Raw genomic sequence first — 144,179 nt, 5'->3', positions numbered from 1 at the left:
GAAACGAGGCTAACTTTTTTTTTCAAAATTTCAAAAAACATGGGCTATAACCTTTCGTTTTTGTCATTTCGTCATTTTTTTCAAATCTTCAAAAATGATGAAAAACGGCGCGCTATAGTATGCCGTACGATATGGGCTATAGCCCATGGTCCAAAATGATGAGAAACGAGGCTAACTTTTTTTTTCAAAATTTCAAAAAACATGGGCTATAACCTTTCGTTTTTGTCATTTCGTCATTTTTTTCAAATCTTCAAAAATGATGAAAAACGGCGCGCTATAGTATGCCGTACGATATGGGCTATAGCCCATGGTCCAAAATGATGAGAAACGAGGCTAACTCTTTTTTTCAAAATTTCAAAAAACATGGGCTATAACCTTTCGTTTTTGTCATTTCGTCATTTTTTTAAAATCTTCAAAAATGATGAAAAACGGCGCGCTATAGTATGCCGTACGATATGGGCTATAGCCCATGGTCCAAAATGATGAGAAACGAGGCTAACTTTTTTTTTCAAAATTTCAAAAAACATGGGCTATAACCTTTCGTTTTTGTCATTTCGTCATTTTTTTCAAATCTTCAAAAATGATGAAAAACGGCGCGCTATAGTATGCCGTACGATATGGGCTAGAGCCCATGGTCCAAAATGATGAGAAACGAGGCTAACTTTTTTTTTCAAAATTTCAAAAAACATGGGCTATAACCTTTCGTTTTTGTCATTTCGTCATTTTTTTTCAAATCTTCAAAAATGATGAAAAACGGCGCGCTATAGTATGCCGTACGATATGGGCTATAGCCCATGGTCCAAAATGATGAGAAACGAGGCTAACTTTTTTTTTCAAAATTTCAAAAAACATGGGCTATAACCTTTCGTTTTTGTCATTTCGTCATTTTTTTCAAATCTTCAAAAATGATGAAAAACGGCGCGCTATAGTATGCCGTACGATATGGGCTATAGCCCATGGTCCAAAATGATGAGAAACGAGGCTAACTTTTTTTTTCAAAATTTCAAAAAACATGGGCTATAACCTTTCGTTTTTGTCATTTCGTAATTTTTTTCAAATCTTTAAAAATGATGAAAAACGGCGCGCTATAGAATGCCGTACGATATGGGCTATAGCCCATGGTCCAAAATGATGAGAAACGAGGCTAACTTTTTTTTTCAAAATTTCAAAAAACATGGGCTATAACCTTTCGTTTTTGTCATTTTGTCATTTTTTTCAAATCTTCAAAAATGATGAAAAACGGCGCGCTATAGTATGCCGTACGATATGGGCTATAGCCCATGGTCCAAAATGATGAGAAACGAGGCTAACTTTTTTTTTCAAAATTTCAAAAAACATGGGCTATAACCTTTCGTTTTTGTCATTTCGTCATTTTTTTCAAATCTTCAAAAATGACGAAAAACGGCGCGCTATAGTATGCCGTACAATATGGGCTATAGCCCATGGTCCAAAATGATGAGAAACGACGCTAACTTCTTTTTTCAAAATTTCAAAAAACATGGGCTATAACCTTTCGTTTTTGTCATTTCGTCATTTTTTTCAAATCTTCAAAAATGATGAAAAACGGCGCGCTATAGTATGCCGTACGATATGGGCTATAGCCCATGGTCCAAAATGATGAGAAACGAGGCTAACTTTTTTTTTCTAAATTTCAAAAAACATGGGCTATAACCTTTCGTTTTTGTCATTTCGTCATTTTTTTCAAATCTTCAAAAATGATGAAAAACGGCGCGCTATAGTATGCCGTACGATATGGGCTATAGCCCATGGTCCAAAATGATGAGAAACGAGGCTAACTTTTTTTTTCAAAATTTCAAAAAACATGGGCTATAACCTTTCGTTTTTGTCATTTCGTAATTTTTTCAAATCTTTAAAAATGACGAAAAACGGCGCGCTATAGAATGCCGTACGATATGGGCTATAGCCCATGGTCCAAAATGATGAGAAACGAGGCTAACTTTTTTTTTCAAAATTTCAAAAAACATGGGCTATAACCTTTCGTTTTTGTCATTTCGTCATTTTTTTCAAATCTTCAAAAATGATGAAAAACGGCGCGCTATAGTATGCCGTACGATATGGGCTATAGCCCATGGTCCAAAATGATGAGAAACGAGGCTAACTTTTTTTTTCAAAATTTCAAAAAACATGGGCTATAACCTTTCGTTTTTGTCATTTCGTCATTTTTTTCAAATCTTCAAAAATGATGAAAAACGGCGCGCTATAGTATGCCGTACGATATGGGCTATAGCCCATGGTCCAAAATGATGAGAAACGAGGCTAACTCTTTTTTTCAAAATTTCAAAAAACATGGGCTATAACCTTTCGTTTTTGTCATTTCGTCATTTTTTTCAAATCTTCAAAAATGATGAAAAACGGCGCGCTATAGTATGCCGTACGATATGGGCTATAGCCCATGGTCCAAAATGATGAGAAACGAGGCTAACTTTTTTTTTCAAAATTTCAAAAAACATGGGCTATAACCTTTCGTTTTTGTCATTTCGTCATTTTTTTCAAATCTTCAAAAATGATGAAAAACGGCGCGCTATAGTATGCCGTACGATATGGGCTAGAGCCCATGGTCCAAAATGATGAGAAACGAGGCTAACTTTTTTTTTCAAAATTTCAAAAAACATGGGCTATAACCTTTCGTTTTTGTCATTTCGTCATTTTTTTCAAATCTTCAAAAATGATGAAAAACGGCGCGCTATAGTATGCCGTACGATATGGGCTATAGCCCATGGTCCAAAATGATGAGAAACGAGGCTAACTTTTTTTTTCAAAATTTCAAAAAACATGGGCTATAACCTTTCGTTTTTGTCATTTCGTCATTTTTTTCAAATCTTCAAAAATGATGAAAAACGGCGCGCTATAGTATGCCGTACGATATGGGCTATAGCCCATGGTCCAAAATGATGAGAAACGAGGCTAACTCTTTTTTTCAAAATTTCAAAAAACATGGGCTATAACCTTTCGTTTTTGTCATTTCGTCATTTTTTTAAAATCTTCAAAAATGATGAAAAACGGCGCGCTATAGTATGCCGTACGATATGGGCTATAGCCCATGGTCCAAAATGATGAGAAACGAGGCTAACTTTTTTTTTCAAAATTTCAAAAAACATGGGCTATAACCTTTCGTTTTTGTCATTTCGTCATTTTTTTCAAATCTTCAAAAATGATGAAAAACGGCGCGCTATAGTATGCCGTACGATATGGGCTAGAGCCCATGGTCCAAAATGATGAGAAACGAGGCTAACTTTTTTTTTCAAAATTTCAAAAAACATGGGCTATAACCTTTCGTTTTTGTCATTTCGTCATTTTTTTTCAAATCTTCAAAAATGATGAAAAACGGCGCGCTATAGTATGCCGTACGATATGGGCTATAGCCCATGGTCCAAAATGATGAGAAACGAGGCTAACTTTTTTTTTCAAAATTTCAAAAAACATGGGCTATAACCTTTCGTTTTTGTCATTTCGTCATTTTTTTCAAATCTTCAAAAATGATGAAAAACGGCGCGCTATAGTATGCCGTACGATATGGGCTATAGCCCATGGTCCAAAATGATGAGAAACGAGGCTAACTTTTTTTTTCAAAATTTCAAAAAACATGGGCTATAACCTTTCGTTTTTGTCATTTCGTAATTTTTTTCAAATCTTTAAAAATGATGAAAAACGGCGCGCTATAGAATGCCGTACGATATGGGCTATAGCCCATGGTCCAAAATGATGAGAAACGAGGCTAACTTTTTTTTTCAAAATTTCAAAAAACATGGGCTATAACCTTTCGTTTTTGTCATTTTGTCATTTTTTTCAAATCTTCAAAAATGATGAAAAACGGCGCGCTATAGTATGCCGTACGATATGGGCTATAGCCCATGGTCCAAAATGATGAGAAACGAGGCTAACTTTTTTTTTCAAAATTTCAAAAAACATGGGCTATAACCTTTCGTTTTTGTCATTTCGTCATTTTTTTCAAATCTTCAAAAATGACGAAAAACGGCGCGCTATAGTATGCCGTACAATATGGGCTATAGCCCATGGTCCAAAATGATGAGAAACGACGCTAACTTCTTTTTTCAAAATTTCAAAAAACATGGGCTATAACCTTTCGTTTTTGTCATTTCGTCATTTTTTTCAAATCTTCAAAAATGATGAAAAACGGCGCGCTATAGTATGCCGTACGATATGGGCTATAGCCCATGGTCCAAAATGATGAGAAACGAGGCTAACTTTTTTTTTCTAAATTTCAAAAAACATGGGCTATAACCTTTCGTTTTTGTCATTTCGTCATTTTTTTCAAATCTTCAAAAATGATGAAAAACGGCGCGCTATAGTATGCCGTACGATATGGGCTATAGCCCATGGTCCAAAATGATGAGAAACGAGGCTAACTTTTTTTTTCAAAATTTCAAAAAACATGGGCTATAACCTTTCGTTTTTGTCATTTCGTAATTTTTTCAAATCTTTAAAAATGACGAAAAACGGCGCGCTATAGAATGCCGTACGATATGGGCTATAGCCCATGGTCCAAAATGATGAGAAACGAGGCTAACTTTTTTTTTCAAAATTTCAAAAAACATGGGCTATAACCTTTCGTTTTTGTCATTTCGTCATTTTTTTCAAATCTTCAAAAATGATGAAAAACGGCGCGCTATAGTATGCCGTACGATATGGGCTAGAGCCCATGGTCCAAAATGATGAGAAACGAGGCTAACTTTTTTTTTCAAAATTTCAAAAAACATGGGCTATAACCTTTCGTTTTTGTCATTTCGTCATTTTTTTCAAATCTTCAAAAATGATGAAAAACGGCGCGCTATAGTATGCCGTACGATATGGGCTATAGCCCATGGTCCAAAATGATGAGAAACGAGGCTAACTTTTTTTTTCAAAATTTCAAAAAACATGGGCTATAACCTTTCGTTTTTGTCATTTCGTCATTTTTTTCAAATCTTCAAAAATGATGAAAAACGGCGCGCTATAGTATGCCGTACGATATGGGCTATAGCCCATGGTCCAAAATGATGAGAAACGAGGCTAACTCTTTTTTTCAAAATTTCAAAAAACATGGGCTATAACCTTTCGTTTTTGTCATTTCGTCATTTTTTTCAAATCTTCAAAAATGATGAAAAACGGCGCGCTATAGTATGCCGTACGATATGGGCTATAGCCCATGGTCCAAAATGATGAGAAACGAGGCTAACTTTTTTTTTCAAAATTTCAAAAAACATGGGCTATAACCTTTCGTTTTTGTCATTTCGTCATTTTTTTCAAATCTTCAAAAATGATGAAAAACGGCGCGCTATAGTATGCCGTACGATATGGGCTAGAGCCCATGGTCCAAAATGATGAGAAACGAGGCTAACTTTTTTTTTCAAAATTTCAAAAAACATGGGCTATAACCTTTCGTTTTTGTCATTTCGTCATTTTTTTCAAATCTTCAAAAATGATGAAAAACGGCGCGCTATAGTATGCCGTACGATATGGGCTATAGCCCATGGTCCAAAATGATGAGAAACGAGGCTAACTTTTTTTTTCAAAATTTCAAAAAACATGGGCTATAACCTTTCGTTTTTGTCATTTCGTCATTTTTTTCAAATCTTCAAAAATGATGAAAAACGGCGCGCTATAGTATGCCGTACGATATGGGCTATAGCCCATGGTCCAAAATGATGAGAAACGAGGCTAACTCTTTTTTTCAAAATTTCAAAAAACATGGGCTATAACCTTTCGTTTTTGTCATTTCGTAATTTTTTTCAAATCTTTAAAAATGATGAAAAACGGCGCGCTATAGAATGCCGTACGATATGGGCTATAGCCCATGGTCCAAAATGATGAGAAACGAGGCTAACTTTTTTTTTCAAAATTTCAAAAAACATGGGCTATAACCTTTCGTTTTTGTCATTTTGTCATTTTTTTCAAATCTTCAAAAATGATGAAAAACGGCGCGCTATAGTATGCCGTACGATATGGGCTATAGCCCATGGTCCAAAATGATGAGAAACGAGGCTAACTTTTTTTTTCAAAATTTCAAAAAACATGGGCTATAACCTTTCGTTTTTGTCATTTCGTCATTTTTTTCAAATCTTCAAAAATGACGAAAAACGGCGCGCTATAGTATGCCGTACAATATGGGCTATAGCCCATGGTCCAAAATGATGAGAAACGACGCTAACTTCTTTTTTCAAAATTTCAAAAAACATGGGCTATAACCTTTCGTTTTTGTCATTTCGTCATTTTTTTCAAATCTTCAAAAATGATGAAAAACGGCGCGCTATAGTATGCCGTACGATATGGGCTATAGCCCATGGTCCAAAATGATGAGAAACGAGGCTAACTTTTTTTTTCTAAATTTCAAAAAACATGGGCTATAACCTTTCGTTTTTGTCATTTCGTCATTTTTTTCAAATCTTCAAAAATGATGAAAAACGGCGCGCTATAGTATGCCGTACGATATGGGCTATAGCCCATGGTCCAAAATGATGAGAAACGAGGCTAACTTTTTTTTTCAAAATTTCAAAAAACATGGGCTATAACCTTTCGTTTTTGTCATTTCGTAATTTTTTTCAAATCTTCAAAAATGATGAAAAACGGCGCGCTATAGTATGCCGTACGATATGGGCTATAGCCCATGGTCCAAAATGATGAGAAACGAGGCTAACTTTTTTTTTCAAAATTTCAAAAAACATGGGCTATAACCTTTCGTTTTTGTCATTTTGTCATTTTTTTCAAATCTTCAAAAATGATGAAAAACGGCGCGCTATAGTATGCCGTACGATATGGGCTATAGCCCATGGTCCAAAATGATGAGAAACGAGGCTAACTTTTTTTTTCAAAATTTCAAAAAACATGGGCTATAACCTTTCGTTTTTGTCATTTCGTCATTTTTTTCAAATCTTAGAAAATTATGAAAAACGGCGCGCTATAGTATGCCGTACGATATGGGCTATAGCCCATGGTCCAAAATGATGAGAAACGAGGCTAACTCTTTTTTTCAAAATTTTAAAAAACATGGGCTATAACCTTTCGTTTTTGTCATTTCGTCATTTTTTTCAAATCTTCAAAAATGATGAAAAACGGCGCGCTATAGTATGCCGTACGATATGGGCTATAGCCCATGGTCCAAAATGATGAGAAACGAGGCTAACTTTTTTTTTCAAAATTTCAAAAAACATGGGCTATAACCTTTCGTTTTTGTCATTTCGTATTTTTTTCAAATCTTTAAAAATGATGAAAAACGGCGCGCTATAGAATGCCGTACGATATGGGCTATAGCCCATGGTCCAAAATGATGAGAAACGAGGCTAACTTTTTTTTTCAAAATTTCAAAAAACATGGGCTATAACCTTTCGTTTTGTCATTTTGTCATTTTTTTCAAATCTTCAAAAATGATGAAAAACGGCGCGCTATAGTATGCCGTACGATATGGGCTATAGCCCATGGTCCAAAATGATGAGAAACGAGGCTAACTTTTTTTTTCAAAATTTAAAAAAACATGGGCTATAACCTTTCGTTTTTGTCATTTCGTCATTTTTTTCAAATCTTCAAAAATGATGAAAAACGGCGCGCTATAGTATGCCGTACGATATGGGCTATAGCCCATGGTCCAAAATGATGAGAAACGAGGCTAACTTTTTTTTTCAAAATTTCAAAAAACATGGGCTATAACCTTTCGTTTTTGTCATTTCGTATTTTTTTCAAATCTTTAAAAATGATGAAAAACGGCGCGCTATAGAATGCCGTACGATATGGGCTATAGCCCATGGTCCAAAATGATGAGAAACGAGGCTAACTTTTTTTTCAAAATTTCAAAAAACATGGGCTATAACCTTTCGTTTTTGTCATTTCGTAATTTTTTTCAAATCTTTAAAAATGACGAAAAACGGCGCGCTATAGAATGCCGTACGATATGGGCTATAGCCCATGGTCCAAAATGATGAGAAACGAGGCTAACTTTTTTTTTCAAAATTTAAAAAAACATGGGCTATAACCTTTCGTTTTTGTCCTTTTGTCATTTTTTTCAAATCTTCAAAAATGATGAATAACGGCGCGCTATAGTATGCCGTACGATATGGGCTATAGCCCATGGCCCAAAATGATGAGAAACGAGGCTAACTTTTTTTTTCAAAATTTCAAAAAACATGGCCATAACCTTTCGTTTTTGTCATTTCGTCATTTTTTTCAAATCTTCAAAAATGATGAAAAACGGCGCGCTATAGTATGCCGTACGATATGGGCTATAGCCCATGGTCCAAAATGATGAGAAACGAGGCTAACTTTTTTTTTCAAAATTTCAAAAAACATGGGCTATAACCTTTCGTTTTTGTCATTTCGTCATTTTTTTCAAATCTTCAAAAATGATGAAAAACGGCGCGCTATAGTATGCCGTACGATATGGGCTATAGCCCATGGTCCAAAATGATGAGAAACGAGGCTAACTTTTTTTTTCAAAATTTCAAAAAACATGGGCTATAACCTTTCGTTTTTGTCATTTCGTAATTTTTTTCAAATCTTCAAAAATGATGAAAAACGGCGCGCTATAGTATGCCGTACGATATGGGCTATAGCCCATGGTCCAAAATGATGAGAAACGAGGCTAACTTTTTTTTTCAAAATTTCAAAAAACATGGGCTATAACCTTTCGTTTTTGTCATTTCGTCATTTTTTTCAAATCTTCAAAAATGATGAAAAACGGCGCGCTATAGTATGCCGTACGATATGGGCTATAGCCCATGGTCCAAAATGATGAGAAACGAGGCTAACTTTTTTTTTCAAAATTTCAAAAAACATGGCCATAACCTTTCGTTTTTGTCATTTCGTCATTTTTTTCAAATCTTCAAAAATGATGAAAAACGGCGCGCTATAGTATGCCGTACGATATGGGCTATAGCCCATGGTCCAAAATGATGAGAAACGAGGCTAACTTTTTTTTTCAAAATTTCAAAAAACATGGGCTATAACCTTTCGTTTTTGTCATTTCGTCATTTTTTTCAAATCTTCAAAAATGATGAAAAACGGCGCGCTATAGTATGCCGTACGATATGGGCTATAGCCCATGGTCCAAAATGATGAGAAACGAGGCTAACTTTTTTTTTCAAAATTTCAAAAAACATGGGCTATAACCTTTCGTTTTTGTCATTTCGTAATTTTTTTCAAATCTTCAAAAATGATGAAAAACGGCGCGCTATAGTATGCCGTACGATATGGGCTATAGCCCATGGTCCAAAATGATGAGAAACGAGGCTAACTTTTTTTTTCAAAATTTCAAAAAACATGGGCTATAACCTTTCGTTTTTGTCATTTCGTCATTTTTTTCAAATCTTCAAAAATGATGAAAAACGGCGCGCTATAGTATGCCGTACGATATGGGCTATAGCCCATGGTCCAAAATGATGAGAAACGAGGCTAACTTTTTTTTTCAAAATTTCAAAAAACATGGGATATAACCTTTCGTTTTTGTCATTTCGTAATTTTTTTCAAATCTTTAAAAATGACGAAAAACGGCGCGCTATAGAATGCCGTACGATATGGGCTATAGCCCATGGTCCAAAATGATGAGAAACGAGGCTAACTTTTTTTTTCAAAATTTCAAAAAACATGGGCTATAACCTTTCGTTTTTGTCATTTTGTCATTTTTTTCAAATCTTCAAAAATGATGAAAAACGGCGCGCTATAGTATGCCGTACGATATGGGCTATAGCCCATGGTCCAAAATGATGAGAAACGAGGCTAACTTTTTTTTTCAAAATTTCAAAAAACATGGGCTATAACCTTTCGTTTTTGTCATTTCGTCATTTTTTTCAAATCTTCAAAAATGATGAAAAACGGCGCGCTATAGTATGCCGTACGATATGGGCTATAGCCCATGGTCCAAAATGATGAGAAACGAGGCTAACTTTTTTTTTCAAAATTTCAAAAAACATGGGCTATAACCTTTCGTTTTTGTCATTTCGTCATTTTTTTCAAATCTTCAAAAATGATGAAAAACGGCGCGCTATAGTATGCCGTACGATATGGGCTATAGCCCATGGTCCAAAATGATGAGAAACGAGGCTAACTCTTTTTTTCAAAATTTTAAAAAACATGGGCTATAACCTTTCGTTTTTGTCATTTCGTAATTTTTTTCAAATCTTTAAAAATGATGAAAAACGGCGCGCTATAGAATGCCGTACGATATGGGCTATAGCCCATGGTCCAAAATGATGAGAAACGAGGCTAACTTTTTTTTTCAAAATTTCTAAAAACATGGGCTATAACCTTTCGTTTTGTCATTTTGTCATTTTTTTCAAATCTTCAAAAATGATGAAAAACGGCGCGCTATAGTATGCCGTACGATATGGGCTATAGCCCATGGTCCAAAATGATGAGAAACGAGGCTAACTTTTTTTTTCAAAATTAAAAAAAACATGGGCTATAACCTTTCGTTTTTGTCATTTCGTCATTTTTTTCAAATCTTCAAAAATGATGAAAAACGGCGCGCTATAGTATGCCGTACGATATGGGCTATAGCCCATGGTCCAAAATGATGAGAAACGAGGCTAACTTTTTTTTTCAAAATTTCAAAAAACATGGGCTATAACCTTTCGTTTTTGTCATTTCGTATTTTTTTTCAAATCTTAAAAAATGTTGAAAAACGGCGCGCTATAGAATGCCGTACGATATGGGCTATAGCCCATGGTCCAAAATGATGAGAAACGAGGCTAACTTTTTTTTCAAAATTTCAAAAAACATGGGCTATAACCTTTCGTTTTTGTCATTTCGTAATTTTTTTCAAATCTTTAAAAATGACGAAAAACGGCGCGCTATAGAATGCCGTACGATATGGGCTATAGCCCATGGTCCAAAATGATGAGAAACGAGGCTAACTTTTTTTTTCAAAATTTCAAAAAACATGGGCTATAACCTTTCGTTTTTGTCATTTTGTCATTTTTTTCAAATCTTCAAAAATGATGAAAAACGGCGCGCTATAGTATGCCGTACGATATGGGCTATAGCCTATGGTCCAAAATGATGAGAAACGAGGCTAACTTTTTTTTTCAAAATTTCAAAAAACATGGGCTATAACCTTTCGTTTTTGTCATTTCGTCATTTTTTTCAAATCTTCAAAAATGATGAAAAACGGCGCGCTATAGTATGCCGTACGATATGGGCTATAGCCCATGGTCCAAAATGATGAGAAACGAGGCTAACTTTTTTTTTCAAAATTTCAAAAAACATGGGCTATAACCTTTCGTTTTTGTCATTTCGTCATTTTTTTCAAATCTTCAAAAATGATGAAAAACGGCGCGCTATAGTATGCCGTACGATATGGGCTATAGCCCATGGTCCAAAATGATGAGAAACGAGGCTAACTTTTTTTTTCAAAATTTCAAAAAACATGGGCTATAACCTTTCGTTTTTGTCATTTCGTCATTTTTTTCAAATCTTCAAAAATGATGAAAAACGGCGCGCTATAGTATGCCGTACGATATGGGCTATAGCCCATGGTCCAAAATGATGAGAAACGAGGCTAACTTTTTTTTTCAAAATTTCAAAAAACATGGGCTATAACCTTTCGTTTTTGTCATTTCGTCATTTTTTTCAAATCTTCAAAAATGATGAAAAACGGCGCGCTATAGTATGCCGTACGATATGGGGTAGAGCCCATGGTCCAAAATGATGAGAAACGAGGCTAACTTTTTTTTTCAAAATTTCAAAAAACATGGGCTATAACCTTTCGTTTTTGTCATTTCGTCATTTTTTTCAAATCTTCAAAAATGATGAAAAACGGCGCGCTATAGTATGCCGTACGATATGGGCTATAGCCCATGGTCCAAAATGATGAGAAACGAGGCTAACTTTCTTTTTCAAAATTTCAAAAAACATGGGCTATAACCTTTCGTTTTTGTCATTTTGTCATTTTTTTCAAATCTTCAAAAATGATGAAAAACGGCGCGCTATAGTATGCCGTACGATATGGGCTATAGCCCATGGTCCAAAATGATGAGAAACGAGGCTAACTTTTTTTTTCAAAATTTCAAAAAACATGGGCTATAACCTTTCGTTTTTGTCATTTCGTAATTTTTTTCAAATCTTAAAAAATGACGAAAAACGGCGCGCTATAGAATGCCGTACGATATGGGCTATAGCCCATGGTCCAAAATGATGAGAAACGAGGCTAACTTTTTTTTTCAAAATTTCAAAAAACATGGGCTATAACCTTTCGTTTTTGTCATTTCGTCATTTTTTTCAAATCTTCAAAAATGATGAAAAACGGCGCGCTATAGTATGCTGTACGATATGGGCTATAGCCCATGGTCCAAAATGATGAGAAACGAGGCTAACTTTTTTTTTCAAAATTTCAAAAAACATGGGCTATAACCTTTCGTTTTTGTCATTTCGTCATTTTTTTCAAATCTTCAAAAATGATGAAAAACGGCGCGCTATAGTATGCCGTACGATATGGGCTATAGCCCATGGTCCAAAATGATGAGAAACGAGGCTAACTTTTTTTTTCAAAATTTCAAAAAACATGGGCTATAACCTTTCGTTTTTGTCATTTCGTAATTTTTTTCAAATCTTTAAAAATGACGAAAAACGGCGCGCTATAGAATGCCGTACGATATGGGCTATAGCCCATGGTCCAAAATGATGAGAAACGAGGCTAACTTTTTTTTTCAAAATTTCAAAAAACATGGGCTATAACCTTTCGTTTTTGTCATTTTGTCATTTTTTTCAAATCTTCAAAAATGATGAAAAACGGCGCGCTATAGTATGCCGTACGATATGGGCTATAGCCCATGGTCCAAAATGATGAGAAACGAGGCTAACTTTTTTTTTCAAATTTTTCAAAAAACATGGGCTATAACCTTTCGTTTTTGTCATTTCGTCATTTTTTTCAAATCTTCAAAAATGATGAAAAACGGCGCGCTATAGTATGCCGTACGATATGGGCTATAGCCCATGGTCCAAAATGATGAGAAACGAGGCTAACTTTTTTTTTCAAAATTTCAAAAAACATGGGCTATAACCTTTCGTTTTTGTCATTTCGTAATTTTTTCAAATCTTTAAAAATGATGAAAAACGGCGCGCTATAGAATGCCGTACGATATGGGCTATAGCCCATGGTCCAAAATGATGAGAAACGAGGCTAACTTTTTTTTTCAAAATTTCAAAAAACATGGGCTATAACCTTTCGTTTTTGTCATTTTGTCATTTTTTTCAAATCTTCAAAAATGATGAAAAACGGCGCGTTATAGTATGCCGTACGATATGGGCTATAGCCCATGGTCCAAAATGATGAGAAACGAGGCTAACTTTTTTTTTCAAAATTTCAAAAAACATGGGCTATAACCTTTCGTTTTTGTCATTTCGTCATTTTTTTCAAATCTTCAAAAATGATGAAAAACGGCGCGCTATAGTATGCCGTACGATATGGGCTATAGCCCATGGTCCAAAATGATGAGAAACGAGGCTAACTTTTTTTTTCAAAATTTCAAAAAACATGGGCTATAACCTTTCGTTTTTGTCATTTCGAAAAAAAATTCAAATCTTTAAAAATGACGAAAAACGCGCGCTATAGAATGCCGTACGATATGGGCTATAGCCCATGGTCCAAAATGATGAGAAACGAGGCTAACTTTTTTTTTCAAAATTTCAAAAAACATGGGCTATAACCTTTCGTTTTTGTCATTTTGTCATTTTTTTCAAATCTTCAAAAATGATGAAAAACGGCGCGCTATAGTATGCCGTACGATATGGGCTATAGCCCATGGTCCAAAATGATGAGAAACGAGGCTAACTTTTTTTTTCAAAATTTCAAAAAACATGGGCTATAACCTTTCGTTTTTGTCATTTTGTCATTTTTTTCAAATCTTCAAAAATGATGAAAAACGGCGCGCTATAGTATGCCGTACGATATGGGCTATAGCCCATGGTCCAAAATGATGAGAAACGAGGCTAACTTTTTTTTTCAAAATTTCAAAAAACATGGGCTATAACCTTTCGTTTTTGTCATTTCGTCATTTTTTTCAAATCTTCAAAAATGATGAAAAACGGCGCGCTATAGTATGCCGTACGATATGGGCTATAGCCCATGGTCCAAAATGATGAAAAACGAGGCTAACTTTTTTTTTCAAAATTTCAAAAAACATGGGCTATAACCTTTCGTTTTTGTCATTTTGTCATTTTTTTCAAATCTTCAAAAATGATGAAAAACGGCGCGCTATAGTATGCCGTACGATATGGGCTATAGCCCATGGTCCAAAATGATGAGAAACGAGGCTAACTTTTTTTTTCAAAATTTCAAAAAACATGGGCTATAACCTTTCGTTTTTGTCATTTCGTCATTTTTTTCAAATCTTCAAAAATGATGAAAAACGGCGCGCTATAGTATGCCGTACGATATGGGCTATAGCCCATAGTCCAAAATGATGAGAAACGAGGCTAACTCTTTTTTTCAAAATTTCAAAAAACATGGGCTATAACCTTTCGTTTTTGTCATTTCGTCATTTTTTTCAAATCTTCAAAAATGATGAAAAACGGCGCGCTATAGTATGCCGTACGATATGGGCTATAGCCCATGGTCCAAAATGATGAGAAACGAGGCTAACTTTTTTTTTCAAAATTTCAAAAAACATGGGCTATAACCTTTCGTTTTTGTCATTTCGTCATTTTTTTCAAATCTTCAAAAATGATGAAAAACGGCGCGCTATAGTATGCCGTACGATATGGGCTAGAGCCCATGGTCCAAAATGATGAGAAACGAGGCTAACTTTTTTTTTCAAAATTTCAAAAAACATGGGCTATAACCTTTCGTTTTTGTCATTTCGTCATTTTTTTCAAATCTTCAAAAATGATGAAAAACGGCGCGCTATAGTATGCCGTACGATATGGGCTATAGCCCATGGTCCAAAATGATGAGAAACGAGGCTAACTTTTTTTTTCAAAATTTCAAAAAACATGGGCTATAACCTTTCGTTTTTGTCATTTCGTCATTTTTTTCAAATCTTCAAAAATGATGAAAAACGGCGCGCTATAGTATGCCGTACGATATGGGCTATAGCCCATGGTCCAAAATGATGAGAAACGAGGCTAACTTTTTTTTTCAAAATTTCAAAAAACATGGGCTATAACCTTTCGTTTTTGTCATTTCGTAATTTTTTTCAAATCTTTAAAAATGATGAAAAACGGCGCGCTATAGAATGCCGTACGATATGGGCTATAGCCCATGGTCCAAAATGATGAGAAACGAGGCTAACTTTTTTTTTCAAAATTTCAAAAAACATGGGCTATAACCTTTCGTTTTTGTCATTTTGTCATTTTTTTCAAATCTTCAAAAATGATGAAAAACGGCGCGCTATAGTATGCCGTACGATATGGGCTATAGCCCATGGTCCAAAATGATGAGAAACGAGGCTAACTTTTTTTTTCAAAATTTCAAAAAACATGGGCTATAACCTTTCGTTTTTGTCATTTCGTCATTTTTTTCAAATCTTCAAAAATGACGAAAAACGGCGCGCTATAGTATGCCGTACAATATGGGCTATAGCCCATGGTCCAAAATGATGAGAAACGACGCTAACTTCTTTTTTCAAAATTTCAAAAAACATGGGCTATAACCTTTCGTTTTTGTCATTTCGTCATTTTTTTCAAATCTTCAAAAATGATGAAAAACGGCGCGCTATAGTATGCCGTACGATATGGGCTATAGCCCATGGTCCAAAATGATGAGAAACGAGGCTAACTTTTTTTTTCTAAATTTCAAAAAACATGGGCTATAACCTTTCGTTTTTGTCATTTCGTCATTTTTTTCAAATCTTCAAAAATGATGAAAAACGGCGCGCTATAGTATGCCGTACGATATGGGCTATAGCCCATGGTCCAAAATGATGAGAAACGAGGCTAACTTTTTTTTTCAAAATTTCAAAAAACATGGGCTATAACCTTTCGTTTTTGTCATTTCGTAATTTTTTTCAAATCTTTAAAAATGACGAAAAACGGCGCGCTATAGAATGCCGTACGATATGGGCTATAGCCCATGGTCCAAAATGATGAGAAACGAGGCTAACTTTTTTTTTCAAAATTTCAAAAAACATGGGCTATAACCTTTCGTTTTTGTCATTTTGTCATTTTTTTCAAATCTTCAAAAATGATGAAAAACGGCGCGCTATAGTATGCCGTACGATATGGGCTATAGCCCATGGTCCAAAATGATGAGAAACGAGGCTAACTTTTTTTTTCAAAATTTCAAAAAACATGGGCTATAACCTTTCGTTTTTGTCATTTCGTCATTTTTTTCAAATCTTCAAAAATGATGAAAAACGGCGCGCTATAGTATGCCGTACGATATGGGCTATAGCCCATGGTCCAAAATGATGAGAAACGAGGCTAACTTTTTTTTTCAAAATTTCAAAAAACATGGGCTATAACCTTTCGTTTTTGTCATTTCGTCATTTTTTTCAAATCTTCAAAAATGATGAAAAACGGCGCGCTATAGTATGCCGTACGATATGGGCTATAGCCCATGGTCCAAAATGATGAGAAACGAGGCTAACTTTTTTTTTCAAAATTTCAAAAAACATGGGCTATAACCTTTCGTTTTTGTCATTTCGTCATTTTTTTCAAATCTTCAAAAATGACGAAAAACGGCGCGCTATAGTATGCCGTACAATATGGGCTATAGCCCATGGTCCAAAATGATGAGAAACGACGCTAACTTCTTTTTTCAAAATTTCAAAAAACATGGGCTATAACCTTTCGTTTTTGTCATTTCGTCATTTTTTTCAAATCTTCAAAAATGATGAAAAACGGCGCGCTATAGTATGCCGTACGATATGGGCTATAGCCCATGGTCCAAAATGATGAGAAACGAGGCTAACTTTTTTTTTCTAAATTTCAAAAAACATGGGCTATAACCTTTCGTTTTTGTCATTTCGTCATTTTTTTCAAATCTTCAAAAATGATGAAAAACGGCGCGCTATAGTATGCCGTACGATATGGGCTATAGCCCATGGTCCAAAATGATGAGAAACGAGGCTAACTTTTTTTTTCAAAATTTCAAAAAACATGGGCTATAACCTTTCGTTTTTGTCATTTCGTAATTTTTTTCAAATCTTTAAAAATGACGAAAAACGGCGCGCTATAGAATGCCGTACGATATGGGCTATAGCCCATGGTCCAAAATGATGAGAAACGAGGCTAACTTTTTTTTTCAAAATTTCAAAAAACATGGGCTATAACCTTTCGTTTTTGTCATTTTGTCATTTTTTTCAAATCTTCAAAAATGATGAAAAACGGCGCGCTATAGTATGCCGTACGATATGGGCTATAGCCCATGGTCCAAAATGATGAGAAACGAGGCTAACTTTTTTTTTCAAAATTTCAAAAAACATGGGCTATAACCTTTCGTTTTTGTCATTTCGTCATTTTTTTCAAATCTTCAAAAATGATGAAAAACGGCGCGCTATAGTATGCCGTACGATATGGGCTATAGCCCATGGTCCAAAATGATGAGAAACGAGGCTAACTTTTTTTTTCAAAATTTCAAAAAACATGGGCTATAACCTTTCGTTTTTGTCATTTCGTCATTTTTTTCAAATCTTCAAAAATGATGAAAAACGGCGCGCTATAGTATGCCGTACGATATGGGCTATAGCCCATGGTCCAAAATGATGAGAAACGAGGCTAACTTTTTTTTTCAAAATTTCAAAAAACATGGGCTATAACCTTTCGTTTTTGTCATTTCGTCATTTTTTTCAAATCTTCAAAAATGATGAAAAACGGCGCGCTATAGTATGCCGTACGATATGGGCTATAGCCCATGGTCCAAAATGATGAGAAACGAGGCTAACTTTTTTTTTCAAAATTTCAAAAAACATGGGCTATAACCTTTCGTTTTTGTCATTTCGTCATTTTTTTCAAATCTTCAAAAATGATGAAAAACGGCGCGCTATAGTATGCCGTACGATATGGGCTATAGCCCATGGTCCAAAATGATGAGAAACGAGGCTAACTTTTTTTTTCAAAATTTCAAAAAACATGGGCTATAACCTTTCGTTTTTGTCATTTCGTCATTTTTTTCAAATCTTCAAAAATGATGAAAAACGGCGCGCTATAGTATGCCGTACGATATGGGCTATAGCCCATGGTCCAAAATGATGAGAAACGAGGCTAACTTTTTTTTTCAAAATTTCAAAAAACATGGGCTATAACCTTTCGTTTTTGTCATTTCGTCATTTTTTTCAAATCTTCAAAAATGATGAAAAACGGCGCGCTATAGTATGCCGTACGATATGGGCTATAGCCCATGGTCCAAAATGATGAGAAACGAGGCTAACTTTTTTTTTCAAAATTTCAAAAAACATGGGCTATAACCTTTCGTTTTTGTCATTTCGTCATTTTTTTCAAATCTTAGAAAATTATGAAAAACGGCGCGCTATAGTATGCCGTACGATATGGGCTATAGCCCATGGTCCAAAATGATGAGAAACGAGGCTAACTTTTTTTTTCAAAATTTCAAAAAACATGGGCTATAACCTTTCGTTTTTGTCATTTTGTCATTTTTTTCAAATCTTCAAAAATGATGAAAAACGGCGCGCTATAGTATGCCGTACGATATGGGCTATAGCCCATGGTCCAAAATGATGAGAAACGAGGCTAACTCTTTTTTTCAAAATTTTAAAAAACATGGGCTATAACCTTTCGTTTTTGTCATTTCGTCATTTTTTTCAAATCTTCAAAAATGATGAAAAACGGCGCGCTATAGTATGCCGTACGATATGGGCTATAGCCCATGGTCCAAAATGATGAGAAACGAGGCTAACTTTTTTTTTCAAAATTTCAAAAAACATGGGCTATAACCTTTCGTTTTTGTCATTTCGTATTTTTTTCAAATCTTTAAAAATGATGAAAAACGGCGCGCTATAGAATGCCGTACGATATGGGCTATAGCCCATGGTCCAAAATGATGAGAAACGAGGCTAACTTTTTTTTTCAAAATTTAAAAAAACATGGGCTATAACCTTTCGTTTTGTCATTTTGTCATTTTTTTCAAATCTTCAAAAATGATGAAAAACGGCGCGCTATAGTATGCCGTACGATATGGGCTATAGCCCATGGTCCAAAATGATGAGAAACGAGGCTAACTTTTTTTTTCAAAATTAAAAAAAACATGGGCTATAACCTTTCGTTTTTGTCATTTCGTATTTTTTTTCAAATCTTTAAAAATGATGAAAAACGGCGCGCTATAGAATGCCGTACGATATGGGCTATAGCCCATGGTCCAAAATGATGAGAAACGAGGCTAACTTTTTTTTTCAAAATTTCAAAAAACATGGGCTATAACCTTTCGTTTTTGTCATTTCGTAATTTTTTTCAAATCTTTAAAAATGACGAAAAACGGCGCGCTATAGAATGCCGTACGATATGGGCTATAGCCCATGGTCCAAAATGATGAGAAACGAGGCTAACTTTTTTTTTCAAAATTTAAAAAAACATGGGCTATAACCTTTCGTTTTTGTCCTTTTGTCATTTTTTTCAAATCTTCAAAAATGATGAATAACGGCGCGCTATAGTATGCCGTACGATATGGGCTATAGCCCATGGCCCAAAATGATGAGAAACGAGGCTAACTTTTTTTTTCAAAATTTCAAAAAACATGGCCATAACCTTTCGTTTTTGTCATTTCGTCATTTTTTTCAAATCTTCAAAAATGATGAAAAACGGCGCGCTATAGTATGCCGTACGATATGGGCTATAGCCCATGGTCCAAAATGATGAGAAACGAGGCTAACTTTTTTTTTCAAAATTTCAAAAAACATGGGCTATAACCTTTCGTTTTTGTCATTTCGTCATTTTTTTTAAATCTTCAAAAATGATGAAAAACGGCGCGCTATAGTATGCCGTACGATATGGGCTATAGCCCATGGTCCAAAATGATGAGAAACGAGGCTAACTTTTTTTTTCAAAATTTCAAAAAACATGGGCTATAACCTTTCGTTTTTGTCATTTCGTCATTTTTTTCAAATCTTCAAAAATGATGAAAAACGGCGCGCTATAGTATGCCGTACGATATGGGCTATAGCCCATGGTCCAAAATGATGAGAAACGAGGCTAACTTTTTTTTTCAAAATTTCAAAAAACATGGGCTATAACCTTTCGTTTTTGTCATTTCGTCATTTTTTTCAAATCTTCAAAAATGATGAAAAACGGCGCGCTATAGTATGCCGTACGATATGGGCTATAGCCCATGGTCCAAAATGATGAGAAACGAGGCTAACTTTTTTTTTCAAAATTTCAAAAAACATGGGCTATAACCTTTCGTTTTTGTCATTTCGTCATTTTTTTCAAATCTTAGAAAATTATGAAAAACGGCGCGCTATAGTATGCCGTACGATATGGGCTATAGCCCATGGTCCAAAATGATGAGAAACGAGGCTAACTTTCTTTTTCAAAATTTCAAAAAACATGGGCTATAACCTTTCGTTTTTGTCATTTTGTCATTTTTTTCAAATCTTCAAAAATGATGAAAAACGGCGCGCTATAGTATGCCGTACGATATGGGCTATAGCCCATGGTCCAAAATGATGAGAAACGAGGCTAACTCTTTTTTTTCAAAATTTTAAAAAACATGGGCTATAACCTTTCGTTTTTGTCATTTCGTCATTTTTTTCAAATCTTCAAAAATGATGAAAAACGGCGCGCTATAGTATGCCGTACGATATGGGCTATAGCCCATGGTCCAAAATGATGAGAAACGAGGCTAACTTTTTTTTTCAAAATTTCAAAAAACATGGGCTATAACCTTTCGTTTTTGTCATTTCGTATTTTTTTCAAATCTTTAAAAATGATGAAAAACGGCGCGCTATAGAATGCCGTACGATATGGGCTATAGCCCATGGTCCAAAATGATGAGAAACGAGGCTAACTTTTTTTTTCAAAATTTCAAAAAACATGGGCTATAACCTTTCGTTTTGTCATTTTGTCATTTTTTTCAAATCTTCAAAAATGATGAAAAACGGCGCGCTATAGTATGCCGTACGATATGGGCTATAGCCCATGGTCCAAAATGATGAGAAACGAGGCTAACTTTTTTTTTCAAAATTAAAAAAAACATGGGCTATAACCTTTCGTTTTTGTCATTTCGTATTTTTTTTCAAATCTTTAAAAATGATGAAAAACGGCGCGCTATAGAATGCCGTACGATATGGGCTATAGCCCATGGTCCAAAATGATGAGAAACGAGGCTAACTTTTTTTTTCAAAATTTCAAAAAACATGGGCTATAACCTTTCGTTTTTGTCATTTCGTAATTTTTTTCAAATCTTTAAAAATGACGAAAAACGGCGCGCTATAGAATGCCGTACGATATGGGCTATAGCCCATGGTCCAAAATGATGAGAAACGAGGCTAACTTTTTTTTTCAAAATTTAAAAAAACATGGGCTATAACCTTTCGTTTTTGTCCTTTTGTCATTTTTTTCAAATCTTCAAAAATGATGAATAACGGCGCGCTATAGTATGCCGTACGATATGGGCTATAGCCCATGGCCCAAAATGATGAGAAACGAGGCTAACTTTTTTTTTCAAAATTTCAAAAAACATGGCCATAACCTTTCGTTTTTGTCATTTCGTCATTTTTTTCAAATCTTCAAAAATGATGAAAAACGGCGCGCTATAGTATGCCGTACGATATGGGCTATAGCCCATGGTCCAAAATGATGAGAAACGAGGCTAACTTTTTTTTTCAAAATTTCAAAAAACATGGGCTATAACCTTTCGTTTTTGTCATTTCGTCATTTTTTTCAAATCTTCAAAAATGATGAAAAACGGCGCGCTATAGTATGCCGTACGATATGGGCTATAGCCCATGGTCCAAAATGATGAGAAACGAGGCTAACTTTTTTTTTCAAAATTTCAAAAAACATGGGCTATAACCTTTCGTTTTTGTCATTTCGTAATTTTTTTCAAATCTTCAAAAATGATGAAAAACGGCGCGCTATAGTATGCCGTACGATATGGGCTATAGCCCATGGTCCAAAATGATGAGAAACGAGGCTAACTTTTTTTTTCAAAATTTCAAAAAACATGGGCTATAACCTTTCGTTTTTGTCATTTCGTCATTTTTTTCAAATCTTCAAAAATGATGAAAAACGGCGCGCTATAGTATGCCGTACGATAATATGGGCTATAGCCCATGGTCCAAAATGATGAGAAACGAGGCTAACTTTTTTTTTCAAAATTTCAAAAAACATGGGATATAACCTTTCGTTTTTGTCATTTCGTAATTTTTTTCAAATCTTTAAAAATGACGAAAAACGGCGCGCTATAGAATGCCGTACGATATGGGCTATAGCCCATGGTCCAAAATGATGAGAAACGAGGCTAACTTTTTTTTTCAAAATTTCAAAAAACATGGGCTATAACCTTTCGTTTTTGTCATTTTGTCATTTTTTTCAAATCTTCAAAAATGATGAAAAACGGCGCGCTATAGTATGCCGTACGATATGGGCTATAGCCCATGGTCCAAAATGATGAGAAACGAGGCTAACTTTTTTTTTCAAAATTTCAAAAAACATGGGCTATAACCTTTCGTTTTTGTCATTTCGTCATTTTTTTCAAATCTTCAAAAATGATGAAAAACGGCGCGCTATAGTATGCCGTACGATATGGGCTATAGCCCATGGTCCAAAATGATGAGAAACGAGGCTAACTTTTTTTTTCAAAATTTCAAAAAACATGGGCTATAACCTTTCGTTTTTGTCATTTCGTAATTTTTTCAAATCTTTAAAAATGATGAAAAACGGCGCGCTATAGAATGCCGTACGATATGGGCTATAGCCCATGGTCCAAAATGATGAGAAACGAGGCTAACTTTTTTTTTCAAAATTTCAAAAAACATGGGCTATAACCTTTCGTTTTTGTCATTTTGTCATTTTTTTCAAATCTTCAAAAATGATGAAAAACGGCGCGCTATAGTATGCCGTACGATATGGGCTATAGCCCATGGTCCAAAATGATGAGAAACGAGGCTAACTTTTTTTTTCAAAATTTCAAAAAACATGGGCTATAACCTTTCGTTTTTGTCATTTCGTCATTTTTTTCAAATCTTCAAAAATGATGAAAAACGGCGCGCTATAGTATGCCGTACGATATGGGCTATAGCCCATGGTCCAAAATGATGAGAAACGAGGCTAACTTTTTTTTTCAAAATTTCAAAAAACATGGGCTATAACCTTTCGTTTTTGTCATTTCGTAATTTTTTTCAAATCTTAAAAATGACGAAAAACGGCGCGCTATAGAATGCCGTACGATATGGGCTATAGCCCATGGTCCAAAATGATGAGAAACGAGGCTAACTTTTTTTTTCAAAATTTCAAAAAACATGGGCTATAACCTTTCGTTTTTGTCATTTTGTCATTTTTTTCAAATCTTCAAAAATGATGAAAAACGGCGCGCTATAGTATGCCGTACGATATGGGCTATAGCCCATGGTCCAAAATGATGAGAAACGAGGCTAACTTTTTTTTTCAAAATTTCAAAAAACATGGGCTATAACCTTTCGTTTTTGTCATTTCGTCATTTTTTTCAAATCTTCAAAAATGATGAAAAACGGCGCGCTATAGTATGCCGTACGATATGGGCTATAGCCCATGGTCCAAAATGATGAGAAACGAGGCTAACTTTTTTTTTCAAAATTTCAAAAAACATGGGCTATAACCTTTCGTTTTTGTCATTTCGTCATTTTTTTCAAATCTTCAAAAATGATGAAAAACGGCGCGCTATAGTATGCCGTACGATATGGGCTATAGCCCATGGTCCAAAATGATGAGAAACGAGGCTAACTTTTTTTTTCAAAATTTCAAAAAACATGGGCTATAACCTTTCGTTTTTGTCATTTCGTCATTTTTTTCAAATCTTCAAAAATGACGAAAAACGGCGCGCTATAGTATGCCGTACAATATGGGCTATAGCCCATGGTCCAAAATGATGAGAAACGACGCTAACTTCTTTTTTCAAAATTTCAAAAAACATGGGCTATAACCTTTCGTTTTTGTCATTTCGTCATTTTTTTCAAATCTTCAAAAATGATGAAAAACGGCGCGCTATAGTATGCCGTACGATATGGGCTATAGCCCATGGTCCAAAATGATGAGAAACGAGGCTAACTTTTTTTTTCTAAATTTCAAAAAACATGGGCTATAACCTTTCGTTTTTGTCATTTCGTCATTTTTTTCAAATCTTCAAAAATGATGAAAAACGGCGCGCTATAGTATGCCGTACGATATGGGCTATAGCCCATGGTCCAAAATGATGAGAAACGAGGCTAACTTTTTTTTTCAAAATTTCAAAAAACATGGGCTATAACCTTTCGTTTTTGTCATTTCGTAATTTTTTTCAAATCTTTAAAAATGACGAAAAACGGCGCGCTATAGAATGCCGTACGATATGGGCTATAGCCCATGGTCCAAAATGATGAGAAACGAGGCTAACTTTTTTTTTCAAAATTTCAAAAAACATGGGCTATAACCTTTCGTTTTTGTCATTTTGTCATTTTTTTCAAATCTTCAAAAATGATGAAAAACGGCGCGCTATAGTATGCCGTACGATATGGGCTATAGCCCATGGTCCAAAATGATGAGAAACGAGGCTAACTTTTTTTTTCAAAATTTCAAAAAACATGGGCTATAACCTTTCGTTTTTGTCATTTCGTCATTTTTTTCAAATCTTCAAAAATGATGAAAAACGGCGCGCTATAGTATGCCGTACGATATGGGCTATAGCCCATGGTCCAAAATGATGAGAAACGAGGCTAACTTTTTTTTTCAAAATTTCAAAAAACATGGGCTATAACCTTTCGTTTTTGTCATTTCGTCATTTTTTTCAAATCTTCAAAAATGATGAAAAACGGCGCGCTATAGTATGCCGTACGATATGGGCTATAGCCCATGGTCCAAAATGATGAGAAACGAGGCTAACTTTTTTTTTCAAAATTTCAAAAAACATGGGCTATAACCTTTCGTTTTTGTCATTTCGTCATTTTTTTCAAATCTTCAAAAATGATGAAAAACGGCGCGCTATAGTATGCCGTACGATATGGGCTATAGCCCATGGTCCAAAATGATGAGAAACGAGGCTAACTTTTTTTTTCAAAATTTCAAAAAACATGGGCTATAACCTTTCGTTTTTGTCATTTCGTCATTTTTTTCAAATCTTCAAAAATGATGAAAAACGGCGCGCTATAGTATGCCGTACGATATGGGCTATAGCCCATGGTCCAAAATGATGAGAAACGAGGCTAACTTTTTTTTTCAAAATTTCAAAAAACATGGGCTATAACCTTTCGTTTTTGTCATTTCGTCATTTTTTTCAAATCTTCAAAAATGATGAAAAACGGCGCGCTATAGTATGCCGTACGATATGGGCTATAGCCCATGGTCCAAAATGATGAGAAACGAGGCTAACTTTTTTTTTCAAAATTTCAAAAAACATGGGCTATAACCTTTCGTTTTTGTCATTTCGTCATTTTTTTCAAATCTTCAAAAATGATGAAAAACGGCGCGCTATAGTATGCCGTACGATATGGGCTATAGCCCATGGTCCAAAATGATGAGAAACGAGGCTAACTTTTTTTTTCAAAATTTCAAAAAACATGGGCTATAACCTTTCGTTTTTGTCATTTCGTCATTTTTTTCAAATCTTAGAAAATTATGAAAAACGGCGCGCTATAGTATGCCGTACGATATGGGCTATAGCCCATGGTCCAAAATGATGAGAAACGAGGCTAACTTTTTTTTTCAAAATTTCAAAAAACATGGGCTATAACCTTTCGTTTTTGTCATTTTGTCATTTTTTTCAAATCTTCAAAAATGATGAAAAACGGCGCGCTATAGTATGCCGTACGATATGGGCTATAGCCCATGGTCCAAAATGATGAGAAACGAGGCTAACTCTTTTTTTCAAAATTTTAAAAAACATGGGCTATAACCTTTCGTTTTTGTCATTTCGTCATTTTTTTCAAATCTTCAAAAATGATGAAAAACGGCGCGCTATAGTATGCCGTACGATATGGGCTATAGCCCATGGTCCAAAATGATGAGAAACGAGGCTAACTTTTTTTTTCAAAATTTCAAAAAACATGGGCTATAACCTTTCGTTTTTGTCATTTCGTATTTTTTTCAAATCTTTAAAAATGATGAAAAACGGCGCGCTATAGAATGCCGTACGATATGGGCTATAGCCCATGGTCCAAAATGATGAGAAACGAGGCTAACTTTTTTTTTCAAAATTTCAAAAAACATGGGCTATAACCTTTCGTTTTGTCATTTTGTCATTTTTTTCAAATCTTCAAAAATGATGAAAAACGGCGCGCTATAGTATGCCGTACGATATGGGCTATAGCCCATGGTCCAAAATGATGAGAAACGAGGCTAACTTTTTTTTTCAAAATTAAAAAAAACATGGGCTATAACCTTTCGTTTTTGTCATTTCGTATTTTTTTTCAAATCTTTAAAAATGATGAAAAACGGCGCGCTATAGAATGCCGTACGATATGGGCTATAGCCCATGGTCCAAAATGATGAGAAACGAGGCTAACTTTTTTTTTCAAAATTTCAAAAAACATGGGCTATAACCTTTCGTTTTTGTCATTTCGTAATTTTTTTCAAATCTTTAAAAATGACGAAAAACGGCGCGCTATAGAATGCCGTACGATATGGGCTATAGCCCATGGTCCAAAATGATGAGAAACGAGGCTAACTTTTTTTTTCAAAATTTAAAAAAACATGGGCTATAACCTTTCGTTTTTGTCCTTTTGTCATTTTTTTCAAATCTTCAAAAATGATGAATAACGGCGCGCTATAGTATGCCGTACGATATGGGCTATAGCCCATGGCCCAAAATGATGAGAAACGAGGCTAACTTTTTTTTTCAAAATTTCAAAAAACATGGCCATAACCTTTCGTTTTTGTCATTTCGTCATTTTTTTCAAATCTTCAAAAATGATGAAAAACGGCGCGCTATAGTATGCCGTACGATATGGGCTATAGCCCATGGTCCAAAATGATGAGAAACGAGGCTAACTTTTTTTTTCAAAATTTCAAAAAACATGGGCTATAACCTTTCGTTTTTGTCATTTCGTCATTTTTTTTAAATCTTCAAAAATGATGAAAAACGGCGCGCTATAGTATGCCGTACGATATGGGCTATAGCCCATGGTCCAAAATGATGAGAAACGAGGCTAACTTTTTTTTTCAAAATTTCAAAAAACATGGGCTATAACCTTTCGTTTTTGTCATTTCGTCATTTTTTTCAAATCTTCAAAAATGATGAAAAACGGCGCGCTATAGTATGCCGTACGATATGGGCTATAGCCCATGGTCCAAAATGATGAGAAACGAGGCTAACTTTTTTTTTCAAAATTTCAAAAAACATGGGCTATAACCTTTCGTTTTTGTCATTTCGTCATTTTTTTCAAATCTTCAAAAATGATGAAAAACGGCGCGCTATAGTATGCCGTACGATATGGGCTATAGCCCATGGTCCAAAATGATGAGAAACGAGGCTAACTTTTTTTTTCAAAATTTCAAAAAACATGGGCTATAACCTTTCGTTTTTGTCATTTCGTCATTTTTTTCAAATCTTAGAAAATTATGAAAAACGGCGCGCTATAGTATGCCGTACGATATGGGCTATAGCCCATGGTCCAAAATGATGAGAAACGAGGCTAACTTTCTTTTTCAAAATTTCAAAAAACATGGGCTATAACCTTTCGTTTTTGTCATTTTGTCATTTTTTTCAAATCTTCAAAAATGATGAAAAACGGCGCGCTATAGTATGCCGTACGATATGGGCTATAGCCCATGGTCCAAAATGATGAGAAACGAGGCTAACTCTTTTTTTTCAAAATTTTAAAAAACATGGGCTATAACCTTTCGTTTTTGTCATTTCGTCATTTTTTTCAAATCTTCAAAAATGATGAAAAACGGCGCGCTATAGTATGCCGTACGATATGGGCTATAGCCCATGGTCCAAAATGATGAGAAACGAGGCTAACTTTTTTTTTCAAAATTTCAAAAAACATGGGCTATAACCTTTCGTTTTTGTCATTTCGTATTTTTTTCAAATCTTTAAAAATGATGAAAAACGGCGCGCTATAGAATGCCGTACGATATGGGCTATAGCCCATGGTCCAAAATGATGAGAAACGAGGCTAACTTTTTTTTTCAAAATTTCAAAAAACATGGGCTATAACCTTTCGTTTTGTCATTTTGTCATTTTTTTCAAATCTTCAAAAATGATGAAAAACGGCGCGCTATAGTATGCCGTACGATATGGGCTATAGCCCATGGTCCAAAATGATGAGAAACGAGGCTAACTTTTTTTTTCAAAATTAAAAAAAACATGGGCTATAACCTTTCGTTTTTGTCATTTCGTATTTTTTTTCAAATCTTTAAAAATGATGAAAAACGGCGCGCTATAGAATGCCGTACGATATGGGCTATAGCCCATGGTCCAAAATGATGAGAAACGAGGCTAACTTTTTTTTTCAAAATTTCAAAAAACATGGGCTATAACCTTTCGTTTTTGTCATTTCGTAATTTTTTTCAAATCTTTAAAAATGACGAAAAACGGCGCGCTATAGAATGCCGTACGATATGGGCTATAGCCCATGGTCCAAAATGATGAGAAACGAGGCTAACTTTTTTTTTCAAAATTTAAAAAAACATGGGCTATAACCTTTCGTTTTTGTCCTTTTGTCATTTTTTTCAAATCTTCAAAAATGATGAATAACGGCGCGCTATAGTATGCCGTACGATATGGGCTATAGCCCATGGCCCAAAATGATGAGAAACGAGGCTAACTTTTTTTTTCAAAATTTCAAAAAACATGGCCATAACCTTTCGTTTTTGTCATTTCGTCATTTTTTTCAAATCTTCAAAAATGATGAAAAACGGCGCGCTATAGTATGCCGTACGATATGGGCTATAGCCCATGGTCCAAAATGATGAGAAACGAGGCTAACTTTTTTTTTCAAAATTTCAAAAAACATGGGCTATAACCTTTCGTTTTTGTCATTTCGTCATTTTTTTCAAATCTTCAAAAATGATGAAAAACGGCGCGCTATAGTATGCCGTACGATATGGGCTATAGCCCATGGTCCAAAATGATGAGAAACGAGGCTAACTTTTTTTTTCAAAATTTCAAAAAACATGGGCTATAACCTTTCGTTTTTGTCATTTCGTAATTTTTTTCAAATCTTCAAAAATGATGAAAAACGGCGCGCTATAGTATGCCGTACGATATGGGCTATAGCCCATGGTCCAAAATGATGAGAAACGAGGCTAACTTTTTTTTTCAAAATTTCAAAAAACATGGGCTATAACCTTTCGTTTTTGTCATTTCGTCATTTTTTTCAAATCTTCAAAAATGATGAAAAACGGCGCGCTATAGTATGCCGTACGATAATATGGGCTATAGCCCATGGTCCAAAATGATGAGAAACGAGGCTAACTTTTTTTTTCAAAATTTCAAAAAACATGGGATATAACCTTTCGTTTTTGTCATTTCGTAATTTTTTTCAAATCTTTAAAAATGACGAAAAACGGCGCGCTATAGAATGCCGTACGATATGGGCTATAGCCCATGGTCCAAAATGATGAGAAACGAGGCTAACTTTTTTTTTCAAAATTTCAAAAAACATGGGCTATAACCTTTCGTTTTTGTCATTTTGTCATTTTTTTCAAATCTTCAAAAATGATGAAAAACGGCGCGCTATAGTATGCCGTACGATATGGGCTATAGCCCATGGTCCAAAATGATGAGAAACGAGGCTAACTTTTTTTTTCAAAATTTCAAAAAACATGGGCTATAACCTTTCGTTTTTGTCATTTCGTCATTTTTTTCAAATCTTCAAAAATGATGAAAAACGGCGCGCTATAGTATGCCGTACGATATGGGCTATAGCCCATGGTCCAAAATGATGAGAAACGAGGCTAACTTTTTTTTTCAAAATTTCAAAAAACATGGGCTATAACCTTTCGTTTTTGTCATTTCGTAATTTTTTCAAATCTTTAAAAATGATGAAAAACGGCGCGCTATAGAATGCCGTACGATATGGGCTATAGCCCATGGTCCAAAATGATGAGAAACGAGGCTAACTTTTTTTTTCAAAATTTCAAAAAACATGGGCTATAACCTTTCGTTTTTGTCATTTTGTCATTTTTTTCAAATCTTCAAAAATGATGAAAAACGGCGCGCTATAGTATGCCGTACGATATGGGCTATAGCCCATGGTCCAAAATGATGAGAAACGAGGCTAACTTTTTTTTTCAAAATTTCAAAAAACATGGGCTATAACCTTTCGTTTTTGTCATTTCGTCATTTTTTTCAAATCTTCAAAAATGATGAAAAACGGCGCGCTATAGTATGCCGTACGATATGGGCTATAGCCCATGGTCCAAAATGATGAGAAACGAGGCTAACTTTTTTTTTCAAAATTTCAAAAAACATGGGCTATAACCTTTCGTTTTTGTCATTTCGTAATTTTTTTCAAATCTTAAAAATGACGAAAAACGGCGCGCTATAGAATGCCGTACGATATGGGCTATAGCCCATGGTCCAAAATGATGAGAAACGAGGCTAACTTTTTTTTTCAAAATTTCAAAAAACATGGGCTATAACCTTTCGTTTTTGTCATTTTGTCATTTTTTTCAAATCTTCAAAAATGATGAAAAACGGCGCGCTATAGTATGCCGTACGATATGGGCTATAGCCCATGGTCCAAAATGATGAGAAACGAGGCTAACTTTTTTTTTCAAAATTTCAAAAAACATGGGCTATAACCTTTCGTTTTTGTCATTTCGTAATTTTTTCAAATCTTTAAAAATGATGAAAAACGGCGCGCTATAGAATGCCGTACGATATGGGCTATAGCCCATGGTCCAAAATGATGAGAAACGAGGCTAACTTTTTTTTTCAAAATTTCAAAAAACATGGGCTATAACCTTTCGTTTTTGTCATTTTGTCATTTTTTTCAAATCTTCAAAAATGATGAAAAACGGCGCGCTATAGTATGCCGTACGATATGGGCTATAGCCCATGGTCCAAAATGATGAGAAACGAGGCTAACTTTTTTTTTCAAAATTTCAAAAAACATGGGCTATAACCTTTCGTTTTTGTCATTTCGTCATTTTTTTCAAATCTTCAAAAATGATGAAAAACGGCGCGCTATAGTATGCCGTACGATATGGGCTATAGCCCATGGTCCAAAATGATGAGAAACGAGGCTAACTTTTTTTTTCAAAATTTCAAAAAACATGGGCTATAACCTTTCGTTTTTGTCATTTCGTAATTTTTTTCAAATCTTTAAAAATGACGAAAAACGGCGCGCTATAGAATGCCGTACGATATGGGCTATAGCCCATGGTCCAAAATGATGAGAAACGAGGCTAACTTTTTTTTTCAAAATTTCAAAAAACATGGGCTATAACCTTTCGTTTTTGTCATTTTGTCATTTTTTTCAAATCTTCAAAAATGATGAAAAACGGCGCGCTATAGTATGCCGTACGATATGGGCTATAGCCCATGGTCCAAAATGATGAGAAACGAGGCTAACTTTTTTTTTCAAAATTTCAAAAAACATGGGCTATAACCTTTCGTTTTTGTCATTTCGTCATTTTTTTCAAATCTTCAAAAATGATGAAAAACGGCGCGCTATAGTATGCCGTACGATATGGGCTATAGCCCATGGTCCAAAATGATGAGAAACGAGGCTAACTTTTTTTTTCAAAATTTCAAAAAACATGGGCTATAACCTTTCGTTTTTGTCATTTCGTAATTTTTTTCAAATCTTTAAAAATGATGAAAAACGGCGCGCTATAGTATGCCGTACGATATGGGCTATAGCCCATGGTCCAAAATGATGAGAAACGAGGCTAACTTTTTTTTTTCAAAATTTCAAAAAACATGGGCTATAACCTTTCGTTTTTGTCATTTTGTCATTTTTTTCAAATCTTCAAAAATGATGAAAAACGGCGCGCTATAGTATGCCGTACGATATGGGCTATAGCCCATGGTCCAAAATGATGAGAAACGAGGCTAACTTTTTTTTTCAAAATTTCAAAAAACATGGGCTATAACCTTTCGTTTTTGTCATTTCGTCATTTTTTTCAAATCTTCAAAAATGATGAAAAACGGCGCGCTATAGAATGCCGTACGATATGGGCTATAGCCCATGGTCCAAAATGATGAGAAACGAGGCTAACTTTTTTTTCAAAATTTCAAAAAACATGGGCTATAACCTTTCGTTTTTGTCATTTTGTCATTTTTTTCAAATCTTCAAAAATGATGAAAAACGGCGCGCTATAGTATGCCGTACGATATGGGCTATAGCCCATGGTCCAAAATGATGAGAAACGAGGCTAACTTTTTTTTTCAAAATTTCAAAAAACATGGGCTATAACCTTTCGTTTTTGTCATTTCGTCATTTTTTTCAAATCTTCAAAAATGATGAAAAACGGCGCGCTATAGTATGCCGTACGATATGGGCTATAGCCCATGGTCCAAAATGATGAGAAACGAGGCTAACTTTTTTTTTCAAAATTTCAAAAAACATGGGCTATAACCTTTCGTTTTTGTCATTTCGTAATTTTTTTCAAATCTTTAAAAATGACGAAAAACGGCGCGCTATAGAATGCCGTACGATATGGGCTATAGCCCATGGTCCAAAATGATGAGAAACGAGGCTAACTTTTTTTTTCAAAATTTCAAAAAACATGGGCTATAACCTTTCGTTTTTGTCATTTTGTCATTTTTTTCAAATCTTCAAAAATGATGAAAAACGGCGCGCTATAGTATGCCGTACGATATGGGCTATAGCCCATGGTCCAAAATGATGAGAAACGAGGCTAACTTTTTTTTTCAAAATTTCAAAAAACATGGGCTATAACCTTTCGTTTTTGTCATTTCGTCATTTTTTTCAAATCTTCAAAAATGATGAAAAACGGCGCGCTATAGTATGCCGTACGATATGGGCTATAGCCCATGGTCCAAAATGATGAGAAACGAGGCTAACTTTTTTTTTCAAAATTTCAAAAAACATGGGCTATAACCTTTCGTTTTTGTCATTTCGTAATTTTTTTCAAATCTTTAAAAATGATGAAAAACGGCGCGCTATAGTATGCCGTACGATATGGGCTATAGCCCATGGTCCAAAATGATGAGAAACGAGGCTAACTTTTTTTTTTCAAAATTTCAAAAAACATGGGCTATAACCTTTCGTTTTTGTCATTTTGTCATTTTTTTCAAATCTTCAAAAATGATGAAAAACGGCGCGCTATAGTATGCCGTACGATATGGGCTATAGCCCATGGTCCAAAATGATGAGAAACGAGGCTAACTTTTTTTTTCAAAATTTCAAAAAACATGGGCTATAACCTTTCGTTTTTGTCATTTCGTCATTTTTTTCAAATCTTCAAAAATGATGAAAAACGGCGCGCTATAGTATGCCGTACGATATGGGCTATAGCCCATGGTCCAAAATGATGAGAAACGAGGCTAACTTTTTTTTCAAAATTTCAAAAAACATGGGCTATAACCTTTCGTTTTTGTCATTTCGTCATTTTTTTCAAATCTTCAAAAATGATGAAAAACGGCGCGCTATAGTATGCCGTACGATATGGGCTATAGCCCATGGTCCAAAATGATGAGAAACGAGGCTAACTTTTTTTTTCAAAATTTCAAAAAACATGGGCTTTAACCTTTCGTTTTTGTCATTTCGTCATTTTTTTCAAATCTTAGAAAATTATGAAAAACGGCGCGCTATAGTATGCCGTACGATATGGGCTATAGCCCATGGTCCAAAATGATGAGAAACGAGGCTAACTTTTTTTTTCAAAATTTCAAAAAACATGGGCTATAACCTTTCGTTTTTGTCATTTTGTCATTTTTTTCAAATCTTCAAAAATGATGAAAAACGGCGCGCTATAGTATGCCGTACGATATGGGCTATAGCCCATGGTCCAAAATGATGAGAAACGAGGCTAACTCTTTTTTTCAAAATTTAAAAAAACATGGGCTATAACCTTTCGTTTTTGTCATTTCGTCATTTTTTTCAAATCTTCAAAAATGATGAAAAACGGCGCGCTATAGTATGCCGTACGATATGGGCTATAGCCCATGGTCCAAAATGATGAGAAACGAGGCTAACTTTTTTTTTCAAAATTTCAAAAAACATGGGCTATAACCTTTCGTTTTTGTCATTTCGTAATTTTTTTCAAATCTTTAAAAATGATGAAAAACGGCGCGCTATAGAATGCCGTACGATATGGGCTATAGCCCATGGTCCAAAATGATGAGAAACGAGGCTAACTTTTTTTTTCAAAATTTCAAAAAACATGGGCTATAACCTTTCGTTTTTGTCATTTTGTCATTTTTTTCAAATCTTCAAAAATGATGAAAAACGGTGCGCTATAGTATGCCGTACGATATGGGCTATAGCCCATGGTCCAAAATGATGAGAAACGAGGCTAACTTTTTTTTTCAAAATTTCAAAAAACATGGGCTATAACCTTTCGTTTTTGTCATTTCGTCATTTTTTTCAAATCTTCAAAAATGATGAAAAACGGCGCGCTATAGTATGCCGTACGATATGGGCTATAGCCCATGGTCCAAAATGATGAGAAACGAGGCTAACTTTTTTTTTCAAAATTTCAAAAAACATGGGCTATAACCTTTCGTTTTTGTCATTTCGTAATTTTTTTCAAATCTTCAAAAATTATGAAAAACGGCGCGCTATAGTATGCCGTACGATATGGGCTATAGCCCATGGTCCAAAATGATGAGAAACGAGGCTAACTTTTTTTTTCAAAATTTCAAAAACATGGGCTATAACCTTTCGTTTTGTCATTTTGTCATTTTTTTCAAATCTTCAAAAATGATGAAAAACGGCGCGCTATAGTATGCCGTACGATATGGGCTATAGCCCATGGTCCAAAATGATGAGAAACGAGGCTAACTTTTTTTTTCAAAATTTCAAAAAACATGGACCTTTCGTTTTTGTCATTTTGTCATTTTTTTCAAATCTTCAAAAATGATGAAAAACGGCGCGCTATAGTATGCCGTACGATATGGGCTATAGCCCATGGTCCAAAATGATGAGAAACGAGGCTAACTTTTTTTTTCAAAATTTCAAAAAACATGGGCTATAACCTTTCGTTTTTGTCATTTCGTCATTTTTTTCAAATCTTCAAAAATGATGAAAAACGGCGCGCTATAGTATGCCGTACGATATGGGCTATAGCCCATGGTCCAAAATGATGAGAAACGAGGCTAACTTTTTTTTTCAAAATTTCAAAAAACATGGGCTATAACCTTTCGTTTTTGTCATTTTGTCATTTTTTCAAATCTTCAAAAATGATGAAAAACGGCGCGCTATAGTATGCCGTACGATATGGGCTATAGCCCATGGTCCAAAATGATGAGAAACGAGGCTAACTTTTTTTTTCAAAATTTCAAAAAACATGGGCTATAACCTTTCGTTTTTGTCATTTCGTCATTTTTTTCAAATCTTCAAAAATGATGAAAACGGCGCGCTATAGTATGCCGTACGATATGGGCTATAGCCCATGGTCCAAAATGATGAGAAACGAGGCTAACTTTTTTTTTCAAAATTTCAAAAAACATGGGCTATAACCTTTCGTTTTTGTCATTTTGTCATTTTTTTCAAATCTTCAAAAATGATGAAAAACGGCGCGCTATAGTATGCCGTACGATATGGGCTATAGCCCATGGTCCAAAATGATGAGAAACGAGGCTAACTTTTTTTTTCAAAATTTCAAAAAACATGGGCTATAACCTTTCGTTTTTGTCATTTCGTCATTTTTTTCAAATCTTCAAAAATGATGAAAAACGGCGCGCTATAGTATGCCGTACGATATGGGCTATAGCCCATGGTCCAAAATGATGAGAAACGAGGCTAACTTTTTTTTTCAAAATTTCAAAAAACATGGGCTATAACCTTTCGTTTTTGTCATTTCGTCATTTTTTTCAAATCTTCAAAAATGATGAAAAACGGCGCGCTATAGTATGCCGTACGATATGGGCTATAGCCCATGGTCCAAAATGATGAGAAACGAGGCTAACTTTTTTTTTCAAAATTTCAAAAAACATGGGCTATAACCTTTCGTTTTTGTCATTTCGTCATTTTTTTCAAATCTTCAAAAATGATGAAAAACGGCGCGCTATAGTATGCCGTACGATATGGGCTATAGCCCATGGTCCAAAATGATGAGAAACGAGGCTAACTTTTTTTTTCAAAATTTCAAAAAACATGGGCTATAACCTTTCGTTTTTGTCATTTCGTCATTTTTTTCAAATCTTCAAAAATGATGAAAAACGGCGCGCTATAGTATGCCGTACGATATGGGCTATAGCCCATGGTCCAAAATGATGAGAAACGAGGCTAACTTTTTTTTTCAAAATTTCAAAAAACATGGGCTATAACCTTTCGTTTTTGTCATTTCGTCATTTTTTTCAAATCTTCAAAAATGATGAAAAACGGCGCGCTATAGTATGCCGTACGATATGGGCTATAGCCCATGGTCCAAAATGATGAGAAACGAGGCTAACTTTTTTTTTCAAAATTTCAAAAAACATGGGCTATAACCTTTCGTTTTTGTCATTTCGTCATTTTTTTCAAATCTTCAAAAATGATGAAAAACGGCGCGCTATAGTATGCCGTACGATATGGGCTATAGCCCATGGTCCAAAATGATGAGAAACGAGGCTAACTTTTTTTTTCAAAATTTCAAAAAACATGGGCTATAACCTTTCGTTTTTGTCATTTCGTCATTTTTTTCAAATCTTCAAAAATGATGAAAAACGGCGCGCTATAGTATGCCGTACGATATGGGCTATAGCCCATGGTCCAAAATGATGAGAAACGAGGCTAACTTTTTTTTTCAAAATTTCAAAAAACATGGGCTATAACCTTTCGTTTTTGTCATTTCGTCATTTTTTTCAAATCTTCAAAAATGATGAAAAACGGCGCGCTATAGTATGCCGTACGATATGGGCTATAGCCCATGGTCCAAAATGATGAGAAACGAGGCTAACTTTTTTTTTCAAAATTTCAAAAAACATGGGCTATAACCTTTCGTTTTTGTCATTTCGTCATTTTTTTCAAATCTTCAAAAATGATGAAAAACGGCGCGCTATAGTATGCCGTACGATATGGGCTATAGCCCATGGTCCAAAATGATGAGAAACGAGGCTAACTTTTTTTTTCAAAATTTCAAAAAACATGGGCTATAACCTTTCGTTTTTGTCATTTCGTCATTTTTTTCAAATCTTAGAAAATTATGAAAAACGGCGCGCTATAGTATGCCGTACGATATGGGCTATAGCCCATGGTCCAAAATGATGAGAAACGAGGCTAACTTTTTTTTTCAAAATTTCAAAAAACATGGGCTATAACCTTTCGTTTTTGTCATTTTGTCATTTTTTTCAAATCTTCAAAAATGATGAAAAATGGCGCGCTATAGTATGCCGTACGATATGGGCTATAGCCCATGGTCCAAAATGATGAGAAACGAGGCTAACTCTTTTTTTCAAAATTTTAAAAAACATGGGCTATAACCTTTCGTTTTTGTCATTTCGTCATTTTTTTCAAATCTTCAAAAATGATGAAAAACGGCGCGCTATAGTATGCCGTACGATATGGGCTATAGCCCATGGTCCAAAATGATGAGAAACGAGGCTAACTTTTTTTTTCAAAATTTCAAAAAACATGGGCTATAACCTTTCGTTTTTGTCATTTCGTAATTTTTTTCAAATCTTTAAAAATGATGAAAAACGGCGCGCTATAGAATGCCGTACGATATGGGCTACAGCCCATGGTCCAAAATGATGAGAAACGAGGCTAACTTTTTTTTTCAAAATTTCAAAAAACATGGGCTATAACCTTTCGTTTTGTCATTTTGTCATTTTTTTCAAATCTTCAAAAATGATGAAAAACGGCGCGCTATAGTATGCCGTACGATATGGGCTATAGCCCATGGTCCAAAATGATGAGAAACGAGGCTAACTTTTTTTTTCAAAATTTAAAAAAACATGGGCTATAACCTTTCGTTTTTCTCATTTCGTCATTTTTTTCAAATCTTCAAAAATGATGAAAAACGGCGCGCTATAGTATGCCGTACGATATGGGCTATAGCCCATGGTCCAAAATGATGAGAAACGAGGCTAACTTTTTTTTTGGGCTATAGCCCATATCGTACGGCATACTATAGCGCGCCGTTTTTCATCATTTTTGAGGATTTGAAAAAAATGACGAAATGACAAAAACGATGGAAAAATTGCGGAAATGCGGAAATGGAAATTGCGGAAATTGCGGAAATTGCGGAAATGGTAATTGCGGAAATAGTGGAAATGGAAATTGCGGAAATTGCGGAAATTGCGGAAATGGAAATTGAGGAAATTGCGGAAATGGAAATTGCGGAAATGGTATTTGCGGAAATTGCGGAAATTGCTATTCACTTATAGCTATCTATTTTCAGGTAGATTGTTTTATTTTACTCAGTCAGCCATATCACTTCTCATTTTTTTTCATGAAAAAGGTCATAGCTGGGTAATCTATTTTCAGGCAAATTGTGTTTATTGTATTTTATTTTACTCAGCCATAACAATTTATTTGCTGTTAACCAACTTGCTGGCTGGCAGGCAGGCAGACAGCTACTCATAGACAGGCAGACAGACAGACAGCTACTAATGGAGAATTGGACAGGCAGGCAGTCAGACAGCTACTCATAGACAGGCAGACAGACAGCTACTCATGGAGAATTGGACAGGCAGGCAGACAGCTACTCATGGACAATTGGACAGGCAGGAAGGCAGACAGCTACTCATGGACAATTGGACAGGCAGGAAGGCAGACAGCTACTCATAGACAGGCAGACAGACAGCTACTCATGGACAATTAGGCAGGCAGGCAGACAGCTACTCATAGACAGGCAGACAGACAGCTCATGGACAATTAGGCAGGCAGGCAGACAGCTACTCAGACAGGCAGACAGACAGCTACTCATGGACAATTGGACAGGCAGGCAGGCAGACAGACAGCTACTCATAGACAGGCAGGCAGACAGCTACTCATAGACAGGCAGACAGTAAGACAGCTACTCATTGACAGACAGACAAATAACTACTCATGGACAGACAGACAGACAGACAGGCAGGCAGGCAGGCAGGCAAAGAGCTACTCATGTTATGTTATGTTATTATAACAGCTACTCATGTTATGTGCAATAATTTGTGCAGTTATGGAAACAGCTCTTTGTGTTTATGCAAGAAAATGTAACACATTTATTTATTTACATATTGTGTGCATGCACATTGTACTTTGATACATTTTGCGAAAATAAAGCAATTGAAAGAGAGAAGTTATCAAGTATCATTAATGTCGTAATTTTATCTACTGGCCCCTGGCCCCTTGCCATTTTTGTAATGTGGCCCACAGGTAAATCTATTTGAGTATCCCTGCCGTACGATATGGGCTATAGCCCATGGTCCAAAATGATGAGAAACGAGGCTAACTTTTTTTTTTCAAAATTTCAAAAAACATGGGCTATAACGGATCGTTTTATTTTTTATTTTTTAACACTCTGCAATTTTTCCGCAACACTCCGCAATTTGCTAATGTTTCTCATCCTCCGCAACACTCCGTAATTTGCTAATGTTTCTCATCCTCCGCAACACTCAACACGCAAACACCTGCTTTTTATTTTCTGAAACATTAACATTTTGGAGTTAAGTGTTTTCTTCCCGATAATGTAGAGATGCAGAGGAAGGGACTTCCATTAAAAACACACGTCAGTAGTTTATTGTTCAGTTGGAACACATCCTCCATATTATTTCAAGCAAAACATCCAAATACATGTTAACAGTTTCATACTTTTTGAACATTATGAGTAAACTTAATTTGATTTGGTCACAAACAACTCCGGACATCCGTTGAGAGTATGTATGCTGTGTTATTCATTGAAAACTCTGAAATATAACATAAATAACACTGTGTTTCTTCAATATACATAATACAATACATAAATACATTGAGTACAAATGACACAGCATAGAAATATATCTCGATGCTTTACGAAACAATGGAAAATATACATATTCCTTTCCAGTAAATCACGATAAATCATTCTCTCAAGAGAATTGCACCGATCTCTGGTTTGAATACATAACAAGTCCTCTGAATAAATGGAGGACAACTCAATCAGGTGCAATTCACAGTAGATAACATTCAGTGCATCAGAGACCCTGGTAATAAAAGCCATGAACACAAGTCACATGATTTTGTTTCTTTTTTTTTGTTGGTAAGCTCAGAGAACTTCACAGGTCAGAATGAAAGAAGCGAGTCACACTCTAGCTCTGTGTGTGTGTGTGTGTGTGTGTGTGTGTGTGTGTGTGTGTGTGTGTGTGTGTGTGTGTGTGTGTGTGTGTGTGTGTGTGTGTGTGTGTGTGTGTGTGTGTGTGTGTGTGTGTGTTTCAAGCACTCTTTGTAAGCACTGTGTTTAGAGCAGTTACAATGTGCATGACACTTATTTTGTTTCAAGGCCAGTCCACTGGCCTTTACAAAAAGGAAAGCACTAACATGCCTTTCTATGCTACTGTAAAATGTAGGCCTACAGAAGAAAGAGATATTTGTTGTATCCATGTGTTCACATTCCATCTACTGACTCAAATCTCATGCTCCAGCCTCGAATCATTACTGTCATGACCTGCTAATCAGACGCAGGATGCAAAGCAGCTTCTGTATAAGAAGCCCACACAGTCCATCCCTGCGTCTTCATCATAGTCGTGCTCGTGTAACTCGTGTGTGGCATGGGGTTTAAAACCTCTCTCAGAACAGCATTTGTTTTTATTATGTCACACACTGGCCATTTGCAGTTACTTCATAATTGCCTCGAGTATAAAGTAAGAACAATTATGTCTGTGGTGTAATGTGGACAAATGTCATGTTCATCATGGATCAGCCTGAGGCCGGATATGCTACTGGAATACGTTTTAGGGAAAGGCAAGGCCAATAACACTCAGCAGACAGTTGCACAGAAATAAGTGTTCCCTGTGTTTGCAACATAGAGACAAACTGGACACCCCTTGATGGTTGGCTTTGAACGCAGCTTATTTATGACAGCGCGGTTCTTCTATTAATAGACCACATGCCATTCACATGTTCCATCAGAGCAACACGTACGTCACATGCGGGGTCATGGTCCTGTCATCTGCACTGTGAGCACAGACGTAACCCGAATACCACCACTTATATTCATATTAGCAGAAGCTAAATTTAACCGACATTGGACAAGGAGGACGAGGTGTAAAGTTTATCGCGCTGTGTGATGTACTATAATGGGAATGCTGGTGTTTAGGCTGATGTTGTCAAAGGTCGGGACATTGGCAGAAGGTGCCAAGCTGTGTTTGGACTTGTGTTGTTACTGTTAGACAGTTGTTTGATGTGTATGAGCACCTGCTGGTAACAGCCTGACTTATGGCACATTTATAATGCTTGGTTAAGACTTAACAAAAGCAGCCTCATTACACATGCATGGCTGTTGAATACACCCTTATGGCATCTTTCATAAGGCATTCAATGAATGCCTTTGTCATTTGTGACATAAGGGAGGAGCGCTGGGCCATTAACACTGTTGAACTGTGAAAATATAAGTCCCCATGGCCATGGCCATGACCGAGACTGTCTCCAATTTAACATATTTCTTATTTGATCATGTTTATTCTTATCTAGATAATAATCTCGGCTACCATGCTACAAATATGTTACAGATAGATATGTTGCCGAGAACGTATTGTGTTCATAGATGCAGCGTGGTGGGATGCTTTCCTCTAGTTGTACTGAGGCAGACCCAAGGCCATTGTCACAGAGGCCATGAGTAGGGCTGCACTAGCCACGAGTACAGCCCCACCGGACCGATACACCGTACGACCATTCAAGGGCTGCACCGGTCGGAATGTCCCCATCATGGGCTTACCGCCTTGGAACTGGAGTTCAGAGAACGCCTTCAGCTGGGAAAAAGCAGAAACAGCACACACTTGATGTTCAATCATTTGACTATGACAGTATAGGGCTAGGCCTTTAGGCAGTAATGTAATAAACTATGACAGTATAGGGCAAGTGAAGGTAGATAGATAGATAGATAGATAGATAGATAGATAGATAGATAGATAGATAGATAGATAGATAGATAGATAGATAGATAGATAGATAGATAGATAGATAGATAGATAGATAGATAGATAGATAGATAGATAGATAGATACTGTAGGTAGGTAGGTAGGTAGGTAGGTAGGTAGGTAGGTATGTATATAGATAGATAGCACTGTAATCTAACCTGTGTCTTGCTCAAAGGGATGGGCTTCTCAAACATGGTCCAGACAACAGCCTCGTGGCAACCGGGGGTGGTCAGAGAACCCTTGTAGCGGTAGTAGTTGGTCAGGCTTTGCTCAGACGGGATCAGCTGCTCCAGGGAGATTTGTGACAAAGACGTGTTGCTGCCTAAAAGAAACAGTACAGGCAAAAAAAACATTTTAGCTGTTGTTATCAAGACAAATCTTGCCATTAACTGTACCGAAAGACTACTGTTGCAATGACTACTGACCGGGTGTTTTGATGACTTTCAGGGCATTGATGAGAGGCTCATATTTTTTGTTAGCACTGCTGGACTCCTGCAAAGCAGAAAAGTGACACGTTTTAGTGATTGATTGAGGATTGCATTTTCTGCCAGGAATAAACAATATATATTTTTGAATTGTAATTCATTCTTTTATAATCTATACTAGTATAGTTACCTCGTAGAAAAACCCAAGGACTGCAACTCCTTCTGGGTCTCCTAGTGCTTTACCTAGGTCTGTGAAGTCCTTTTTCATGTGGACAATATGCAACTGCAAAGACAAGCAACACAACATTACTGATGCTATGCCATTATTACCAAGGTGTCATCAGGCACCATTATAGGAATCCACAACAATACACAATACAATCCTCAGTGATCTTGAACAGACGCAGAGGTGCAAGCATCAATTAGCCCGGTGTAAGCCGGATCAGCGGTTGTCCAGAACCTGCCGGTCCAACCGATATGCCCATATGGACAGTGGTGGAAAAAGTACTAAAATATTTTGCTTAAGTAAAAGTATCAATACTGCAATGTAAATATACTCAGTTTAAGTAAGAGTCCGGAATTCAAAACGTACTTGAGTAAAAGTACAAAAGCCAAAATGGGTATAGGGCTGAAGTGGTTAATGTTTTGTTATAGTAATCAAAATCTACAAAGTAACTAGCAACCAAAGTTCCTAGTGGTATTTGGATCCGAGATGTATAGTGGCGTAGAAGTAAAAGTATTGGAAATTGGAAATACTCAAGTAAAGTACAAATAACTCTAAATTGTACAGTACTTAAGAAAATGTACTTGGTTACTTTCCACCACTGCATATGGGCATATTATATATCAACTAGAACTGCACTCTGCCGAGTGCATACTTGCTTGTTGCACACTAGTAGGCCATAAATGGCCTACTAGTGCGCAAGCAGAGCGCGCAAGTACTTTCGACCGCTGGAAACTATCACATCTCAGTATCTCTGTGAAGGAACGTTTGAAATGTATAATCATTACGTGTAACTATTTGCTACCTAACTACTTTTTTACAGAAAAATGAATCATTGATATGTGATGAAAGAAATGTATATAAACTGGTATATAAACTAAAATATATTATACAGTATAATTATTTTATTACTTATTGTAAATTGTCAATTGTTTTAAATGTATTTCATTTTGTACTATAGTGATATTAATACTAAATCATGATCAGAGTAATATGTGTCTCTAAATTCAATTTCTGTAATAATACTTTCAAATTTGTTGAAATATACATGATCTAAAATACTTCCGAAATCTGTAGTTGGATTTGTATTTAATTGTTTAAAGCCTAATCTTGACATGAAGGTCTTTATATTTATATCTTTTTCAGTATAATGGTCTTCATTGAAATCTCCTATTATCATAATTGTGGAAGTCGGAGATGATAGATACTTTACCATTTTCTTGAGAAATGTGTTTAATTCAGTTTATACATACAGAGTATGTAGTTGTAATTTGTTTAGCAGTATACCGTGGTTACTTGGTTCCAAAAAGTGAAGCCAAGTTTTTTTCAACCGTAAGTCTGTGCCTGGTTTGCTGGGACCAGTTACAACATTACGTCATCGTTGAGAACTGGGACCAGAGTACATGGTGTGTATATGTATGACTAGCTCTCAGTGATGACGTAAGAGATATGGTCATCTGTGTAGTCTGGTCCCAGCAGACCAGGCACAGATTTACAAATTACAAATCACATTACAACTACATACAGAGTATGTAGTTGTAATTTGATTAGCAGTATACTGTGGTTACTTGGTTCCAAAAAGTGAAGCCAAGTTTTTTTCAACCGTAAGTCTGTGCCTGGTTTGCTGGGACCAGTTACAACATTACGTCATCCTTGAGAGAGTACATGGTGTGTATATGACGTAATGTTGTAACTTGTAACTTGTAACATTACGTCATATACACACACCATGTACTCTCTCAAGGATGACGTAATGTTGTAACTGGTCCCAGCAAACCAGGCACAGACTTACGGTTGAAGAAAACTTGGCTTCACTTCGAAGAGACCAAGCGAAATGATTACTTGCGCGCTCTGCTTGCGCAAGTAACTACATACAGAGTATGTAGTTGTAATTTGATTAGCAGTATACTGTGGTTACTTGGTTCCAAAAAGTGAAGACAAGTTTTCTTCAACGGTAAATCTGTGCCTGGTTTGCTGGGACTAGTTACAACATTACGTCATCCTTGAGAGAGTACATGGTGTGTATATGACGTAATGTTGTAACTTGTAACTTGTAACTAGTCCCAGCAAACCAGGCACAGACTGTATGTAGTTGTTCTAGTTACAACTACATACAGAGTATGTAGTTGTAATTTGATTAGCAGTATACTGTGGTTACTTGGTTCCAAAAAGTGAAGACAAGTTTTCTTCAACGGTAAATCTGTGCCTGGTTTGCTGGGACTAGTTACAACATTACGTCATCCTTGAGAGAGTACATGGTGTGTATATGACGTAATGTTGTAACTTGTAACTTGTAACTTGTAACATTACGTCATATACACACCATGTACTCTCTCAAGGATGACGTAATGTTGTAACTAGTCCCAGCAAACCAGGCACAGATTTACCGTTGAAGAAAACTTGGCTTCACTTCGAAGAGACCAAGCGAAACGATTACTTGCGCGCTCTGCTTGCGCAAGTAATGACATCAGTGATCTCCATACATATTATATATCAATGACATCAGTGATCTCCATACAGTATTTGGACGTCCACATATGGACATTGTATAGACAGCGTCGCAGTCCCTCCCCCTTTCAGAACAACGAGTGGCCCAGGAAATGAATCCCAATGAATTTGAATGAACTCGGATCGTGACAAATCATGACAATGAACACTATGTTTTGGGGCGATGATAATGATTTGATCGGCCCAAAATATTGTGTTCATTGTCATGATTTGTCACGATCCGAGTTGGCTTTGTCCGCGGCGTAACCGTCTTTAAATAAATACTTTAAGAAAAGCCTATGGGAAAAATGCATTGGGATTCATTTCCTGGGCCACTCGTCGTTCTGAAAGGGGGTGGGACTGCGACGCTCTATAGGCAGACACTATGACCGGCTTCACGCCTGCACATCGGGTCCTCGTGATAGGCACGCCAAGTTCGAAGTCAAGCGGTCAAGCGGTTCTCGAGATGTGCGCGGGACAGATACGCACACAGAGACATTGGGTCATTCCTAGTACGATTGTGTGGGCATTGTGTCGGAGCTGCAGAGCGGAACTATATATCACAATCAAAGAAACGTCATAACTAAATGGTGGTCATAAAAGTTGAAAGCAGGGTATAAGTGGAAGGCATTATTACACTATGACACAGGGGCTGCTGTGTGATACGGTGCCAGGGTGGTACGGTGCCCGCGCTGCTGACGTGAGGCAGAATTTCCTGTAATTGTTTATTAACATCAATGAGACCCGAGAGATTCTGGGCTCGGCTCTTGCATGGCAGGACACTTGAGACACCTACACTGAGTACCATGCAGATAAGTAACCATGCGACACATCAGAGAGATAAGTGGGCAGTTGTCTTCCTATAATATCGCCTTGGACCTCAGCCCTCGTTTCGGCCAAAGGCAGCTTGTGTGAACAGAAGATGGCTGGCCAATAAACCGATGGCACGGTCAGATTGTATTACCAGATGCTGGGGTCCGGTCTTGATGACAACACACGGTGCTCTCTCTCGCTCTCTCAGGTCAAACACACAGCGAGTTTGGAGTGTGTGTATCGTAATTAATAGTATAGGAGCCCTTCGTGTATCTCGAGAACCATCCGACCGCACTTGTATCACCACAGAGGACCACTGAGGGAGTGTGAGGTCGGTCGGATCAAAAAATATCTATAGATCTGGAGTCATCGTTCACAGCGGTTTTCAATTTGTCATCCACTTCTCCAAATGAAAAAACACTGGGGCTGTATGCAGAGAGAGTGTTTAAACACTGGGGCTGTATGCAGAGAGAGTGTTTAAACACTGGGGCTGTATGCAGAGAGAGTGTTTAAACACTGGGGCTGTATGCAGAGAGAGTGTTTAAACACTGGGGCTGTATGTAGAGAGAGTGTTTAAAACACTGGGGCTGTATGCAGAGAGAGTGTTTAAAACACTGGGGCTGTATGCAGAGAGAGTGTTTAAAACACTGGGGCTGTATGCAGAGAGAGTGTTTCTTAAAACACTGGGACTGTATGCAGAGAGAGTGTTTCTTTAAACAATGGGGCTGTATGCAGAGAGAGTGTTTCTTTAAACACTGGGGCTGTATGCAGAGAGAGTGTTTCTTTAAACAATGGGGCTGTATGCAGAGAGAGTGTTTATTTAAACACTGGGGCTGTGTGCAGAGAGAGTGTTTCTTTAAACACTGGGGCTGTATGCAGAGAGAGTGTTTATTTAAACACTGGGGCTGTATGCAGAGAGAGTGTTTCTTTAAACACTGGGGCTGTGTGCAGAGAGAGTGTTTCTTTAAACACTGGGGCTGTGTGCAGAGAGAGTGTTTCTTTAAACACTGGGGCTGTATGCAGAGAGAGTGTTTCTTTTGCAGTACATCTTCTTTGACATTGGATATTGTAATACTGCATGTGACCAGGTTACATTTAGGAATAAATCTTCTTGAACATTGGACATTGTAATATTCAGTGGTGGAGAAAGTACTCACATGTTTTACTTAAGTAAAAGTATCAATACTGCAATGTAGAAATGCTCTGTTACAAGTGAATGTCCGGAATTCAAAAGTATTGGCTTCAAAATGTACTTAAAGTAGCTACTCATTATGTAGAAATTGTCCCATTTCAAGTTTTCAAATGTATAAAAACATTTGAAAATAGACGATCTACGCATTGTCAGCTTGTAGATCGGCTATTTTCAAATGGTCCAATGTTTTGTAAACAGTAAGACGCCTGAGGGCGAGAAGCGAAGGGCGAGAACCCGTGCACGCATCTGCCTCGTTGGCGGCAGACTGCTGGTTGAGCGCTGGTGCTTTGGCAACATATGGAATGTCAGAACAGGTCAGCTCCATACAGTGTATAAGGGTGGTAGCAGGGACATTATCTTGAGTGTAGGCTACAAGGTTTGATGAGGGCCCTGGTAGGGCCGGGCCTTAATTTTCCTGTTGAGAACGCCGGCTGCCGCTTGCGGCTGCACTGCTAACTTTGGGGCAGGCCCGTCTAGAGTTTGAATGGACAGGTGGGCCTGTTGAGAACTGTAGTTTTCGCTGGCTGCCGGGCGCGGCTGCAGGCGCTGCACTAATAACTTTTGGGGAGGCCCGTCTAGAGTTTGACATTTGAATGGATAGGTATGAGTCAAAAGGGAGATACGACACACTAACTGATGGTAATGCTCGATTCCATAGTTAACTGCGACCTTCGGTCACAATAATAATCAAATTAGTAACTAAAGTTTTCAAATAATTGTAGTGTAGTAAAAGTACAACATTTTCCTCTGAGATGTATAGTGAACTGTGGAGTAGAATTGAAAGCGTCTGCCAAATGCCTAAATTGTAACTGTAAATTTACCTCCATGGGAAACTGCTCCCCATCAACGGTGTGTTCAGAGCCAGGCCCTCCATTCTCCCCCCAGTGCAAGTGGAACTGCACAGCCTTGTACTGTGTCACCAGGTTTCCTGCCGTGATGGTGGCCAGGTGAGGAACACTCACTTGAACTGGGGAAGTGGGGAAGAGGATCAGACATGAAGTGATCGTCGACCCAGCACAGCAGTTTAAAATCCCTGTGGATTAATTTAGGTGTTTATATCATAAATATTTATTTACCAGAGTGGCCATTGTTCTTGATGATGCTTTTGAAGTTGTGCTGGTAGTCGCCGAACTGGAAAGGAGTCAGACGTTCGTCTAAAGCAGTCTTCTTGGTGACAATATTGATTGGGGACTGGGACCTTCCGCTGCACTGGCTGTTGGCATGGTCCCACTTCACTGGTCCTAAAGAACGGACAGCCAAGTAAACACCATCACTATATAGACGGGACCTTTCTGTTGTTATCTTAGCTGACATTTGACCATTTCCTTACTGGTTCTTATCTCTAAACCTTACCATTGCACTGATGTTCACAGGTGAACTGGGACTGGTAGCACCAATCTAAAGGAGAAAGAGCAATGTTTGAATATAATAATGAAGTAGTTTTCCATAAGGTATCTATTAGTAAATGCTAGTAAGTGCAATGCATGGTCTGTGATATCGAGAATACATTTTAAATGCAGAGCTATACACATGCATGTGTGTGCAAAGTTGCAAACAAGCTTGCAAACACACACGCACACACACACGCACACACACATGCATGCGTGTCTCCCACGCATTTTCTCAAGATCAACCTGCTGAGCTCAGCACAAAATGGGGGGGGGGGGGGGGGATGTTCTCCCCCCCCCCCCCCCAGAATGGGGACGCTGGGGTTCAAGTGTTGACATTTATCAGTTATGCCATACTGCATTAATAGAACTTGCAGTTACACACCTCAGATTGTTGTTAAGAATTGGAAGGATGTTTCTTTCTTGGCATATTTTCTGACAAACTGCCAGATAGAGTTCAAGCTATATTTATTAATTCTTCTTTGTTATCAATATAGTTTGTTTTTTTCTATTTGAAAACAGTGAATTGTTTGAGTATTTGTTTATGTCAAACTGTTATTCCCGGTCATACAAGCACGTCTGAATACACAATAACGGTCTTCCTATTGTCCAAGGTCACAAAGAAACACGGGTTTGAGCTTGTTTGGGCTTTATTTTTCCGTGCTAGAATAAACACAGGCCCACATTCTCACATGTTTCTTTGAGGGTTTATTAATATTTCACAATGGGGTTGCATGTTCCACCACCCATACCTTGAGACAAATATCCACTGCAATCTCACAAATCAAATATTTATGAAAAACACTCATGCCATTGAAAAAATATGGGGAGGGTCTCCTACTCCTAGCTGCTCTGACTGTTATCAGAATTGTATGAGGAGGAGGACTTGAAAGTGAAGGAAATGGAGTGAATTGGATGTAAATGTTTGGGGCTCTTCGCCTCATTGGCAAGCAATTTCCTCCTACTGGCATGATAATGGGTATTGAAAATAAACACAGAATGGGGCATTCATTTGGGTGGGATCAGATTGGTGAATGGTGCCAATCGTCCACCATATTGTTCTCAATTAATAAACAGACACACTTTGAATATCTTCCAGTATGATGTAACAGGGACTGTTACAGCATAAACAGCGAGAAGTGGAAATTATTACAAAACTCTCTGCCATCTTGTAGTATATAGTAACACATCAAATTGATCAAAATCTCACTGTTTTTGAGCCAACATTCCAATAGCTATAGCTACTGTGAGAGATGACACTGATACATTAATCTGTACAATTTGAGATACAAATCAATCAGATTATTTTTTTACTGCTGCTACTGGTGATTGCTTTTATAGCCCCATACTGTCTTTGTAATTAAAGTTCAACCAGTCAATTCATCCCCACTATCCAGTCAATATAATGCTTTATCCAATCGGATTTCGGTGCGCACAGCAATTCCTATCCTCGCCAATATACGCTTTGATCTTTAGTCCAAAGCGGGGTCGATTAGCGTCGGGAACAATGGGGTTTCAATTGGTGTGCCTACTCAACGCCACTCTCAGGGGAATTCAGTCGGAGTAGCAGTCGCGAAATAGGAAACTGTCAAAAAGAAACAAAAGGCAATGGAGGCAAAATAAATATGTTTGTCTGCACGTGACGTGAGAGAATGGGGATACCAGAGCTGTGATAAACAAAGGAGTAAAGATCTTTAAGATTGTGTGCACGCGCGCGCGCGCGCGCGCGTGTGTGTGTGTGTGTGTGTGTGTGTTTCACACGTGAAACTGTATACTGACTGACTGCATGATCGACCGCGCGTACAAAAAGAACACGCGTAAACATGTCACATCATTTGGCTTTTACTGTTTTACAGCACAAGCACAGCATTTGGCATCATCTACATAGAGGATAACGGGTTAATTGGTCTTGTAACGAATCAAATCATGGTCCACACTAAATTTACTATATAGCGTCGTGATGTTCTGGGAGTAACTCATGACTACATGCAATTATGTAATCCAATTATGTATCCTAAAATAAACAATTCGGAAAATTATGTGTAGGCCTATAGCTGGAAAGCTTGATTATAGGCAAAATATGGTAATTTTCATTCCCATTCCCTACCCATGACAGCTCGGCAGGACAGTCTGGATTCCCTTTGTCAATACAGACCATGCTGCCCCAATCCATAAGTTTAGTGGTCTACACCCACCCGCACGTACGACGGCAAGACAGAAAGACAGGCTATAAATCACGAGTGTGTGTGTGTGTGTGTGTGTGTGTGTGTGTGTGTGTGTGTGTGTGTGTGTTTGGGGAGGGGGGGGGTACATTTTTACTCGATATTAAAGTCGATATCGGGCTCGGCGATAACGACAACGGTATGAACTCGTGAAAAGCGTGCACATTCACGTACTAATCAGTGGGTTACAAATATACGTAACAATGCTATTGGATAAATCAGCAAATCAGCAAATATTGAAATGTTTGTATTTCTTTTCCAGGAATCCATATTACAAAAGTGCAAGTGGTGATATATAAGCAGCTATTAGCCAATTACAAAAAAAGCCCTGTAATATTCCTCAACTCATGATACATTTAATATGCATTGGTTGCATAGCCTATCATGCTGCATTCCTGGTTTTACATGATTTATACCATTTCACCAAACTTAGGGCTTTCGCACTGAAGCGTCGCATCGTGTCTTTTAAACTGTTAAAGTGAACACGGAAAAAAAAATCCGTGTTCACTTTAAACTTATTCTCTCTAACAAATGTATTGTACACTTTCAGTAGACGTTACGTAAGCAAATTGACTCTTAATTACGGGTCCATTTGGTTACATTTCTACACTGAACGATCAAGTAGCCTATATATAATGTTTGCCTATAAGATTTAGACAGTCTCGTATATGTATTTTATTGATTCTGACATTGATAAAATACATAGGAGAGTCTAAATCTTGTCCGGCGCTGCATGGTCTCTTTTTTCCATGCTTGGTGCGTCTCTCTGCTGCGGCAGTATACGCACGGCTCCCTCATTGGCTGATGGATGCATAACAGGTGCACGGAAAAGAATGAATGGAGCCGTGTCATAACGGAGCAGCTATATGACGCTCTAAAAAAAAACCTTTCGGACTCACCTTTTTACTTATTTATAGCGAAGCGCATATAGGCTATAGCCTAGGCTACTGGACGGATTGAGCAGATCTTTCTTTTTGGACGCGCATCTCGTAGGTTCTGCTTGTTTTGTTGGCAATGTTGGCAATTCTATTCTGATGTCCTTGAAGTGTGAATTCAGTGGTCAGTAAAAGGTGAACCGATTGGCGGTGATCATCAGATGAGTGAGTGACGAACACGTGGACGGTGTCAAATGTGCGTGATGGACAGGGCAGGTGTGTGTGTTGGCAGTGTTGCATGCAGGGCTATTACGCGTGTGTTTTATTGGTGCTATTTCTGGTGCCTTTCTTCGAAGGAAATTATTTGCCCGCATATAAACCCCGAGCAGATTAATTAATATAGGTTTTTGTGATAATTATGATTAATTTTTTGGATGTTTTAGATCGTTTGGACATCAATAATGTGGAAAACGTTAACTTTTTCGTTTAAATAATAAATAGTATAGCAATGATTGATACTGTTCTACAGCTGGGCGTCATATTGATTATAGGCTGCTTTAGATTTCAAATGCCTAATATTAATAATTCCTCAGTGCACGAACTATCCACATGGTTCCACAAAGTAGACAAAACAAATCCATATAACACTGACAAAGTTAATACATTGTTGATTGTTTAACCAATAAAGGATATTCCGTAGATTATTCGATTATAGGTTCTAACATATTCAACAATTTACCGATATAACAATATTATTACTCTGTGATGGAAGCATAGACTCACCACCTGCTCCTGTGCAGATCGTGAAAAGGGATGCCAGGAGAAAGGATAACGGAGTAAGATGCTGCATTCTGGAGCGTCTCCGACTCGACCATAGGAGGGCAACACACACAATGACTTGTTTTTTGCGATCGCATTCTTCCAGGGGGTCTTCTCATATTTATCCATCAGGACCACGGTCGACAGGAAACATGCTGGCCCCTCCCCTGTGGGCATTCATCTACCTGTAATACATTATACACGCGTCTTCATTCGAGGCTTATTGCTCCTAAATACTGTCATTTCACCTTGTCCTTTTAGGCTTTGTTAGCTACTTTACCCATTTTTTTTACAGTGACAATGAAAAATGTGGCTAAATCTATAGGCTACATGAATACATGAAATGAATCCTCTATATTGGGCTGTGTGAAGGGTGAACTTAAGCTATTTAGGCAAATTGTGCTTTTTTACATTTCAGACTTAAATTAAAGTGTGTGTGTGTGTGTGTGTGTGTGTGTGTGTGTGTCTCTGACCTGGTAGCCACTAGCCACAGTATCGGATCATAATGGCACACACTGTACTATAGGGCAGGGCAGGGCAGGCCAGTGTGCCCCCCCCCCCCACACACACACACACACACACACTGTAGCCTACTATAGGATAGGGCACTAAGGGCAGGCCAGTGAGGCCATACAGGATTATGTGTGGAGAATGAGAGGTATCTGGCAGCGGCTGGTGTCCATATGTGAGGGAAGGGTTTGTTGAGATTCACCCTCCTTCAAGAACACCCCCACACACACACACACACACACATTATTTTTTAAACCTTGCATCTCAAAGCATTACCAAATGCTTTGTGAAAGTTTAGCAAAACATTTTAAAAACCTTTCAGGGTTTATTTTTATACTCACCGGTGGTTGTTGAATCCCAAAGATTTTCTTGAATTATTGATAATTTGAGAGAAGGACACTTGAAAGAGCCCAACATGAACCCTTATACCAAACATGAAGGAAGTTGCATTGGACAAAAGCCCAAAATGATTTGTGGCACAATGTCCCATTATGCAACATTGTACCGCCCCTTTTTTTGGTACTCTATATGCACACTGGCGTGACACCTTGCACGCACCATAGCAGGGAAAGCAGTTTATCAGTGTGAGGGAGGAACCTTTATCAGGCCCGTCAGGAATGTGCATTCTTGAGAACAAAAAAAAGGGTGTTTGGTGATTAATTCCCTTTTCTTGTAACCAACACGCGCTGACTTATCTGGTGCGCTATCCTCTTAGGTCAACATCATATATAACACTTATTGGGTCGCACAAGAGGGAGTCTTCTCCTTTCTATTTTCTTAACATCATGATACAAACGTTTCGGCTATCCAGCCTTCATCAGTGCGCGAGGTCCTTGAGGGGGTTCCACGGGGGCCCCCAGCAATTTACAGCATAGATTGGGGACCAGAGATAATGTACCAAACCAAATCCAAATCAAATGTCCGTGGCCGAATGAATATCAAACTGGGGGTCCTAGAAATGAAAACCACTGATATAATCCAAAGTGTGCATTGTTGAGCAGCAATCCTGTCCATCCACGTTTAGATTGGTAAAATAACACCACCTAGTGGACATCTGGAAAGAAAGCAATGTCAATATTTCAAGGTACATAAACAAGTGCGGGAGCAAATCCATGATGATATATTTATTTCAACCCATGGGATTTAACTTTTACAGTGCATTTCTTTACAAGTTATTCACTACGTGACAGGTTTTAGCCACTAGTACAGGTCAGATAAGTATGTATATTACATTTCCTGGGTTCCTCTTAAAATATTCGGACTTCATGAACACAGCGTGAAAGACCCCGAATATTAGGTATGGGATAACCATACAGGTCAACTGATTCAGTGACGATATCTGATCATCCACTGGAAGCGTTAAGCCTCTTTATGGAACAGAACAGTTCCTGTTGTTGATGATTAGTCATTAAGCAGCTAGTATATCGGTACCATTAAACATACAAAGAGATGGGCAATTAGAAACCTGCTGCCATTTATATGAAAACAAAAAGGCTTAAAAATAAAACAAAAATATAAACAAAAAGAAATAAATATGGCACTATTGTCTCAAGGAACAACCATTAGACACAAACACAGATCTTTCGCAATAGAACAATTAGGGACCATGGCCTATAACTCCTCTATAAAGGAGGAAAATTAAATAATTTAGTTCAGTCCTTTCCCCGGATTGGTTCCCATTAGGTACCATTGCTGCCAGTCACTTCACTATACATAAAGAAAATGTGGGACATAAAGTCCCAAATTTCTCATTATTTCCCATTGCAGAACAGTCAATCCAATTAAATCAATCCTTATTTCAAGTCAGAGGATGATGCACACACCTGTTTACCTGGCAACAACATTCCTGGTTCTATAATGCCGCTTTGCTTTCCGCCATCTCGTCTCATTCCATAGCATATCGACGGCATACCCGACACAAAAGCCTTCAACTTTTACCAGCCTGTCTCGTACAGATGCCTCGAGAAATGTCTTATGCTGCAACAATGTTACACAAGGGTGGGTGGGGGGGGTTGGGAGACAAAAGCATTGTTAAAGACAGAACCACGTTGACTGTGTGCATATGCATAACTTTGAAAACACAGTAATTGACAAGTAAGACGACCCACCGAATGCACATGAACAAAACGACCACTCGTTCCAGTTACCCATCACAACATTACATTCAGGCTCCGAGAAAGAGATGCAACGGCAAAGTAAACAGCAGATTTATCCCTTATTTGCTCAAGTTTGGTCTCAGATTCTTTCAAACGCACAATAGCTCTGTAGTGCACAAAATAAGAATACAAAATTAGACTTTTAAATACGGTAGCAGCAACTTGTTTCTTTTTAAAGTTGAAAGCCTCCAGTCGACCAGTTTAAAAAGGCTTCAGATTCCCCAACATGTGGGGAAGGGTGGCAGATTGTCCTCTGGTGTGTGAATGTGTGTGTGATAGAGAGACGGTGTCTATTTTAAGGGATGTGTGTGTGTGTGTGTGTGTGTTTTGTAGGAAAGTTAAATGAATCTTCTGGGGGTGGGCAGGTTTGAGATGTAGTCCAACTCTGTGGGGTCGGTGGGTGGTGTCTAGGTCAGGGCACCAACATAGAGGACAAAAGTCCCAGGGATGGAGGGGGTGGTTGGGTGGGTGGGGCAGCAGGACGCTGCAGCAGCCCAGGCTGAAAACGTCTTTGACCATAAAGGTGGCGGGTTCATCGAGTGAGAAAAGACCTCCCCCTTACTTCCACACACCTTCACCTCAAGTCTCTCAGTCTATACCGACATTCCCCCGTTGCTTCTCGGTCCTCTGGCCAACCAGTCTGTGTGTGTCCGTCTCAGAGCCAGAAATTCAGGGCCTCTCAAACAGTGAACTGTTGCTTCCTTCATATTATCCGCCCACAGCCAACAACACAGCAGCGTTCAGGAGTTGGGGGGAGGAGAGGGGCGGTGCGGGGGAAGGGGTCGAGAGGGGATTTTGGTGTCGGGGCGCTCAGCTCTCAGCTCTTCTATCCGAAGCATCATCGTCAGGACGTCAGGGCTTTCCGTCGGGAGGACCTGTGTGGACTGAGCTAGAGGTGCTCACCGTGCGACACGTGCTACAACAACAGGGGCAGCCGCGCTCTCAGCTGGAGGCCGTGGCGATTGGCTTCTTGAGCTGCTGGCTGCGGAGGTCGCGCGTGCGGCACTCCAGCAGCAGGTCGTGGCAGGTGTTGCATACCAGCACGGCGTCGTACAGCTGCTGGTCCGGGATGGGCAGCTTCAGGTGGCAGCAGTCCTTGCAGAAGACGTTGCCACAGTTCCTGTTTAGCAAATAGAAGTGCAAGTGGTGCAGTGTTGAGTTTGGCAGCAAATTTTGATTTAGTTTTAGTCATAAAACTTTAACATTTTATTCTTTTGAATAAAATTTAATTTAGTTTGAGTCAACGTTTAGTCAGCAGAAATGTTTTTGTGTTAGTCTGGTTTAAAATCTACAGTTAATTTTGACAGGCATCGTACTCGTAATGCCTGATTTTACACTTTGTTGCATGCTGAAAATAGCAGATCGACAAGCTTGTAGCTTGTAGATCCTTTATCATTATTCTTCATTGAAAATCCCATAATGGCCAACCAGGATGAGCTCTCTCCAGGAGAGGCAAAGCGCATGCAGAGGCTTATGTACTGTACCAGAACAGCATTGGCAATGTGGACGTCAGAGCTTACGCCGTATTCTTTTGTCATCGGCACAGAATTAGTTAATTACTGCACCAGGTTCTCCAATAGCCTCTTCTGTTTTTAGTTTTGCAGAGTACGTACCCATTTTATAACCAATGATTGGGTGTGGGATTAAAACTACAACACTGGATTTATTTGAATGAGTCAAGGTAGGGTGGCGGTGGGACAGGGGTAGACTAGAGTGGCCGGATGGTAACCGCAATGTTGCCAGTTCGAACCTGGGCTCCCCCAGAGTTAGTGTCGAAGTGTCCTTGAGCAAGACACTGAACCCCTAATCGCTCCTGATGTGCTGGTTGGTGCCTTGCATGGTTTCCGCTGCCATCGGTGTATGAATGTGTGTGAATGGGTGAATTGATGCACAATCTATGTAAAGCGCCTTGGATAAAGGCACTATATAAATGCACCATTTACCAAGGTAATTTGAACCAGTCTTAGAGTATGTTAACGTAATACCGTGCAATATAATTTATTTACCGCATCTGCAGTGGTTGCAGGTAGTCTCGAGAAATATTGTCCCTTTTGACTAGGGTGACCAGATCCCAACTTACCAGATGTGGTACAAAGAGTGTGGGACAATGTGGGACACATGTGGAGTTGCATCGCGCGTGAATACTTTGTACACAAAAATAAAAATAACATTTCTATCCTGTCCCTTCACATAGCATCACTGTGCTTTGCCATCTGGTTGATTCAGTAGCACATAATAGGAGTGTGATGATAACTATAATAGAACTACTAATGCAAAAAACTTAACAGAACTGTATTTAAATAAATGAACTATTTACTGGACAATACAACCAACCAACCAATACAAATGGACCATACATCAACCGAACCAACCAACCAATACAACTTGACAATAAACCAACCCAACCAAGAGGCTTTGAAGAAATTAAAATAAATGTTTACTTTATCAAAGCATCCTCCTCCGAAAAAACTACTGCAACTGAAAAGAATAGAGTGTGGGCAGTTTTGTCACTTCTTGACCCACTGGTGTTTTTTAACTCTCTCAAAAACAACTCTACACACAGGCAGAGGCAGGTGCAAACACATCTGTAACTATGGATGCTCCCTTGGTACAACCACATGCCATTTTCTTTGCAATATCAGAGTTTGGAAACATGACTGATGAGCTTATTGCCACAGTCTTATGATCTGTATGACTGAGTGTTGCACTGTGTGGTAAACACCAGTTATTTCAGCTGCTGTTACCTTATCTGTGTTGGAATTTTGTTTTGGTTCTACTTCTATTACAAATGTATCCATACAATTCATACACATTGAAGACTCCTTTTGAGCAACACGTTTTTTGTGAGTCTTGCACTGGTAAATACTTTCGCAGTCCTTGTTGTTACTGCATTTCCTTTTCTTTGCTGTGGTCTTAGTTTCTTCCCTTTTCTCCTCCATGTTACTTTCATCACAATTTCCGCTAACTTGTCGTACGTATGTTGTTTTGGTGGGCGTTCACTAAACTAGCTTCCCGTCCTATTCCTTGATGTGATCAAGCTTGATGACGTGCAGCTTCAGTGTAGAAGCTCGTAGAGGACTCACCTGCAGTGATGACGTCTCTTGGCCATCCAAAACTCGCAATCACAGTTGAAACAATGTGAGGCCATGTGGTCGGGCACCCACCTCGTAACCTGCAAGCGCAACACACACACACACACACACACACACACACACACACACACACACACACACACACACACACACACACACACACACACACACACACACACACACACACACACACACACACACACACACACACACACACACACACACACACACACACACACACACACACACACACACACACACACACACACACACACACACACACACACTAAACATTGTGCGGTACTCATGGAATAAAGCAAAATAAAATCTCAAGACTGAAAATGTAATGTTGTTTTAGGGTGACCGGCTGACGAAATCATGACATTTCTGAGACCATTCATGTTTCTGGAAGACGCTGCTAAACTTGTATTCTATTGCTAGTTTGATCACTTCAAATAATCTTTCACCTTAAAATAACGAATAACTGAAAATAGCCGATCCACAAGCTCACTGCGACGTGTTGTGAGCTGGTAGGTTGGCTATTTTCGGTGCGCAGCATGCTTTCACAGAAGACAACACTGGCTTCTATGGAATCCAAATGACTGAAATCAGTCGTGGCAACTGAGAACTTGAATCCAGGATTCTCACCTCCATGTCCTTCCGCTCCACCCTGTCCCAGCTGCCCTCAGAGAAACGGTCCTCGCTGTGGGTGGACAGGGAATCCTCCTCATTGCTGTTGTCAGACTCTCTCAGACACGTCTGGGACAAGAGGAAGGTCGAGCAGGAAGATGGGACGAGAGAGAGAGAAAAGATTGTCAAGAATTATCTAAATAATAATATAACTCCCGGCAGCCAGTATGGGAGACATGATGCTATCTAGCATTTACCTGCCATTAGACACTGAAACAATCTAGGTTAAAAAAAGACAGGACAGCTTTTAAAGATGGAATATTTTCTTTTTCTCCAGTTTTTCCATGTGTCTATGAGGTGTCAGTACTTCATTAGACCCCTTGGTGTGGTTGTTATGTGCAACAACAACCAGGGAAGTATTTAGGGTTTCTTCCTGGAGGCTGAAACCTTGACAGTCAAACGTGCCAATGAAAAAAAGTGATATAGTGACATCACAATATCCTCCCCTCCCCTAACTTCTCCCCCTTTATTAACAGCTGTGGGTGCGGCTTCAGTTCAGATGTGACAGTGTGACCCCACCCTGTCACTGATAACCATCAGGCAAACCAGGCATACTTAATGAACTAGTGGGAATGCCCACATAAAAACTTCCTGATGATCATGTTTTAGGGTGGAAAAAAATCACGGCACTCCATCTAACACTTTGAAGGCCCAGCGTCATTTGGAACAATTAAATCAGTATGCCCAGCGATTTGTAGCTTCAGAGCCCATTTCAAGGTGACATACGACTTCATCTTCATTGTGCAGTTAGCACTTCGCCAGCCACCGGGGGTATGATTACTTATTTTTCTTTTTTTATATATATTTTTTATCCCACGATTTTGTAACCCATTTTTCACCCCTGTGTCAATCATCTAATGTGATCCTGGACTCTACACATCCTCGCCAACCTGGGGAGAGCAACGGACTTAACTCATGCTTCCTTCATGCTTGAGTGTCCAAGTTGCTCCTTTACACCTGACAGGGGGGAGTTTCCCTGGTTGGACGTAGCGCGTGGAAGGAACACGTTATTCCAACCAGTTCCTTTCCCCTCCATCAGGCGCCCCGGCTGGCCAGGGGGAGGCAGTTTAGAGACCAGGATTACTGCATGTTTTTGTGAGGGTACCTACCCTAGGGGACACGGGGAGAACATGCAAACTCCACACAGAAAGGCCCTTTCGCCAACCCCGCCTTCGGGTATGGGCACTGATGACGCGGAGGAGGAAACGCCAGCACCCACAGCGCCCCGAGCGGGAATCGAACCCAGGACCTTCTAGCTGTGAGGCGACAGCACTACCAACTGTGCCACTGTGACCCCGGGTATGATTACTTCTAACGCGACAAGCGACGGGACCACGTTGGGCCGTCAAAAACACAATCTTTGGTTAGAATTGGAATCATTGATTTAGATTCAGAGTTATTCACATTTTTTGATTTTTGACACTCCCAGGCTGTAGACTGGAGCGCTCTGTTATCAAACGAGTATTGTTCTGTCTTTTGATTAATCTCCGTCAGCCGACGTAATTAATTAATTAGGCAGAGATCTACGTCTTGGGCTTTCTAAGTGTAAAGCTTCTTTTAAGTTTCTAAAAACCCTTTACTTGTACTTTTTTGTGGTAAAAGTGCTCAAACTTTCTTATTTCCTGCCTTAATCTCCTTACCCCCCACTTATTTCACTCGTAAAACTGTGATGTGATTGTGCTGCACTCACGATGTCATCCTCATAGTCGACGTCTGGCTCAGAGGGCGGGCTTCCGTACTGCCTCTGCTTCTCCAGCCTCATCTGCAGCTGCCGCACCTGCTGCCGCAGCACCTCCACCTCATGCTTGTAGCCCGCCTCGATCTGCCGCAGCCGCTGCTGCACGGCGTCCATGGGCACCGGCAGCCCGTCGTCGTCCAGGTAGGCGGGCGGCGGAGGAGAGAGGGAGGAGGGAGAGGAGTACGAGTAGTAGTAGTAGTAGGACGCTGGCGCCGGCAGCAGCATCGGCGGCTGCTGCTGCTGGGCGGCCAACAGCGAGTAGCCGCTGGAGGTGGCGGCAGCGGGCCCGCACAGGGCATTGTAGCCCGCGCTCTTGACCGCAGACAACCAGCCGGAGTGCACAGGGGGGCTGCTGGGCCTGCGCACGTCCTCCTTACGGCAGCACTGTTGTTGTTGACTGCCATTTGGGATGGCCAGGGAGGCCTGGGCGTGGAGCAGCTTGCTGGCCAGCGATCGGCGGCTCTGGCAGGTGGTGGTGGCGGGCTGCAGGGCACGGCAGAGGCCCGAGTGGCTGGCGGCGCTGTCGCAGGCCGACTGGACCAGGCCCTGGACGCTCTCCCAGTTGGAGCTCAGCAGGGACAAGTCAGTAGCAAGCTGGCTCTGGGAGATCAGATGGCGCGCTGCTGCTACTGCAGCCGCCCGAGTGCTGTCGACAGAGGGCGCCGTCACTGCGAGCCTCGCGGGCTCCTCCTCCTCCCACTCTCTGCCCTTCACATCAGCAGAATGTGGTTTTGTGACTTCTCTCTCCTTCCGGGGAGGTGGAGTGTTGCGGGGTTCGGGCTCTTCTACCGTCTCTTTGTCCCGGGACTCTGTCCTACCACTGATAGGTGGCGCCCGGTGGAGCTCACCCTCGTCCTCTGTGAGCGTCTCCGTCGATACCTCCATGGGGAGCGGCGGGCTCAGTCGCTTGAGAGCAAGCAGCTCCGCGGACGCAGGGAGACCGCTTGCCGGACCGTCGCTGACGACGTGGCCATTCGGGACTCTACTTTGACCGGCCGTGGCCGGCGGAGTGCTGTTGCAGGGGAGAGTTAAGCATGCTTCGGACCGATGTGTGGGCGAGGCAGCAGCAGCCTCCACGGTGCTGGTGGAGGGGCTCTCGGTCTCCGGCGGAACGGGAGGTGGTGGTGGGAGTGCAGGGCTGGTGATCTGAGGCATGGCCTGGCGGAGGATAGGCATGGGGAAGGGCAGAGGAATGGCGAGGTCCATGCATGGTGGGACGGGGGGAAGAGGCGGGGATGGCAAGGGTTGCGTGGTGAGGCATCTCTCCTCTCTCAACTCCGACTCCGGCCACGTGCCGGCGGCGCTACGAGTCACGGGTTCCACCTCGGAGTCTTCGTCGTCCGATCCGGTAGTACCGGGGCTTGGAGGGTCCCTCTCGGGTTCGCCGAGGGAAGACCGGCCTCCTGTGATGGCCGCGGTGGGCTCCAGGGCGGGAGGATGTTGACCTTCTTGGCAGTGCTTGTTGAGGTTGGGGTCGCTGGACGTGCGCGTGAGGTGCACACCGTTCTCGCAAGCCGACAGCAGGTTGTCCATGGAGCGAGTCTTAGGAAGTCTGGATGTTAGAGAGAGAAACACAAAGGCATTCATTATCCGTTTTATGGTGCAAGCTTGGATTAACTCCACTAGAGGGCGGCATGGATCTTAGCAAGACCAATAGTTGGTAATTTGCTGGTAAAACAGTCATCAAACCCTAGGCGGGTAAAAATATGGTTTGACCCTAAAAGAATTGTAACAAAAGGTTTCTCAACTTATTTTTGTAGTATTAGGTGTCCTAAATAACATACTAAAAGTTTACCAAAGTTTGACCAAGTGTTTTCTTCAAGATGGCCGCCGCCAGTTCTTAAAATACCATTACTCCTCCATTATTATTATTAGTAATTTTGGTGTCTAACCCTATGTTTTGGTTATCTAGGAATCCAATTAGCATATATAAATTATAGTCAAGCAATTACAATGATATATTAAAGCAATTGGTTATAAGGTTATAACAGTGTAATAGGACATTTCCCTTTTCTATAATGCCGTACTGCCCAGGATTGGTGAATTCATCACCTATACAAAATTCACATTCTGTTGAAGCTTTCAGGAGATTTATTTTGATACCATAACAATAAGGAATACATTCATTATTACTGGGCGGTACTGTCATGTAAAAGCATGGCTGCCAAGTGATAGACTCATTAGACTGGGAATATTACACAAATCATGGAAGAAATGTACAGAGAAATGTCTGCACTATTTTGTTTGTAAAGGTGTCTGGCAATAATAATAATAAAAATATGTCCCCTAGGGTAGTGGTTCCCAAACTGTGGGCCGGGACAAACATTGTGAAAATAGGAGATCTATAAAAGCTCACAATGCCGAGTGTCTTTGCACCAAACACACTCAGTAGGACCAAATGGCCACTTGTCTGGTCTATGGGGAAGATGGACTCCTCAGTGGGGATACATTGGAGAGAAATGGCCCCTCATGGGCCTAGAGACAAGAGGGTGTGCAAGTCAGTACAGAGCTATCACACATGTATCTTGGTATATAGGCAGGTGGTGGAGTGTGGCATGGATAGGGTTCAGTTATGCTTATATCTTCTTATTCCCGAGACTGTAGTAGTTGTGTGTGTAAAATTAATTTCACATTTACTTTGTGTTTGGTACTGCTGGCAATAACCTTGAGCCCTGGGCTCCAGTCTTGGTCTCATAGAATCCCAATAACCTCCCTCCACGCTGCTATCCAACAAACAAGCATTGCTGCCTTCCAATGGATGGCTTTTTAAGTCATATGGCAGCCAAGACTACAGTATGTACTTTAATGTTTGTTTAGGCTTAGGGCACACTACATGACAACGTAGGATGCCATGTGGCCAATATAAATACAGTGGGCGCCCCTCATTTCGTGATCTTTGCACTTTTTGCATTTTCGTACTACAGTAGCTGTTCTAGAGAGGGGAGAGGATATTCTGCGCCATAACGATCACTGGGGGCCCCAGTAATATTAATGGTCAGACACCAACTCTCCTGTGAGCCAGTCCGACATAGGGACCTGACAAACAATCATGCACCACGTGGAGGTCTTATAACCACCACTATGTGGGTCTGACCCTTCTGTATACCTATGCCCACTATAAGCGCCTATAGCTCAGGCCTAGGAGCCAGCAGGAGGTCCATTTGGGACCAGCATACATACATTTAGAAACACGACTGCCTGACAGTCTTGCAACATGTGGAGGTCTTATAGCCACCATCAGTGGAGACTGTCCTCACTACCTATGCTAACTCAAGAGGTCCTTGAGTAAGAGCCAGCACGGTCCACATGGGAGCAGTGGGACTAGTGAGCCAGGCGACATATAGGAACACTCCTCTCAGCCTAAGCTAAACCCCAATTCCTTAGTTTCTACCTCCTCCACAGTCCGTTCCCCAGCATGCCGTGACTGGGCTCTCAAGTGCCCCATAGCTTTAATGGGACATGTATGAGCCACCTCGGACATTCAGAGAGGAGAAGACCATGAGGGTCTTCTTAACTTTGCTCTTCTGTGCTCCAAGTCCCCAGGGAGAAATCCAGTGACCCCCACTCCCCATACTCCTGTACCCACTTGAGGGGAACTCTAGGCCCACTAAACTCTAGTCCGGACTAGGGTTGGGATTCAGAACCGGGTCCATTTCAGACCCAGTTCCAACATTGCGGATCCGGAGCCGGTTCCATAGTTTTTTTATTAACGGTTCCCCAAACGGTTCTCATCAGTCATTTAACTCCGCTGTGTCTGTGCATGCATGCATGCAGAGCCAAGTTACTGGGGTGACGTCACCCCACCTACATGAGTGAGTAGATTAATCTTGTGACTCATGTAGGCGTATTGATTTTGAGATGTTTCCTCAATGTGGACATGCAACGTTACTGGTGCAAGTTGCAACAACCTTTGCAGGAAACTATGGCATCACATTTATTTCACTTTGCGATGAGTGAGTGAGTGGGGCCGATACCCCTGTTCTGTGCATTCAGCGAGCGGTCACCGCCGCGGAGCGAGTGTGGTTAACAGAGAGGGAAATGACTCTGAGGCTGAGCACGCAAAGTGCAATAAATGCAATGCCATAGTTTCCTGCAAAGGTTGTTGCAACTTGCACCAGTTGCACGTCCACATTGAGGAAACATCTCAAAATCAATACGCCTACACGAATAACGTTAGAAAATAAAAACTACTAACTTCTACAGAGCTTTTTTATTATGACTCGACGTCTTTCTGTCTGAATCACGTTAACTATAGAGCCATGAATTAAATAAAAATCAATTTGTCTGCAACTCAATTGCTTTTTATTTGGCTCTAAATTAATCGTGCAACTGTTGAGAGCCCAGCCTTTAGGTGCATATATACCTCCATACATTGATTACTTTATAGTTTGCAGAAAAAAGCACAGGAACATAGCCTACAGTTCAAAATCAATTTCTATTAAATGAATCTGAACATTGAAGACAACATTTGTCACCACAACAATATCATTACTGCAATGTGTACTGTATATATACAGTACAAATTGCAACAATGATATTGTCGTGGTGGAACCGGAACCGTTAAAGACCTAACAAATCCCAACCCTAGTCCGGACCCCCCTTTACCTCCTCACCCAACCCCACCTATCATACTCCCCTCTGCACCCAGTAGAGGTTTAGGTTCTGACTACTCTGCACTAACAGTAAATAATGCAATAAATTAGTTTTGGGTGGGGTGTATAGTCAAAGATGAATTATTTAGTTTGAGCCAAATTTTATCCACAGAGCTATCCAAATATATAATATTTCAATATTGCAATCAGTAGGCTATCTATCAACTGACAATGTTCTCTGCCACAACCTTCTGAATTACTGCAAATTGTGACTATTAGTTTTGTTGTGTTTTGAGGATATCTTGAAACCTTATTCCAAAAATATATATAAATATTTATTAAATATTTAGTTTAGTTAACTTGAAACTGGTGACTATTTCAGAGGGTTTTAACAGTCACAAACACAATATTGGATTTAACAATGATCTAATTGTATCTCTGCAATCTGGACAAGTTCAATGGACTCCTAGACCCCAAAAACATAGGGTTAGACACAAAAAGTACTTGTCTAGAATGAATAATGAAGGAGTTAGGCTATTTTAATGGTTTTTAGTCCATCTTGGAAGCCATCTTGAAAATAAAAGACACCTAATACTACATAAATCAGTTGAGAAACCTTTTGTTACAATTTTTTTATGGTTAGGTGCTTTTTTCTCTCCATATATTTACCCGCCTACCCATAGAACAACTTTTCAAGAATTTGATAAAAACAAAAACAAAAAACATTTTGGAAAAATATAATCTTTTGAACATTGAAAATTTCAGATATTTCAAAAGTGCCTGTTTTATCAATATATCTAAAGGCTCCTCGTCTTTTCAAAGACTTTCCCAAACAGTGGGTTGGGACGCGTTGTGGGTCGTGGACACATTGTTATGGGTCCACTTAGTTTCCGTTTCCTACATTTGGCTTTTAATTAATATTACCGGTATTTCAAAACATTTTCAAAAAACATTCCCAAAAAAGCTAAACTTTTTATGAATTAACAGAATCCAATGATGTTTTTCAGTAATGTCACGAAGAAATGAAAGAAAAATCTAAAGAAATTCCATAAATTGGTACAAATATATATATATTTTTTATAACTTTATTTATAGGATTTTCAATTTTTGTAGACAAACAACCCCACATATACCCCACCCTCCCCGGTTCCATCACAAAAGACAAGAACAACAACAACAAAAAAAGCAACAATAAAATAAAATAAACAGGTAGTAGAGGATAGCCAGTGGTCTCTAGACGCATAAACACATAAACCGTACCTGTCTAGGGAGCGGGAGGTGAGTTCGTCTCCCGCGGTGCCGGGCGAGAGGTAGAGCTCCATGGCGTCGTCTATGGCCGTGCACGGGGAGGAGGTGGGCAGGTAGACGGCCGTCCATAGCTGTAGCGCCCGCGTGTGGCACACCGGCTGCAGCACCTGGCACGACGACAGACAGCAAGGAACGTCCATGCTCGTGTCAGCATAATAATAGTTTCATAATTGGCATAATATGTGACCATACCATTGAAGCTGCTAATAAATAATATGTCAACATTTTAATTACTTTTTTTGGTATTCAGTCAGCAATGAGTAGAACGCTCCCCCCAAAAAAGTCTCTGTGACACATCTAGGGGCCGCAATCTGCATTCAAAGATTTTCCTAGAAGCTTTGTTATTGGTCGATTTGCCTGTCTGTTTCCTGATTTGTTAGTCATTGTGACCGGGTTTTTTTCCGACCAATGACAAAGTTTCTAGGAACATCTTTGAATGCAGATTGTGGCCCCTAGATGTGTCACAGAGACTATTCTTTTGGGGGAGCGTTCTACTCATTGCTGGCTGTCTGAATACCAAAAATCACACCCGTGTGAAGCTAATAAATTAAAGTCTAACTCATGTTATTTAGGTGATGTAATGGTGATATGAAACAAACGGTGCAAACACAAACATTAAACACTGTTAACAATAAAGAGACAATATGACGTAAATGGCACATTATGACGTAAATTATCCCTTCATTGAAAAATCAAACATTGAACTAAAGACAAACATTAAACCTGTATATAGGAGGGGCTAGCGCCCCTCAAAAAAATAATTACAATTTTGACAAATTATTGCTTATAGCAGTTTTAACAACCTATACAAGGCTATGGCAAGTGGCCATAGCCACTTGCCCAAATGTGCTGACCTCAACACATGTGTGATGAAAATTGCTCAACATATGCAAGTTAGGATCCGGCAGTTTCTAAATGCGGGGGACCCATACTCAACATTTCTAACGTAAAACTTTAGGGTACTCAAAATGCCGGGGTTCACAAGTGGACTATAAAGCCTGATTTATAAAGTAGTCACGCATGAAAATATCGGATTCTACAAGCCCCATGATACGTTGCCCCGCGAATCATTGTGAGCTAGTACTGTAGATCTCTGCTGTGGGGAAGAAACCACCTAACTCCAAAATGTTCGTACAAATGTTATACATTTTTCAGGAAATTAAGAAAAACGTATATATTTTGAAATTGAAGGCGGAAATTGAAGGCGGCAGAGCAATGACAACAGACAGACTGTAAAAGGCTAATCCACAAGAGCATAGCTGTGGTGTGAACTCTGCCATTCACTTGGCTGAGAACAATTATTGTTTAAACTATATTTTTTATAGCTTTTAGTCCAAAAAAAAGAAGGAAAAAAAAAGGAATACCATGTCGTGACTGGGGATGTAGAGAAAGTTCTGGAAGTTCTTGTTCCCCATGCGGAGCAAGGACCAGACGGAACAGGTGCGTTTGTAGATGTTCCGCGCCTCCCGCTCCCGAGCGTTGTTACACAGGAAGGTGCCGTAAAGGCACGAGTATGTGTGCTGCACCAACTTGACCTGCACGAATAAGCAAGATATATATTCACAAAGGAATTCTGTCAATTCAATTCAGAGTGATATTATTGGCATGGGAAACATAGGTTTACATTACCAAAGCAAGTGTCAACAAACAATATATAAAGTAAACCAGGTGCTGAATTAGCAGGATTTCTCAGGCACCCATGGTAATTTCAAAGCACTTCAAAGCACCCGTGAGCCGAAACGACGCCATCAAGGCTGTCCTTGATGGCGTCGTAATGACAGATTTTACACTTGCTGAATCTAGAAGCTCACAACGTGTCGCAGCGCGATACGTTGTGAGCTTCTAGATCGGCTATTTTGAGCATGCAACAAAGTGTAAAATGACTTGTTCACTATCCCTTCCACCATTTTAGTCTAGTTTCTATTTGTTGAAATTGTTAATATATTAAAGTCTTAGTTTTAGTCATCGTAGCTTTTTTTTTCATTTAGTTTCCACTTAGTTTTCGTCAGTGAAAAAAGGTAACAACAACAATGGAAGCTATGAGACAGTGCAAACAAAGACCACTTTTATACGAGAACAGTCTCCAGAGAAAACGTAAAGTCCCGTTTTGTTCTAATTTTTTATCGAGCCTTTACATAAAGGGTGACCGTTTAATGAAAACGCTGTAATGTGCATGCCAAGTCTCTAGGTGGCGGTGACAGACTGCCAGATAGACCAGTCACCCATGTACGAACCAAGGTGGTTTGACATCCTATCAAGTCTTTTTGTTCACATCATGGTTTAACATTATCCATCGCTAGTCTACGTTTGTATTTGTATTGATGAACGGGGCGAGCGAGCACACCAGTTGTGGGGGTGGGGGGGTTGCCACCTACCAGGAAGGCCTCGTTGAACTCAAAGAGACAGGGGAACTGCTTGAGCAGCTGGTGGACACAGTCCAGCCACTGCAGGAAGACGGGACATTGCTCGCTCACGTCGTCCGCATTTTCCTGATGGCCACAGCGATCCCCGAACTTATGTCCAAAGTCCAGCCACTCCGTCTCCACTAGCAACTGGAAACCCTGTGCGTGCGTGGTGGGACAGTTCATGTTAGGGGGAAATGCGTTACAATTCAGGGGGTATAACAAACAACCCACACAAGCTAAACCTAACATGATCAGCCAATGGAGTCAACGGCATCTGAGACAATGAGCAACATGTGGGATGAAGAAGGTACATCTGCCTATCTAGAACAGTGATCCCCAAAAATGAATGTTTGCATGGGACCCAAACTAGTGGAAAATAGCAGGCCTACAAGCTCACAACGCGTCATTTCGAACCGCGTTGTGAGCTTGTAGATCATCTATTTTCACTACTACTTTAAGGACCACTTCACCACTTTTCAACCTACCTTCATATAATTGGTCCACACTAATGTTCATGATAAAATACCACAGTTTTTTTCCTACTCACTCCGAGTCTCATAGGAGGGCTGTGAGCAGTTCAGAAACCGTCCACCAGTGACAGAAGTTTACGGAATGCATTGGACAATTACCGTGACAATCTAGTTACATGAACCATGTGACCGGGCAGTTTTCTGCCCCCTCAATGTCGTAACTCTGTCTTACTTACTCTATGGCTCTGGTTGGAGCTACCTATGCACAACCTAGTCATGATTGGCTGGCCGAGTGTCCCCATACTCTGAAACGCCACCTAAGCTTATGTTGAGCTAACTCTGTCTGGAGCTACAGGAAACGCATAACAAAACAGTGATTGCACCAACAAAAGAACGTCGCAAACGAACAAAACCAACAGCCAGGTGGTTGTGACAGAGAAACATACATGTTTGTGGCATGAAAATCATATGAAAAGAAGGGGCGACAGATGCACAACGGAGAACGCTCGTTTCACCTGGCTGTGAAACGCGTCATTCTTGTTTTAGCCCTCCCATGAGACTTGTGGCATGAACATTAGTGAGACAAATTATATGAAGGTAGGTTGAGAAGTGCTGAAACGTTATGCTCTAATTTATGGGATTCCTTAGATTTTTTTTGCATTTCGTCATGAAATTAAAAATATATATAATAATAATAATAATAATTCATGATTTGTTTTTGATAGGTTTTTTTATGTCTCGAAATAATAATAATTAAAAACCAAATATAGGAAACAAAAACAAAAACAAGGGGACCCATAAAATGGTGTCCCGGCCCCAGTGTTCTCTAGTCTAGAACATTTCTTCTTTTAGGAGCCAGGACGTTGCCTGAGATAATCAAGAAAGGCTTTAATGACAGTTCCAAAATCTAGCCATGTCACAAAGGTCGACCGGACTTTAGACGTATACAGGCCCCTCGGCTGTGGAACTCACTGCCTGGGGACCTCAGGCGGGTAAACTCAGGGTACTCTTTTAAATCTCTTCTAAAAAACTCACCTGTCGCACAGCTTTTTTTATAAACTGTTGCACTGTTTATACATTATTTTAGTTTTTATTGTATCTTTTATTGTTTTTATTGTTACTGTGGAGCAGTTTGTAAACTTGTTTTTGAAAAGGTGCTATATAACAGTGGTTCCCAAAGTGGGGTCCAGGGACCCCTAGGGGTCCTTGAGAGTTCTAGGGGGTCCCCAGCTAAATGATAATTAGGAACCATATGGACCCTTATTGGTCTGTAATTCAGAGTGTGCAAATGGAACCAAATGGACCCCAATGGCTCCATTTGATTCCATTTGTACACTCTCAGTTAAATTAGATTTTACAATATAATGGGTCCCAGAGATAGAAATGCCATTAACTGGGGCACTGTAGCATAATTCAGGTAAAACCTGGGGTCCTTGAGATGAAAATGGTTGAGAATCACTGCTAGAGCCATAGGAATCTTCTCTTATGGGGGTCCCTGGCACATCTCTTCAAATGGGGGTAATTTAGTGTCAATTTGGGGGTCCTTGACATGAAAAGGTTTGGGAACCACTGCTATATAATTAAAGTTATTATATTATTTCCAGACCTCTAATGTCCTGTAGAAAGGGTCCAGCAGGAGCTTGGCCAGAGCCACGATCTGGGGCGTGCGGTCCCAGCCATCAGAACAGTGCACCAAGACGGGCCGCCCATCCCTCTCCACCGCAGAGCACACCAGAGTGGCCGCTTTCAGCATGACGGACAGGTGCTGCAGCCAGCGGGTGCTCTCCAGTGCCGAAAGCCAGCTACACACGTACAGAAACAGGAGACAGCAAATTTAGATTTGAGTTTTTAGTCATAGTCTCTTCAATAGTTACTTGCGCAAGCAGAGCTTGCAAGTAATAGTTTTCGTCCAGTGCTTCGATGCGTATGTCGCCGTTCTATGTGTATGCGCCGTGCCAGAGTATGGCGTAATGACTACCTGTGCTTGACATGGCAGTGGTGTCAGATTACATACATGCATGCATGCATACATACATACAAAACATATCGTCATTACGTCACCATCGAAAACCAATTACACCCTGGCATTGGGTCCTGCTACGATACAAACGCATCAAATGGGGCATACGCAAAGTAACCACACTACACAGTATAGCGCGAATCAATTTACAAATGACATATACATAGGCATTTCCTTTAATCCACCAGACACTGATCGACATACACGTCACCATCGAAAGCCGTCACTCATCCGTATTATTTACAACTATTTCTTTCATCAGATAGATGATTTATTTTTCTTTGAGAAACTAAAAAGGGATCCAGGAGACTTCTAAATCGATAGAACTGTATATCTTTTATAGATAGAAACTTTTACCATACTTCACAATACTACTTTTTTACCTACGAAAACTAGGTACGTAGCAAATAGCTAAAACTAATAATTCAATATTTCAAACGTTCCTTCACAGAGAAGCTGAGATTTTACAGTTTGTAGCGGTCTACAGTACTTGCGTGCGCAAGTACTGTAGACCGCTACAAACTGTAAAATCTCAGCTAGTAGCTAGTAGACCATAGTAGACCATCTCAGCTAGTAGACCATTTATGGCCTAATAGTGAAATGCTGAAAATAGCAGACATATCGCGATCACCAAATAATCACAAATGACCTCTGAACATCGGCGATTTGTTCAAAACCATGGACAGCGCCGTAGTTTCAGAGAAAAGGCTGCGACTAATACAGAAGCTAATGGCTATGGAGAAACAGAAGTAGTGCTGGCCGTAGTAACCGGAGTGATTCCAAAAATGAAATACAGTGAGGCTCTCTTATAGCGATATCAAACGCCTTAACCCATTCTGACCTGAGATCAGATTCATACGAGGTTTCCACGGGACACACACTGGTCTGATTAACCCATTCTGACCTGAGATCAGATTCTAAAAATGTCGTTCTTCGAATTTTTCAAAAATAGCAGACCTACAAGCTCGTATCGCGCCACTCGGTGGCGCGATATGAGCTTGTAGATCTGCTATTTTTCAATAGCTAAAGCATAACATGATGCCAACACCAAAATGGGTGCCCGGTCAGAATGGGTTAAGGAAAGCCTACTCGTCATGAGCGCCTTGCGTAATTAATGTTTATTGACGAGTGTCAATTAGCACCAAATGTGTTACGGTGACTTGATTGATTGACATCAAAAGGACCCATCAGCTCAAACCCACAATGCAATATTGTTTTCAAGAGTGCTGCTGTGCACAAAAACGTCAGCTAGCATTACAAATTAAATACAAAAAAAACCCTACCTATTCCATTCTCTATTTCCCATTCCAAGTGTGTTGTATGTATTAACGCCAGCTCCGCTATTCCAAAGCCCCCTCAGGTACATATTTAATCTATTTTCATAGGAAAAATAAGCTGGTCATGTTGAAAGTAGCATTTAAAAGTGTGGGCAGACACCCCTGCCTCTACTCGAGTAATGAATTGGTTGACTCTACTATGCCCACTTCTGGACATAAAGGTCTAGAATGGCAGTGATTATGAAACCATTCACCTGCTATGATACTGTGGCTAGCAGGTCAGAGGCCTTGGCCTGAATCTGGTCGTTATCTATAGACTATAACCCTGTGTCGGTATGCGCCTCTTTCGAGGAAAAACACCACATGACAGCACTGCCATATGTCATGCTGTGTGTGAGAGAGAGGTAGGTAGAGAAGTATGTAGGGGGGAGAGAGAGAGAGAGAGAGAGAGAGAGAGAGAGAAAGAGAGAGAGAGAGAGAGAGAGAGAGAGAAGCTGGAGTGTCTGTCTGAGTGAGAAAGGTCAGAAGTGTAGACTTACTTCCCCGGGTCTGGGATTTGGCTACAGACGGTCCTCAGGGCATGGAAACTGTTCCTGATGGCATGGATATTGGCCATTCCCATGAACATCACCTCACAATTAGGGTAGTACTCTAAAACACAGAACAACATAGAAAAAGTACATTTCATTATGCAAAGACCATAATCACAAGTGTTCGTCTTGTTTCCATGAGGTGAGTTTCATGTAATCGGCCGTAAAGATTATCCATAATTGAAAAACAATCACACCTGTGTGAAGTGAGGGCCACTCTCATCATCGTACATCATCATGACGTAAAATAGACATTGTCAATGGGACATTGTCAATGAGAATTTTGTGTAAGACAAAAATACCAATTTGCTCAGACACATGACGTAAATTCTCCATTCATTGTCAATGGGAATTTAATGTTTGTGTAAGACGAAAATCTACACTAATAGCTGAATATAGGAGGGGCTAGCACCCCTCAAAAACAGTCTAACAACTGGTACAAACACAAAACTCTAGGTGTATAAGAAGAAAATCATGCTATGACTATCTTTCTATAATGTGTGTGTGCGCGTGTGTGCGTGCATGAGTGGGTGTGCTAATCTTGCAAACTGCTGGACAAATTACATTTTATAATGGAAGAAAATAGGACTTGGGACCAGGGTAAAACCTTGTCCAAATTTGGAGTCATACATGGTAGACAACATACTATGTCATAGGCTGGCCACCTGGATCCCAGATCCACATAGGAACCACAACCATTAACATTATGGATTCCGAGATCCACATGATTACATTTTTACAACATACCTGTTGAGTTTTAGAAAGAGTTCCACATTGTAACATTCATTCACAACATTGTATCAATGCGACATGCATGCTGCATCAATCACCATGCCACCCAACAGAAAAGGGAGATCGACAGGAGACTAGATAGGAAAGATTATTATTACTTGCGCAAGCACTGCGATCGGCTGGGTATGTATATGTATGTCGGTGTTGTCCACTGTATGTCAGTGTTGTCCACCGGCCAATAAGGGACCACCATTCTTGATGACGTAACTAAGCTAAACGTTTGGTGATTGGCTGGGTACGTACCGGTATGTATACTGTATGTATGTATGTATGTATGTATGTATATATTTGGTTAAAATGGGTAGGGTTTTAAAAAAGGCAAGATTTTGCTCTGGTGCACTGGCCTAAAAGTGGGTCCTTAAAAACTGCTAAAACTTCTGAAATGTATGTATGTATGTATGTGTGTAGTATTTAAAAGGGGGGCTTTTTTGTAAAAAGCCCAGCCCACAATACCTTCATATATTTAAAACTAATCCAAAATAGGGTTACCAGTAAAGGGCAAAATGCCTATTCACTGGGGACTATGCAAGGCAGAGGCGTCCACCCCCCTGAGTCCAAGTTAAGCTACACCGCATACCTAAACCATGGTCCGAAATTGTCCTCTAAAACCCAATGGTAAAATGGATATAAAAATAGACATTAATAAAACAACCTAAAACCATAAAGGAGTAAAAGTTCACAGCAAGGCCTGGATACCATTTATTGATTTGACAGATAAATGAACAGAAAGGGATAAAATCAACTTCTTTCATTAAGACCAGTGGGTGTTACAGTTAGTAATTTTTTAATCCATCTGTGCTCCATGAGTTTCTGTATGTATGTAGGGGTAAGAATGGTGGTCCCTTATTGGATGTTGATGGTGACGTAACTAAGGTACGTTTCAAGGTTGGTATAAGGTCAATAACGGGTCGAAAGGATTTAGAACAGCTGTTGTAATAGATATTAGTTAGTAGGCAGTAGCAGTACTTAGTTTAGTTAGTACTTCTATTAGTAGCAGTACTTTGCTTGTACACAAGTCGGCCATGTATATGGCCTACTTGTATGCAAGGCACAAGTTGGCACCTCGACAGAGTGCATTTCTAGTTAGGTATGTGTGGAGACACCTACCCTCACACTCGCAGCCTCCACCCTTGGCCCGGTTGGCCACTGCAGCCGTGTAAGAGCGGGCGTCCAGGATCAACAGTTTCTGGGGCACGGCGCTGTCATCAGAGCCAGGGCTTCCTATCAGAGAGGAGTCTGGGTCCAGAGAGAGAGAGAGAGAGAGAGGGAGATGGGTGTGATAATGCTGGCCTGTTGCCGGAGGTTACAGGTGACAAACAATTCAACTTCAGTGTCGATACAAAAAAACTCCTTCAATCATTGTGTCTATGGGGCACGGGCTGGCCTGGCCCGTGACAATGGGGTTTGGCAATGATGACTGTCACGGGGCAGCCCGTGCCCTATACACACACACACACACACACACACACACACACACACTGATTAAGGACATTGCACGCACGCAACACCACACAGACTGTGGGTAGTGGGGCAGATAGGTCCATATAATCATATCATATAATGTCAATACTGTTGATGTATGCATTTACAGGATGTACAAATGAAATGATGCACAAAGGGAAAACATTCCGTTTATTAACCTGTGTTTATTGCAACCTCAGTGTTTGTATGGCCTTTCCAGTGCTGGCACTTTAAGAAGGGGGGAAGGTGCCAAGTACTGTTGAGGAGTAGGGGTGTTCCACAATGTCAAGTGTAAAGTATGTCTATTATCTGGGGAAATGAAGGTAACCCCATATCTACTATACAAGTGAAAAGGTGTACCCATACTCATTCTTCATGCTCTATCTCCGACCGAACCACACTTTTACCACACATCTCTATATGCAAAATAAATTCGCCACCCTCCCCGAACTGACATAGCCTATTTTTTAGCCGTTCAAGTTTCTTATTTACTCTGCAAATATTACTTTTATGAAAATCACGATCGAGCCAGCAGATAAACGGGTGCCACAACACGCCGAGAAACAAGGAATTTAACCACGCTACTTGCATACACTGCAACTCGCTTACAATTCGCAAACCTGGCAACACTGCCTGCCTCTTACGTCACCAGCTCTGCTCCTCCTGGCCTCCGTAGTCCGTCGCGCTCACAATCTGTCGCAGCCATCTTGCTTTTCTTTTGGATGGGCGAGTGGACATTTAATGCTAATAAATTAATTATAGGTCCAGCAAGCAAATCATGATGGTCTGATTGTGCTCAATAGGTCACAATAACATTCCGAAATTAGGTTTTGTGTTTTGTATGGCATTTTCCCCAGTAGTAGTTGCATATCTATCTCAGCTTTTGCCTGATAGCACACATGCTAACGTCAGCAGCCATAGCAACATACAGTGTGCGCAGACATAACATGAGTTGTTTACAACACAAACACACGGCCTTTTCACCACGCAATACACACAACAGCTCGGGAGTTATTAAACCGAACGTGGACGCTGTTTCAGTGTTACATTTGCTGCGCATATCGGAATAATTGTAACGGCATGCATGATAAATGTAACAACGCTAAAAAACACCATTAAACATATCGTTTTCACCTTAAAGCTATTACATTTCATTGAAGCAACTCCTTAGCATTGTTTTCATACCATGGATGTGATAAGATAATGTATCAAACATAAGGGAAATATTAAATAGGATCGGGTGTACCAGTTTGGCCATTTCTTTTTTTTCAATGGGGCAATACATTGATTAAACAAACGTTTGATTGATTGAGTTGTACAACGTTATACAACCCTAAACTAATTTTAGAATACACTACACAATACAATACAATTTTAGAACATATTTTGCACGTTCCATTTTTTTACTCAGAGATCCCTTTAGCTACACATGTAATATTTCCAGGCAACGGACCTACACATGTCAGCTACCATAAACCACTTCAAGTTATTAGGACGAAATAACTGACAGGAGTGACGGTGCTGTGCTGTGAGTAAACTAATAGGGGAGAGCCGCCAAGGATGTAACATTTTGCACGTTTCATTCTTTTACTCAGAGATCCGTTTAGCTACACATGTAATATTTTCAGGCAACGGACCTACACATGTCAGCTACCATAAACCACTTCAAGTTATTTTTTTGATAAAACAGGTCGGGAGTTATTCAACCGAACGTGGACGCTGTTTCAGTGTTACATTTGCTGCGCATATCGGATCAATTGTAACGGCATGCATGATAAATGTAACAACGCTAAAAAACACCATTAAACATATCGTTCTCAGCTTAAAGCAATTACATTTCATTGAAGCAACTCCTTAGCATTGTTTTTATACCATGGATGTGATAAGAAAATGTATCAAACATAAGGGAAATATTAAATAGTATCGGGTGTACCAGTACCAGTTTGGCCATTTCTTTTTTTTCAATGGGGCAATACATTGATTAAACAAACGTTTGATTGATTGAGTTGTACAACGTTATACAACCCTAAACTAATTTCAGAATACACTACACGATACAATACCATTTCAGAACATATAATATTGGCCAATATGTCAAATATGTAAATATTACATATAATGGCATTGAATGGAAGCGGACCATTTGTAACACATGTTACAAATGACCCGCTTTTGCAAGTTTTCTTTGCAGTTGCTTACAGACCAGAATGAACGTGAATTCCGTCTAAACACGATGCAAACTAATGAAGAACATAAGCATGAACACATCCATGTGGATTTTTATTCACCAACACCAAAGACAAAAATTGTACCACACATATACTCCAGGTGTAAAATTAGACGCATTTTGAAGGTAAACACTTCAAACTTCAAACTCCTGGCCACGTAGAGTACGTTGCTGTACACATACTGACGCGATGGCGTCATGGTGGCGTTGACCAATCAAGATATAACGTCCATGTTACAACCGTGAAGCGTTACAACCTTGCCGGCTCTCCCCTACATTTGTTACTAACATTAGGTTGTGGCGAAGTAGACACGTGGCCAGCAGATACTGTGTTTTGGACAAACAGGCTAGGTATTGGTGTTGATTTGGGTCAACTGGACAAACAGCGTGGTGTTGTTTTGTGTCTGTGTTTGTGTTGGAGCGCCTCAGTGTGGCCGTACAGGTCATGTGCAACCTCTTCCACAGAGAGATGGAGACACTAAATCTCAGCTGGACAAACATGTTTGCATGCATGCATCGCTGCCTTGCATGCTGTGTGCTACTGTTGAGTCTGTCACTTACTTTGACTGATTTATGGCATTGTCTTTCTGTTAAAATCCAACTATGTTAATTTAAGAACTCTGGGCATATAGGTCATTGTTTATTCACTGTGCACACGTGTAGCCTATTGTATGTCAGACTGTATGTCTGTCCCACAGTCACAATCCTTTAGTACTTAGGCTGTGGAAATATTCAGGACAAAACAATGGTACATTTCCAATAACCCATTCGTTACTACATGTGGAGTCAACTCCCGCCATTTATTTCTTCCCATAGTGCGTGGCAAAGTCGCTCTGGGATGAGTGCGCGCGTAGCGCGCACGAAATTCTAGTGATGTATAATCTAAAATAGAACATCCAGGTGTGGGGTTACCTATTCAGGTTCAGCTGATAGCTGTGAGCTTGTAGATCAACTGTTTCTATTTAATTGCTTCTCTGTGGGTGGTCACCACCTGCCTCACTGATATCAAACTATGGATGCAAAAGAACTTTTTAAAACTAAACTGCAACAAATCTGAAATCCTCCTCATCGGCCCCAACTCTCTCACCAGCTCCACCCAGAACTTCACCCTCAATATCGATGGCTCCACTGTTACAACCTCCCCCACATCCGTAACCTTGGTGTCACATTTGACTCCACCCTCTCATTCCTCCCCCACATAAACCAGATCACCAGAACCACCTTCTTCCACCTCAGGAATATCGCCCGCCTCCGGCCTTCTCTGTCTCTCACTGCCGCCGAAACTCTCATACACGCATTCATCACATCCCGGATTGACTACTGCAACAGTATACTCAATGGCACCACCTCCAAAGTCCTCAATAAACTACAACACGTGCAAAACTCCGCTGCCCGCCTGCTCACCAGTACACGCTCCAGAGACCACATCACACCCGTCCTCCACGACCTACACTGGCTTCCCATCAAACAAAGAATTCACTACAAAATCCTGCTCACCACCTACAAAGCTCTCAATAACCTGGCTCCCCCCTACCTTTCCGATCTTCTTGAACCATATGTCCCCCCCCGCTCCCTCAGGTCCAGTGAAGCCAACCTCCTGAAGGTCCGCAAGGCCAAGTACCGCACCTGGGGGGACAGGGCCTTCTACGTTTCGGCCCCCAAACTCTGGAATGAACTCCCCAACCATCTCAGAGCTGCTCCCTCTCTCCTCTCTTTCAAAACCTCACTCAAAACCCACCTCTTCAAAATAGCTTTCCCCAGTTGACGTCTCGTTTATCCTTTTATCTTTTTAACCCTGTATCTGTTATGTTTTATTTTTCTCTTAATAAAGTCTGTTCCTAGTGTTCCCTTGTAAAGCGCTTTGGGTATTTAGAAAAGCGCTATATAAATCTGAGCTATTATTATTATTATTTATTATTATTATCCTATAAAGGGGAGACTGCAGGCAGAGCTAGTCAGTTATGCTGGGGCAGGCATCATGCTGACAGCCCCGTGAGAGAGCTGCTAGGGCCCAGGTCATGGGCATAGCCTAGTGTAGTTTGTTATTTTTCCTTTTTCCTATGTTGTACATTAAGTATTTTTGAGTTCTTTGTTTTGTATTTTGGCCAGTATTATTTTTGCTGTTTGATTTTTCCGTGGTGAATATCTACACTGGAGCTGGAGGTTTGGAGCAATAAAAGCCACCAAAAAGCATCACTGACTGTTTTTGGAGCCTTGGCCCTCGGGCAACTTCACAATGACATTGACAAGTGGGAGAGGTGGGTTCAGGAGGAGGATGAATGAAGATAAGATGATGAAGAGACATCATTGTGCCTCACACCGATATGCCCCTGCTTTGGCCATGTCTCGTGATGTCTCTGACTGCTCTACTAAATCCATTTTATTTCTCAGCTCAGCAGGTTGATATTGTATTGTCACTGACATTGGGGTGGTTGAATAGCCTCACCACTGGGACCAAATGGACCCTTTTCAGGTCTGGGACCGAATCCCACCATGACTTTCTCCCTTGTGTCTCGCCCAACCGTTTGTGCCTCTCTGCCAACTGACTCAACAAAGAAACAAAGCAGGGGGTGGGGTGTTCTGTGCAAAATTGGACTTGATGAAATGAAGTGACTTTGATTCTCTGTGTTACATTCAGTGGTGTAGTCTAGTTTATTGCATTGGTGTGCAGGGGTGTAAAACTGCTTTGTGTGTATTGTATGTGTGTAAGGAATGAGTTTGTAGCACTGAATGTGATGGCTGATGTAAAATGATGTATGATGATAAGAGCGCCCCTCACTTTACACAAGTGTGATTGTTATTTTAATTAATCTGTATGCATACGGAAACCATGGGGAAAACCATGGAGATTTCTTATTGGGGTATACCTGCGTAGCACGTAGACTACTCAACTGGTTCCATTAGAGCGGTGTCCAATTTGATGCTGGTCGAGAAAACGGTTCGAGTTAATACCCAACAATAGATGCCAAAACAATGTCAGTATTTTCTAATCAAAATGTTGTCGATTAAAGGGGAAAGTATACCCTTTAATCGACTCAGGCAGAAATCAGGAAAAGGGGGTACTGAAGCTCACAACGTTTGAGAAGCACTGTAGTAGAGTCTCATTCACACCGGTGAGGCTAGCCTTTGAGAAGATGCCATATTGGGATTGTGTGTGAGACCGGTCAATGGCCCTTAACATTTAGCCAACTGCTGTGTTGTCCAGGCTTCGTCACTCGCCCCAGAATGTTGAGACATCGATTTGGAAGTATACTGTGGCAGTGTGGCTGCTGTGTGGTCAGGAGCTAAGGACTTTATAATTGTCCTTGAATTACGGTCATCAACAAACAATACATGCAGAACTTGCATCCAAGTTCTAAAATGGCACATGCTAAAGTGATTTAACCCTAGTGAATGCCGTCGGTCTATGCTGCTGACAATCAACACCGCACCCCATTGAATAGGGGCATGAATAGAGAATGGCAGATTCCCAACACATTGAATCGTGTTTAGCTTCATTATCCGTGTGTGGTTCCCTTCAGTCTAATTGGGATACATTTGAGTTGGGGTTGAATGAATGAGACAGTGTGAGTTAGGCTAAACAAAAAACATATGTAAACGATAGCAAAAGTTGACATCAGGAATAGAACCTTCAATTCAGAGTTTAAAGGTAACACCACATTTGTAGAGGTTTGGGTTGTCTTGCAACTCCAAATGTGGACAAGAAATAAAAACGAATTGCTCCAGTGATTAGAAATTGATAATTCAAAATATGCTTTTCATTGACTTACAATGAAACAGCTCTCAAAGTCTGTGCACATCGAAAAGCAAGTGATTATAAAACAAACTGTGATATATCTTCTTTTATATGCCTGAACTGTGACACAGGTATCAATGGTTCATAAATAGTTTGTTATGAGCTGGTCCAGCTTGCTCCATTCACTGCTTTGTATTCATGTAACTTCCGGTGCGAGATTTGGCTCCCATGAAAGTGTCATGGCGCAGCACAGTCACGTGACCATGACACTTCCTTCTTTAAACCTCCTTGATGTAGTCCAAGAAGTAAGTGAGCCCACTTTGAAGTTTGAAATACTAAAATATCTAAAAACACATATTACCCACATAAAAAAACCTAGAAAAGTGTTTCTTGTCTCCCTAACATCATTAAAATAAGATCTGGTTGCAAAAGGGGTGAAGTGTGCCTAGAATTGCATTTTACCAAAGTCACTGTCTGAGGAGGAGTCGGGGCCTTGGCTGCGGGGCCGGGCTCCGCTGCCCTTGGTACCAGGGTCCATGAGACAGGCCTTGGCGATGGAGGTCACCAGGTACTCGTCCTCCGTGTTCCGCCAGCCCCACCAGCTGATCTCAGGCTGGCTGCAACGGACGATCACAGCCCCGTTCCTCTGGTGTCTGCCACAAAGGAAGGACCACCACATGGTCAGTTTACACAAGGAAGTAGACCGGTCACTTTACACAGCATTATTACAGTGAATTAAACAACTGGTGCTGCAGCGTAATTAGAGTATGACACAAACAAGGGGGTGTAATCCTGCTCTTACGAGTTACGACCTTAACCGTCTATTTCTTTTTTACGAAACTCGGAAATAATATGGTCGAGTGCTATGCCAAACGACAAAGAAACGAAACTCCATTGGCAAAAGCGTGGCACTATAACATAGAAAAATCACACTTGTGTGAAGTGAGGGGCGCTCTCATCATCATACATCATCAAATTCCGTGCTCAGCAAATCAAAGTCATCACTATGGGGTACAAACAAATACACAAACTGGGCATAGGAGGGGTAAGTGCCCCTAAAAAATGCAAACTTTGGACAGGCATAGCTCATGAACTATTTGACCCACAGCCATGAAAATTAATTAAACAGATGCATCTCCACAAGAGGAACAACTTTGCCACTTTCTGCTGTTTTGAATGATCTGAAAAACAGTTAAATGCAAACTTCTCCTGGGATCTGCACAAAACATTCTACCCACAAACTTTGCCTTTGAGACCAATATCTCAAAACCCTTTTGGAGAAAAGAAAAGTTTGTATGTGGAAAAAAACCCAGATGAGCCAATGATTGTCGCAAATTATGGCCTTACCACATGAATGCAGAGTCACATTTTTACCAAACTTTTCAGTATGGTAGAGGGTCACTCCAATAGCACTGAAGCCAATCTTACTCCAATTGGCCAAAGGGGGGCGGCATTGCAATTGTTTGAACTTTGAACAGGCATAAGTCATGCCGTTTGGCCTACAGCCATGAAACTTGCTTGCACATGTGCCTCCACTAATTTTTGCATATTGCATTGCTTGGCCCCCATATTGCTGCTTGCAGCTATATTATTTTGATTTGTTATCATTAATTATTTTATGAATGTTGATTACGTCGACTAATATGAAAAATTGACTACTTTTTTTCACAGTGGAAATCTAAATAGAAACTAAATTAAAACTAAGCTATGACAACTAAAACTAAGACCAAATATCTATCTATAAATGCACCTTATATTAACATGACTCCACCAGATGGGGCAGTAGACAGTGGCCAACATCCTTTGCTGTTCATAATTCAGAACGGGTAAGGACTAGTATTGACAATTGTAAAATGAAAAATTTAGGGAGGGACAAGAGATCCAGTATAAGTAAGACAAGTCATTTTACCCGTGGTTGCATGCTGAAAATAGGTATTTTCAATAGCAGTGTATAGCAGTGTAAAAAGTCATTACGACGGCATCAATGCCTGCGAAAATACATTTTAGTTGACTAAATCACCTGTAGATTTAGTCGACTAAAATCGTATGATATTTAGTTGAGCTAAAACTAGACAAACACAAAACCTTCCAATGTGACTATACTATGACTAAAATTATAAAATCAAAATGTTCTGCCAAAATCAACAGTGGAATACAAAAGAAGTTGAGTACTGTCTGTGTAAACGCACCTGTAGACCACCGCAGGGATCCTTTTCCAGGACCTGAACGATGCCACGCTCTCCAGCTCTTTGTCAGTGATCCACACTGGGACCAGGAGCTTCTGGGGGTAGCTGGAGCACAGCCTGGGGAGAGGAGAGCAATGAGTAGGAAACTAAACAGGGATATATCCAGCTAGGAGAGGAGAGCAATGAGTAGGAAACTAAACCGTGATATATCCAGCTAGGAGAGGAGAGCAATGAGTAGGAAACTAAACAGTGATATATCCAGCTAGGAGAGGAGAGCAATGAGTAGGAAACTAAACAGTGATATAACCAGCTAGGAGAGGAGAGCAATGAGTAGGAAACTAAACAGTGATGTATCCAGCTAGGAGAGGAGAGCAATGAGTAGGAAACTAAACAGTGATATAACCAGCTAGGAGAGGAGAGCAATGAGTAGGAAACTAAACAGTGATATATCCAGCTAGGAGAGGAGAGCAGTGAGTAGGAAACTAAACAGTGATATATCCAGCTAGGAGAGGAGAGCAGTGAGTAGGAAACTAAACAGTGATATATCCAGCTAGGAGAGGAGAGCAACGGAGACCAGTTCAGTAGGAAACTAAACGGTGATATACCGGTGTGTGTATGAGTTAAAAACGTTCGTTCTGAAAGAATATATATTCAAATATTTGCTGCACATTTTCACGATTATTCTAAAATAGCAGATCTACAAGCTCGTAAGATCAGCTTGTAGGTCACTCGCTCATCCCCTGGTTCCAAGGGGTTCGTGGACGTTTTTCTCTTAGAAATCGTCTCATATAAGAATTATGGTCCAGAAATAAACAAACTGTCTTGGCAATATTGTCTGGGAGGTATCGTTTACGATAGTCAGTCAGTCATGTTTGATACAGTCGATTTCTAGCTAAAATTGGGCAGCAGTAACATTAGCGTTTTCTCTCAGTCATTTCTGGATTCAGTCATATGGATTCTTCATATGCATGAGTGAAACCGCCAGGATTTTCAAACACAGTTTCTTATATGAGGCGATCTAAGATCACTAACCCATGGATTTAGCGCCCTCTAGCGATATTGATGTCAGACTTGGTGCTCTATTCACCTGCCGTTTGTCTTATGACTGCTCGGGAGGGAAACAATGACGGAGAGAGAGAGAGAAGCTACACAGTGCTGAGTCATAGGCCTCAGCAGGTCATGGCGCATTTAATTAGCCAGTTGTCCTGTGTGTCTGTCACCTCTGACACAATACTCTCTCTGGCTGCTCTAATCTCGGTCTTGCTTATTCACACAAACAGCATAGGACGTTAAGTAAACACCATTCACTGTACCAGACTATAGATTTCTGGTACATTCTCTTTGTTTGCTGGTCCTGAGTCTGACTAGGGGGTGGAAAGATAACCCAGTCCTGAAAGAATGTAGCTTTATTCAGAATCACGTTTGCACATGCACTCGTCTCATATCTCCCTTGTAACATGACATGTTGTGTTATTTTGTGCAACACACACACACACACACACACCCTTGACTGTCGTATGTCTTTGTGATATTGCCGGCCTCGACTGGAAAATACTGAGTCACTCTACAGGCAGTGGGTGCTAACACGAGAGAGAGAGAGAGAGAGAGAGAGAGAGAGAGAGAGAGAGCGCGCGCTCTGGCCACGTTGGCTCATGACTAGTCTGTGACGTACTTGTAGTTGCAGTTCATCTCCGACACTCTCCAGGCGTTCTGCGTGTCAAAGCCCATCCTCCTGACCTCCATTTCCATTCTCTGACGCACGTGATCACCTGCGCACACGTACACACCCCCACACGCATGAGCTGGAGGGAACCAAACACGAGGCATAGCTTGGATGTCAACACAGTAATACTCACAGAAGATTAGTTTGGCGCATCAGAGAATGCCCTACTCTGCTTCTATGAGTGTGTGTGTGTGTGTGTGTGTGTGTGTGTGTGTGTGTGTGTGTGTGTGTGTGTGTGTGTGTGTGTGCGCGTGTGTGCGTGTCAGTGTTGATTTCGTCCTTCCCAATACTAAATGTTCGTCGACTACCTATTTTCACTGACGAAAACTAAATGATAACTAAGTGCTAGTGAAAACTAAGCTATGATTAAAAAAATTGAATATCTTGGAAAAGTTAATTCCCTTCCGTAATCATGGCATACAGCCCATGAAACTCAAAAAATCCTATCTCAAAATAATAGACCACTAAAAAACATTTATAATACAGAAATGTCGACCATCTGAAAATTATTTAAAATTATGCACTCAATATGTGGTCTGGGCTACTTTTAAACACATTATTGGGATGTGTCAAGGAGGTGATAAGACTGTGGCACTGTTGTGGTGTTATGGAAGCCCAGATTTGCTTTGATAGCAGCTTAAAACTAATTTGTATTGTTGAATCTAGTGTGTCACACCTTCCTCTTGACAATATAACAGATTCTGGTCAGGTCAGGCCATTTGGCTGGTCAGTTAAGCAAGGTAATACCATAGTCAGTACACCAATTACTAGTAGTTTTGGCTCTGTGGGCAGGTGCCAAGTGCTCCTGGAAAAGGAAATCAGTATACCCATAAAGCTTGTCAACATACGCAAGCACAGTGCTGTAAAATATCCTATCCACAATGATGGTTGTGTTGCATCTACGATTGATAAACACAGTGATGATTTGGGTCCATGTTATCTCTTATCTGCATGGTGTTGGTCCACTGTATTTAGAGCACGTTGTGCTTCAGTATGGTGACAGGCTTTAACCCTTTTCCAGCCTGATTTGGCACCTGCCCACAGTGCCAAAACTACTAGTAATTGGTATACTGACCATGGTATTCCTGTGCTTAACTAACCAGCCAACTGGCCTGACCTGAACCCCACAGAGAACCTATGTTGTATTTTTAAGGTGTGAGACACTAGATTCAACAATACAATTAGTTTAAAGCTACAAAAATGTGACTAAAACTAAAATGAAAACCATTCAAGAGACTATGGACTAAACCTAAAAGGTGTGTGTGTGTGTGTGTGTGTGTGTGTGTGTGTGTGTGTGTGTGTGTGTGTGTGTGTGTGGGGTCACCTGGGCGACAGAGGTGGACATGCTGGTCTTCGTCATCTGAGTTCCCACCCAGACACCAGGCATGGTAGGCCAGGGCGAACAGGTCCTCCAGCCGCGACGGGGAGGCTATGGCTCGGTTCAGGCGCTTCGCCCACTCCTGGCACTGCTTGAACGTGGCAAAGTGACATCTTTGGGGGGGAAACGGACACGCACACGTTAGGACATGAGATATTTTTAAAAGATAGAGCGTCGCAGTCCCGCCCCCGACGAGAGGCCCGGAAAATAATGCCCCGTTCACTTTCCCCATAGACTTAAAAAAGTATGTATATATAAATGTTAAAAGAACCACCGCCATAAAGGGAACATGAGAAAAATAAAAAAGTATTTATATAAAGACATTTACGCCACGGACAAAGCCAACTCGCCTCATGACAAATCATGACAATAAACATGATCAGCCCAATGTTTTGGGCTGATCAAATCATTTAGATGTTCTTCTTACAAACTATTTTATCGGCCCAAAACATTCACACATTCATCAAACGTTCACTTCACGGGCCAGTCCAATGGCGGCTTTTCTACATAGACTTCTATTGGAGTCTATAGGCGTTACATGAACCACGTGACCAGGCTGTTTTCTAACCCCCTTAATGTCACAACTCTGTCTTACTCTATGGCTCTGGTTGGAGCGACTTGTCTCCAGCGGGAGGAGGAAGTCAAGCGGTAGTGCTGAAGGCACGCTGCGTCGCTGCCACTCAAGTGACTACTGGCCAATCACAGCGTGTCTTTTCCGGGACATCGAAAAAAGCAAGTGCCGCTGGGAAAGAGGGAGTCGCGCCTCTGATTGGCCTACCGAACGTCCCCTTCCGTTACGTAGCCGGAAGCTTGGCAAGTTTCCGCTTTGCTTCGCAAGGAATCTCGGGAAAGCTTGCCTCCATGTTGACTTCCCTCGAGATACAGACGCCCCAGAGCCGAAGGAGGCGTCTACCGTCTACCATAAATATGTCTATGTTAGGAGGGAGAATTCTGGGGTCCATTGACTATGTGAGTCCAATGGTAATGGTACTATTTTCTTGTTATTAATTAGCAAGGGGCCACCCAGCCTTCAATCTGGGGTGGGAGCTGTCAGTGATTAAGAGTCTTGCTCAGGCTGGGGAAACGTTGGCACATAGATATGGGCTGGTCTGACCTACCAAAGACACACTGTTGCTTTTTACTAACTTGTGTTACGCAACATGCATAAAGATGAACATTGCCTTGCGTCATAGATTTACATCAGTGGTTTTTAACCAGTGGTCCTTGATTAGGTTCCAGGTGATCCCCAGCTAAATGACGGAGAGTTGGTAACCAAATGGACCCATATAGATCTTTAACTCTTGAGTGTGAAATGAAATGTTGAGCTCTCAAGAGTAAAATTGTTAAACAGGCTACTTTATTTCCAAGAAGTCTACCCAATTACAAGAGCATGCAAAATCATTCTTATCAACATCTGCCTTATCTCTCCTATGGTAAGTTACAACATCAATAGCATGGAATTGTGGACAAAATCTTATCCTACGACAACAAAATATTCTTTAGTCATCATCAATGGTGGTCCGTGGCTCAAATACAGAATAAACAATGTGCTATGAAATAGGTTGAAAACCACAGTTTTACATCACATGTTATTGCTTGTGGATATTGACAATGATCTCATCATTGCCAATGTGGTATGGGGTAAGCAAAGCAACACTGCAACAGTAGCAAGGACAGATGGGCAACTTTTCCATTGCTAATATTATTACTGTTGCTGTTTATGTAACACTCTGTGACCACCAAGCTCTATTCCTGGAACTATTGATTCATGCATTAACAGGGAACTGTGCTGGAAGCTTGGACATGTGTGTGTGTGTGTGTGTGTGTGTGTGTGTGTGTGTGTCCTGTACTTTTCTAGTTTGCACTGCAGTCACATTTAGGATGATGCCTTAAATCACTGGTTCCCCAAACAGTGGTTCGGGACGCATTTGAGGGTCGGACACATTTTTATAGGACCCTAATTGTTTTGTTTTCCACTTCCAAAAAAGCATTTTTTTTATTTACGATTTAAAAACAAAATGTATGGATTCTTTTTCAGTATCCATACATTTTGTTATGAGGAAATAAAAGAAAAACTTAAGAAATTCCATAAATTAGAAAACAAATGTTTAAGAACTAGTGAAAATCGATCGATCTACAAGCTTGTAGATCTGCTATTTTCACTAGTTTGGGTCCCAGGAATTCGACCATAGCCACTTGCCCAAATGTGATGACCTCATCACATAATAATGTGGATTCAGAATCAGAATCATGAAAACACATCACATGATACTTAAAGCATAATGACATTTAGAAATCTTTGCTCCTGATCCGATTCCGATCATTTGATTATCTACCGATAACGATTTTTCCCGCTCCAATGTTTATATGTTTATAGAACACGTTTATGCCAAATCACAAAAGTAAAAAAATAATATCCAGTCCAATATCATGATATGGAAGGATATAATATAACTAGGAATGTCCTGATTACCTTTTTTGCTCCAGATCAGATTCTGATCATTTGAAAATGACGTGATCGGGACAACCCTAGCTAAAACGTTTTGGAACCACTTGCATGAAGTGGTGGGCAGGCGGGCTGCACTCCTTTGTCCTTGACTCCTTACCTGACGACTTTGGAGTCCTTGCAGATGATGTGAAGCTGGAACATGTCCCTGGTCTCCACGCACTCGATGAGCCTCAGAGGCACCTGTAGAGGGAGACAGCGAGCAGACCACCTCACCGGTCAGCCTGGGACAGTCTTTTGTCAAGGAGGCAGACATCTTTTAGTATAGTGACCAACCCCTGATAATAGTACAGACCAGTGGCGTAAAGTCACTAAAGTACATTTACTCGTACTTTACTTGAGTATTTCCAATTTCCAATACTTTTACTTCTACTCCGCTACATATTCAAGCCAAAATGTGTTACTTTAACTCCACTACTTTGGAGATTTTAATTTTGATAGAAAACCACTTCAACCCTATATACATAGCTCGTAGATAGTCTATTTTCAAAAGATTTGGCACACATTTTGAACGCACAGTCTGCAGCAATATGACTACTTTTACTTTCAGTACTTTAAGCACATTTTATTGCCGATATACTTTTGTACTTTTACTTGAGTACATTTTGTTGTAACGGAGTACATCTACATTGCAGTATTTATGCTTTTACTCAAGTAAAACATTTGCATACTTTTTCCACCACTGGTACAGACAGGCAGGATGAAGAGGCAAGCCGCTGAGCACACAGACAGCACAGGCTCCTCCCCTCGTTGGGGAGGGTAGGAGCCCATAGCTCCTCCCCTCGTTGGGGAGGGTAGGAGCCCATAGCTCCTCCCCTCGTTGGGGAGGGTAGGAGCCCATAGCTCAACACCCCTGGAACTCTTGTTAGGCGCGATGAAGCCACAACACATCAAATCACAGCAAATTATAAATTATTATCCATTGCATGGATATATGCGCAGGGCTTGTGATCAATCTAATTCCTGACTGCGCTTTGGCCAACTCGTGCATTGACTTCCACAACAACCTGTTCATGCCATGTAGTTCAGAACAGTAAACATTTTGAGGGACTCATAAAAGGAGGGCATAATAATTATTACATTATCAATCTTCTGCATCCAATATTTGTCAAAACCAAAATCAGAAACATTGATTTTGAGGTACAATGTTTCAACCTGGCAGGCGTCCCTAACATTTTCATTTTTGGAAGAATAGCTGTAGCATTGTGACGCATTGTGAGCTTGTAGCTCACAATGCGTCACAATGCTACCCAATGTGAGCTTGTAGATCGGCTATTTTTGCATCACCATCTTACTATTAAAGAGCTAAGCAATGATTGCCGCCGTTTGTCTGCTGTCAAGAACATCCGGGTGCATGTCGCGTTACACTAAAGTTGGTTGCCTATTATGCCTCACCAATTCAGCTACCTCACGTCAGCTGCCTGACACCACTTACATGTTGCTCTTTAATGGGTCACAATTATCTGTGCAACGTCGTCGCACAACTGCCTCACACAGTGCAACAGTGCAATGCATGCTGGGAAGCAGCAACTCATTTCAATGGGTCACAGTTCTCTGTGCAACATCGCCACGCTACCTTCACAATTTGGTGCTTATATTAGGTAGAACGGGTAAGTATAGTATAGTAAGTATAAATTCCGTCTTAAGTGGATAAAGCTGGAACAGCCTGAAGAGTGCCTGAGCGACTGAATGCGTCTAGAGTAGACTGTGGCAGAGGGTGGCATTTGACACATGATGGTACTCACAGAGATCTCATTGTCCACACCTGGGTAGGTCTAGAACATAGTGACACCAGGGAGCACACGCACACAGAGAGAGAGAGAGAGAGAGAGAGAGAGAGAGAGAGAGAGAGAGAGAGAGAGAGAGAGAGAGAGAGAGAGAGAGAGAGAGAGAGAGAGAGAGAGAGAGAGAGAGAGAGAGGAGAGAGGAGAGAGGAGAGAGGAGAGAGAGAGAGGGGAAGCAGAAAGGAGAAGACACAGGGAAGACAGGAGGAAATGAAAAAACAAAACAAAAAAACTATTAAACACAAAAGGAAAATGAATGTTGCAAGTTATGGGGGAGACAATTAAAGAAGGTTGACAGATGAAAGATCACTGACGCAGAGCAGATCAGCAACAACAGTGTGAGCTACTTGTAATCAAGGAAAACTGTGAAATCATAGAGACACATGGGATGAAGGAAGGGCCAAGGGGCAAAGAATAAGAAAATAGTTTAGAGAAGCCCAACTATGGGAGGGATAGACGGGGGGTCCTAATTACATTCATACATACGTAATACAGCTGGGGTCAAGGCGGGACAGAATACCAGTCTACTCTAACTAAAACTGCTGTAAAAAGTTTTTTTAATTAAAAACCACCAGTCAAGGTGAAATGTTGCAACATTGAGCAGCATGGTGTAACTAAGTGTGGCACACAGTGTTCAGCAGATTTATGGATGGTGGATTTATGGCTAACTTATTTATTTTTGGTTGAGCTGTGTTGGAAAAGATGACAGGGATTTGGGGGAGAAGGGCCTGGGGGGAACTATGCTGCCAAGTAAATGCAAACAAACGGCCTGTTTGTGTTTGAGGAGAGAGGCTTGACGTCAGTAAAAAGCAGACCGCTGGATTATGTTGCCAGTGCGGGTCGGACCTGTGGGAGCTAGGTGCCATGTAAAATAAAATAAAAATGAGCTTTGCCACTGTGTGGTGTCTAACAACTTCATGCCAACTTAGCAGGGGCATAGGATACCCTGGCCCACCAAGCTGTGATAATGTCTTAAAGGAGTTCGCCTTGTGCAAAGTAAGTACTATTTAGCTTGGTTAGCAGCATAACCCGTTGGAATATTTGGATATAGGAGGAAATGGAAATTATGCCATGTGTTCCGATTAAAGTGTATATACTGTACCTGTATAGCCACCTTTCTCACACTTTGGTTAGCTTTGCTGCCATTAACCGTAACACTCTTAGGTACCATTTGAGCTAAAAGCAAAGGGTTTTCACGTTGCTCTTACATTGATGACAGAGTCCTTGAACTTGATGTGGACCCTGTAGTTGGAGATGGCGATGACGGCTTCATCGGCACGGCCAAGATATTCCACTCCCTCCCCCTGAAGAGCTGTGAATGGCACCTGTAAGGACACGAGACAACCACATTATAAAAACTCTCTTTTTTTAATCGAATCGATCAATTCATGGCACTTACGAGAAAACATCTGTGTACCTATTCTTTTATACTTTGGCTATTAAAAAAATCGTGAACATCCAACAAACAATAGTGAACCTGGGCCGTCCCTGCAACAAACTATTGAAACTGTTGAAAAATAGCAGATCTACAAGATCATACCGCGGCACCGAGTGCCGTTTCCGTGCTACGACCTACTATTTTGGAAAAATTGGGTTTGGGAATCGAACCCGAGACATTGCATTATGTGGAGGTACCCTGGCTGACCCACCACAGAATATCACCAACAATATCTTCTCTGTTGCTTCTGGTGAGATGTGTGCAAACGGTGTGGTTTGGTAGGAGAAGGCAGACAAAGGATGGGGTGTTGCACTGGCTATTAGTGTGGCAGGATTAAGATGAATAACAGTGCTATTTCTGAAGCGTTCAGAGCTCATCCAATGAGTGTTCCTATGCATGTTTCATGAATATCACCAAGCTAACAACCCTGCTCACCTCAGTGAAAGGCTATTAGCTTTGAGGTTACAATTATTAACAAGCTACGTGCGCTGTAGCTGGGGAAGGGATGAAGACTGACATGTGGTGTGTGTGTGTGTGTGTGTGTGTGTGTGTGTGTGTGTGTGTGTGTGTGTGATGGTAGAGAAGGTCATGGTTTAAGTAGACAGAACATCGACTGACTGGCTGAATGTTCCACCCTTATAGTGTGCATGTATAGGGGTCCAATTAGCGCACACAGTGGCATTATAGGAGGATCATTGTGTGAGCAGAGGGGCTCGTCATCTCAACCTGACTGAGCAAGCAGAAATCAAGGGTGGTGCCAGAAGGAGGGAGTGTCTTGCTTTGGCAATGTAAACGTATGTTTTCTCATGCCAATAAAGCCCTTTGAATTGAATTGTCTACAATACATGACTGCTGGCGTCACAGTGTTGGGTGAAATCAGCCCTCAGCACCTTCTGTCAGAAATATGGGGAGGGAAGACTCGCCCCTGCGTGGCGAGGCTTCCCCTCCCCATCTCCTCCCTTACTGGGCAGTGTTTTCTTACCCCTCCCCTACTGGGCGGGGTTTTTCCCCCATTACATTTTTTTACATGAGCGTTACTAGAGTCTGGAAAAGCATTCCAGCAGCCAGCTCGTAGCCTGGCTCGTTTTTTTGCAGATAAAGTGAAGTTTTAAAGTAGACCATGGCCGGATGGTTCGATCACCCATGGATTCCTGTGAGATTAGGGTTAGGTTAGGGTTTGGGGTAATGTCAGCAATGTCCGACACAGTACACATTCAACCGTGGCTTTGTGTGGTGCCACTCAAAGTGACTACTGGGTTGAGCTTGCTGGATGCATGGGACAACCCCTTGTATTTCTGTCAAAAGCAGCCGAGGGCTGATTTCCCCCGCGTGCTGACGTCACGGTGAGCGGTATGAAACTGTCCATTAACATTCCTAGTTGCACTCCCTGCTTTATTACAGTCGCAGCCAGGCTTCCCGCTGGAACGCGACCCCTGCATTAAGATAATTGGTCCCCCATCAGAGGATAATAGAACACATTTTTCATCTCGTTTTTCGAAGCAGGGGCATTAAGTGCTTCAAAAGCCAACCCACGTGGAAAGGGACACACAGTCAGCTGCCCGCGCCTGCCAACTTCTTCTTAATGACGCTTCCATTCATCTAATAATGGAAGCATCTTTTATCGGTCAAACCGGCCAGCACGACCTCGCGCATAACAATGAAGTTTGCATCCTCTGCAGTTCGGCCAACGCAATTCAGCGCTTCCCAAATGTCTGCACTGAGAAGAATTACATTACGACTAGCAAGCTGGGGGTGGGTGGGAGCACTGGGAGGGGGGGTGCTGCTCTTTTCATTAAACCGTAGAGTAAAACTTCTCAATGAGACGGATGTTGAACAATGGAATTCAATCGGATGAAATTATGTGGAAGAGATAGAAATCACTTTCCGTTTGCCTAGAATAGCCTGTGCTTTCTGTCGGTTGATGAGTGATAATACTCAGCTGTACACTTAAGGCCTATTCATAGCCTAGTTTTCGGTGAAGGTGACCGCCAGTTAGTAAAAACGGAGAGATGTGTTGTGTGAGTGGCGACCACCGTGGCGTGACGTCATGTTGTAGTTTTCAGTGGTCCTTTCTTCACCGGAAACCGGACTATGAATTTATTCTTTGAGTAGGGCTACTCTCTTTACACCCTCAGTTGCTTTCAACCATAACTTCTAAATGGCCGCCTGTCCAGACACGGTCCCCGATGACCCACATTGGGGACAACAAACATGTGACACAGGGCCTAGTCATTAGATTCCTGATAAGCTCTGTGCACTACATTGTTGCCTGGAGACCACATATTGCTCTAGTACTACTAGCCCTTTGTGCATTAGCATGCAAGCTGCTGAGTCATGGAGAGAGAGGAAGGAGGTCCTGCCGGTGCACGACGCCGCCAGCAGGCGAGCGGGAACACAGAGGTAGTGCTGCACGATTCTCACTCCATTGAGAATCTCAATTTTCCTCCACGAGAGTTGAGATCACGATACACATTTTTTTGGCTTTTAGGCTATACTTAATTTAAATTAATATATGGAAATAGCCAATTCACAAGGTCAAAACACGTCACATTGGGACGTCACATGGAGACGTATGTTACAAGTAAGACGCCCTGAGGGCGAGAAGCGAGAACATCTTAATACGGCACAGTTAAGAAGCAGGAGTTAAACTATTAATCTGGTGTCTGTGAGGTCAAATGTAGAGTTGCGGGCAGGCTCCATATATGCAGATCTCGGTGATGATCCAGTCTTCTCCATGTATGGTTACAGAGGATTTGATGAGGTCAGCGTCGTGATCTTCAGATATGGAGCGTGTCACGAGGCGTGACTGACAGACTGGAGGTTTTCATAGTAGTCGCAATTATGTAATAACTGTCATGGGCCAAATTAAACTACACCAACCTAATGTCGTGACTGATAAAGAGGTGTAGCTGCTGCTGAAGTGGTTACCGGTTAGACATACTATTGGTCCGACTGAAATTAGCCCGACAACCTACCTCAAATCCTAACCCAACCCTAACCCAACCCTAACCCTACCTCAAATCCTAACCCAACCCTAACCGCAAGCACGGGAACAGCGCATGTTCCACCGCATGTCCGACCGTTGTTTCCGCATGTCTAATCTGTGTGTGCATCCGGCTGAAAGATGCAGCCGTTGGGTTGACATAATATTGTCTCAGTCATGTATGTGTGTGTGTGTGTGTGTGTGTGTGGGGGGGGGGGTCAATTGTCCATTATTATCTTCAATCTGTCATAGAGTAAATAATGGGGGTGGGGAGGCAGTTTCCCTTTCAATTTCACCTCGATTGCCAACATAAAACGTCAGAATGTGACCGAGGGAAAGAACAGCGTGTACCAGCTGTGTGTTCAGTTCACTGTGCACGAGAGAGAGATAGAGAGATAGAGAGAGAGAGAGAGTGTGTGTGCTCCTGGTGTGTGTGTGTGTGCTGCCTGCCCTGCACTGTGTGGAATGATCTACAACGTGTTTAGCAGGGTCACGGTTAGCGACGGCACGCAGCCTTGGAGCGGCACTAACCAAGCTGTGTGTTCCCAACGTAAGTGGATGATGAGTCACTGGGCAGCAGCTATAGCTCAACGGATGATATATGGAAGACGTATAGTATCACGCTTCCCCTATACACAGCCTTCGGAAACACAAATACAATACATTGTTTAAAAGTGTGTGTGTGTGTGTGTGTGTGTGTGTGTGTGTGTGTGTGTGTGTGGGTGAGTGAGAGAGAGAGAGAGAGAGTGAGGGGAAGGGGGGGTCAAAGAGAAAAGTGTCAGGTAATACGTTCGGACTTGGTTTGTGAGTGAGCTGTGACTTCAATTTACAATTTAGGCATTTAGCAGACGCTCTTAATCCAGAGCGATTTACAGTAAGCACGAACAAAAACATGGTAATACATCATATACATATATAATCATGAATCATAAATAAGCTAAGAACCTAAGTAACAGTGGAATATCTATATATTGAAACTATGCATATATACTACCGTAATGTGCCGAATATAACATGACTCTGATTATAAGACGAACCCCATTTTTCAAGACTAATTTGTGGAAAAAGAACATTGAATGTAAACTAGTCTAGTCCCCGATTATCGTCATATATTCAGCACAAGGGTTTATAGTTCTATGTCTACATAAAATGCTATGTAAGATAAGTTGAGCCTTTGCTTCCGAGCCAAGCAGCCTACGCACACAGAACCATGTGTGCTGTACATATATGGAGGGGATGTAGATCAGCACGTACTGTACGTACAGCCACCGTGTGTGTGTGTGTGTGTGTGTGTGTGTGTGTGTGTGTGTGTGTGTGTGTGTGTGTGTGTGTGTGTGCGCACGCGTGTAAGAACCATTATGCAGGGTTACTCGTTTTCCGGCTATGAGACATGAACTCATTGAACGCATTACATAAAAAACATCATGACAAAAGGCAGCAGGAGAATGTGAATCGATGTGTGAATGAATGAGAGAAGATATAATAACCGAGAGAGAGGGGGGGGGGGGGGGGGTGAGGGAGGGCACAGATCAAGCCCCCAGTGAGGCTCTCCAACGTTGAAGCACTCGCCACTACTGGTCAGAGGAGGGACTGCAGGCGGACCCGTGGAGTTATGACTAGGAAACCCTGTGCCGCTGGAGTTTAACATTGAGCGCTCGTTTGCACTTTGAATTAAGGTGACTTCATTGATTGACATCAAATAGGACTTGTCGGCTCAAACCCACAATGCACAATACTTTGTTTTGAAGAGTGTTGCACACAAACGTTACATTACATAAGTTATACAAAACAGCACCAATTCCATTTTCCCCCTCTATATCCCATTCCGAGTGTGTTTTTCTTAGTATGTATAACGTCAGCACCACTCTCAAGTCAAAAAAGTGCAGGCACCCCTGCTCTATTGGTTAGATCAGACCTACAACAAATCATAGCAGGGCAGCCCGCTTGCCTGTCCCTCTACCGTGCGGGAGCCCCTCTACTTTCTACTAGTAATAGTTAGACACATAAAGGTAGACGCCTCTTCCGGCTCTGGGGAATCTGTATCTCGAGGGAAGGCAACAAGCTTTCCCGAGATTCCTTACGAAGCATAGCGGAAGCTTGCCAAGCTTCCAGGTACGTAATGGAAGGGGACGTTCGGTAGGCCAATCAGAGGCGCGACTCCCTCTTTCCCAGCGGCACTTGCTTTGGCAATGTAAACGGAAGTCCCGGAAACGACGTGCTGTGATTGGCCAGTAGTCACTTGAGTGGCAGCGCCGCAGCATGCCTTCAGCACTTCCGCTTGACTTCCTCCTCCCGCTGGAGACAAGTCGCTCCAACCAACTGCAGCGACCAATGAGGCATCTATATTTTGTATATCTATGGTAGTAGTAGCTGGTGGTGTAAAACAAGCGCTGTCTAAAAACTGTCATATTAGCCTACAGTCTCTCCTCGGCTACAACAGTTACCCTATAAACAGTTACCCTAAAAAAAAAAACACAATTCTGAGATTAAATGAGTTAAAGAGTTGATCAGAAGTCTAATATTACCTGAAGGCTGTCGTCTTCCTTCACCAGCTCCTTCTGGGGGAACAGGTCTTTGGCCTTGATGTACTCCAGACTGGGAGGCCCCTCTTCACCCTGCAACACACGACAACAGAGGGACTTAGTGTTGATTTTGTCGACTAAAACCAAGACGAAAAATGTTCGGTCGACTACCTTTTTTTCACTGACGAAAACTAAATGGAAACTAAATGAAAACTAAGCTACGATCACTAAAACTAAGACTGATTAACAATTTCATCAACAAATAAAAACTAGACAAATATGTTAGTGAAGTCATTTTACACTTGGTTGCATGCTGAAAATAGCAGATCTACAAGCTCGTCGCAGCGCGACACGTTGTGATTGGCTATTTTCAGCAAGTTTAAAATCAGTCATTACGACGGCATCAAGGCCAGTCAAAATACATTTTAGTCGACTAAATCAACTGTAGATTTAGTCTACAAAATCTGATGATTGACTCCTGACGGACAGACACTAAGGGGTCGAAAATCGAAAGGTTGTATTCTCTCTTCATGAAATAATAGTTTGGAGCTCAAGACCGGTGTGCAAACTTCCTCTCCTCTTAGAAAATGACAAAGCCACGATGACAAGGAACAAGAGGAAATACATCAGTATATGGGCACATGGAGGACAAATATCTCCAAGTACAGCCAGTTTATTCAATGCAATTTGAAACCACAGGACATGAGTACCTTTGTGGTCATTGCTAAAACATCTGACAAATTACTCTATACGCTCTAAAATATTGCTGAATTCATTACACTACTTGGCTTCTGATCCAAGAAACGATCACATACTAGGGCATGTTCCCTTGCATCATTTAGCAGCTTAATTATTGACAATGAAATATCTCAAATTCAACTCTGTTCACAGACAAAGTGAGAGACTGTTGGCTTATTTGCCAATAATGGAAGCAGAAAAGGCATTTTTAATGAAAGCTCAATGTAACAAATGTTTACTTGTAAAACTAATGCTGGAGAGAGATGCAGCAATTGCATTTCGTAGACTCGGTTGCTTGGGTTCAGGCCATCAGTTATGACGTAGGTCAAACATTGACTCTGCACCCGATGCCAACAGCTGCAGTCTCAGACAACATGGTGGCCAAGTCAGAAATTGTGGCTTTAGAAATACAGGAAGGCCTGTACTTCCGTTTATATAAACTCAGCAACTCAGCAACTTTGGTCCATTATACCAATTGGTTTTGTATTTTATCATGGTATCATTTGAATCGTTGACTAGTCATCTTTACAACGAGGTATAGATTGTAAGCTAGGCACCTAAATCGAGGAGGAGGAACAAGAGATAGGTTTCTCATTACATTACCCATGATACTAATGAAGGCTCTGTTCCATTCTGGTCAAACAGTCAGTCTATTGTTGGCTCACTGGAAACACTCTGCTACACCAAATTGTTCTTGAGTGGGTTCCAAATGGGCCCATACGGGTGTGTAACTCTGAGAGTGCTTGGTTCCATTTGTACACTATCAGAGTAATGGGGGTCCTTGAAATAAAAAAAGTTTGAAAACCACTGTACACAAAATGGAACAGAGCCTAAATTAGTATCATCGGTAAGGAAGTAGGGAAGGAATTGTTATTCTGTGTGCATAATTGGATATAGCCCGTTATTTCTCTTCTCACTCTCTCCACTGTGGGTGTCTGGGCAGCAGATGGTCATCTCCATCTTGCAGGGCCTCCAATCAAACACTTGAGTCTTAGGGAGCTTTATGCTCCACAGACAGACTAGACGGGCACCCTGGCAAAGATAATCTGGGATCGTTAGCACTGAAAAGGTGCTATAGTAGTTTAAAAAAAAAACACACAATCAAATAACAGTTCCTTATAGGCTAGGAGGTCAAACGCAAAGTGCGCTGCACACAATGAAAGCAATGGCGGCCTGGCCCCCTAAAGGCTAATCATACAGACCCCCTGCCATGTGAGGAGACATTACATCTGTTGTCCTCATGGTCTAAGCCAGTGATTTAACCATATCAAGCACACGGCCCACTGGGCAGAATGGGAGGAAACAGAATAACAGCCCCTCCTCACCATGCTGCCACCCAACTCAACTGTCAACTGGGAGATGAGTCAGATGACAGGAGAACTTACAGGCTGTATCTGTGACTATCATCTCTTTGTCATGGTGAGAGGAGGACGATACAAAATAAAAATAGAGAAAATAACCAAGAGCCATGAATTTGAGGATAAGTAAATAGTTTAAAAGGGTTAGAATGGGGAATGGTAATGGTTTTAAAGTATAGTCAACTATGTTCAAGATTGAGTCAAAGCCATTAACTAGAATAATTGCACTATACTATTAATTATTAATTACAACATAGTGGCAAAGCATCAGTTGAACACAATTAACAAAAAATACTTTGTGGTGTGGAATGGAAAGGAAGACACTGTCTTTACTTGGTACATGGTTGAGTAGAGCATCTTCTGATGTTTTTGTCCTCTCTGGATGTACAAGCCGTATCAAACAAAGCTGCGCTTGAATGTGCTAAATCTGAATCCCACTAAAGGGGAAGGGAGCATCACAGCTGCTGCGCTGCATGATGAGTGAAGATGTAACACTTCATTTAGTTTATAGGAGTCTCGGAGAGCCATCATCACAGTGTTCCCCTATATGCATTAGTGTGGAGGGCCCCGCCCCCCACACAATCATGACCAGCCCCCCACAGTAATTTTTTGTCGGCGGCCGTGAATAGGCCCAAATAAATCACACGCGTCTGAACCGAGTGTACTGTACTGTACTTGTACTGTACGCGTGTGTGTGTGTGTTAGGCTGTGCAACGGTGAAACTTGGTGGTGAAAAAAACGGTATTTCCGTGCTTAAGACACAGACATACAGAGGGGCACATATTGCTTCGTATAGGAGTGGCTAGCACCACTCAAAAAGACAAAAACATGTGCGCGGGTCCGATATGGGTCCGACCAACGCATGCACGTTGCGCTGCAGTGCCACACTATCAGCTTCTGGCTAAGGAGAAACACTGCTGTTCATCACGATTGATGAAAGGCTCCATGTCCTCCTGCTAATGTTCAAGCTGACATTGTGTTTTGATTGAAGCACTGCAGGAACCCTCAAGAGATGACGGGGAATGACGAGGTGAATGTGACAAGTTAACAGACAATATTCCAACTGATCCATAGCAGGGCCAATGCAGCTGCCAAACACTCCACAAGGCGTCCTTGTTGTGATACATTACATGTCTCCTTGTAAACGAACAACACTTTTTGCTTCCAAGTCAGTACTCCGGCATCGCTTGTAAACCTCCATATCCGGTTGTTAATCTGTCTCAAGTCCCTCTATTACATACAAACTTCTTAAAGTGTCAATATGAGCTCTGACCTAAGTCAGCCGATGTGGGATTGAATGATTAGACAGCCTTGCGTCAGCAATCTTTCCACTTTCTCGTGAGCCTAGACAGGGTTAATATAGGACCACGGGCATCAGTCAAGAGACCACCTGGACGAGTCAGGTTATTATACAGCAGGTGGATATCGTTCACCGTGTTGCTGGGCAACTGTCTGGAAGGACGGCATTTAATTGAAGAATAGGTTCATTTGCTATGCTTGGGGAATAAGATTTGTTGGGATGTGCCAGACAGAAGCCATGAATTATGTACCCAGTTAATGGTAGTAAGCAGCACCCTCCCAGAGATGTGATGCCAGTTACCGGAAAGGGAACAGAATTGGAATTCACTCTTAGCACACAGTGTACCGTGAAGGGAATACGGGCCAGAACCAGGCTCAATATACTGTTCTATAAACCAGGAATGGGCGATATGACATTTCTGGCCGATAACGATATCCGATTGCTCTCATGGCCTTAAACCGATATAAACAGATGTCGATATAATCTCATTCAGTATCAAAACAAAACAAAAAATTTAATTTTTTCCATTCCTCCATTCTGCTTATATAAACAATGAATTTGAAAAAGCAATGCCTCTATATTCCAAAACTAGGGATGCACACAGCTTGAATGAATGTAGTTGTCACTTGTCAATGTAGTCAATGTTGTTGACACTTTTAAAGCTTCCCCAGAAAACACAGATAGATTCTGCAGCTTTCATAATCACAAAATACTTTTTCAGGCTTTTTTATTTTAACATAATTTTTACAAAATAAAATATCGGCTCAAACCGATGTTATTTTGATATCCGTTGGATATTGCATTGTCCAATAGCGATATGATGACCATGTAATTGCCCATCCCTACTATAAACCCATCACCACACTGAAGAGATGGCAGGGTTAGGCACTAGTAAACTATGTTGCATGTTGTTGGATCAAATTAGAAAAATCAGTGCTGTAATTATTTTCCACCTTAAAACCTGATCATCATCAGGTTATTATTATTATAATATAAGGAAGAATTCTTTCAAAAAAAGCGTACAGTATTTGTCAAAATGTTGTTTTTATGTGGACATTCCCAACAGTCCATTAAGTGTGGCTGGTGATGGGTGGTTATCCACCTGAACTGAAGCCGCACCAACAGCTGTTGTTGTATGATAAAGGGGGAGGGGTTAGGGTTAGGGGATGATATTGTGATTGACACCATCAGTTTTTTTTTCATTGGCACGTTTGACTGTCAAGGTTTCAGCCTCCAGGAAGAAACCCTAAATACAAAGGGAAGACATTGAGTAATAAGTGGCACTAGTCTGTCTTGTAGGAAGGCCATTCCAAATGCACTTCTGAATAGATACAACTTTGTGCCACACGACACAAAATCTCTGCTGCCAGGTTACACAAACAGTACTAACAACAATATTGTGTGTGTGTGTGTGTGTGTGTGTGTGTGTGTGTGTGTGTGTGTGTGTGTGTGTGTGTGTGTGTGTGTGTGTGTGTGTGCGTGCGTGTGTGAGAGAGGGGTAGTCCATGACATGCTGTCCCCAATCAGATCCAATCAAATTACCACAGCTTTGACAGATTAAAAAAAAAAGGAAAAGAAGAAAGAAAATGCTGTGTTTTTTCTGAGCTAGAAAGATGGAGAACATCATGTCCTGAGCCTGAGTGTTTTTGCCTCGTCACTGCTCAAAGCCTCCACACCCTCCCCCCACCTTTGGCCAGCAAGCAACCAAAAATGATGTACCAGACAGACTGCTTCTTGCATCAATCAAGTGCTTGTTAACTTGTTAAATATTTGAGTGTACAGTACCGCAGTGGTTCTCAAAATGTTTCATGTCAAGGACCCCCAAATTGACACTAATTAGCCCATGGACCCCCATTTGAAAGCACAATATACCAGGGATCCCATAAGAGAAGATTTTTACGGCTCCAGCAGTAATTCACAACCATTTTCATTTAAACGACCCGCAGTTTGACATGCATTAGGCTACATTTAATGGCATTTCTGGGACCCCAAATTTATTGTAAAATCAATGTTAATTTAACAATTTTCACAATATGTACAAATGGAACCAAATGGACCCTAACACTCAAGAGTTACAGACAAATAAGGGTCCATGTGGTTCCAGCTGGGGACCCCCTGGAACTCCCTCTGGGTCCCCGGAACCCCACTTTGAGAACCACTGCTGTACAGTAACTGATAATTGGACAAAACTGAAATAATGTCCATTTGGAAGTGACGGGGCTATTTAGTCGTTTTATAATTTGCCGAAAACGAATCAGTTTTGTGAAAACATGAATATATGAGACGACCACGACCACCCCCCCCCCCACCTCCATTATATTGACCACTATACAGGACTAAAGGGACAAGATTGGAGTGTTTGAGAGATGGATACAACAGCATACTTTTCAGAGTTGGAGGCTCCGTCTCTTAATGGAAACAAATCCTGCCTGTTAAAATAGGCAGCATTAAACAGCAGGAAGCCATCAAGGGCCGTCCTATTCTTAAGTTAAGAGTAAAACGTTGCCTGCTAAGCCACCGTCTTTTGGCCAATTCGGGAGGCAACATCAGAAAGCCCTTTAGGATATGACACGTGTAATTGATGTAAAGCACTTTGTGACTTCGTCTAGAAATGTGCTATATAAATAAATTCATTATCATTAATACCTCTGGGAACACTGTGCTGTTCTTATCTACCAGGATACCAACATTTACTTAACACTCATTATGCCCAGGACGTGTCCACACGTGTTCATAATTACACCCATAGGAGACCCTATAATTTTTAGCCCACGATTTTGTAACCAGAGCCTTTGCATACGCCTGTAAGGTCGTTGAAGCTATAGGACAAGTGCTACGGTTAAGTGCTACGGGCACAACGTGTTGCAAGGCAATGCATCTTGAGCTTGTAAATGGGCTATTTTTGGCCTCATCGCCACAACAAGCTAGTCAACATCTTGCTGAAGGGTGAAAGGCCAAAATAGATATGTGGGTGAAAAAAGGTGAAAAGGAGACAATCCAGCGATATATTATTGTCCTCCTCCTGATGCCCTGATCTGTGTCACCTTATAGCTTTTAACCACATTAACCATTATTTTAAACTTTAGCTATTGAAAAATAGCAGATCTACTGGGCAGATAATGGGCCTTGATATGAAAAAGTTTGAAAACCACTGATTTAGAAGACATTTTGTAGAATCTGGTCTCAGGTCTCCATGGGCTAAGAGTAGTCTGTGGCGCTGTGTGGCGGTGACCATGGCCTGGTCTCGGTAACACAAGTCGTTGCCATGGGCTACACGCGAGGGCCACTGCTCCTAGTATGCCAGCCTTGGATTTAGCCTGGAACAAGTGCAGGGTACCAATGTGGTCTCAAAAAGGGACACAGACAGACTGACACTTTCGTCCCCTCAGAAAGCTCTTGGCTCATGTTGCATTCCTGATTCGTTTAGCCCATGGGGTATAATGGCGTCCGAGTCATGGAAACGGTCCTCAATTCAATTAAGAAGACTTGTTAAGGTTCTCTTTGTGGTGATTACAGCTGGAACTTTGTACATAGTGTTTTATATTTGATGATATTGTATTTGTGTTGTTTTTATGCTATGTTGAATTGAATACATACGACTACAATGGGAAAAAGTTCCCAGGACTTTTTTTGTGTTATCCTTTTAGCTCAATTTCAGACTGTACACTGTGCTGTTTACATTTCTGTCTAATAAAGTATTCAATCAATCAATCGATCAGAACTGACGATGAAAAAAACAAACATTTGCTGATGATTCTTGGCTCTATAGTTGGGTAATATACTTCCATGACCACGGAGAGCTGTTTCTCTGTTTCTCAGTGGATTTATCATCTATGAAGGTTAAAAAACAACTAATTGAGCCCCCCAAAATGCCCCCCAAAATTCGTGAGAGCCTCAAATCTATATGGCCAGCATTAACAATCAAAAAGGCAAACATTTCAAAATTTCATTATGCATTTTAAGTAGCATGTGACGTGTCAAACTAGGGGGTTTTCATGATTCTGAATCAGCATTAGCTTTGCACAAAAAAACACTCCTTGGGCTCAAAACGGCCATAGCCACTTGCCCATGTGATGACCTCATCACATTTGTGATGACAGCTATAAGTCTGTATGTGTCTCTGATGTCTTGGTACAGATGGTTAGGAAATTGAAGAAAAATCACGGCTGCTAAAGAAAAACACATTTCATAACTTCATCGTGCCCCTAAAATGATGTGTGTGCTACTAGATTTTTCAATTTAGGAGCACACATGCTACTTGGACAAATACTAAGCGTCAAGCCCTGCCTACAGTGTACAGACACCACACCAGATAGGATTTGCTGATTCAGCAGAAACACAGGCAGTAAAACACATTGAAGTGAGATTGTAAATTGTGTAGTGCTTATAACCTATATTCTCTATTCTTATTGCAGTTTGTTTCTCTTTACTACGACAACGTACAGACACAAAAAAATGATTTATACTTTATGCATGTACTGTATGTCCAACATTCTGAAAATGAACTTAACTACGACAACGTACTGTAGAACCATTTAAGAAGTGCTGCATTTATTAACGTATGATTAAAAGTATCGGGTTTGACAAAACAAGTGGCAAGTCTGGCATATATAAATCATTATACCGGGTGCAAATGTTAACTGGCTGTAAAGATAGCAGTCGGCATCCTGATTTGAACTTGAATATTGATGCTGTGCATGTAGCTTCATGCGTTTGCAGCTTACTTTTTGTAGTGGTGGCATGCAGGCATGAATAGGTTGAAAGCAGTGGTGGAAATTAAGCAAGTACATTTCCAATTTCCAATACTTTTACTTCTCCTCCACTACATCTCAGATCCAAATATTGTACTTTTACATTTTACCGGTATTTTAAAACTTTAGTTACTAGTTACTTACTGTAGATTTTGATTAATTATTATAAAACATAAAGTAACCACTTTAGCCCTATACACAATATCTACAGGCTTGTAGATAGGCTATTTTCAAAAGATTATTACACATAATAAACGGAACATTCTGCACAATGAGTACTGTATTTTTGGCACTTTTTAAAGTACATTTTGAAGCCAATACTTATGTACAAGTCATTTACTCACGTAAATTATGAATTCCAAACTTTTACTTCTACTAGAGTATTTCTATATTGCAGTATTGATACTTTTCCTTAAGACATTTAGTACTTTTTCCACCACTGGGTTGAAAGGTAGACGACACATGCTGTGTTTAAGGGATCTTCTAATTCACTCATCTCCTCTACCTTCTACCTTCTGTGTGCCACACGTATTCTCTCTAGCCTGCCATCATCCATGGCATTAAATATTTCAGTCCTGGTCACTAAACTGCCTCCCCCTGGCCAGCCGGGGCGCCTGATGGAGGGGAAAGGAACTGGTTGGAATAACGTGTTCCTTCCACGCGCTACGTCCAACCAGGGAAACTCTCCCCTGTCAGGTGTAAAGGAGCAACTTGGACACTCAGGCATGAAGGATAAAAAATATATATAAAAAAAAAGAAAATACATTTCAGTCGGCTAAATCAACTGTAGATTTAGTTGACTAAAATCTTATGATATGTAGGCGACTCAAACTAGACTAACATACACCAAAACATTCCAGGTGACTAGAATATGACTAAAACTAAATGAAAACTATTCAAGAAGACTATGACTAAAACTTAAATCGAAATTTGTTGTCAAAATCAAGACTGTCTCTGTGGCACTTTGAGGGCACTTCAGATGCCCTAAACTAGCTGTTAAGTCATGGCCCCTGTGGATGAAACTAAAATAAAACAAATTGCTGTGAAAATCAACACTGCCCTGTACATCTGGTTAGTGTGACTCTAGTTTTTGGAACACGAGGTCTTCCACTGCACTCCTAACTACACGCCCCTGACTCTCATCATGGCCTCTCACGTGGCTCGCAGTCTTCGATCAGAACAGAGGTGTGAAATAGCAGCGAGGTGGTTGGTTGGGGGTGGTGGTGTTGTGGATAACCGTAGTTTTCACCACATGGATCAGAAATAGCAGAATTAACACAAACGACTGACATGCGCCGTACCGTGGGAGACTACATCAGTTACTTAATAGCTGCAGCGCTCGCTCACGTGTGTGCCCGGCGAGTACCACTCCCCTATACCCCATCCCCCCACTGACACGCAAACACGCACGCAAGAAGCTGTACAGTGGCGCAAGCATGAGTTGTTTCTTCCAAACACGCCCATCATTCCCAAGCCCCACACACACACACACACACACACACACACACACACACACCGGCACAATGAACAGACAAGACACACACACCGCCACAACCAACACGTTGCTCACTAACAAACGAAAAGGTAGCAGGAGAGAAAGGGACTTACGAAGCAGTTTAGCATAGAGCAGGCGACCCTTCCTGCGAGGCTCATGATGATGATGAGGGATAGGTGGAGGTGGCGCAGGGCCGTGCCTGACCCACACGCAGCCTACGTAGCAGCAGCAGCAGCGCGACCGGAGCACCACCAACGGCAGGCATAACCATTCTTCTCCCCCGGCGGCGAGAGCCTCTCCCCCACTCCACGACGGCCCTGCCTGCTAGACCCCCCTCTCTCCCACCTCACCCCCCCTCCCCTTCAGCGTCTTCTCCCCGGGAGGTGGTCCCAGTTGCCCCCCACCTCCCAACAAGATCAGAAAGCACGGCCGAAGGAAGCCCCTATTGTGTGGCCACCAGGGTGATAATGGCCCATGAAAAAATTACACCCACTGTTGAGGAAAATAACGGAACAAGAAAATACAGAGAGCCAGAGCAGCAGCGAAAGCAGGTGCGCCTTCTAGACTAAAGCGTAGGGGATGAGGAGACCGCGTGTTAAGAGAGGAGAGGGAGAGAAAACAGAGGGGAGGAGGACAAGAGGCAGGGAAGCGACTGATGCTAAGCTCCACCTCTCTGCATGCCCTGCATCTCACTGTTGCACATGCTCACGTCGCTCCATCTCGCTCTCTCTCTCTCTCTCCCCTCCTCCAGCACCCTGAGGATGCGCCGTCTGCCATGCGCCACGTTTTACATCCAGCACACTCCGTTCATAAGGTTTTGTGCTGCTCGTATTAAACATAATGGCTTCTGTGAAAAACGAATCAAAACGCGAACATAAAGGAGCTGGCATACGCAGTCAGTACATGTACCGGAAAGGAGGAGGGGTGTGCTGTACAGACAGACACGCCTCACGACTAGTGAGACAGCCGCCGGGCAATAAAAGAGCGACTCATTTTGGGTCATGGTGGACGATTGCGATTCCATCATGTGTTGACTGTGTACGAGTGCAGTAGGGAGAGAGAGAGAGAGATGGCTTGCATGGGAAGTGAGTTTATGCAGAGAACCTCAGTGACACAGCATTCTGCCTCTGTCTCTCCTTGCCAGTGTCTGTCTGTGTAGCTGCGGTATATAACTGCAGCCGCAAGCTCCTCGGTTCCCCCAAGGGAGAAGGTAGGGTGTGTATGTGTGCGTGTAATACAGCACGAAGTATGCTTGAAGGGGCAGACAAGCCCCTCCTCCTCGCACGGTCACGGTCCCCCCCCCCCCCCCCCCCCACGGGTAGAGTCGTGACTGGGGAGCTACTTCTGCACCATGTGCTAGGGATAATAGGATGCAACTCCATGGCTAAGACAGGAGGGCATGAGTTGAATCATTTCTTTGCATGCCAAGGGTTCGTTGACTGGGTGGTAATGGAAAATGCATAAGCGTTAATGCTTTGCGGCATAAAATAGTCACACAAGTTGGATTCTGTGGGCCCAATACCTAAACTTCTTTGACTCTTAACCATTTTGGAAAAAACATTTTTTGAATATTTCAAACAGCCAATCTACAAGCTTGCAGCGTGTTGATGTAGATCGGCAAGTTGAACAATATGAATCGTTTTCACTAGATCACTAATCACTATATAATCATTAATAGTGATTAGTGAGTATACAGTAGGTAGAGTATGTGTATAATTGTGAGCTTGTAGATCAGCTATTTTCAAATAGCTGAAATGTAATAGTGTAAAGGAGTAAAAGCACAATATTTGCGGAAAGTACGCAAATATTATCTATAATATTATACGAAGCTCATTTTGTAGATCTGCTAGTAGATCTGCTATTTTTGAAAATTCATGGAAATGTGGCGCAAATCTTTGAATATATATTCTTTCAGAGCGAACATTTTTAAGTCAAATCTTTGCTTCTGGTGGTCCCTGGAACAAGCTATTTCCAGATTGGGGTCCTTGACATGAAATAGTTTGAGAACCACTGACATAGAAAACTGTCATGATTTAGAAGACATTTGTAGAATTTGGACTCAGGTCTTAATGGGTTAAGCAAATGTACTTCACAACTACCGCCAGAGCCATAGAATAACACAGAGTTACGACATTGAGGGGGCAGAAAACAGCCTGGTCACATGGTCCATGTGAGCCCATAGACTCCAATGCATTCCGTAAACGTCCGGCTCTGTTTTCCACCACGGCCCACAGGTTGAGAATCCCTGACGTGTGGCACTCATTCATGTGTACACCCAGCCACCCACTGCACTCCACCTCATCCTGTAAATGGTTCAGAGCCGTCCACTGCAGCAAAATGCAATTCTGCTAATTAGGCACTTCCACAGCTTTCCGTTGCATGTGCCTCTGACATGTTTACGTCCCACAAGCCATCTGAAAGTATACACTGCGGACAGTGATGATTTAAACGCTGTCGTGCTAGCTTTTGAGCATAGCACTTTTTTTTATGTGCTTGGGCTGTTTAGTGCATGAATGTGTTATGTGCCGTGTACGTGGGAGTGGTGCAATAGGGGCAAACTGGAACATTCAACTTGTTTCTTGAGATATTGAGGCATTATTAAAGGCACTTTTCAACCTACCTTCATATAACTTGTCCTCACTAATGTTCATTTTCTACTCGTGTCCGTGTCTCATGGGAGGGCTGTGGGCAGTTCAGAAAACCGTCCACCAGTGACATCATCGATGGCGAATTCAAGCTAATAGATTCTATTCCTGAAAAGTTGCAATGCGAAAATGGAAGCCAAAAATGGCAACTAAAAAATACGGGGAAGCAGCTTTTTGCTTCTACGGGCCGTCGGCATGGAACAAGCTCCCACTGTACCTTTGTCAGGCAGCCTCTGTAGACATTTTTAAAGCACAGCTCAAGACCCACTTCTACAACATTGCTTTTAATTGATCTTTTATTTTTTGTTATTCATGTCCTCACTGTATTGCATTACTGCTTGTTTTTTTTAATGTCGTTGCCTTGCTTTTCTTTTTTATTCGCCATTGTTCTGTAAAGCACTTTGAGCTGTCATGAAAGGTGCTATACAAATAAAGTTCTATTATTATTGTTCTCATGAAAATAAAAATCTGCCTAATGATGATGTCACTGGTGGACGGGCTTCTGAACTGCCCACAGCTCTCCTATGAGACAGAGTGAGTAGGAAAGAAAATGTCGTATTTTATCATGAACATTAGTGATGACCAATTATATGAAGTTAAGTTGAAAAGCGGTGAAGTTGTCCTTTAATCGCTGCAGAATGATCACTGCAGAATTTCAATGATTTGGGGGTTTTGGTTGAATTCCAAATAATGACTGTACTTGTTGAACTTCCATAAGTGTGCTCTCACAGCGAGCGTGGCTGGAGGCACTCCCTTGTTAAACAACAGCAACCCCACTAAGCTTCTTGTGCAGACATTCTGGCTCCTTAATGACATTTGGCCTTTTGTACATTGTATATACAGTAGCCTACAGTAAATATACATATATCATTGCTGTCGGGAGGAAACCACCTAACTCCACTTTTGATTATTATGTTTCGCATAAATCAGTGCTATTCCGTTTAAAGTATTGAACCAATGGAAAGTATAAAAAACGCTTTGGACAAAACCTCTTAACACAATATATAAAGTCAAAACATCAACTTTAATGAGGCAGTATTGCCAAAAATTAAGGTTCTCTTAATTTCCTGAACAATGAACATTTTGGAGTTGGGAGGTTTCTTCCCGACAGCGGAGATAGTGTAATATAATATATACACTATAGGATAGGACCGACAGAAACGTACTCTCATGGAGCAGCTTACAACAATTCCTTTTGAGGGGCGCCAAGTCTATGGACTTTTAAAACTCCGCCTAGTGGCCATTTTTCGCCTTGGTTTTAGTCGACGAAATCAACACTGCTCACAGCCCAGCCCTGCAACAACAGTCAGTCAGCTCCAGTCCAGATATGGTCCCGTGTCTCATGTTATTTTAGGAAAGGAGGGCAGCAACTCACCCAGGCAGAAAGCCTGGCTGGCATGTTGACACACAGTTACAGTATGTATCTTACTGAGAGATGAGTCGTTAGGACTACAGGCTTAAATAAAACTGAATCCAAATGCACACGCACTGTAATTAATGGGGAGAAATACAAGTTTTGAACATATGTTTGCATTAAAATGTGTATGCAGCTCAAAACTCAAAATCCTAAATGTTTTAGTATGCATGTACTGTACTATGTACAAAATGTCATAACACAGCATCTGCATTACTTGTGATTCAAAATTAGTGTATATTGGCTATGGCAGCCTGCTAAAACTCATAATCAAATTAAGATTCAAATTCAAAGTCAGAAATGGTAATTGGTGCATTTACGTATAAAGATAGCCTGATGAAGCCGCATAGGCCGAAACGTTGCTATTTCCCTGTAAATAAAAGTTGGTCACTGCATTTGAAGACAGTGTGCGGTTGTTTTTCCTTGTGCATTTACGTACTTAAATCCCAAAGCGCCAGTTGCAATGTGCATCACATTCACCCATTCACACACTGATGGCAGAGGAAACCAAGGCACCAATCTGCTCGTCAGGAGCAGTTAGCCCCCTTGTGGCCCCTGAAAGATTCTTTTTTTTTTGAGAATAATAAGAGGGCTAATAAAAGTTACAGGTATGGTGTGTGCGATATTAATTGTGAGATTACCATAATGACGGTAATCATTAAAGGACCACTTTTCAACCTATCTTCATATAGCAGGATAATATGTCTATACAGCTCATTACTGTGCGGAAATATACATAAATCTTCGTGTTTGAGCACAAAAAGCATTTTGAGAACCCACAAATGTCAGTGCTTGGCGCGCACACTGTGCAGCCCCCCACACACAATCATTCTACAGCTGTGGCCCCCGGCCTAATCTAATTGAATACCCCCGAGTTAGCGGCTTTAGTATCTTGCTCAAGGAGACTTTGACAGTAATCCAGGAGGAGCCGGCGGGAATCAAACTGGGAGCCTTCCGATCCCCAAGTGGCCACACTACCTCCTGTGCCACTGCTGTATCATTGCGACCGTATAGGTCACAGTTTACTATGAAAACCTGCATTCCATGTCAGTCAGTCACGCCTCGTGTCAGTCAGTCCGTCATGTGTTGTGACACACTCTATATATGACCGTCTCCATAGATGAAGATCACAACACTGACTTCATCAAACCCTAGAGAGCCATACATGGAGAAGACTGGATCATCACCTAGATCTGCATATACAGTATGGAGCCGGCCAGCAACTCTACATCTGACCTCACGGACACCATGTTGATCTGACCTCATAAAACCCTTAGATCTCCATATATGGAGCTGACATAACATATGTTGATCCTTCCCCACTCGTCATTCCTCTTCGATGTCTCCCTTTTGACTCTAAGATGGCCCTGCCCCAAAGTCATTAGCGCAGACGTGCCCGGCAGAGCCGGCGAAAACTAGAGTTCTCAACAGGCCCGGAAATTAAGGCCCGGCCCTACCTGGGCCCTAACTGGGCTGGCCCAAGGCCCCGCTTGGCCTTACTAATTAGCACACATTTTACACCTACCTGGCCCGAAAACTTATAAATGGGCATTCCCAGACGTGTTGTTTCATCAATGTACCATCAATGGTACAATGGTAAATTCTAAATTTAATCTGTGTACTCGTCTCACATTCAGTAGTGAAAACAGAAAAAAAAAAAAAAAAAGAGTGTATTTATTTGTTTGATTGAATACTTTATTAACAGGCTTTGGGTCAAGCCCCTGCCTAGGGCATAGGCTTGTTTCCATGATGGTGTTCTGTATAATATCAGAATCAGTTATCGGCCTGTATCACCCTGCAAATAATCGTGCACCCCTACTGTAGTTCCAATACCCCACGGTGCTTACGAGGTGGCCAAGCGATTCAACCAACACAATTGGCAATCAGACAATCGCTTAGAGCAGTGGTCCAATGTCCAATGTATTTGTTTTGAAGTTCATAAAGTTAACATAAGCATAACTAAATGCATGTGAAATTAAATAAAACATTATACTTTTCAGGATTCCAATTAAAAATAGCAGATCTTCAAAGTTTAGAGCTTGTAGATCTTGCTACGACAGAAATATGTGGCCCTCTGGAGTGAGTGTGGAAATATAGTGGCCCTCTCTATTGTCAAAGTTGCCCACCCCTGGCTTAGAGCAGAGGCAACGTCAATGCCAGGCGAGTGCCCACACAGAGCAGCGTGGGCACAGCATGCCATCCTAGTTGGCAAGCCACATTGGATGGAATAAGTCATCAATTGTTTCTAATTTGCACAGACACAACACATGTTGGTCCAAGAAATGTGGTCTTATTACTGATGGCATTCAGGCCAGAAGCAGCGTTCAGACAGTTTTGTAATGGTTGCATAGTTCCATACTTGGCCTCACTGTCGGACAGACTTCTATCAGGAGTAGCAGCTTCATCCTCCTCCATGTCTCTGAAGCCTAACATCATTTTTCAGAGACGGCATGAACTTGGGAAATGATGGCGTGACGAGTGGAAAATAAATGTGTATTATAAATATAATTCACTCACTCATATCAAGAGTAGAAAGTCTGTTTTATAATATTGTCTATCCTGTACACCTGTGATGTGAAATTATAAAACTGAATCTCAGTTACTATGATAAATAACTTATTTTAGAGCAAGCAGTTGAACAACTGTATAAAATAGAAACCAAAAGTTTCTATTTTACACTGCTCTATTCAAATAAACGATGCCCTTGACAGTAAGGAAATGTAAACTCAGTCAAGTGGCAGACTGGCAGTCTGTAGCAGGAAATTGGAGCGACTACAGCACACTACCATGATGCAACATGTCTACCTCAACTCTCTGTCCTGTCCTCTGCTAACCGCTACTAGCAATTCTGCAGGTTAATGAAAACAAGAGCATTTGACCGGGGGTCAAACAGCACTGGAAGCAAAATGTCCTTTCATGAAGAACTGAAGTGAAATCATTAACTGAAACCTGGAATTAACCATTCAAGGTGTAACTGGAGCCACGGAGCAGAGTGTCTGGTTATCTACCAGCTGAAGGTATTCTTTGTCTCGAGCCTAGAGAAAACACACGCGCACCTCATGCACACACAAAGGTGACATCATCATGAAGGGGCAGTAACTCGTAACGTTGGACCTCAGGAGTGCCCGAAAAGGTAGCCGAGCAGCGTGCCCAAGGAAGGCAAGAAAACAACCCCATTGTCCTCTTTTTCCATGCTCGCGTTAACCTGTCGACAATGCAGCAGTGTGAACCGAATACTCTCCCACTTTGTTAGGGCCACAAAAGGCAAACATGGCACATGGAGGCTGGGAAGCAATTAAATGCTGCTTCACAAGGCTGGCTTAATGGGATCATATTACTTGGAACAACCATGGCTATAATCCCATCTGAGAAAAACAACACAACACCTGGACATACTGTACTGAGAGAGCCAACATTAGCAACTGACAGTGAGATTTTGGTGAAGGCCAAACGTTAACTGTGCGATCTAATTAGACCGCAATCTGCTTCTTTGCCGTTGGACAGTGACAGTACGGAGACCTAATGGATACGAATCAAATCTTACAAATGACCCCTCACCCCTCACAAATCCGTATTGAACGCAGTTTGTTGACTAAAATGCAGATCCGGGGGCTTATCGTCTTTGCTATTACAACAGATACAACTTAAATAGGGACCCCCTCATCGGATGTAAGTGGAGATAGGTCAGATTTTGTTCAGAGTGACTCGGTAAGCACATTGTTTGGTTATCAGGCCGCCATCAATTAAAGCTTAGACGAGCCGGCCTGCCTCCTGACGCACAAAAGACTGAAGCCCATGGTGCTGTACCCAGTGCTTCTGTGAAGCCAGTCAACCAAAACTCTGGGTCACAAATCCCCCCGTTACACTTCCCATTCCTGTCCCATAATTGCTGCAACCAGGGCCTCTGAACACCATTTTATCAGTGCATCTTGTTGTGCCCTCTTCATACAATTTAGGCATCTTAATCCAGAGCGATTTACATTTAAGCAATAATAAAAAGCAAAGCATACATCACATAAAAGTAGTTATCATGAAACATGATACTAGTATACAGTTATGGGACTGTACACAATATATTCCTCTCACTTTCAGAATCACCTATGGCATCTGGCACCCTACCAAAAGCTTAGGTTGCACTAGGGATGCACTAGGGATGCACCGAACATTCGACCACAGAAATTATTCAGCTGAAGTGTGGCAAAAATGCATATTGGGTAGGTATTCGGTTCGCTTGGTTGTGAAAACCAACCAACGCTATTTTAGTGCTCGGACAGACAGACCCAGGGCAGGGACACACATAGGTGTCTATAGGAGTGGTTGCACCACTCAAACATTATATCCCACACACTGTCTAACTTAACAGCATTTTATTGAGCAACGTTTGGGTCATTCAGACCTTCATCAGGCATATTCCTGATTTTAGTAATAGTGTGTGTGCACTGCATATAACTGTAGTTCCCTTTTCCAGAAGGTGGCATTAATATTTCTTGTTGCGGGTTAATTTCTCATTGCTTTAACCTATTGAGACCTGAGACCAGATTCTACAAAATGTCTTCTAAATCATGACAGTTTTGTCATTAGTGGTTCTCAATCTTTTTCATGTCAAGGACCCCCAGAATGTATTTGGCCGCCGACCATCACAAAATATTAGGCGACACAGATCTCAGGTCTAAATGGCTTTAATTATGACTTTTTCTGAGCAGAGGCTCTGAATTAAATTCCATATACACATTTGTCCACTAGAGGGTGGTATTTCCACAGAATGTACAATGAGTGCAGTCCCCTGATGTAAGGACATTCAAGAAGAGATAAGCAGTGTTGTTTTACTTAAGTAAAAGTATCGATATGAATTCAAAATTTTCTTGAGTAGAAGTACAAAAGTATTGATATAAAAATGTACTTAAAAGTACCAAAAGTAGAACGTACTCGTTATGCAGAACGTCCCATTTCATGTTTTCAAATGTATAAACATCTTTTGAAAATAGCTGATCTAGAAGCTCACAATGCGTCGCATCGCAACGCATTGTGAACTTGTAGATCAGCTATTTTCAAATGGCCGAAAATGTATATAGGGCTTAAGTGGTTACTGTATGTTTTGTAATAATATTCAAAATCTACAAAGTAACTAGTAACTAAAAGCTGTCAAATAAATGTATATTTGGATGCAGGATGTAGTGCAGTAGAAGCAAAAAGTTTTGGAAATTGAAAATACTCCTACTAGTAAAGTACAAATACCTCAAAATTGTACTTTCCACCTCTGGAGATAAGAGCCATTCCATTTCTCAACCAGCCCCACGTCAACCCCTCCCGAAACGGACTGATGCCTTGATCATGAGTTCAAAGTCAAAGTCATAAGATTTGTCACATAGTTATGTTGTCACTGCAGTTATGTTCTCTGCATTTGACCCATCTCTTGGAGCGGTGAGCCGCAGCCAAGGAGCAGTGAGCTGCAGCCATGCCGCGCTGGGGAATCATTTGATTAGTTGATTTGACCCCCCATTCCAACCCATTGATGCCGAGTGCCAAGCAGGGGGGCATTGGGTCCCATTTTTACAGTCTTCTTTGGTATGACCCGGCCAGGGATCGAACCCCGACGTCCCAGTTTCAGGGTGGACACTAACCACAAGGCCACTGTCTGGTTCGGTGTCGCTTATGCAACGCCACCATGAATTCTGTACTGGCCATATAAGGAGCATGTATTGAGTGTACAGGGTTTGATGAGGTCAGATCAACATATGGAATGTCAGAACAGGTCAGCTCCATACAGTAAATGGAGATCTAAGGGTGGTAGTGGGGACATTCTCTTGTAGAGTTGCTGACCAATATTGATGACATCAGGGATCTCCATATATGGGCTTAACTGCGACAGCAGGTCTCATTTACTATGACATCAGGGTCTCCACAACTGCATCCCTGATGATGTCGCATGATGACACGAGACCTGGGCACCATATACTGTATGGGGGCTTGCCTGGGGTGACCAACCAACTCACTGACAGGAAGTGCACAATTCCATAGTAGTTTCTGTGCTGGTCTCTGGATGCTCACTATACTGGAAGTGTTGTACAAGAGACACGTGGCATTTATAGAGCAACCTGGTGCCTAGTACATACATCAAAGACCTGAAACATGCGTCAGTCAGCCTGCCTTAAAGCGCTTTCACCCATACCCCTCATTGAAACAAACAGGAAAATAAAACCACAGCTCTGTCCCCTGAAGCTGCTTCAGGGGATGAACAACTGGGATGGTGTGTAAAGAAAGAAGTTGACGCGCTTTCACCTTCACACAAATCTTTTTCAAAGGAAAACGCATTCCCTCAGCAAAAACAAAGATCTGTGGTGGTGAGCAGCATTAAGTGAACCACACTACGTGCAAGATTTAAAACCTATACATTACGGCAACATTATATTAATTTAAAAAAAAAACACTCGTGTGAAGTGAGGGGCGCTCTTATCATCATACATCACATTCCGTGCTCAGCAAATCAAATCATCACAAATGTCATTCCGGCCAATCACTTTTGGCGTCTTCACTTTTCTGCCCTCACTTTTTATCCTCAAAATATGTACTTTGCTCAGCCAATCAAATCATTGCTATGGGTGTGATCAGCCAATCAAATCAAATCACCACCAAGATTCACACAAACAGACAAAACTGGGCATAGGAGGGGCTAGGCCCCCTCAAAAAGAAAAAAGGAAAGAGGAGTAATATGAAACATTGGGCAACACCCAGGCACTTTGTTTAGACATGCATGAGTATGGGTTCCACTTCCTTTGTGAGGGGGTGGAAAACGATACGACTTGCAGGTTTCTTGCTGAAGACAAGTGTATGAAGGCACCGGGAGAGGCGCTTGGACAGTTTTGGGCACAACAACTCTTAAAGGAATCATGCAGTCAAACATACAGTATTATGCCATTTAGACCCGAGGACGCATCTGTTTCACCTTATATAGCTTTTAACCATTTAGTTTAATCATTATTTTAAACTTTGGCTAGCATAGCAATAGCAGATCTACAAGCTCATAGCGTCGCACCGAGTGCAGCGCTATGAGCTTGTAGATATATTTTTGAGAAATCTTGAAATTGAAAATGTGCAAATCTTTGAATATGTATTATTTCAGCGAACCGGGGGTGGGGGGGGGGGGCACCTACACACGTTCAATCTGCTTCTTTCAATCGCTTTCATCTCCAATTCATTTCTGGTCAACACAAGGTTTAGAGGTGAGAATAAGTCTCATGGTCGCGGTCAGGTTTTTTTCTCTGCACCCAGCGAGAGATCAACATCCGGTCGAGACAACACACACACCATCATGTCAGATGTCAACACATAACATCCATTCGCGGCGTTTTGGATCTTCAAAATAAGAGTTGAACGGGGTAAAATCCTGGTAATACGAGGTGAATTCATTGATTAATCCCGGCGGGAAATGTTTTTAATGGGGTTAAGAAGACGAAGACAAGAGGCTCACCATGGTGTCAGCCTGCGCTAGGAAGACGGTCGACCTGGGCTCTCCTCCTCTCCGAATCCCTCTCTCCTCCCGTCCCACCGGGCTCCGCTGTGTCAGCGACCGCTCCTGCAAATAGATTTAAAAAAAACACTAGAACAGTGGCTCTCAAACTTTTTCACGTCAAGGAGCTCCAAATTTACATTGACCCCAATTCATATTTTTTTTATATTTCGTTTTTATTTTCAATTCTTCACAAAATACAGACCACCCGTCCACAGCCCTCCCCACATACAAATCCCCACATAGAAGACAACACAGTTAAAGCATAATAACAATAATATACAAAATAAGAGACAAATCTACTATACAAAAAAGGTTGTTTCCGGAAGCAATAGATCCAGACTGATAGCTGAAAATAACTAACCCTGCTGACCCCAATTAGAAAATATATGCCAGGGACCCCCATAAGACAAGATTTATACAGCTCTAGCAGTGATTATCAATCATTTTAACCCCCAGTTTAACATGCATTAGGCTACGGACCCCCTTTTAATGGCATTTCTATATATCTGGGACCCAGATTTATATTGTAAAATCACTGTTAATTTAACTCAGAGTTTACAAATGGAACCAAATGGACTCGTTAGGGTTCCTAACTGTCATTTAGCTGGGGACCCCCTGAAATCCCACTTTGAGAACCAATGCGCGCACGCAGAATTTTGTGACCGATACGATAGAGGGTAACAATCACCGATATGCAACAGATAGTGATTCTTTTTTTAAACTAAATAAAAACATGCCTTTTCTGTGAGGATTGTGCAAAGATTTTGCATCGATATGATTATGCAAAGGTACAGTCAAAGTGACAGTAGTACAGACAGACCTGCTTTCTTAAACCAATGACTTTTCAAGGCTTATAATATTTGTATTGCCCCAGCAACTAAAGTGAACTTGCATTATGGCTTGATGCTGCAGAGTGACAGGGTAACCCGACTACTGAGGCCCACCAATCACCAGGTCAAGTCACTGTAAACAGAAACACGCCCCACGTGAGGTTGTGAACTTGTGACTGTGTGTGAAACAAGGTCTCTCATGGCGTCAGGCACTCTCTACTTGCCCAAAGGTCATGCTCACAATAAAATTGTGCATTATTAAATTATAGGTAAAAGTTTGCGCTAGTAGAACAAATTAATATTAAGGGGTGAGCAACAAAAGGTGGTCTTTGGTATACCACTCTACAAAAAGTGGTATACTTTTGGAGCTCGCCCTCCCTCTAAATCCAATCGTTAACAGCCGTGTGGTGTCGGTCACTTTGAAAAGCCAGAATGAGTGCAACTGATGGTTGTAAAAAAAGGTTGCATTGTTATTCATGAATAGCAATAGCAATAACATTTACTGAAGAGGGAATGCACTCAGTGCCGAATCAACCCCTCCAAAGGCCCTGGCACTACACCAAATCAAAAAGGCCCCATGCATGTATAGTGCTCACAAAATCACCAACATTGCAGCTGTATGAATCTGCCAAGTGTTTGTTTCATAAAAATCCACGTTCGACATGTTATGAGCTACTTCCTAGGAATTACTTGCAGGAAGTTTATTTTAAGTGTTGGAGTTTGGAAGCTCTCGTTTTCAGTAAAGCAACCTCCTGCTGCCTCCTACATTTGGGGGGACACTGGGGAGGCACTCAGTGGACACTGGGGAGCCACTGGGGAGGTACTGGGCAGCCACTGGGCAGACACTGGGGAGGTACTGGGGAGCCAGTGGGCAGACACTGGGGAGGTACTGGGGAGCCACTGGTCAGACACTGGGGAGGCACTTGGCGGACACTGGGGAGGAACTGGGCAGACACTGGGGTGGCACTGGGCATTTCATATCACACACACCATGACTCACTAGCCCACTAAAAAACAAAACCGCCAAAAAAAAAAAAGAAACTTCCGACGGCCAGATTCCCGGAAACGCTCTTCTCCGCGGCAGTCGTCCATGGAGGTGGAGCTTCTTTTCCATCCACCAGCTGTCTAAAAACTCGGAAAAGAAGCTGCGAACAGCTTCTTCTGTCCGCAGCGCAAAACCGTTTTCCGCTTAGGTCTGGAAACGGGGATAGAGAGACTCTCTCTGCTTACACACACCCACCAGCAGCCCATAGAACAGGTGTTCCAGTTGACCCAAGAGCGTGGGGTGAATCGTCTGATACTAGCCAACACTACCACACTGGGTGTGTGTGTGTATACTGTACTGTACCGGACTGCGTGTGCAAGTTGTGTGGGGTGGGGTAAGGCCTAGGAAGTCATAAATGTTTTATAGTGTGTGTGTGTGTGTGTGTGTGTGTGTGTGTGTGTGTGTGTGTGTGTGGGGGGGGGGTATGCTTGTATCATACAGTAGTAGTATGTGTATTTAAAAAAGAATTGTGAACCAGAATTTACAGTTTATGAAATGTTTGGATACTGCAGGAATAATAGGATGATTATTGTAGCTCGAAGTTACATAATATATTGTTGAATAACATTAACTGTTAAATTAATTACTTTATATATTTATGAATGTATTTAAATTAGGAATAGCTGGTAATAAGTGATTACACAGACCGTTAAGAAACCATGAATAAAATGTAATTCACGACTTCTTAAGACTTACAATAATTCTTGCAAAACTTCAGTTATGGCAGTACATTCTCTCCTCATGCGGACACAAGCCAAACCAGAAGACTCAAATACCAAATGCTTCAAGTGCAAGCTCAAAATATGAGTCAAGCACACACACACAGACAGCTAGACACAATACAGACAGTGTATTTTCCCTAGTAGACTGAAAAGCTACAACTAGGAAGCAGCCAAACATATTTCTCTCCAAAGCAGGCTTCTCACTTCCCCATACTTACAGTATGTCCTCACGACACACCCCCTTTTGCACACAGCTCCACAACAGAGGAAAAAATAAATACTCTAAAAATATCTTCCGAGCGTTACATGTCTTACCTGAATAAAAAACAGTTGAGCTGCAAAGACTCCCTTTCTTTGCAAGGAGTTCTGATTATACTCTTCCCTCACTTTTAAAAGTGCTCAGCGTCTCACCAAGCACTCACTGGTGGTAATCCAGGGCATGACGTGCCTCTCTCTCACTGGGTTCTCCCTCCCACTTGTCTGTCTGTGTGCCAGCCAGGCTTCTCAACGTGAAAAGAACCCTGCTACTACAGGCAGGGCACACCTAGATTCAACCTACTACTATACCAATCTACCACCTTCCATTTGGGAGATCAAAACCAAACCTCTCAATTTATCAGCAGCAACGGTGGATTTAATTGAATAGTACCAGTTACATATACATGCTGTACAACTACTGTAGAATATATGTTAATCAAGCACAAAAGCATTGAGCAAATTATCACTCAAAGCTTAACAAGATTTGAGTAAAGAGGTGACCACCGAAAACTACAACATGACGTCACACCGCGGTGGTCACCGCTCACAAAACGCATCTCTCTTTTTTTTACTAAACACCTCTTGGTGGTCACTCTACACCGAAAACTGGACTATGAATGAATAGGAACAAGAATCGTGCATCACTAACTTGTACTTGTTATCGTAGACAAGTTACGCCTAAATTAAACAGTTTTGTGTTTTAAGAGGTGAGCTATAGCAAAAAATGCACACTGACAATGTAAATGTGTGTTAACTCAAATTAAAACTTAAAACTGTGGTCACTGGGCAGCAAATGTATTTAAGAATGCTACTTTTCTCTCGAGACTACTTAGTTTAATGTTTTAAATTGATACCATCACATTTTAGTCATATCAAGAATGAATTTGGAAAAGTTTACAGATGCTCATTGTGAAATGAACGGGAAATGTTTTATTTCTGAAAACTAAAGAAAATGCACTAGTAAATCAAACTAAAACTAAAATTAAATCAAACGCCAAACTGGAAAAACTGTCTACAACTAATCACATTTTTAAAACTATAAATCCTCTGAACCAGTAAGGGGGAAACCTCTATAAAAGGTTGTTTGAGTTCATTAAGAATCAATTAATTAATCAATCAGCCTAATAAATCAGGTATATGAAGCGGTGGGTGGCAAGGAGGGTGGCTGGGTGCGTCTGAGCACGAAAACGGCATGGTTATTTTTCACCACCTGTGTGCAACCTAACACACAGAAACACACACGCACATATTAACTGTATATATGGTGATTTCGGGTGTGCCAGTACAGTACAGTGACAGTTCAGTAGAGGGACCCCAACACGGTAACTCTGTCATTTCTCAACCGTTTCGGATGCAGGGCGGCTCGACGGCTCGACGGACGGCTCGACGGACCAACAGTCCCCCAATAGTCCAACAGCCAATAGTCAGACAACAAACAGTCCCACTATTCCAATAGTCCGACACCCATTTCAGACGGGTCACGGAGTGCACTGAGTCGCCTATTTGCATTGTACAGTGTGCTATTTACGAACACGCCCATAGTCACCACCTAGTCATACATGCCTAGTCCTGATTGGCTGCCACACACGCTGCCTAAGCCAATGGGAGTGTAGTATGATTGCCTGCCTAAGCTATGCCACACGCACCACGAAAGGGCTGATTTCCACACCACAGCAAGCAAGCTTTACCACCGCAGCCTCGAAGCCAAAACAGCTGCTAATGTTACAGCAGGAAAGCCACAACAAAACAGTCATTGAATCACGCACAGAACGTCGGAAACGAACGTAAACAACGGCCATGAGGCGCGAGGTTGTGACAAACATACACATTTGATGACTAGGTTGTCTACATTTCATAAGCTTTCATTAGTCAGGTTTCACCTGACAATAATCATATACTAATATGGTTAAGTACCTGCTAGTATAAGCATGCTGCTGAATGACATTTTAGTAACACAAGGCTGCTGTACTTTATACCTCAGTGAGGCATAAAGTACAGCAGCCTTGTGTTTATTGTTCATACAACCGAAAGATTGGGTATTGGGTAAGACTGACATTATGTATCTTTCACTGCTTCGTCTCAACCATTACTCTATGGCTCTGGTCTCTGCCACTGCGGTGTAGTTTTGTTTTTGACATTCCGTTTTTCTCCAAAGTTGAATGTTACCACTACTGTTGGAGCAGCCATAAACTACACAGGTTCATCCCGATGTTCAGGGCATCTGTAAAGTTAGTGTTTTAATAAAAAGCAGGTAAAAGAAACGTTTGAGGCTGAGCAGACCAACATCAGTAACTTTCCCATTCAATGTAGTAGAAGACCTACGAGTTTACACCACGGATATGTCGTCTCCGCCTACAGGAAATACGTTGCCTGCGACCATGGGACCCGTCTATCAAGGTTAATTAAATAAGGTTAGGAGGCGAAGACTCCATGTTGCTCCCTGGAAGGGAAGAAACATTTGCAATTGATACCAAGTATGTATTGATACCAACGCGGAAGTATGTTGGCTGCATATAGCCCATTGCGCATGTTTCTTTCCTAGCAGGGAGCAGCAGGGAGCAACATGGAGTCCACCGTCAATCTTCGCTTGCCTTCCTGTCCTCATTTAATAGTCGTTGCCATCTATAGGAGTGGCTAGCACCACTAAAAACAATCACACCCATGTGAAGTGAGGGGCGCTCTTATCATCTCATTACGGCCAATCAAAATTTGCGTCCTCACCTTGGTCTTCAATGTTTGTGTTTACACAAACACTCAAAAGCTGGCCATTCATTGTCAATGGCATTCAATGTTTGTTACCACAATGTTTGTGTGCACTATGGTGTGCACAAACCCTCAAAGCTGGACATAGGAGGGGTTAGTGCCACCTCAAAAATACACTACAGGCTTCTTCTTTGAAACCTGTCTGAAAGCTATTAGCTACCATTATTCATGAGTCCCCTCCCCTGTTCATCACCAGCTTATACCTAACCACTTCCAGGATAACGACCTCAGAAAACTCTCAGCTGTCTGTCCATCGGGTTCCAAAGGTAACAGGGAGCGGTTCTCATTGATTTACTACACAGTACTGTATAAGTAACTGTGCAATTAACTTTATTGGCACACCAGGTGAAAGTGAAAGTCAAGTTTATAGTCGTTTGTCCCATGCTATGTGAGTGAGTGAGTGAGTGAGAAAGAGAGGTGTGTGAGCGGTGAGAGAGGTGTGTGAGCTAGCATGCTAGCCACATAGCTACAATACACCACTGGAAGTTGGCTTCTAAAATGTGCTTTACTGTCTTGCACGCAAAGAGAAAAACTAAGTAATATTTAGTTGACGCGCTCAGCAAATGACAGGAGGCACGCGGACGTGTCACACATAAACGCAACGTTCACAAGTTCATTTGGAAGAATTTAAATGGAGTTACTCACTCAGAAACAATCAGCTGACATATACAACGGTGACTCAGTACACTGCACGGACTACTTCCGCATTCCCGTGCGATGACATATGCGTCGGCCAATCGCCGGGAAGCCAATTCGGCACCCCGGGGCCAATGGCGCCGCGGTATTTCTGGCAGCCAATGGTAATTCACGACAGGTTAACCAGTGCATGCGCACATAGCCTCGGTCCCAGGCTTACTTGCGCACACACCCACACCGTGGCCAATCAGAGACCACGATACAGCCACATGGTCTTGATCGGACACCAATAGAAAATCACAGCGCGGCACCACCACACCGACCGCGCGCGCGCACTTCAGTCCACAAGCGCGCCACACCGGGTAACATGAATATAATAATAATAATAATAATAATAATAATAATAATAACTACTATCGGTATGCACGCACATGTTTGTTCACCTGTCTGCTGCCTATGAGCCATGGTTCACATTCTTGATATCTGCCTGCCCTACACACCTTTGCGATTATACTAAAAAAAAGTTTCAAATGAAAGCATTAATTGAAGTATGTATAAATATAAATAAATATATATAACAGTTTGCAGAATTACAAGCACAACTCAATAACAACTCAATTAACTGTGGACGACACCATAAAGCATTACACTTGTTTACAATAGGGTCCACCATTTTCAATTCATCAGAACATTTAGAGACGTGCAAATATACTACTACTAGAGTAATACTAGACTAGTATATAGCCAAAAACAGGAAGTCATCATAAAAGGAGGTAAGGGAAAAATATAAACAAGCAAATAGGCAATACTCTGCCTCCACCTAGAGGTGGCAAGTTGAGCTCTGAACAGAATCTTAAAAGTGAGGACAAAAAATAATACATTTATATGGTAGAATAATGCAGGATTAAATACAATGGCTCATAAGAGAAGATTTTTACGGCTCTAGCAGTGATTCTCAACCCGTTTAATTTCAAGGACCCCCAGTTTGACATGCATTAGGCTATGGACCCCCATTAAATGGCATTTCTATCTCTGAGACCCCAATTTATATTGTAAAATCAAAGTTAATTTACCCCGTTAACGGGTCCATTTGGTTCCATTTGTACACTATCTGAGTTACAGACCCATAAGGGTCAATTTGGTTCCTAACTATCATTTAGCTGGGGACCCCCTGGAACTCCCTCAAGGACCCCTGGGGATCCCCCGACCCCACTTTGGGAACCACTGTACTAAAGGCCTATTCATAGTCGGTGAAGAGGTGACCACCGAAAACTACAACATGACGTCACGCCGTACGTGTGTTGTGGTCACCGCTCACACAACACAACTCTCTAACCACCTCTTCAACGAAAACTGGACCATGAATAGGCCTTAACCTATTTAGTGTGTAGCCCATATTGTGTGCCCTACTGTGTGCAGAAGATGCATACAGTATAGCACCACTAACCTGCTTAATCAGTAAGCTGAACTATTTCCCCATTTTGGACAGCTAAAAGGTTAATGTTTACTGTATGCCATTCATTTTGGTTGTAGATGACTGCTACGAGCTTCAAAGGACTGTCAACTGAATGGATCAATACTTGACAGAGATGACAAATCCTGGCAAACACTTGCAATTGTCAGTGCGCTTTGAATCGTGATGCAGGAAAGGTAGTAGGCGGACGGGGGGTGTTGACCCTGAAAACCAATCATAATTGCTTCTCATGACAGTACTTATCTGTAGATAATTTGGGTAGACAGTGATTTTGGTCTTCTAGTGAACGGCTGGCGATCCACAAAATATAGCATGGTAAGAAGCCATTATATTCCAGCCAATAATGCTGTAAGGAGCTCAGTTGTAGGACATAAATAACATGTTGTCATGATGGTGTGAGTGAGGAAATCATTATTATTAATTGCAGGCACAGAAAGCGACACTCAATTACTTAAGATTTTTTAGAACTGTAGTTTGAGGTAGCCATGTGAAAATGTATAATTATTTTTTCTTATTTTTCTCAGACTACCTACACAGATAAAGGAGAGAAGGTAAGATGCAAACTACAAGTGAAGATAATGTTTTTGGCAGCAGCGTGTGGTATAATGTCTCACAGTATCATTATGTGGTGAAGAATGTTACGTCATGATAGATGACACAATTCTAAATGAGGAAATTAAAGTACTACTAAGTTCATATAAAATTAACATTTCTACATTTCTATTTTTAATTTCTCTCTAGCCTCCAAGGGGAAAGTTTCTCAGGTTTCATCATGTGACCTTCTGGGTTGGCAATGCCAAACAGGTCAGTATCCAAACACAGAAGCTAAAACGAAGATTCTTACAAGCTGTTTAACACTGGTCATATTGCAATTACATCAAATTCAACAAACATATTATTCTTCATTATATCAAATAATATTAGGAGGAGGTTATAAATAGTTTTTTTTATTGATTTATTTGATGTGATTTTTCTAATGTTATTCTAATTCAATTAGTTGTATTGTAATTTTTAGAGCGGGTTTTAGTTAGTTTTGTAAACACAATACGGTTTCATTTAGTTATGTTTTTCTAATTTTAGTTTGACTATTTGTTAGTTTTAGTTAACTATAACTAACTAAATAAATAATAACCTATTATAGCCATCAATGTATTTTAGCAAACCATACAGAATGTGAGAACTTTGCGAATGCAAATGCTGACAATTCATCAGATATTCTTTGACATTTTTTAACAGTCAATGGGCAGTCCTTTACAGAGTAAATAAGATTCCTATTTTAAAGGTTCACCTAGTTCATTCAGATGTTGACAAGGCACACAGGCAGGTCAACACACTCTGCAATCTCCAGCCTCTCACGTTTTTTGACCACATGAACCCTAGACTAGGGTTCCCTAGGCTCTATTCAGAGCATGTTATAATAACAATATTGTCAAAATGGATAAACATTTGGTGAAAATATACCAGTGGTTCTCAACCTTTTTCATGTCAAGGACATGAAAAGATTTATGGCTCTAGCAGGTATTCTCAACCGTTTTGATTTTAAGGACCGCCAGTGTGATATGCATTAGGCTACGGACCCCCATTTAATGGCATTTTTTATTTATATTGTAAAACCAACGGGTCCATTTGGTTACATTTGTACACTCTCTGAGTTACAGACCCATAAGGGTCCATTTGGTTCCTAACTATATCATTTGGCTGGAACTCCCTCAAGGACCCCTGGACCCCACTTTGAGAACCAATGGTATATACAATAGATTGTAAGTGTGTAAGTAGGCTTCACAGTTAGCTTGAGATGTGTCATCTAACTACTATTCCATCTGGTCCAAACATACTGGAAATTCACTTCAGAATTAAAACATTAAAATTATGTCATAGGCAGCTGGATTCTACTGTGACAAAATGGGATTTGAGCACTTCGCCTACAAAGGTTTAGAGACGGGCAGCCGAGAATCGGTGTGCCATGTCATCAGACAAGATAAGGTATACATTTTTACATCACAGGGTGACGTTAAATCAAATAATCAGATAAGACCTATATCCCTAATTTAAACATTCCCATAAATGCCACTTCACAGATCCTATTTGAATTTGAATCTCCCCTGAATCCAGGAAATGAAGGCAAGTAGTCTTTCTTTTGAAGTTATTTTGACTATGCAACATTCTACTAAAGACAAAATAGCACCCCTGTTCTTATAAGCAACATGTTTCAACGTAGCTTTGTTTTCCCTCAGAATTTGGAGAACATTTGATCAAGCATGGGGATGGGGTCAAAGACATCGCCTTCCAAGTGGAAGACTGTGACTTCTTGGTCAAGGTAAGGCCGTAACACCGGAAGAAACTTCTTCTGCCTTAACGTATGAGTAGGCCTATGACGAAAACTGTATGTATATTCTCAAGCTGTTGATCCAACAACTACTTACTCCAGTGGATTTTGTAACTAAATTGGCTTGGCTTGCGTGTGTTTAAGTGCATTTAAGTGTGTGTACTTTGTGTGCATTTGTATACATGAGCACACATGCCTGACAGTCCAAGACATGTGTTTTATGGAATATGGATAAACATGCATGCAGGTCTCATGAGAGATCATGCATCAAGGTAGTGTTAACTATGATAACTTTTTGTTAAAACAAAAAGTTTATTGTTAAACAGAAACATAAAATAAATTTCCCGGTGAGTTGCCAATTTCATCCAGGAGAGAGTACCCATTTATCAGCTTCGATATTATAGTTTGTTTCTGCTCTTTTTCTTCCAATCTCGTTTGTTTATCCTGTATCCTGAAATTGTATGAATTGTCTCTCCTGACTAGCTGAAATTGGTATCCCAACCTGAAACTGTACAGTTGTTTATTAGCTGGAGAGACGGGGAGACCCCTGTAACTGAAGAAACACTAGCATTGACAATAGCATTGATTACTATCAGAATATAGTGCTATTTAACACTTAATTAAATCACTTACACGTTTAAGGACGTTAAATGGTTCATATGAACGTTGCCCTCTTTCTATGATAGACAGCCCTGTACCTGTAGGTTCACAACATAGATATCATCTTTGATCTTTGACAGAGACCTGTAGCTATAGGCATCACACATCCAGAAGAAATCTGCCTGTGAGAATTGGAAATGTCTTCTAACTACACTAATGTCAACAGACTGCTAAGGAGCGAGGGGCTGTAGTCGTCAAAGAGCCATGGGTGGAGCAAGACAGCCATGGGAAAATCAAGTACGCTGTGCTTCAAACAGTGAGTGAAGAGTGAAAGGCACACATACTGACCATACTGTGAAATGCTGAGTGTTCCGAGTGTACAAATGCATAAATTAAAATGAATGACAATTGCTCCAATCATTTGTCCTCACAGTATGGAGACACCACACATACATTAATCGAGTACCTTGGACCCTACAAAGGCCTTTTTTTACCTGGCTACAACAAGCCCATGTGCAAGGATGCCCTGCTACCCACACTGTGAGTGCATTTGTGTATTTTATTTTACTAGGGATGCACGATTAATCGGCAGCATAATCGGAATCGGCCATATCGGTATCGGAACAGTTTCTAAATAATACAGATTATATAATCACCAAGAAAAAAACATTTAATTTGTGTATTCATCTCATTCAGTAGTGAAAACAGACACATGGAAAAGAGTACAGTATATGCTATTTATTTATACATTGAATACTTTGTTAACAGGCTTTGGGCCAAGCCCCTATAGGGCCTAGGCTTGTTTCCATTGTGGTCCTCTGTATAATATCGGAATCGGTCAGAATCGGTATCGGCAGATATGACCCTGCAAATACTCGGAGATCGGTCATAATTTCATAATCGTGCACCCCTATTTCTTACCTATCATATACTACTACTGTACATGAGCAACTGGCGGCCCGGGGGCTACATGCGGCCCATGGACACATAGGCTATGGGCCCATGGGGGGCAGGCTGACAGCTTAATGAGTCGCATTCGTGTGGTTGACCTTTAAAACCGTTTTGTCCCGACCCGCCATTTTGTGTGGTTTGGGCTTTAAAATGTTAATGTCTTTTTTATGTCCAATGTATTTGTATTTAGTTCATAAAGTTAACATAACAATAATTAAAGGCATTTGAAATTAAATACAATTTGAACTTTTCAGGATTCCAATTCAATTTTTGCTACGACAGACAGTAATATGCAATGTGGCCCTCTGGAGTGAGTGCGGAAATATAGCGGCGCTCTCCATGGTCAAAGTTTCCCACCCCTGATATACTGGATACAGAATAAAGGCCAAACTGCTATAGCTTCCCCTAGCACGAATGTACGCTTAACTAGTTCATGGAAAACTTGATCAAATGTTTTTTCTCCTTTTCTGTGTAGTCCGAAAGTACATCTGAGCTTTATTGATCACATTGTGGGAAATCAGCCAGATGATGAAATGGAGCCAACATCGGACTGGTAAGAGGCTGTAAGGGGGCTCTGTAGGCTATACACACGTATAACAGACACATTGGGGCAAAAGGACAAATAAACACCACTGCAAGATGAAGCCAAATAAGGTGGATCTTTATACTAGGCCCACACATATTTCATTACTTAAATTAAGTGCTAATTTGTGGAATATTATTTATTACTGTGTGGGAATAAACTGATTTTTTAAGAGGTTTTGTCTGAAGCGCTTGTGTAATACTTTCCATTGGTTCAATATTTTCTAAACACACAGAGGTAAAGGGTGTTCAATAGCACTGATTTATGCAGAAAATAATAATAATAATCAAAAACCTCAAAAATGGAGTTAGGTGGTTTCCTCCCGAACGATATACTTCCAACTTTTATTTGTTTCGTCTATATTGTGGGCTAGGAAACGAGACAGGAAACCCCAGTTGCGTAGAGGAGTTTACTAATCTTTCCACATAAATACAATACAGACACAATACTTGAACGTGTCCGTTTCTGTCCACCAATCCAGGTATCAGAAGTGCTTAATGTTCCACCGGTTCTGGTCGATAGATGACAAGCAGATGCACACACAGTACAGCGCTCTGAGGTCCATTGTGGTGACCAACTACGAGGAGACCATCAAAATGCCCATCAACGAGCCTGCGCCTGGGAATAAGAAATCGCAAATCCAGGTCTGACCTCCAACAACCACACTGTGCCACACTCACTGTCTCATCTTTTATTTTCAGGGGTCATCACTATGCTCGCTTGGGATTTTGTCAAGAGCTAGCCCTGAATGACCATGTAACTTAAGACATTCATTTGAACACTCTCAGAGTTAATAAATACAACATTTCAGAACCACTATACTACAAGTTGGACTCCTAATATGCCATAGTGTCATAGTAAATATAAGAGTTATACATATTCTAAAGAAAACACTTGACATTCAGTAATGGGTATGATGATCAAAATAAGATTATAATTGTGTGTGTGTGTGTGTGTGTGTGTGTGTGTGTGTGTGTGTGTGCGTGTGTGTGTGTGTGTGTGTGTGTGTGTGTGTGTGTAAAACAGAAAATAAAGAATTTGCCAAAGATAAGCGCAAGTCTTTGCATATAAATTGATGATCCCCGTTTATTATCCTTGCAATTATGTCAACGATTCAGTTGTTCTTCGCCTGACTTTACACAGGAATATGTGGACTACAATGGCGGGCCAGGCGTTCAGCACATCGCCCTCAACACTTCCAACATCATCCAGGCTGTAAGTTAACATTCATTTCACATTAGCATTTTAACATTCGTTTTGATTAGCATTTAAAAATTGCCTAGGGAATACGAGGTAATCGACAGACTGCACTTTAAAAAGCATTGGAATTCCTGTCGGCCTCGTCTTCAGATGTCCTCCCGAACCTCGGCAAGTAAAGGCAGGTTTTAGATCTTTGCTTTCTTCTGTTTCGCTTTAAAACAGATAGTGAACCTGCGTGCCCGGGGGATGGATTTTCTCGCAGCCCCTGACACGTACTACGACAGCCTGCGGGAGAAACTCAAGACCGCCAAGATCAAGGTGAAAGAAGACCTTGACCGTTTACAGGTATAGGAACATTTATTTCCTCACTGTCGATTCAAACTCAAATTGTTTTTTTCCCCTTTTGCTTTTGGGGTTCCACAAATATCAACAATAATGCTGCCATCTTGTTTTCTTCCATCTAAAAGGAATTGAAAATTTTAGTGGACTTCGATGACAATGGCTACCTTCTCCAAATCTTCACCAAGCCTATGCAAGACAGACCCACTCTCTTCTTGGAAGTCATTCAGCGGAACAACCACTTTGTAAGTATACAAGGAAAAAAACATTATGAATACCTGGCCGAAGATGCCGGGAGGTAAGGCATCGGAAACATACACTTCAGGCCTTCATGTCTCGTGTCTTCAGTTCAACACCTCAATAAGAGGCGACAAGATTTACAGGGCAGTAGACGCCATTTATTTCCCCCCGCCTCCATTAAATACCTTAACATGGAACAGCCTTAACACCTGCTTACTGCTCCCACCCAGTGTGAACACAACAGTAGCCCGTTTGGAAAAGCCCAGTAAATCTATCACAGATGCAGATTAAAAGGCCCCACTGCTTTACACAGCAAAGGGGATCTTTTGGATTGAGTTGCACCCTTTGGCACTTAATTTATAACACCTTAGCCCCCCTACTCTACCTGTCAGAACAGGCTCCCCATGTCATTCTCTGGCATTCTACCGAGTCTAGTGATGTGGATACAGTGTCTGAAAGTGAGACGCTGACTGTGAACCACACCAAAGGACATCTGGGAGCAACCGCCAACACTCGATCGGCTGATTAACTATGAAAATATTTACATGATTAATTTGGGAGCTTCACGTTGAGGGCAATTCTCTGTCAAAGTGGGACTGGATGAACCCAAAACCCTTTGAGAATAATGTATTAAACTGCTTGCAAACCGACATCAAAGAAGTCCACCATTCTGAATGGTGAGTGCATGTGAGAAGATGCCAGAACTGTAACAAACGACACAGAAGACGGTAGATCTTCTCAGTAATTAGCCATCCGTCTGTGTCTGTCTGTTCTGTCTCTCCAGGGCTTCGGGGCAGGAAACTTCAAGTCCCTGTTTGAGGCCATCGAAAAGGACCAGGATGCCAGGGGCAACCTCACTGTGCTGACTCCAGAGGGACAGCCCAAAGCCTTCTACTGATCCTCCAACCAACCAACAAAATCACACTTTCTTACGCCGATATTTACCAAGATCATAACAAAAAACGACAACAATTATGTAAAGCACACTATGGCATTCTTTGATAGATACAATATACAGATGTTTTTACGCTTTCCTGATATTTTACCGATCCTTTTCCTGAAGGTTTTCTGGAAAATGCATGTTTTTCCCTGCAGGTTTTATTCACTGATTAGCCTAATGCTAATTCTACTGCTTTGCTACTGAAAAGAAGTGTCCAGCAGAGGAACTCTATTCTATTCAGGGAATCTGAATAGAATTAACATGTCATTGCTGTCGGGAGGAAACCTCCTAACTCCATTTTTGAGGTTTTTGATTTCTTTCCATAAATCAGTGCTATTGAACACCCTTTACGTCTGCGAAAATATTGAACCAATGAAAAGTAGTAAAAAGCGCTTGGGACAAAACCTCTGGACCATTGGACCCTCAAACTGTCTGCTAAAGCAACTAACTCCACCACCTCCACCTGCAAGTAATTGACAACATATAAAGTTACAACAACTTTGATGCGGCAGTATTGCTTTGTTTTCAAAACATAAGGTTTTCTTCATTACTTGAAAAATGGATAACATTTTGGAGTTAGGTGGTTTCTTCCAGACAGCAGAGTATCTGAATAACAAGTAACACCTTGGCAAATGCCCCAGCAAAGTATTTAATACTCAATAAAGTACAAATACCACAAAATTGTAATTAACTAAATGTACTTAGTTACTTTCCACCACTGGAAATACAAGGTAGGACACTGACTATACTGTACAGTATTTCATTAGCTGTTCATCCAGAATGAGTAGTTTAACTTCATTTTTTGCAAATAGATCTACAAGCTCACAATGAGATGCATTGTGTGAGCTTGTAGGTTGGCTACTTTTGAGCGGTGCCAAGCGCTCCTTTAAGGGTGTCGGTCTGTATGTCCGAGTACGACCTATTGACCCCTGCAACTAGGGATGCACCCATATGGAAACTTTTGGCCGATACTGATGATTAAAATAACAATTTAGCCGATAGCTGTTTATTTAGTTTTTGTTGTTTTTATTTCCCCCTTTTGTGCCAGGGAAACTAATACATTTTCAATACAAGAAATACATGTTCAGAATCTACAGCTTGGTAGACTGCAGATAACCAACACACCAACATAGCAAACGCAAAATGTATGCTTATTACCAACAGATAAATATCGGCTACTGCCATTGGTTAATGTCAGTTTAATTTGCCGATAACGATATTGACAGCAATATCGTCCGATACCGATATGTGGCCCGATACATCGATGCATCACTACCTGCAACTGATGCTGATTGGGAGTCAGGTCACACACACACAAACACAGGCCAGGAAGGAGGGGTCATTACAACCCTCATGCTTAATAAATCAACTGTGCTTGACTCCAAAGGCGCCGCTCACTTCACATTATGGTGCGATTTAATTTTTTTTATAGCTGAAGAATAAAATGGGGCTTACCATAATTATAACAACTTCCAAGCAAGGCAGAAGAGGTGAGACTCGAGGCTCAAACCTACATCAGTGGACAGGAGAAACTAGATTATATTACAGTGAAATAAAAAAAGTTCAGCACCCAGGATTTATTTCAAAATAATTTATTTGCATATAATTGGAATGAAGCCAGGTTGATAACATCTGTGATGGCACTATGGTTTCATATAGTTACATTCTATACAGAAACCACCGTTTCAGACCTGGACCAAAAAAAATGGATAAATATATTAGTAAATAAATATATTAGTGACATGTCACCATATTGAAATGTTCTATTATATATAAAATACAACACTATTTCATTTCTGCTTTTGTCTTTCTCTTTTTTGTACACAAAGTATCCAAAATATACTGACAGATCCCTGACATTTCTGGAGGGGATTGTACTCTATTAGAAAAACAAACAAACAAAAAAAAAGGCAGTTTCAGCTCATTATTCTTTCAAAACTTAAAAAATACAAAGAGAGAGACCTTACACGGGACATGATTCAAATGCTATTTTCATGTGCATTATGGTTGTGGGCTTGTTTGAAATCAATTCTTTTTTCGTTTCGTTTTTTTTAAATTAATATTTAATATTAATATTTTGAAGCCAAAGTGCTGCTGGTAATTCAGTCATTTATCAGCTTTGTCCAGCAGAACATTCTTGGCTTAGTGAATAATAACATATACAAAGTAAAAACCTGATGATTTTAGCCGGAGAGCATTTGGAGTACACATTCAACATGAGGTATTAGCACGAGGGGCTGTAGTGGCAAATTACTGTAATGATTGTCCTCAATTCTCACTGTCATTAGTTACACTTGAACATTTATTGATCCCATTTAGACCCGAGGACGCGTCTGTGTCACCTTATAGCTTTTAACCAAAAATAGCAGATCTACAAGCTCGTAGATCTGCTATTTTTGAAAAATCACGAAAATTTGTGCAAATCTTCGAATATAATATATTCTTTCACAGGACGTTTTGCTGCTTATATTAGGCATATTTTGCGGCACGGGTCGGCTGTCAATTACATATCATTTTTTAGGTCCTTGACACAAAAATGTTTGAGCACCACTGATATAGAAATGTAGTCATGATTTTAGAAGACATTTTTGTAGAATCAGCCTCAGGTCTAAATGGGTTAAGATTCAGGGAAAGGGTTGAAGGAGGACCGTTAAGGCACGAGACAAGTACTTCTTTCTGTAAGTTTCACTGTATTCAAGCGTTTCTTTGGTTAGATAAGTAAGAGCTTAGTATTATTGCTAAGTCATTGATTTTTGGATCATGAAAAAGTACTTCAGTTCATCAGGATGCGAGTTCGGCATGAATAAGGCGCATGTGTTATCGATGGCACGATGGCAAAATAAAAATCAAACTTATAAGTAACACAGAGGATTACTTGAATAGCTAAAAAAAAAGAATCCTGTAAGCTTTTTGTAAGTTAAGTGCTACCAGCTCTGATACAATACACAAGAGCTCCATGTCTGCTGTATGTCCTGCAGTCTGACTGCAGAGAAAGTAATAAAAAAAAGTCTCCTTTCACATTTTAGCTGAACCTTTAAGGGAAATTCCACCATGACACAGAAATCATATATGCTTATTTCTCTGTATGGCCGAGAACTGCTGCAACTTAATTTTGTAATCGAATAAGAATCTTGTAAAGTCAATATTTTGGAATAGCTTCATTTATCAAACAGCAGGGCACCTTTCTGGTCACCGCATGAGCTAAGTGGAACCATTTCCTTGGCTATGACTACATTTAAGGAACATATTCCCGAGTAGCTAATTGGGAACCCTAGAAACATTCCCAGTGGGCAATTCAAATTAAACCTTGATTCTCAAGTTTCTTTTACAAGAGCAGTTGCCCACATTTCTAACCATTTATGAAATTGTTAATTATCATTAAAAGGCATATTCTGTAAGGTGGGCTTTTCCTTAAATTTAATGCATTAACCGCAATATTGGGGAAAGATACCTTTACATTTATTCATGGTAAAGTTCCTCCAATAGGGGTCGTTACGTATATGATTTCTTAAAATCTTTTCCAGTGTTTGATTGTTCCTGAGATCTTTCTCAGGGTCTGCCCACTGAAGTCAGAAATCACAGAAAAGTGCTTAACTGACCACACCAACCATTCATTAGACAGGCGTTTAGTTGATGCTTAGGTACTGTGACGTCTATCAAGCATGGCTTTACTCCAGTTATGTTACACATGTATCGTTGCTACCATTATGTATTTGTCTATGGCTGCAATGTTCAAGAACATCCTTGCAGAGCTTTAGCGGCTGGAAGAAAGTAGGGGAAAGTATATCCTTTCTGAAGGACAAGACATGTGAGTGTAAGGTTGAAAGGGCACTGGAGAGCAAGGAGGCAAGAACGAGGATAACAAGGAAGGCTTCCTCCTCCTCCTCCTACTCCTCCAATGAGCCCCTTCAAGAAAAGCACTTATAGGTCAAACATAATAAGAAGTACCCAATTGGCAAGAGAAGTGACAGGAGCAAGGCAACGTGATGATAATGATGATGACATAATTCAGTCAAACTGGTTCATAAAAGATACATTTACGGACTAAAAACTCAAACACAATTCAGATGAAATAAGCTGCCATTAATGAAATAATGAATACAAGGCCCATGCTAGGCTCAGCAACCTCTGAGAATGCTCATTGCTTGAGGGGCTGAGGGTATATACAACCATTCTTTCAATTTGGACAAGTCATAGAGTCAAGAAGAATGCTTCTTTAGCGAGGCTAGGGGAGCTACGTGGTTATAGGTTCAATTGACTACAGCAGTACCTTTAAAGACCCCACGTGTTGTAGGGTATGGTTTAGGAATTTGAGTTGAGGTAGGAGTGAGAGAAAACCTTCTCTCAGCTGAGATCAAAACTCAGCAGAGGAAGACAAAAAAAAGAACTAGGAAGGAAGCAAAATTAGTACCTGCGAGATAAATAAAGTTGCTTCGAGCGAGCGACGTAGAAATGGAAACTCGCTCGCGCAGGACTCAAGACCCTAATGCCTCATTTATGCTCCATCATACGATGGAAGTCACGTACCGAAAATATCAGATCTAATGCGCTGCATCTGTGACAAGTTGTGAGCTTGTAGATCGTCTATTTTTAGCAAGCAGAGCCATCATACAACAAAGTATAAATCAGGCTTCAGCAAGGACCATTCTTTAGTTGTCGCCAAGGAGCATGGGTACATACAATATCATGGTATTGAATAGCCTTCCTATAATTGACTTAAAACAAGGTGAAACACATGCGCACACAAGCATGCGAGATTGCGTGTGTGTGCGTGCATGCGTGCATAGACACACACACGCACACACACACACTCACAAAACACATTTTCCCCTTTGTGATGTATGAACTGTTTTCCGAGCACCTCCCAGTATCCAAATATCTAAATTCAATATAGCCCTAAAACAATAACATTATAAATTATATACAGCACATACTGTAGTAGTATTATCCCAGAGTTTCAATAATAAACTGTATCAGACTTATTATTTTTGGTATGAATGTTATCTCTGATTAATATATCTAGCTAATATATATATATAATTAAAAAAAATCAACATCTGAGCTTTGATTCCTGGGAGGGATTTGGGGGAAAACCTGAAATAAGGTTATTAATGTGGAATTATTTGGAAGACATGACAGAGATGGCCAGTGATAGGCTTGTCCATTCTGGCTCCTGTGTAGCAGCGTGACATTGGGGGATAGAAAAAAACAAACAAAAGAAAATAAAAACATCTCAAACACCAGACTCCTCTTCTGATCCTGAGGAAGCACAGGAAAAAACAACATTATTAGGAACACAAACAGAACACAATACAGAAGCTTTCACTAGCGTCTAGGGACCACTTCTGTTAAATAAAAGCTTTCGCTAGCGTAGTGACCACTTCTGTTAAATTAAAGCTTTCGCTAGCGTCTAGGGACAACTTCTGTTAAATTAAAGCTTTTGCTAGCGTCTAGGGACAACTTCTGTTAAATTAAAGCTTTTGCTAGCGTCTAGGGACCACTTCTGTTAAATAAAAGCTTTCGCTAGCGTCTAGGGACCACTTCTGTTAAATAAAAGCTTTCGCTAGCGTCTAGGGACCACTTCTGTTAAATAAAAGCTTTTGCTAGCGTCTAGGGACCACTTCTGTTAAATAAAAGCTTTCGCTAGCGTCTAGGGACCACTTCTGTTAAATAAAAGCTTTTGCTAGCGTCTAGGGACCACTTCTGTTAAATAAAAGCTTTCGCTAGCGTCTAGGGACCACTTCTGTTAAATAAAAGCTTTCGCTAGCGTCTAGGGACCACTTCTGTTAAATAAAAGCTTTCGCTAGCGTCTAGGGACCACTTCTGTTAAATAAAAGCTTTCACTAGCGTCTAGTGACCACTTCTGTTAAATAAAAGTTAAAGGGATCGTGACATTAAACTTTTTTTCTCTCAATTTTTTTATAGTTTTCTGAGCTCATGAATTGCACCTAAAAAAACCTATTTTTGAAAATGTGGCACAAATCTTTGTATATCCATCTTGCACCACCCTTATCCCTAACGTTTTTGCCATTTTTTACTATTTTGAAAAAACCTTTAAAATAGTTCAACTAGCCGATCTACATCGAGACATTGTGAGCTTGTAGATCGACTATTTGAACTATTTTAAAGTTTTTTTTTTTAAATAGTAAAAATAATTAGTTTAGGGATAAGGGTTAAGGGGTGGCGCAATATATAGCCCATAGTCTTTCAGAGCGAATGTTTTTAACTCAAATCTTTGTTTCTGGGGATGAACTGGTTTGAGAACCACCGACATAGAAACAGAGGTTTTTCATAAAACTGTCATAATTTAGAAGACATTTGTAGAATCTGGTGTCAGTCCTAAATGTGTTAATCGCTGATAGTCACTCACCCTGATTATTGTGGTGTAATGTTTCGCAGTATAAACAAATGTCCGTGTTGCGGCCGGCGGTGACAGGGCTGTGGTGAAAGCGACAGGGAGGAGGCCTAGTGTCCATGCAGGGAGCTCCATCCCCCGCCGTTGGCCCCAGGAGCTGTGGCTCCGAATGCGCAGACTGCTGCACGCGCTTCTTCCACACCACGTGGTGGGCTCCCCCACAGCAGGGCCAGTCCTCCATGCCCGCCGCAGAGTCCAGAATGAGGGGCACGGGAACGGGCAAGTCGGGGGGCGGCGGGCAGCAGTAGCCCCCGGGGGGGCCCTGCATGCCGCCGTAGTGGATGTGGATGCTGCAGTCCTCCTGCAGGTCCAGGCTCTGGTGGAAACGAACGGAAGGGCCGCCGGCGTCCAGCATGCAGGCGCCCAGCCGTCCGCTCGTCCTCCTGTGTGTGGGGTGGGGGGCGTGTCCTCCTCCGTGCAGGCCTTGGTGGCAGCAGGGGGGCGGAGGCTGGAGCTGTAAGGGGACCGGCGGGGACACCAGGACCGGAGGAGGGGGTCCCGGGGGGTCGTGGTGGTCTTGGCCCTCTGTCGCAGGGCCCCCGGGCCTGTCCGTGCAGGGGTCTGCCGAATTGGGGCAGTGGCAGGGGCTGTGCTTGAGAGGGCATAATAAGGGCGAGTCTTTGTCCAGAGCTTGGGCAGCAGTGGCCCCTTGCTGCTCCTCATCGGAGCCCCTGCCGGGGCCCTGGCCGGGCTCTCCCCCCTCCTCATAGTGGTGGTGTCTGTGGCGGTGGTAATGAACATGGCTAAACACAGTCTGTGGCTGCTCTTCAGGGCAGCCCGCTCTGTTCACCACGGAATCCAGAGACCTGGGCCGGGCCTGGGCCCCCGTCCCGGCCACCCCGGCCCCGGCCCCGGCCTCCAGACTGTGGCCACCACCGCCAGAGCCCGGCCCGTAATACACGAACGGATCGTAGTCGCTGCTCAGGGAACTACGGAAGGTGGACCAGCTGCCGTAGACGCCTTGCAGGGACACGTCAGTGCAGTTGAGCACCGAGTCACTGGACGAGCCGTGGCACGGCCCAGAGCTGGAGTCGCTGGCGGGGCCGTCCGCCAGGTAGCCGCTGCGCTCAGTGCGGTAGCTGCCGCCCGAGCAGCTGCCGCCGTCATCCAGTCGGCCCACGTGGCCCGCCGTCGTCGGCCCGCCGTGGGCCACCTGTGGAGTGGACGAGGAAGCAGCCGCGTGGTGCAGCCGCGAGCTGGACGCACTGCGCTGGGCCACCGCCGGGCAAGACGGCAAACGGTACGCGTGGCAGGAGCGGCGAGGCGCGTAATGATGGCTGGAATTCCTGCAGCTGCTACCGCCCATCCTGTGGGGCCTCCCGGGGCCCTCGGCGCCACCGGGCAGGTGGTAGCCACAGCCGAGGCCGAGGCCTCTGCTGTTGGAGAGAAAACGCAACGCCTGCGCGTCCATGGGGGGGGAGCCACTGTAGTGACCCAGGGAGGGGTAGGGCCCGGACGGCCCGCGAGGGTAGTGGGGCCTCATGGAGAAGGGGATGGCATGCTGGGGGAAGGGGTGGCCGTGTGGGCCAGTGTAAGGCTGGGGATGATGCAGGAAGCCCTGGCTGTGCTCCGGTGGTGTATGCTGGAGTCTGCTGCTTCTCTGGGGTTGGCGCTCTGACCCTGTGTTGGAGCACAGCGTTACAGTTCAGTCAACAACACCACATAATACTTAATACAAGAGTTCTTTTGATGTTTTCTTATTACCCATGATGTTGTGCATGCAGAGGGGGCAGGTGCGATGCTGCAGCAGCCAGGGGTCTACGCAGTCCTTATGGAACTCGTGAGCACAAGAGATGATCCTCAGATCCTGTAAAGGGGGACGATGACACAGTTAAAATTATGATTTAAAAGGATCCCTGGCTAAGAAGACAAATATGCCTTAACACATTATACTTGCCCTCTGCCAACTAAAATAAAAAACACCTTCAATATTTTATTTATTTCATAAATAAAGAATCTTTCACTCAATAGGAACTTCTCCTGTCGCAAATGTCATATTTCCAAATGGTCTAGCCCTATGAAATGTATGGAATGCATATGCTAATTAAAAACAACTTACTGTAATACTTAACATACTGTTAATATGAGTATCAAATAAATATTTTAAATAATTTTTATTAGCATGTGCATTCCATATATTCCATAGGACTGGATCACACATGGACATAAGACATCATCAACCTGCGATGGGAGCAGTTCCTATTGAGTGAAATATTCTTTATTTATGAAAGAAATAAAATATTTAAGGTGTTTTTATTTTAGTTATAATGTTTTAAGGCATACTTGTCTTATTAGCCAGGGATCCTTTTAAAACACTGGGCTCTATTTTCGTCCATACTAAACCCCTAAACTACCACATTTTTGAATAGTTAAAATAGCCAATCTACAAGCTCACAACGTGTCAATGTAGATCAGCTAGTTGAACTATTTAAAAATTATATGATATGATATCACGCCAGTCTCGTATTTCTCGTGGATGGCTTAATACCTTTCCACGAGATATACACCGTTTGGCACGGTTAAGTACACGGTTAAGTACAGTGCTTAAAGTAAATGTACTCTGTTACTTTCCACCAGCGCTTCCTACTGTACCTGTCCGTCCTGGAACTCCTCCAGGCAGATGGCACAGACGGGGCCTGAGTTGGAGCTGCTGGCAGACGACCCCCAGGCCCCACGGTGGCGCCCAGAGCCTCCCGCACAGCCCTGGGAGACGTAGGTCTTGGTCTCCAGGCGACCGATGGCTCGCATCGTCTGCTGATGGACCGAGTCCTGCACACACACGGACGCCCAACAGAATGAGAGAGATGCCTTACTAGGGGTCCACGACGGAGTTCCAGGGGGTCCCCAGCTAAATGATAGTTTGGAACCAAATGGACCCTTATGGGTCTGATTTTACAATATAAATCGGGGGTCTCAGAGATAGAAATGCTATTAAATGGGGGTCCGTAGCCTAATGCATATCAAACAGGTTGAGAATCACTGCTAGAGCCGTAAAAATCTTCTCTTATGGGGCATATTTTTTTCAAATGGGGGCCCGTGGGCTAATTAATTAACAATTTGGGGGTCCTTGACATGAAAAAGTTTGGGAACCACTGTTCTAGACAGCAAAAGGATAAACAACAACTCTTACGCAATCAAGATTTAATACTATAATTCCAATTTCAATGAGACATCGATTGGAATACAAATACAAAACAGTGTGTGTGTGTGTGTGTGTGTGTGTGTGTGTGTGTGTGTGTGTGTGTGTGTGTGATATGTTCTGAACTGATGAGGAGTTGTGCTATTATGAAAACGAGTAGTTTAGCTTTTAAAGTATCTTTCAATTAAACAAAAGTTATTTCTGATACGATATATTTTCACATTCCACATTCTTTTTTTACACACTATTTTTTATT

The 144,179-nt window shown here is 40.8% G+C and overlaps 4 protein-coding genes across 9 annotated transcripts in view; 1 reads left to right on the top strand and 3 right to left on the bottom strand.

Annotated features, from left to right (window-relative positions):
- Positions 1-39,915: 39,915 nt before the first annotated feature.
- Positions 39,916-53,940, bottom strand: ca4a (carbonic anhydrase IV a). The gene is made up of 9 exons (XM_080780145.1): positions 53,519-53,940; positions 52,632-52,852; positions 48,717-48,761; positions 48,440-48,604; positions 48,185-48,330; positions 42,839-42,931; positions 42,649-42,715; positions 42,382-42,545; positions 39,916-42,055 (listed from the first exon to the last, which is right to left on the bottom strand). Exons 2-9 carry the CDS (start codon positions 52,696-52,698, stop codon positions 41,876-41,878), a joined length of 927 nt encoding a protein of 308 aa, XP_080636271.1. The 5' UTR covers positions 52,699-52,852; positions 53,519-53,940; the 3' UTR covers positions 39,916-41,875.
- A 348-nt stretch (positions 53,941-54,288) lies between these two features.
- On the bottom strand, positions 54,289-125,763 carry mtmr4 (myotubularin related protein 4). 6 transcript variants are annotated; one of them, XM_080779544.1, is made up of 20 exons: positions 125,726-125,763; positions 119,421-119,525; positions 98,255-98,344; positions 92,517-92,633; positions 91,270-91,299; positions 89,625-89,707; positions 86,965-87,131; positions 85,590-85,719; positions 83,921-84,034; positions 82,194-82,384; positions 75,415-75,543; positions 73,465-73,576; positions 71,235-71,430; positions 69,129-69,314; positions 68,118-68,288; positions 66,706-66,860; positions 60,806-62,405; positions 59,074-59,184; positions 58,417-58,505; positions 54,289-56,453 (listed from the first exon to the last, which is right to left on the bottom strand). In XM_080779544.1, exons 2-20 carry the CDS (start codon positions 119,421-119,423, stop codon positions 56,276-56,278), a joined length of 3,852 nt encoding a protein of 1,283 aa, XP_080635670.1. In that variant the 5' UTR covers positions 119,424-119,525; positions 125,726-125,763; the 3' UTR covers positions 54,289-56,275. The 6 variants fall into 6 exon arrangements, with proteins under 6 accessions (XP_080635670.1, XP_080635671.1, XP_080635667.1 ...); XM_080779545.1 differs by lacking the exon at positions 125,726-125,763 and adding an exon at positions 122,375-122,458; XM_080779541.1 differs by lacking the exons at positions 119,421-119,525; positions 125,726-125,763 and adding an exon at positions 108,007-108,200.
- A 2,168-nt stretch (positions 125,764-127,931) lies between these two features.
- hpda (4-hydroxyphenylpyruvate dioxygenase a) lies at positions 127,932-135,105 on the top strand. Its single transcript, XM_080779512.1, has 12 exons — positions 127,932-127,994; positions 129,069-129,173; positions 129,269-129,311; positions 129,425-129,507; positions 130,343-130,432; positions 130,550-130,656; positions 131,543-131,620; positions 132,132-132,294; positions 132,794-132,865; positions 133,073-133,195; positions 133,318-133,434; positions 134,214-135,105. Exons 2-12 carry the CDS (start codon positions 129,093-129,095, stop codon positions 134,325-134,327), a joined length of 1,071 nt encoding a protein of 356 aa, XP_080635638.1. The 5' UTR covers positions 127,932-127,994; positions 129,069-129,092; the 3' UTR covers positions 134,328-135,105.
- Positions 135,106-135,856: 751 nt separating this feature from the next.
- The window catches only part of rnf43 (ring finger protein 43), a 113,397-nt gene continuing 105,074 nt past the window's right edge, over positions 135,857-144,179 (bottom strand). The window contains exons 6-9 of the mRNA XM_080780322.1: positions 143,377-143,553; positions 142,489-142,591; positions 140,740-142,404; positions 135,857-139,628 (exon numbers count right to left, since the gene is read on the bottom strand). Of these exons, the coding sequence (XP_080636448.1) occupies positions 139,603-139,628; positions 140,740-142,404; positions 142,489-142,591; positions 143,377-143,553 (1,971 nt within the window). The 3' untranslated portion in view covers positions 135,857-139,602. The remainder of the gene's footprint in view (positions 139,629-140,739; positions 142,405-142,488; positions 142,592-143,376; positions 143,554-144,179) is intronic.

This window comes from Protomyctophum bolini (genome assembly GCF_963924005.1).
Source record: "Protomyctophum bolini genome assembly, chromosome: 13".
Lineage (NCBI taxonomy): Eukaryota > Metazoa > Chordata > Actinopteri > Myctophiformes > Myctophidae > Protomyctophum > Protomyctophum bolini.
The sequence above is the reverse complement of the archived record's forward strand: the minus strand, read 5'-3'. Positions and strand labels throughout refer to the sequence as shown.

Excerpts from the sequence above, each read along its gene's own strand:
- ca4a (XM_080780145.1), bottom strand. The coding sequence starts at position 52,698 with ATGCAGCATCTTACTCCGTTATCCTTTCTCCTGGCATCCCTTTTCACG. Across the intron at positions 48,762-52,631 it reads GATCTGCACAGGAGCAGGTG|ATTGGTGCTACCAGTCCCAG; the intron begins GTGAGTCTATGC and ends TTTCTCCTTTAG. Across the intron at positions 48,605-48,716 it reads CTGTGAACATCAGTGCAATG|GACCAGTGAAGTGGGACCAT; the intron begins GTAAGGTTTAGA and ends TCCGTTCTTTAG.
- mtmr4 (XM_080779541.1), bottom strand. The coding sequence starts at position 108,051 with ATGAGCCTCGCAGGAAGGGTCGCCTGCTCTATGCTAAACTGCTTC. Across the intron at positions 68,289-69,128 it reads AGTTCAACGAGGCCTTCCTG|GTCAAGTTGGTGCAGCACAC; the intron begins GTAGGTGGCAAC and ends TTATTCGTGCAG. Across the intron at positions 58,506-59,073 it reads TGGAGCGGAAGGACATGGAG|GTTACGAGGTGGGTGCCCGA; the intron begins GTGAGAATCCTG and ends TTGCGCTTGCAG.
- hpda (XM_080779512.1), top strand. The coding sequence starts at position 129,093 with ATGGGATTTGAGCACTTCGCCTACAAAGGTTTAGAGACGGGCAGCCGA. Across the intron at positions 131,621-132,131 it reads ATGGAGCCAACATCGGACTG|GTATCAGAAGTGCTTAATGT; the intron begins GTAAGAGGCTGT and ends CCACCAATCCAG. Across the intron at positions 132,295-132,793 it reads ATAAGAAATCGCAAATCCAG|GAATATGTGGACTACAATGG; the intron begins GTCTGACCTCCA and ends GACTTTACACAG.